Below are 144,179 nucleotides of genomic sequence, written 5' to 3'. Positions count from 1 at the left end.
CGTGTTACAGATATAATTAAGTTTCTAAAATCAAAAATATCACATACAGTTGTACATGTAGATCAATAAGAACTGTACTTTTGTTTGTATCTAGCATATCTCGGTTTAGATCTCCCAATATGATGATAATATCAAATTTTGTGCTAGTCTGGTCTAGACCAATTGTAGCTAGATTTCCGAAAAGTTCATTTTCCATTGAATGCGACCAATATGTTCCAATTACAGCCCATTTTCTTTCATTTATTATAACCGTCTAATACAATTGATTAAATAGGGATTTTTCAGTTCAAATTCCTCCATACGCCTTACCGGTAGATTTAGTTTAAACAATATTTATTTATATTCAAGACAAGTGTACATATACATTGCAAATTATACATTGGTGAGGGATTTAGAAACAAGCTGAAAGCTTATATTAATCCATTTCCCTCTAAGGTTCGGCATATTGGTGATTAGTATGGTGGTACAAATACTGTTTCATAATAATAAACAGAAAATAATTATTTCGACAAAAAGGTAAATTATGGTGAAAAGTGATGAACAGTGGTGGAATACAAAATTTAAACTAAATACAAACTGATTACGCTGATTAATAAATTTTTCACACATGAATAAAAAGTGAAAATTATCTTCAATATATCCACATGAACAGAAAGGGCTATCCGTTAGATTTCTGTTAAATAAATGTTCTTTCAAGTTACTGCAATTTAAACGAAGTCTAGTATGTAGTATTTGTAAGTTACTTGTGCCAAAATTTCTATAACATGGTGGGGTTTTAATGTCTTTATTTAGGTATTTTTTTAGGATAATCAGAGAGGGGTTGTTTCTGATGTCTGCCGGTATAGAATTCCAAAGTTCGATTGTTGAAGGTAAAAAGGATGTTTTATAATAATTTGATTTAGAATGAACAGTTAATAATTGATTGCCTTGTCTGGTTCTGTAATCATGCAAATCTGAATGTTGAGAAGGAACAAGTGAGCAGAGATATTCTGGTGTTATTTTGTGAAACATTTTGTGAAACTGAATAATTTTATGTTTTTTCCTTCTATCCGATAATTTTTCCCAGTATAGATCGTTGTATAATAATTGTATATTTACAAGTTTAGTGGCCCCCGTTACTATTCTACCGGCCTCTATTTGAACATGTTCTAGTCTCTCAATTAAATATAGTGGTAAAGAATCCCAGACGACATCCGCATATTCTAAGATTGGTCGTATAAAAGATGTATATAGAGTTTGTAAAGAGCGTCTGTCGAGAGAGAATTTTAATTTCCTGAGTATTCCCAGACGCTTGGAAGTTTTACCTAGAATATAATTAATGTGTTCAGTCCAGCTAAAATCAGCAGAAAGATATACACCAAGATGTTTATGAGAGGTTACGTTTAATACAACTGTATTGTTCATTAATACTGGAGGATGGTTTGGCCTGTTTAATTTTTTACTAACAAAGACTCTGTTTTAGTAGGATTAAAGGTAACCAGCCAATTGTTAGCCCAATTATCTATTTTCGCTAAATCATTGTTTATCAACTGATTTGTTATTATTGGATTATCTATCATCATGTAAAGAGTGGTGTCGTCCGCAAAGATTTTAATTGTGCTGTTAATGTCGTTAACAATGTCATTAATGTAAACAAGAAATAATAGTGGTCCTAGAATGGATCCCTGGGGAACTCCTGCTGTAATTGTTTTGTAAGATGATGATTTCCCGTTTATAACAACCCTTTGATGTCTATTTGATAGATAATTTTTGAACCAATCGATTAGCTTACAAGAAATTCCCGCCCGTTGCAATTTGTAAAGTAGCCCTTTGTGCCAAACTCTATCGAAAACTTTACTTATATCACAAAATATAACCTGAATTTCTTTACCATTATCAAGAGCCTTACCGATATCATTAGCGATAGAAGTTAATTGATTTACAGCAGAATCTCCAGGGATAAAACCAGACTGTGACTTCGTGAAAAAATTAGTTCTGTGCAGAAAGTTATATACATATTTAAAAACACATCGTTCCATCAACTTGCCCAGAATACTGGTAAGTGATATCGGCCTATAGTTGGCAGTATTACTTTTGTCACCTTTTTAAAAATAGGGGTTATATTAGCATTTCTCCATTTGTCAGGATAGTAAGACAATTGGAGAGATTTATTAAACAGCAAACATAATGGTTCGGCAAGCTGGTTTACACCTTCAGTTAGAAACTTAGCACTTATCAAATCTGGACCAGAAGACTTAGAGGAATTTAAAACACTAATTGCATCTTTGACATCTTTGATAGTTAGTATAATATTGCGTAGAGTTTCGTTAGGTGGGTCGTTTTGTGGAGGGGGAAACAAGTTATCGTCGTCTAGATGTGTTTGTTCAATGAAGTAGTTATTAAGTAGGTTTGCTTTATCAACGCCATTAGTGTAGTAGGTGTTATTTTCGATTAAGACAGGAATAAAAGATTCTTTGTTAGAAAAGTTAGTAAAGTTCTTCGCAATTTTCCACCAATCCCTAGTGTTAACTGATTTTTCTTTGAGTTTGTTAGTAAGTTTGTTATAATAGTCTATTTTAGCTTGTCTTATAGAATTTACACATGCATTACGGGTTTGCCTAAATGTAGCCCAGTGGTTTGGATTATTTGTTATTTTTGACCTTCTGTGTGCTCTTTTTCTAGATCTAATCATCTTACGTATTCCATTGTACATCCATGGTGGGTCATTATTTCGTATCCTGATATTTTTATGGGGGATTGTGTTAGTAGCTATTTCTAGAATTTTGTTAGTTAAGTAAGTGCAACTATCATTTACATTGTTATTTTCAAAACGGTCTTGCCAATCAATAGATTCTAATCTTTCCCTATAATCTGAGAAGTCACATTGTTTAAAGAGCCATATATTTCTCATCGTGTTAACAGGTACTACATTGTTTTTTAAATTCATGTACATATATATTGGACAATGATATCTCTGGTTTGCCGATAGGAAAGGATCACCAACTATTATATTAGAAGTTAAAAATTCATTACTAATCAAAAATATGTCTATCAGAGACGACGACGTTTCAGTAAAATGAGTAGGCTCGTTTACCAATTGAGTAAGATTAAAATGATTCATAATGTCACTTATATATCTATTATTGACAGAAAGCTGATTTTCGTTAAAGTCACCGGTTATCAAAATTTCTAAGTTTGTATTGGCTGCTTGTTCAATAGAGTAGTTGATACGGTTCCACAAGTCTATGGTAGAATTTGGGGCTCTGTAAAACGTTCCAAACAGGAAATGAACATTTTGGACCATAATCTCTAACCATATACATTCTGTATTTTGAAGTTCTAAATCTAGACGTCTTTTAGCATAAATATTGTTACGGACATAGACTACTATACCACCTCCTAAACGATCTGGTCTGCTACAAAAGAAAGGGTTTTGATATCCATCTAATTTTAGGTCTTGTGAAGTTTCTGTTAAAGGATTAAGCCAAGTTTCTGTAAAAGCTAAAATATCATGGGAGTTAAGTTCTGCCCAAAGAATATCTATTTTTGGTAGAATACTTTGAACATTGTAGTGTACGATACTGATATTGTTTTTTAGAGGATTTGATGATATAGAATTATTTGAGAGTGGTCCGGGATTGGTTTCAATATCTCCACATAGAGATAGAAAGTCACATTTATGTATATTATTTATTATGGTGTTCTGCTGTATATATGTACATGTATTTCGAGATCTACTTTTTGAATCAGTCGCTATAGCGATAAGGATAATAAGCAACGTTATCTCTCCATAACAGGTAAACATATTAACATACAATATTGTAAGAATATCAAGTAATTTTCTCTGTGGTAAGATGCTGGATTTTGGGTAGAATAATCCTGTTCTAACGCGATGCGACAAGAAATCAGTGGGCATTAATTAGGTAATACCATCGACATAATTGAGGAAACAACATGCGCTATAACAGGACCCACATACCCAATGAGTATAAATAAAGTCTAAAGAGAAAACATACATATTTATAAGTATTCCACAAATGTTAAAAACTTGATAATAAAGATATAACAAAAACATAGTAAAAGGAGTTTTCAGTGGCATGGACAGTGAATAAGATGCTTGAAATATATTTATATTGATCACTAGTTAAGTTCATGTTCGTATGTAAAAGTAGGTTGGTAAATATGTACATTATTTCAAATTTTAATTTTGAATACCAATATTTACATTAATATTTGCAAGTAAAGGCCACAGTCGCGCACTCACCCCTACATTCATATAATCGTACTTAATCTGAACATGATCTTGATGTTCGTAATCAGCATAAATACATTCATTTATACTCCGGTAGATTTGTCCAGGAAAATGCAAGTCTGCCTCGCCACAAGATGCCTTGTCTGTCCTGAATGACTTGTACCCAGGCACATCCAGGCTGTGATGACTGTAGGTATTATCAAGTTTTGTCTCTGCAATAAACAAGATGTCTGACAATTAAAACATTTACACCAGATGCATAACATTCTTATTATTTCAAAATACAATTATAAAGAAAATTGAATTATGAGAATAAATAAAGGTCAGTGTGTCAGGTCAGTCTTTCTCCCGCTAAAGTACATGTTTATACATAGGGATACTCAGTATTACATTTAACGTTCTTGTTATGACTTGTTCTATTAAGCGTTATGGGTTGCTGTATTATAAAGCGATATAATATTTTGGTCATTACTATCTATTAATATGGGATGGTTGCATTATATACAGATATTACATTTTTGTTATTTCTATTTATTTTTATGGGGTGGCTGTATTATATAGAGATATTACATTTTTTTTTTATTTCTATTTATTTTTATGAGATGGTTGTTTTTTAAAGATATATTATATTATTTTTTTATTTCTATTTATTTCTATGGGATGGTTGTATTATACATTTTACATGATGATCCTGCATCACGTCGCGACAAACAACAAAACAAGCCGCATTTGTACATTATCAAAAGCCTCTTTATGGAAACAAAGGCAACGTACTGGTTGTTTTAATTTGTCTCAAACAACACAAAAGACGGATCATATGTTTCAATATTATCGGTTGCGTAAACAGACATACCTACACTACACTGAATAATTGACAAGTCTTTCGAAATTGAAGTCTAGACAGATTTTATCAATGAGTGTAAAATTATCTGGCAGTGTTCATAGCTAATTAAGTTCAAAGTATTCATTTCGGCTGCCGAAAAAAGACAATTGAATAGCCAATAAATATGTGTTTATATAACAAAGTACGTGAACATAAAACATCCACTTACTCTATCTAATCGATTCTGGCAGTTTAACTACTTTGTAAATACGTTACGTGTGTTTAATGGGGACAGTGGTCCTACTTAATCTGTTTTTATATGTTTCGCAGTGCCCACTTTCACATCCTCCAAAAATGCTATTAACCAGGTCAATAGTCACAAGTGCTATTTACCCCGAATGAGCGCATCATATTTTCGCGTTTTTTTTTCTTTTTTTTTTGCTTCGTTCATTCTGATTGGACAATGTATACGCGTTTTCGCAACCAAGACGAAGCAGACACAGTAATGCTACAGGAAAATTTCGGAAAATGGCTTCATCTACAAATTTCGATAATCTGGATGAAGAAATGCTAGAGAGGATTTTTTTTCTGAAAAAGACAGCGCTAACACACAACCAGTAATAAAAACGCCAGTTAGCATGCTGAAAGACTATCTTCGGGAAAAATCATTAGTAGAGGATATGAACACTGATTCGAGAGAAAAAATAGAATGATTTAAATGCTGGTATAATAAAACAGTTATTGTAAGGGTATTTCTAGAAATAGCACTTTTATTGTCCTCCGAGACATGAACTATTTTCCGATGCAGCCGAGGGAAATAGTTTATGTCTGGGAGGACAATACAAGTGCTATTTCCCTCACACCGATACAATAACTGTATACTATTGCACAGACCCTTTGATATACTTGTCTGATTACACAATCACTAAAACACACTTAGAATAATTGAAATCTCAACTTTCCTGTCTAGAAGTCGCCATGACTTTTATCTGGTAGTGTTGACATCTGTGTAACTTAGTTAGACGCTTGAAAGGGTATGACTAAATTCCGAAACGTCACAGGTGTTAAATAGTTCGCACGTGACTGTTCAACAGTCATTTTAGCCATACAAAGTTCAAAATATAGCTTATGAGTATAGTTAAGGAAAACCAAACGCATTATGAAATATAAATACTGATTGATATTTTGTTGATCATCTCTTTCCCTTGGCAGGGGAAGGGTAGGGACAAAATGGTTTCTTCGTCATTTTCAATGGAAAATCACGTGGATTAAAGAAAAGCAGATAGTTTTTCACGGGGAGTGACAGGTTACGAAAACTAGGACGTATTCGATGAACTTCTGTAATAAAAAAAAATGGATATAATGTTTCAGATGTAAAGCCATTATAGTTTGTTTCTGTCCTGTAATGTTGTTTAGTTTATTAAGTTAAACATGCAGCCATCCCATTTGTGTAGAATCATTCTGAATTAGCATAGCCTGATAGCACTTACAATGGTTCGTTAAATGTTGTTAACAACAGTGAAGTTGACAATTGTGTCGCACCTGACAGGCCCTAGAGTGGTTTCCCCTGTTTACCGGTTGTGCTACAGACAGGATAGTATTAGCTTGTCAGTTACACTGCATAATTTACAAGTCTCATGAATATTTTGTCTAGACAGATTTTATCAACGGAGGTATTCTAACAGACAGTGTGCATGGCTTACTTGTATAAAGTATGCAGCTAATTTCGTGTATCGCCGTTAATAAAACATATTAAGGTGGTAAGAAAATACTATAAAGATCGCTATATTACATATATACAGTACTAGCCTAACGTTCAGTTACCCTGGAAAGCGATTGTCACTGTTAATTAGTTTGTAAATGTGTTTCGGCAGCTATTTCAGTTAGCCTCTGTGAATTAAGCTGATGAAGAATTATGTCTGACATTTCATGGATAACGATACAGAAATATGAATGTCTTCTAGAATAGGTACCGTCTGTAAGCTGGTGAAGTCAACAAATGAGGTCTGCTTTTCAGAGTACTTCTCATGGTGATAGAAGAGTGCGGTTAGGCGGTCCATATATACATTGTATATATACGATCCTATTTACTAATGTTATTGGGCCGCGATAGCTCGGTCGGTTAGAGCGCAGGCCACGTAAACCCAGGTGAAGATCCGAGGTGCGTTTGATGCTTCCTACCCAGGTCGGTTTGTGCTTCTGGTGAAGCTGAGAAACGGACTAGTCTATGGTAGCACACTACAGTAGGGCTGGCTGGCCATAGGCGATTTTTTTGTTAAGCAAATAACTCCTGTATTATGATATGCATAAAAAATGAAAAAAATAAATGTACACTATAATTGGCATATTCAGTATGAATGAAATATAATAAATTATTTTAAAATTTAGTTAAAAATATATATCAGATAGTATAATGAAATGAGTCTTCTTATTTGATGGTGTTTTTATTAAGGTTATATGTGCATCATACATACATATATCATATATATAACACATACATATATCGGTACTGGCCTGTCCCGGGCAAAAGCCCAGCCCAGGACTTAGTGTCCAGGAATGGCTCCCTGGAAACCGACTAAATGGTACAATAATATCTAATCTTATATAGTCCTAGGTAGTCCTAGGGATGAGTATGATTGATTGATACATGGTAATACAGAAGACGTCTGTCATATAGCCTAAGACAATATTAGATAACCATGTACAACATGTACCATTAATATCAGATCAACTACGTCAACAGGTAAACAGAGTTGGTGCCAAAGGGCAAATATGTGTAATATAGACAGGAACAGTTTTGGATATAAAATCTGATATATATTTTTAACTAAATTTTAAATAATTTATTATATTTCATTCGTCCCTTTGTCAAAAATGATTTCAAATTAGATATAATTTCGACATCATATAAGTAGATTCTAAAATAATTAATTATGTTGATAACGTCCCTTTGTCATAAATTATTGAAAAGTAGGAGAAATATAACATGTTTAGATTATTTAAAACAAAAAGTTAAAATAACGAAAGAAATTGTGGTGAAGGCTAGATACTTATACTAAATATTATGACGGTATAGTATTGAATGAAATGACATTCAGTATACATTTCTTACATTTATAATAAGAAATGAAGTTATATAGATACTAATAATGAATTTAATACTAATCATGAACTAACATGATTACATTACGTAGTACGTAACAAAAATCATAAAGCAATAAAGCTTATAATGAAATAACATAGCAACATATATATTTCTGATAGTAATATCAAATATATCAATCAAATAATATTTAGTTTGTACTTTATATGTGTACAAAAACTTTAAATGTGTATAAATACATTATAACATATGTACTTGAAATGCATTAAAATATATAAACAAAAGATAAGAATTAAATTCACACGATATTTTCTTCACACAGTTCACTTGTTGTAATTCCAGTATTAATGTCCAACGTAATTAAAGAAATGTTTATGTACTGTTATTAAAATGAATGTAAAAATAAAATGGCGTGGATACGATGTACAACCATCTGTAAATCCAACTGTAAATTCTCGCACTCCAATTAGGCTGAGAAGATGTAAAAAAAAATGTCAGAAAGTTCCATGTAATGTAAAAGATGTTCCTCTTCGGAAGTGGAAGTGGTATATCCTTTTTCCTCGGTAATTGTACTGCATCGAGTATTCCAAATCCGTCGAATAATCTTGTTAAGTGTTAGTGGATGTGTAGATGTATATATTTTTTCTTCGGACAAGGAAAATATATACTTATTTTTCCCTGGCATTTGAACTGCATCAGGTATTTCCTTATCCGTTGAAGTATGATGCGTTGTTATGTCGTTCGAGTGCAGTAGATTATATTTTAGATATCAGTGCGTGTATTATCACGTCACCATCTCTGACTCTGACATAATATGGAAAGTTCAAATTACAAATTAAACCTCGTGGTGGAATCACGTTAGGCTGAACTCTCCATTGTAGATATAGGTGAAGACGTCTCTTCGGTATATATGAATAAATGAAATTGTTGTAATATATGTTGAATAGTGTCTCTTCAGTTGAAGATATTAAAAATGAATTCAAAGCCTCTTCTTATATGTTGAGGACGATAAGACGAAAATGTTGGAACTTCTGTATGGAAAACACAGCACATAAACAATTCGATAAAACGTTGAAGAAACTGAATGTATTAATCCTCTTCAATAACCGGAGGTGGCATTATGGATTGAAGTCGTGGATACATTGGCGTTGGCTGGTACGATGGTGGTATCGATGGTACTGCCGCTGGTGAAGGAACTGGTGTCACAATTTACAGGTTTTGCAGATTTAAACTTCCTTCTAATCTTAGTAAACATTTGCCGTACATTAAAACTATAGATGTTGTAGTAATGCTTTAAATTTCAATTACGCATATATAAAATGCGGTGTAAAACATTATTAAAAAAAACAAAACAAATACTAACTCAATTGTGAGTTACACAGGTAATAGGTTAAAAAAAAATGTGGTGTTTTAAATAAGGAAACTATACATTGTAATTTCCAAATTGACTAAACTATATATACATTTTAGCACTACATGTCGCTATTTACTGATAATGAAAAAAAAAAATAGCTTGAGGGCGTAATACCGCCTACTTATTCAAGCTTAATATACCTCGCTCTCCAATTAGGCTGAGGCTAAAATAATGTATTGAATTATCAGCAAAAATAAGATAGCAACAGGTAACACTGAAATTTTAAGAAATTACTTTGATTTATTGAATAATACTTTTCATGAAATACATAATTTGCTAACTGTTTCAAAAAATGAAGATATGAAAAAATGAAATTTACCAGAAAAATTCCTAGTTATGTATTTGTGTGATGTGTACATTCAGATACTATCGAAACATATAATTTTCGGCATAAATTCAAGAGGTATTCCAAAATCCGTAGTAATACATTTATAAATGATGTTCTGGTCGGAATACATTGAAACCGAGTGTTTCTGATCTGATAATGCACGTGTATGTGTAGCAAGTTGTCAAATGAGAACAGTAGATCTATCATACCATGTACATATTATGTGTGCGTAAAACCGCATCACTATCTCTGAACTCCGACAATATGATGATGTTTCTTTTACTTTATAATCCCCGTGTTAAATCACGTGGGCGAAACTCATCATAGGATAAATGTGTAAAGATGTAAAATTTATATATATATGTAAAATGTAAAAATAATTAATATTAAAGTATATAGGAATTTTCTGGTAATGATATGAAAACAGTGCAATTTAAATCATTCATAAAAAATAATAATTATGGCAAGAAAAAATGTTTGTTTTAGTTCAATTCAAAAAATGAAACATATAATTACTAAGGTATAACTAACCTAAAATGATGTTAAAAAAATTGTATAGCTATAAATGGCAAATGTTTACGAAGATGGTCAGAAGTCAAATCAACGTACCTGCATCTTGTTACCGTGGAATTTTCCTGTCACCGATGATCGTATAGTGGTTGCGTGGACATATAGTTGTACTTCACGTTGTGATGGCATCATCCCAGGTTGTCCGATGTTAAACGGCGCCAGTATAATGAAATGAGTCTTCTTATTTGATGGTGTTTTTATTAAGGTTATATGTGCATCATACATACATATATCATATATATAACACATACATATATCGGTACTGGCCTGTCCCGGGCAAAAGCCCAGCCCAGGACTTAGTGTCCAGGAATGGCTCCCTGGAAACCGACTAAATGGTACAATAATATCTAATCTTATATAGTCCTAGGTAGTCCTAGGGATGAGTATGATTGATTGATACATGGTAATACAGAAGACGTCTGTCATATAGCCTAAGACAATATTAGATAACCATGTACAACATGTACCATTAATATCAGATCAACTACGTCAACAGGTAAACAGAGTTGGTGCCAAAGGGCAAATATGTGTAATATAGACAGGAACAGTTTTGGATATAAAATCTGATATATATTTTTAACTAAATTTTAAAATAATTTATTATATTTCATGAAGTAGTACATACAGGCTTCACATTTGTTAAAACAAAAATTAATAAATTGGTTCCGGATTCAAAATTTCCGGGTTTTCCGAAAGTGTGTTTACACAGGAAATTTAGTTTTGCCTACAGCGAAAAATGGAAGCCCACCGAAAAAGTAAGATAGCAGGAAAACTTAATTTACAACATATGTCAAAACAAGATTAATACTGTCTTTAGGATAGGGATATTTAATTTCAAATAGGTTTTAAAAAAAATTGTGTAGAGAATTGTGTCATTTTGGATCAAATATCATAATATTTTGCAATTTTTTAGCATTTTTTAAGCTGTTACCATGGTATTCACAGCTCTACAAATCACAGAAAATATAAGTTTACTTATCCTTCAGAGCTGTATTAAAATTGCAAATGTTGTACAGATTACAAATATATATACTTTATTAGAGGTAATATGTAGGGTTAACTGGCAATGTTTACATATTTAAAATATGTGCCATAGTTTTTCAGAATTGGGCATTTCTACTGTACACTGCTACCCATGCAGTCCTGGTTATGTCCTTGAACAAGACACTTTTCTCTATTTGTGTTCTGTAATTGCATGCGAATGGCCTCCCGTATGATGTTCAATGAGGTAGTCACCAACTACTACAAGAAGACCCCGTCTCAAAATGTCCCGGGCTGTTCACGGGGTCGATAAACCAAGCAGACACGAAATGTTTCTCGTAAACACCTTTTTTCTCTCAAATGTACAGAAATCCTAATTGAATACGGAAATACTGAAAGATCTAATTTGGGAAAGATAATGAAGGACAGCCCTATTCTGATTTACCATGCAAATTACGTAACACCATATATCTGTACGTACCACACCATATATATGTACGTAACACACCTTGTTTCTGTACGCAACGTACACTGTATCTGTATGTAACATACCATGTATCTGTACGTACCACACCATGTATCTGTACGTAACATACCATGTATCTGTACGTAACACACCATGTATCTGTACGTAACGTACCATGTATCTGTACGTAACACACCATGTATCTGTACGTAACATACCATGTATCTGTACGTAACACATCATGTATCTGTACGTAACTTACCATGTATCTGTATGTAACACACCATGTATCTGTACGTAACATACCATGTACATGTATCTGTACGTAACATACCATGCATCTGAACGTAACACACAATGTATCTGTACGTAACATACCATGCATGTGTACGTAACACACCATATATCTGTACATAACACACCATGTATCTGTACGTAACACACCATGTATCTGTACGTAACACACCATGTATCTGAACGTAACACACAATGTATCTGTACGTAACATACCATGCATGTGTACGTAACACACCATATATCTGTACATAACACACCATGTATCTGTACGTAACACACCATGTATCTGTACGTAACACACCATGTATCTGTACGTAACACACCATGTATCTGTACGTAACACACCATGTATCTGTACGTAACACACCATGTATCTGTACGTAACGTACCATGTATCTGTACATAACACACCATGTATCTGTACGTAACACACCATGTATCTGTACGTAACACACCATGTATCTGTACGTAACACACCATGTATCTGTACGTAACACACCATATATCTGTACATAACACACCATGTATCTGTACGTAACACACCATGTATCTGTACGTAACACACCATATATCTGTACGTAACACACCATGTATCTGTACGTAACACACCATATATCTGTACGTAACACACCATGTATCTGTACATAACACACCATGTATCTGTACATAACACACCATATATCTGTACATAACACACCATGTATCTGTACATAACACACAATGTATCTGTACGTAACACAGCATGTATCTGTACGTAACACACCATATATCTGTACATAACACACCATGTATCTGTACATAACACACCATGTATCTGTACATAACACACCATGTATCTGTACATAACACAACATATATCTGTACATAACACACAATGTATCTGTACGTAACACACCATGTATCTGTACGTAACACACCATATATCTGTACGTAACACACCATGTGTCTGTACATAACACACCATGTATCTGTACGTAACACCATGTATCTGTACGTAACATACCATGTATCTGTACGTAACATACCATGTATCTGTACGTAACACACCATATATCTGTACGTAACACACCATGTATCTGTACGTAACACACCATGTATCTGTACGTAACACACCATGTATCTGAACGTAACACACAATGTATCTGTACGTAACATACCATGCATGTGTACGTAACACACCATATATCTGTACGTAACACACCATATATCTGTACGTAACACACCATGTATCTGTACGTAACACACCATGTCAGTGGCCAGCATTACGATGAGCAGTCAGTATAATGTCTGCCGGCTGCCGTACGAACAGGCTATAAAATGGCATAGCGCCACGGCATCCCACAAACTTCAATAGCAATACACGAGCAGCATTTTAACATAACCCGACAAGAATTGCACTCCTGACTAGTGACATAATTCTAAACGCTAAAATGAAGGTTGAAACTCAATATGAATGTGCTCTATATGAATACACACTGCATACATCATCCAATACAGATAGGTGCAAAGTTTATGTAATACACATGACACTCCTCACTCCCTTTGAGAACTGTTTCCAGGTGAGTCGGTAAATCTAAAAACAGTAAAATTGATATGAAAGAACAAACACGCTCAGACCATTTGTCACTGTGATAATAAAGGCCAATGCTGCTGTAAAAGCAAATTGGGAAGGATGGGCATTACACTGTTTCCGAGGGATGGTCATTTCACTGTGTCCGAGTTATGGTCATTTCACTGTGTCCGAGGTATGGCCATTACATTGTTTCCGAGGTATGGTCATTACATTGTTTCCGAGGTATGGTCATTACATTGTTTCCGAGGGATGGTCATTACATTGTTTCCGAGGTATGGTCATTACATTGTTTCCGAGGTATGGTCATTACATTGTTTCCGAGGTATGGTCATTTCACTGTGTCCGAGGTATCGTCATTACACTGTTTCCGAGGTATGGTCACTACACTGTTTCCGAGGTATGGTCATTTCACTGTGTCCGAGGTATGGTCATTACGCTGTTTCCGAGGTATGGTCATTACACTGTTTCCGAGGTATGGTCATTTCACTGTTTCCGAGGTATGGTCATTACATTGTTTCCGAGGGATGGTCATTTCACTGTTTCCGAGGGATGGTCATTTCACTGTTTCCGAGGGATGGTCATTTCACTGTTTCCGAGGTATGGTCATTACACTGTTTCCGAGGGATGGTCATTTCACTGTGTCCGAGGTATGGTCATTACACTGTTTCCGAGGTATGGTCATTACACTGTTTCCGAGGTATGGTCATTACACTGTTTCCGAGGTATGGTCATTACATTGTTTCCGAGGTATGGTCATTACATTGTTTCCGAGGTATGGTCATTACATTGTTTCCGAGGTATGGTCATTACACTGTTTCCGAGGGATGGTCATTACACTGTTTCTAAGTGATGTTTATTACACCACATGCGACATGCTACTCAAATGTTAAACAGCTCCTTGCTAAGTAGTACAGATTTCAGGCAAGGAAAAGAAAACTATGACTGCAAAGTTTAACATAGACAAATGCTTAAAATGTTGAAAAAAAATGCACGAAGGAAAAGGCATACATGCCTCGGTCAAATTTGCTCTTTGTTAGGATACGGCGTTCATAAATCCTTGAAACAGAGATATCTGCGGTGGCCAAGAAAACGTTCTGGAAAGGACTGCAATTCACTCTTGGAGAGGATGCGCAAATTAAAGACGAAAATGACGAAGATGGAAATACTATCCAAGTTATGTTCAATGTCTATCAGCAGTATCTGTTCGGTCTAGCGAGCTGAAGTTAGCAGCGGATTCGTGATTCATTATTTGGTATTCAATTGGTATTTTTCTTATAAAATATGATTGGAGTTTCGAATAACGAATCCGCTGCAGCAGCGGATTGGGGATTCAGTTTCTTATGTTCAATTGCTATATTTTACCCCACGCCAATTTGTTTGAGTGTTTGTGCGAATGTGAAGAACCCGTGGTTCTCAATGCCATGCAGCGTTGTTTAATTTCATATCAACCTTATAACTCTTTCTGTATTACGTAGAGCAATAGTTTACAATACTGCAGATCATTCTAAACAAATTTAATCTATAGATGAATTACATTCGACAAAAGCTATATCTATATATTACTCCTCTCGTAAAATATATTATGTGGAGATGTAGTTGTCGTGTCTAGGCCCACTGGGTATATAGCGTAATGTGTACATGTATCCATTTATTGCATTGTCATGTGGATTTGCTAGGACATTTAACTCCTACGCTTCCTACGTATTCCTTGTTTAGAGAGGGGGCAGGTAAAATGGGACTCGGTAGAAGGATACCCTGGTCATTTTAACATTCTGCTAAACACGTTCAGAACAAATAATCTTACGCAATTATTGCATCTAATTTCCCTAAACGTCCATATTCTTGAGTGCTGTTTAAAAGTAATTAACTTAAGACAACATAACCATCCCAAAGCTGTTCAATACATTATCCATGATATTCATGTTTTTACTACCATCCATCGTCTTTCTCACCTTCCGGGAACGGTGAGCCTACAACCGGGACTCTCAGTTTGTAGCACTTCCAACACTTCCCTATCTCGTAAACGTTTACGGCTGAGTCGATAAGAACACACGTAAAGTACCTCGTTAAAGGAACTCGAACAAGCGATACTTTGATCACAAGACCATTGTGTCTTCGTAAGCTACTTAGACACTGAATTATTGCTTATTTAGTTCCACGGTTGTTCAAATCCCTATAACTCCTGTGTGTTTAAGCAGTGGTACTTCGTCAGATAGTTGTTGGCATGATGGAGTAAACTTTATACCATGGATACATTGTTGGTCTTAATGTTAGTTGCACCCGAGGATAGCTCCGCCATAGTCGGTCCCAAGTCCATGTTGAGATAAGAAGGAGGGGAACAGCCGCCCGACCCTCTTTTTAACGCATTAATGTTCGATTTTGAGCAGAGTTTAATTCATCAAAATCGAGACTTAAAACCATTGACTCAGGAAAGCCTATTCGTGTGAGTTCTGCGTGACATAAGTATATGTCAGAATAACTCTTTCCCGATTGTGCAGATACTGTTTAAGTACAGAAATCACCGTAGCAGACTGACATCATCAACCAATATACGCCAATGTATCTGAAATGGTTATATATATATATATGCATGCAGTCAAAATCGTGATCAGATCACGTGACAGTACCCAACGGTATGACATGTTCATACATTATAACACGTCCGCGTGATATCATCGTAAATACGTACACCAAGGCGACACGTGAGTGGCAGCACGCGCAAACCATTTAAGCAAGTGTTGCTTAACAAGGCTAAATGATAAGTCTGTGCGGAATACTACTGCTCTCGAAAGCTAACCTAAATGACCTAGTCTTAATCCCACCCAAAGTGAACACCAAGAGATGGCGATGTAATGACGGACGAGACACCTTTCACGTTCCGATGAAGTGTATTGACTACGACATTTTGCGTCGTCACTGGGACGGTCATGCCATTTTCTACTTGATTCGTAGAAATGACTTCAATCAATAGCAGTACTTTTTCCTCTCGGTAAAATGTCCCCAGGTGACCATGACGTCACAGTGATCGCCACATTACAGTGAAGTCAAATAGCCGACAACATCAATATCAAATGCCAAATAAGTTCGCAAAGATTAATGCTATCAGACTGCTGTAGTAATGAAGTATGGATTTCTTTGTGGCTACAAGCCTATAAATAATGCACTGCCTTGTATGCTTATAGGAACATACGTAAAGGTTGTGGATGACACTAACAATGGTCATTATCGACATGCGTATTAAAATGGTGTTGTTATTTTAAAATATCCCTGTTAACTGTGAATGCGCAATCAAATTAGATGTTCCTTGTGTGTTTTACCGCAGTACTTACCCTAAACAAAGTCATCAAGATGATCGTATGCAATAACTCCACCAATGAGCTTTGGGATCAGTGTCAAGTTCCATATTTTACAATGAAAGACAAGTGATATTCAAACATGACTACACTTATTGACTGACATACTTGATGGCAATCATTTGGCTTAATTGGTCATTCCACCGGTCATCTGTAGACAAGTAGTGGACAACGATCTACTGGTAAACAATGATTTCCAAGGTTATCGGTTGTTAGTGAAGATTTTAGTGACGTTGGTAGCTTTGCTTCTTCATATAATAAGCAATTGCTTTGTCTATCCATCAGTAAATGTAGTAGTAAATTAACGTAAAGTACCCGTACAGGACTGTCATCTTTAAAATGGAATAAAGGTGCATTTACGGCCACGTACAAATCGCTATCTGACTTCAAACTAAATAATTGCAATTTGAAAAACAAATTCTAACTCAAACATTTCTTCTAATATTTGAATTCATTTACTAAATACAATTTTGTAAATAGTATTCAGGTAATGCTGAAATCAGCTAAAGTGAGAGAGCTGATTGCGCTAAACTACAACATCCATCCGATATTATGAAATCGACACAAACAGGCATATAGATAGCTCCATTTAGACACTCCTTTGAAGGAGGAAAGATTCTATTCATCATGACAAGACAACGACTGGAGGAACCGCTAAATTATAAGTACGTGAAATAACGAGTAGACAGGATCAATATGTTCGGGTATTGTTTTAGCCTCAATTAACTAAATAGGGTCATTTCAGGGTGACGTCCTCAAATTATAGGGCACTGACGACATTTATAGTGACATTAGACTGAAATACCACATCTGGGCACGATGCCATGACAACCAAGCTGTGCACCTGCTGCACCTATTGCATGATCATAGGCGATTTGGGATCTTATCTTCTCTCGAGTAACTTTGTTCTACCTAATGTCCCTCTTAACAGGGTATAACTTTTGACCTCTAGTTGAGTATCCGGAAGGCTTGAGTTCTGTCCTCTGACCGAAACATATAAAAATGGTAGTTGTTGCTCCTGCTCAGTAAGCATTTAAGGGAGTAGGGACGACTGGTTCGCCCGTTGTCAGTATAACGTGAAAGGGTGAAGTGCCATGTTGAATGTCTTCGGCAGTATGCTTCAGTGAGGTAGCACTGTAAAGTCGACATCAGATTCACCAGGAGAAAAAAAATGAAGATAGTGCAGCTTCCGAAACACACACTCATACAATACATGCATTTCTCACACAGGATATATCATCCTTAAATAACCATAGCTGTTGACAGGATGTTAAACAATACGAAACCAAACCATGACACCTCAACGGTCGTGTTATACTGAGAAGGTGGTAACAACTCCTTACCACTAACTTCAAGAAAGCGCATTTATAATAGAAACGAGATCTAGAAACAAAATTACTGATACTGCATCATACATCTGTTCCGTCAGTGATACTAGCGTACTGAAGGCCTTAATGTTGATGTTAGGAGGCGAACATTGAACTTCTATAGACTCGATTGTCTAGGCCAGGAGGAATAGCTCATAACCTTCTTCACAAGAGCGAACGCTCAACGAAATGTCAAATGTGAGGCAATGTCATGGGAGACATTAGAAAGTGAAATATTGTTTAGTTAAGTCACGGGATACGAATCATGCAATATGTATAGCAGGTACAACTCTGGATCTTACGTCATGTTCAAACAGAACATAAATATTACCAGTAGTATTAAGTAATAAGTATCGGAGCACTTCTTGTTACTTAAAAAACCTGCAGAGACGTAAAGTATACCGTCAACAAAAGGTCAGTGTTGAGTGTGGAATGTGAGGTCAGTGTCGAGTGTGTAATGTAAGGTCAGTGTCGAGTGTGTAATGTAACGTCAGTGTCGAGTGTGTAATGTAAGGTCAGTGTAGAGTGTGTAATGTTATGTCAGTGTCGAATGTGAAAAGTAAGGTATGTGCTGATTGTGTAATGTGAAGCCAGTGTCGAGTGTGTAATGTAAGGTCTGTGTCGAGTGTGTAATGTAAGGTCAGTGTTGGGTGTGTAATGTAATCTCAGTGTTGAGTGTGTAATGTAAGGTCAGTGTCGAATGTGTAATGTAAGGTCAGTGTCGAGTATGTAATGAAAGGTATGTGTTGAGTGTGTAATGTGAGGTCAGTGTCCAGTGTGTAATGTAAGGTATGTGTTGAGTGTGTAATGTATTCTCAGTGTCGAGTGTGAAATGTAATGTATGTGTTGAGTGTGTAATGTTAGGTCAGTGTCCAGTGTGTAATGTAAGGTCAATGTCAAGTGTGTAATGTTAAGTCAGTGTCCAGTGTGTAATGTAAGGTCAATGTCCAGTGTGTAATGTTAGGTCAGTGTCCAGTGTGTAATGTAAGGTCAATGTCAAGTGTGTAATGTAAGGTCAGTGTCGAGTGTGTAATGTAAGGTCAGTGTCGAGTGTGTAGTGTAAGGTCAGTGTCGAGTGTGTAATGTAAGGTCAGTGTCGAGTGTGTAATGTAAGGTCAGTGTCGAGTGTGTAAAGTAAGGTATGTGTTGAGTGTGTAATGTGAGGTCAGTGTCCAGTGTGTAATGTAAGGTATGTGTTGAGTGTGTAATGTATTCTCAGTGTCGAGTGTGAAATGTAATGTATGTGTTGAGTGTGTAATGTTAGGTCAGTGTCCAGTGTGTAATGTAAGGTCAATGTCAAGTGTGTAATGTTAGGTCAGTGTCCAGTGTGTAATGTAAGGTCAATGTCAAGTGTGTAATGTAAGGTCAGTGTCCAGTGTGTAATGTTAGGTCAATGTCAAGTGTGTAATGTGATGTCAGTGTCGAGTGTGTAGTGTAAGGTCAGTGTCGAGTGTGTAATGTAAGGTCAGTGTTGAGTGTGTAATGTAAGTTATGTGTCGAGTGTGTAATTTGAGGTCTGTGTCGAGTGTGTAATGTAAGGTCAGTGTTGAGTGTGTAATGTAAGGTCAGTGTCGAGTGTGTAATGTGAGGTCAGTGTCGAGTGTGTAATGTAAGGTCAGTGTCGAGTGTGTTATGTAAGGTCAGTGTCGAGTTTGTAATATAATGGCATAGGTTGCTCAAAGTCTTTTACCGAAAATATTCAGATAGATTGAAATACCTGTTTTATACGAAAAATAGTAATTACTCCCCGTATAAATCTATGCTGTATACATACCAATGAAGTGTTCCCCGTATAAATCTATATTGTATACAAACCAATGTAGTGTTCCCCGTGTAAATTTATGTTGTATACAAACCAATGAAGTGTTCCCCGTATAAAATGTTGTATACAAACCAATGAAGTGTTCCCCGTATAAAAAATTGTATACATACCAACGTAGTGTTCCCCGTATAAAATGTTGTATACATACCAATGAAGTCTTCCCCGTATAAAATATTGTATACATACCAATGTAGTGTTCCCCGTATAAATCTATGTTGTATACATACCGATGTAGTGTGCCCCGTATAAATTTATGTCGTATACATACCGATGCATAAAACAGACCATCAAAACATAGGGATCGGATATAGGGTAGACAAAGTAACGGGAATGTATAAAACAGACCATCAAAACACTGGGGTCGGATATAGGGTAGACAAAGTAACGGGAATGTATAGAACAGACCATCAAAACATAGAGATCGGATATAGGGTAGACAAAGTAACGGGAATGTATAAAACAGACCATCAAAACACAGGGATCGGATATAGGGTAGACAAAGTAACGGGAATGTATAAAACAGACCATCAAAACATAGGGATCGGATATAGGGTAGACAAAGTAACGGGAATGTATAAAACAGACCATCAAAACATAGAGATCGGATATAGGGGAGACAAAGTAACGGGAATGTATAAAACAGACCATCACAACATAGAGATCGGATATAGGGTAGACAAAGTAACGGGAATGTATAGAACAGACCATCAAAACATAGAGATCGGATATAGGGGAGACAAAGTAACGGGAATGTATAAAACAGACCATCAAAACATAGTGGTCGGATATAGGGTAGACAAAGTAACGGGAATGTATAGAACAGACCATCAAAACACAGGGGTCGGATATAGGGTAGACAAAGTAACGGGAATGTATAAAACAGACCGTCACAACATAGAGATCGGATATAGGGGAGACAGTAACGGGTGAGCCACGTACATTGTATAGCAGAAGTTAGCGGTACCAGACTTAGCGCCAAATACAGGATAATACAAACGTGTAATTAGGCAAGGGACGTGATACGAGTGAAAAGATAACAGATTACGTAATAACAATTAAGCTTTATTAAACCAAAGTTGCATATTAATTCTACAAATTAAAATAATCTTCCATATTAATTACGCAAAAGACCTTGACACTTAATCCCAGGAGGGAGAAATCGACAGCACCCTGGGCACTTGCTTGTATAAAAAAAAAACAGCGGTAATTGATCGGAAGAAACAACATATTATTTAGATGTTAAAATAAGATAAATTCATTTTCGAAATACCGTTTCTCATTTGCAAGTTTAAATAGAAAATTGGTACCAAAATACAAGATAACGAGAGCTGAACACGGGGGGAAAATCCATTCGTTCAAGATAAAATCTGGACGTGTAAGAATACTCGTGAGCTACTCAGCACGACAGGTTGTACAACCGGTTCCAATTACATTTGTTCGGTTATTGTCGTTGTAAATTCTTATTACTTGTATCTGTAATTGACATTCAATATATACTGTGTACCATCAAATCTCAAGGAAACCATCTCCACTGGGATCAATGTTCTACCGTGTACCTGATTATATAAAGAAATTGTCTTTAATGGTGCTGTACCACACAGCGAAACTTATCGAATTTAAGCTAGCTTAATGAAACGATCGCCTGGATTCTAGCCACACTGGTGTTTCTTCACTTTAAACTATTCTAGCCTCAATTTAAATCTCCCATCACCACTTGCCGATCTTAATAAGACGACATTAAGTCGACTATCTTCATCCCTTGTCCGTTTCATTACAGTTTGACGTTTAAACCAATTCCATTATACTTTTCGATAATATTTTTACCACTTCTACTCTGGTAGTATAACAAGGTTTTGCCGTTAACTATCAACAGACACAGGTACTGGTATAATTTTAAGTTTGCTCTGAAGGAAATTTCTTTCATTACGTAACAAACCGTGGGATATCATATTATGTTATAACTCAGAATCGATAAAACAACATAGATTTATAAGGGGGAACACTACATTGGTTTGTATACAACATAAATTTATACGGGGAACACTACATTGGTATGTATACGGGGAACACTTCATTGGTATGTATACAATATAGATTTATACGGGGAACACTACATTCCCGTTACTTTGTCTCCCCTGTATCCGACCCCTGTGTTTTGATGGTCTGTTCTATACATTCCCGTTACTTTGTCTACCCTTTGTTTTATACATTCCCGTTACTTTGTCTACCCTATATCCTATCTCTATGTTGTGACGATCTGTTTTTTTACATTCCCGTTACTTTGTCTACCCTATATCCGACCCCTATGTTTTAATGATCTGTTTTATACATTCCCGTTACTTTGTCTACCCTATATCCGATCCCTGTGTTTTGATGGTTGGTTTTATACATTCCAGTTACTTTGTCTACCCTATATCCGATCCCTGTGTTGTGATGGTTTGTTTTATACATTCCCGTTACTTTGTCTACCCTATATCCGATCCCTATGTTTTGATGGTCTGTTTTATACATTCCCAATACTTTGTCTACCCTATATCCGATCCCTGTGTTTTGATGGTTTGTTTTATACATTCCCGTTACTTTGTCTACCCTATATCCGACCCCTATGTTTTGATGGCCTGTTTTATACATTCCCGTTACTTTGTCTACCCTATATCCGACCCCTATGTTGTGATGGTCTGTTTTATACATTCCCGTTACTTTGTCTACCCTATATCCGACCCCTGTGTTTTGATGGTTTGTTTTATACATTCCCGTTACTTTGTCTACCCAATATCCGATCCCTATGTTGTGATGGTCTGTTTTATACATTCCCGTTACTTGTCTACCCTATATCCGACCCCTGTGTTGTGATGGTCTGTTTTATACATTCCCGTTACTTTATCTACCCTATATCCGATCTCCATGTTTTGATGGTCTGTTTTATACATTCCCGTTACTTTGTCTACCCTATATCCGATCCCTGTGTTTTGATGGTCTGTTTTATACATTCCAGATACTTTGTCTACCCTATATCCGATCCCTGTGTTTTGATGGTTTGTTCTATACATTCCCGTTACTTTGTCTACCCTTTGTTTTATACATTCCCGTTACTTTGTCTACCCTATATCCTATCTCTATGTTGTGACGATCTGTTTTTTTACATTCCCGTTACTTTGTCTACCCTATATCCGACCCCTATGTTTTAATGATCTGTTTTATACATTCCCGTTACTTTGTCTACCCTATATCCGATCCCTGTGTTTTGATGGTTGGTTTTATACATTCCAGTTACTTTGTCTACCCTATATCCGATCCCTGTGTTTTGATGGTTCGTTTTATACATTCCCGTTACTTTGTCTACCCTATATCCGACCCCTATGTTTTGATGGCCTGTTTTATACATTCCCGTTACTTTGTCTACCCTATATCCGACCCCTATGTTTTGATGGCCTGTTTTATACATTCCCGTTACTTTGTCTACCCTATATCCGATCCCTGTGTTTTGATGGCCTGTTTTATACATTCCCGTTACTTTGTCTACCCTATATTCGATCCCTATGTTTTGATGGTCTGTTTTATACATTCCCTTTACTTTGTCTACCCTATATCCGACCCCTGTGTTTTAATGGTTATTTTTTTACATTCCCGTTACTTTATCTACCCTATATCCGATCCCTATGTTTTGATGGTCTGTTTTATACATTCCCGTTACTTTATCTACCCTATATCCGATCTCCATGTTTTAATGATCTGTTTTATACATTCCCGTTACTTTGTCTACCCTATATCCGACCCCTGTGTTTTGATGGTTTGTTTTATACATTCCCGTTACTTTATCTACCCTATATCCGACCCCTATGTTTTGATGGTCTGTTTTATACATTCCCGTTACTTTGTCTACCCTATATCCGATCCCTATGTTGTGATGGTCTGTTTTATACATTCCCGTTACTTTGTCTACCCTATATCCGACCCCTGTGTTTTGATGGTTTGTTTTATACATTCCCGTTACTTTGTCTACCCTATATCCGATCCCTATGTTGTGATGGTCTGTTTTATACATTCCCGTTACTTTGTCTACCCTATATCCGACCCCTGTGTTGTGATGGTCTGTTTTATACATTCCCGTTACTTTATCTACCCTATATCCGATCTCCATGTTTTGATGGTCTGTTTTATACATTCCCGTTACTTTGTCTACCCTATATCCGATCCCTGTGTTTTGATGGTCTGTTTTATACATTCCAGATACTTTGTCTACCCTATATCCGATCCCTGTGTTTTGATGGTCTGTTTTATACATTCCCGTTACTTTGTCTACCCTATATCCGACCCCTATGTTTTGATGGTCTGTTTTATACATTCCCGTTACTTTGTCTACCCTATATCCGATCTATATGTTGTGACGGTCTGTTTTATACATTCCCGTTACTTTGTCTACCCTATATCCGATCTCTATGTTGTGATGGTCTGTTTTATACATTCCCGTTACTTTGTCTACCCTATATCCGACCCCTATGTTGTGACGGTCTGTTTTATACATTCCCGTTACTTTGTCTACCCTATATCCGATCCCTATGTTGTGATGGTCTGTTTTATACATTCCCGTTACTTTGTCTACCCTATATCCGACCCCTGTGTTGTGACGGTCTGTTTTATACATTCCCGTTACTTTGTCTACCCTATATCCGATATCTATTTTTTGATGGTTTGTTCTATACATTCCCGTTACTTTGTCTACCCTATATCCGATCCATGTGTTTTGATGGCCTGTTTTATACATTCCCGTTACTTTGTCTACCCTATATCCGATATCTATGTTGTGATGGTCTGTTTTATACATTCCCGTTACTTTGTCTACCCTATATCCGATCCCTATGTTGTGACGGTCTGTTTTATACATTCCCGTTACTTTGTCTACCCTATATCCGATCTCTATGTCTTGATGGTATGTTTTATACATTCCCGTTACTTTGTCTACCCTATATCCGATCCCTGTGTTTTGATGGTATGTTTTATACATTCCCGTTACTTTGTCTACCCTATATCCGATCTCTATGTTTTGATGGTATGTTTTATACATTCCCGTTACTTTGTCTACCCTATATCCGATCTCTATGTCTTGATGGTATGTTTTATACATTCCCGTTACTTTGTCTACCCTATATCCGATCTATATGTTGTGACGGTCTGTTTTATACATTCCCGTTACTTTGTCTACCCTATATCCGATCCCTGTGTTGTGACGGTCTGTTTTATACATTCCCGTACTTTGTCTACCCTATATCCGATCCCTGTGTCTTGATGGTATGTTTTATACATTCCCGTTACTTTGTCTACCCTATATCCGATCTCTATGTCTTGATGGTATGTTTTATACATTCCCGTTACTTTGTCTACCCTATATCCGATCTCTATGTTTTGATGGTATGTTTTATACATTCCCGTTACTTTGTCTACCCTATATCCGATCTCTATGTTGTGATGGTCTGTTTTATACATTCCCGTTACTTTATCTACCCTATATCCGATCTCTATGTTGTGATGGTCTGTTTTATACATTCCCGTTACTTTATCTACCCTATATCCGATCCCTATGTTGTGATGATCTGTTTTATACATTCCCGTTACTTTGTCTACCCTATATCCGATCTCTATGTTGTGACGGTCTGTTTTATACATTCCCGTTACTTTGTCTACCCTATATCCGACCCCTGTGTTGTGACGGTCTGTTTTATACATTCCCGTTACTTTGTCTACCCTATATCCGACCCCTGTGTTGTGACGGTCTGTTTTATATATTCCCGTTACTTTGTCTCCCCTATATCCGATCATTTCCTATGCTTTTACGTCTGATGTCTGTCTTTCTTCTGTTATGTCTGACAGTGGCCACTCTTTCGTTTTTTTGTGTTTTGTTTTTTGTTTTTTGTTTGTTTTGTTTTTTGTCTTTTTTTAAGCTCACTGCAAATGATGTAGCATTTCCCTTGATAGTATATTCTCGGATTGTTCGAATTTTAATGTCATTTATTTGAAAACGTTCAGTAAATTTCCACGTCTCCGGTAAAATATGAAAGATTGCTTTTGACTGCTGTTTCCACTCTATTCGACACTATCACCTATCGGGTTGCTTCCAGACAATTGGAAATCTTATACAAACGGCGGTAAACTGACAGATATGACAAGTTGACTACAATAACACTTAAGGTTTTTACATGTGTCCTATTAACTTACCAGACCGATTATAAACCTTAAACCTTATGTAATGGCAGGCTGTCCAACCAAAAGGCAGATAGGTGTTATATATTTCTCTACAATTGTTCTGATATATTAACAATGTCTAAATGTCAGGAAGACGTTGGTTGTCTTAGCGATGCCATCAACAGGCATAATGAAAATGATATAGGCGTAGAACCTTTCAGACTATATCACGAATAATGCCAAAACCTCAATTCTTCAAAAAGAAAGCTGCCAAACATTACACAGCTGACGACGCATATTGACGGGGGCATGTAAAGAATTTACAGTTGGAATAAATATCTTTTTATTGTAAAAAGGGGGAAAGAGCCGAATTATGTTGTCAAAAACTTGCAATAATTACAGTACAGAAAATATGGGATATTTAATAGTTTCCTGTTGAATAAGATTTACCTTTTTCGTTAGTGTAAAACAATAGTTACAATAATTTGGTATATCCTGTTATTTCCGTGTGAAATACGTGATATTGAACGCGAAAACCCACATTTTATTTTTATTACATTTTGTAATACGCACAATAACGAATGTTACTACATAAACACGCAGCTATGGCTGCCCTAGTTTATCGTTAGAATTACAGTTACTCTTGTTTTGGCATTAGAGAATTACTATACATGTATATTTATCTTAGACGTAGTATATGGTAATGCCATCACGTCGCGCCTAACAATCACATTATAGTCAGAAACTCTGTTGTTGATCAGGCACTTGTCTCTCTCCTGCATAGTAAACGAGTTCTCATAAATATTTAACAATAATTTGAAAATTATTATAAAGAAAAAGAAAATACATAAGATTATCGTTATATATTATTCACAAATACTCTTTCTATATATATATACTGTAATTTCCATTCTTGACTAATAACCAAATACTAATTATTTGAAATAAATGTAATAATTTATGGAGAGAACTTTAATATAGGCTTAGCCTGATGTTCAATCCATTTGATTATCAATAAAATATGTTGAAATGAAATGAAATAACAATCACATTATTGGTGATGTAATTCTACCGTGTTTGTTGATATCCCAATAAATTTCCTTCTTGCCATTTGCTTATAAAGGAAAAATGAAAAACAAAACATTTCTGCCAGGTTTCCAGGCTGGAATCAAACTCGGGTCTCCAGCGTGATAATCCACTGTTCTACCTCCTGAGCCAAAGAAGCATGCTCCATGAGTTGAGTGATAGAGGTAATATTTAACACACTAATTCGTTATACACTTTTCTAATCCCGTCTTTTCTGCACCTCAATACATCCAACATAACACCAATTCTGATTGGTCAATACTGATATAATTATACTATTTTAACATGTGAAGTATTTCGTGTCCCCACCAACGTTGGCAAATATTTGATAGATGAACTAACTTTTGCCAGAGGTGTTAAAGGGCCTAAACCACTTTTATAGAACTCCTTTTCTTGGCCGATCAGAAAGTCTTCCACTGCATGTATGACGCCATCATCGGACTGAAAGTGGGTGCCTGAAAATAGCTGTTTTCAGTTTTGGAAATAGATGAAACTCTGATGGAGCGAGATCAGGTTAGTAAGGCGGATGCTCAATCAATTTAAAGCCACAATCAATAATGACAGCCATAGTTATGACAGACTTGTGAACAGGAGCATTGTCTTGATGGAATAGCACACATTTAGTGAGCTTTCCGCGGCGCTTAAGTTTAATATTTTTTTCCGTTGCTGCCTCAGAAGTGAAACATAGTATGTGCCATTGATTGTTTGTCCCTTTTGGAAATAATCTATCAGCAGAATACCATCTGCATCCCAACAAACCGAGGCCATAACCTTCCCAGCTGGTGGAACAGTCTTTGCCTTCATTGGCGGGGGAGAGCCAGGGTGCTTCCATTGTTTCGATTGTTAAAAAGGTTAAGATTTGCACGCGATAATGTGCGCCTGGTGTGATTCTGATCAACTGTCAGAAGTCTTGGTACTAATCAGGTCGAAAACTTTCTCATTGTAAGATCCTCGGTCAGAATTGGAATGTACTCTTTCCTGTGAAATGTCAACTCTACTGGCTATATACGAGGGCTAATCAGAAAGTTCTGCAAGTAGTCATATAAAACTCAAACATATACAATTATCTAAAGTTTGATTTAATCCATCAAAGTATTCCCCCTTAACAGCAATACATTTTTGTAATCGTGAAATCTATGACCGGAACGCCACATTGTAGTCTTCCGTTGGTATACTGTTAAGACACTGAAATACAGCACTGCCAACAACACTTCTGAAACCATAACGACGCCCAGATAACTTTTTTTTTCACTTTTGGAAACAGAAAAAAAGTCACATGGACTCAAGTCTGGAGAATAAAGAGAATGGGGAAGCTGGATGATAATCTCTTGCTTCAAAAAGTCTTGTACCAATTTACTTTTATGAGCTGGGGAGTTGTCATGCAGTAGACAGACATTTTGTATTCCTGTCTGTGGTCTTTTCTTAGTGTAGAATTTCTTAACCTTTTGCAATACAACGTCTCTATAGCATTGGCCAGTAACACTGCGGCGATTTGGCGTTGGAATTTGTACAACAGGTCCACTGGAATTGAAGAATATTGCGTACAAAACCTTTTTCTCGCTCCGACACCTTTTTGCAATGATTGGTCTTGCTCCTTTTCTTTCGATTCACATTTTATTATCAATCTTTCTTTGAGGTTCAAAGTAATAGATCCAGGTTTCATCACCTGTTACAATATTGGAAATCTTGTGGGCATCATATTTTCTGTACCTTTAAGGAGTTCTTTTGCCATTTTGACTCTATTGTCCTTTTGCTATTGTGTCAATAAATGAGGGACCCATCGCGCACAAACCTTGCGTAGCTTTAAATGTTTGGTCAAAATTTCATTAACTGTCACTGATGAAATACCGACTGTTTTGGCCAGATATTGTAATGTATATCTGCCATCTTCGGCTACGAGATTCTTTACAGCGGCAATGGTACCTTTTGTGGTTGCAGTTTTTGGTCTTCCTGATATGTAGTAATCTTCTGAAGCAGTAGAACCATTGTTGAAAGTCTTTGACCAACGACAAACTGTACTCAAAGACACCGCAGACCGTCCATACACTTCACACATTTCAGAAAATATCTTGGTTGCAGGAACATTCAGACTACCTCTTGTTTTGATGTAAGCTCTGATTTCTAGCTTCTCAGATGACCTCATAATTACCACAAATATTGACAGTATATACGAGTTGACCAACTTCAAACGCTTGTAACTTTGCGATAATGTAACGCACGTGCATTTTGAACATACTCACAGGTAGGTTAGGTATCGAACTATTGAAGCGTGAAGACTTGGTTATAACTTAGTTTTTCAATTCTATGGAAGCCCATTACTTGCAAAACTTTTTGATTTGCCCTCGTATCCTTCTGTGACTCGCCTGTCAGTCATAACAATATCATGAACTTTATTGACCATTTCTGGGGTTGCAACATTGAGAGGCCTTCCAGAACGGGTTCATTCTCAAGGCTCTGTCGACCGCACTTAAATTCCGTCACCCACCTTTTCACTGTAGCATATGAAGGGGCATCTTTCCCTAGTGTTGCTACCATATCATTATGGATATCCGTAGGTGTTAAACCTTTTTATGTAAATATTGGACGACTGCTATTCCATTGATTTTGTCCATTTTGCAAAAGCCGCTTGTCTTGTTTACTTTAGAGTGCTTGGGTACATGGTGCTTTATAGTCAGAGAATAATAGAACTTAAAAAGAATATCATTCATTAAGTACCTCTTTCAATACGAATCTCACAACATATCAATCATATCTCGTACCTCACAACATATCAATCATATCTCGTACCTCACAACATATCAATCATATCTCGTACCTTACCTAGAATGATCCTTTACCAGAAGTGGCATTACATATAGTGAAGACCAAGTGGTGAACTATTGTCTGAAGGTTGATCCCAGTCGTGGCTGGGGCATTAGAGTGCGTATGAATAGGAGAATTTAGAGCGGTTTAGATTTGGAGGTTAGACTACAGGTTAGATATAAATATATCGTGGTCCTAATTTTCACCAATCAGATATCAGTATCAAATTGAGCTCATGCCGTTGAATTCCGGCGGGACATGGTTTGGTAAAATGAATCTTTTAAATAGTATACATCCAGTAAAAAAATATTCCAGAGAGATATGGAGGTTTGTTACGAGATCCCATATTCTGCCTAAATTTCTCCTTCCAGATATAAAATGTTAATATATTTGTGCCTTTGTCCTAGAAATCCAGAACTCAGTGTAACACGAATTTTACTGCACGCTGTGGTACCTGTCAATATGATTATATTTCAGGAGATAAATCTGGTTAGATACCAAGTTTTATTACTCCTGGCGTATTGACAGATTTCTTTACTTTTTACAATGTAGCATATCAAGTATTAAATGATGATAGTATGGCACCGAGCAGACATTTACAATACCTCATTTTTATTCAGTATAAAGGGACTGACTGTCTCGTCATTCGGAAACACTTCAATGGTGTAACATTTGTCGCAGAACAGTATAGAGGCCAGACAGACTGCGTAAGCCGTGTGTATTTAATACTGTACTGTCTTTAGAAATCTAACCTTATACACTAAGCCCTGGGGGAGGTGTATGTTACCCTTAAGTCTGACCTATAACACGTCTGGCCTGGGGGAGGTGTCTGTTACCCTTAAGTCTGACCTATAACACGTCTGTCCTGGGGGAGGTGTCTGTTACCCTTAAGTCTGACCTATTACATGTCTGGCCTGGGGGAGGTGTCTGTTACCCTTAAGTCTGACCTATTACATGTCTGTCCCGGGGGAGGTGTATGTTACCCTTAAGTCTGACATATAACACGTCTGGCCTGGGGGAGGTGTCTGTTACCCTTAAGTCTGACCTATTACATGTCTGTCCCGGAGGAGGTGTCTGTTACACTTAAGTCTGACCTATTACATGTCTGTCCTGGGGGAGGTGTCTGTTACTCTTAAGTCTGACCTATTACACGTCTGTCCCGGGGGAGGTGTATGTTACCCTTAAGTCTGACCTATAACACGTCTGGCCTGGGGGAGGTGTCTGTTACCCTTAAGTCTGACCTATAACATGTCTGTCCCGGGGGAGGTGTCTGTTACACTTAAGTCTGACATATAACACGTCTGGCCTGGGGGAGGTGTCTGTTACTCTTAAGTCTGACCTATAACACGTCTGGCCTGGGGGAGGTGTATGTTACCCTTAAGTCTGACATATAACACGTCTGTCCCGGGGGAGATGTCTGTTACCTTAAGTCTGACCTATTACATGTCTGTCCCGGGGGGGAGATGTCTGTTACCTTAAGTCTGACCTATAACACGTCTGTCCTGGGGGAGGTGTCTGTTACCCTTAAGTCTGACCTATTACACGTCTGGCCTGGGGGAGGTGTCTGTTACCCTTTAGTCTGACCTATTACACGTCTGTCCCGGGGGAGATGTCTGTTACCCTTAAGTCTGACCTATTACACGTCTGTCCCGGGGGTGATGTATGTTACCCTTTAGTCTGACCTATTACATGTCTGTCCCGGGGGAGGTGTCTGTTACCCTTAAGTCTGACCTATAACACGTCTGTCCTGGGGGAGTTGTATGTTACCCTTTAGTCTGACCTATTACACGTCTGTCCCGGGGGAGATGTCTGTTACCCTTAAGTCTGACCTATTACACGTCTGTCCCGGGGGAGATGTCTGTTACCCTTAAGTCTGACCTATTACACGTCTGTCCCGGGGGTGGTGTATGTTACCCTTTAGTCTGACCTATTACATGTCTGTCCTGGGGGAGGTGTCTGTTACCCTTAAGTCTGCCCTATTACATGTCTGTTAATGTAAGAATAATAGCTAATGTGTGTATATGTCCACGTTTATATTCCATTAAAACATTTACAGTCGTTGCACTGAAACATTTTCAGTTTATATATTGATGAATAGCAATAGGTACAAGTCAACACATTTCACAACCACAACCAACATCATCACTATCACAAACACCATAACATCCTCACTATCACAAACACCATCATCATCCTCACCATCACAAACACCATCATCATCCTCACTATCACAAACACCATCATCATCCTCACTATCACAAACACCATCAACATCCTCACTATCACAAACACCATCAACATCCTCACTATCACAAACACCATCATCATCCTCACTATCACAAACACCATCAACATCCTCACCATCACAAACACCATCAGCATCTTCACTATCACAAACATCACCAACATCCTCACCATCACAAACACCATCAACATCATCAATATCACAAACACCATCAACATCATCAATATCACAAACACCATCAACATCCTCACCAGCACAAACATCACCAACATCATCACTATCACAAATATCACCAACATCCTCACCATCACAAACATCACCAACATCCTCACCATCACAAACACCATCAAAATCCTGACCATCACAAACATCAACAACCTCACCATCACAAACATCACCAACATCCTCACCATCACAAACATCACCAACATCCTCACCATCACAAACATCACCAACATCCTCACCATCACAAACATCAACAACCTCACCATCACAAACATCACCAACATCCTCACCATCACAAACATCACCAACATCATCAGCATCATCAATATCACAAACATCATCAGCATCATCAATAGCACAAACACCATCAGCATTACAATATCACAAACATCATCAACATCCTCACTATGACAAACACCAACAGCATCATTAATATCACAAACACCATCAACATCCTCACCATCACAAACATCATCAGCATCATCAATATCACAAACATCACCAACATCCTCACCATCACAAACACCATCAGCATCATTAATATCACAAACACCATCAACATCCTCACCATCACAAACATCATAAGCATCATCAATATCACAAACATCACCAACATCCTCACTATGACAAACATCAACATCCTCACTATCACAAACACCATCAACATCCTCACCATCACAAACACCATCAACATCCTCACTATGACAAACACCATCAACATCCTCACTATGACAAACACCATCAATATCATCAATATCACAAACATCAACAACATCCTCACTATCACAAACACCATCAACATCCTCACTATAACAAACACCATCAACATCCTCACTATCACAAACACCATCAACATCCTCACTATCACAAACACCATCAACATCATCAATATCACAAACATCAACAACATCCTCACTATCACAAACACCATCAGCATCATCAATATCACAAACACAATCAACATCTTCACTATCACAAACACCATCAGCATCATCAATATCACAAACACCATCAACATCATCAATATCACAAACACCATCAACATCATCAATATCACAAACACCATCAACATCCTCACCATCACAAACATCACCAACATCATCACTATCACAAATATCACCAACATCCTCACCATCACAAACATCACCAACATCCTCACCATCACAAACACCATCAAAATCCTCACCATCACAAACATCAACAACCTCACCATCACAAATACCACCAACATCCTCACTATCACAAACACCATCAACATCCTCACCATCACAAACACCATCAGCATCATCAATATCACAAACACCATCAGCATCATCAATATCACAAACATCATCAACATCCTCACCATCACAAACGCCACCAACATCTTCACTATCACAAACATCACTAACATCCTCACCATCACAAACACAAACATCCTCACTATGACAAACACCATCAGCATCACCAATATCACAAACACCATCAACATCCTCACTATCACAAACACCAACATCCTCACTATGACAAACACCACCAACATCCTCACTATCACAAACACCATCAGCATCATCAATATCACAAACATCATCAACATCCTCACTATCACAAACACCATCAGCATCATCAATATCAGAAACACCATCAACATCCTCACTATCACAAACACCATCAACATCATCAATATCACAAACACCATCAGCATCATCAATATCACAAACATCATCAACATCCTCACTATCACAAACACCATCAACATCCTCACTATCACAAACACCAACAACATCCTCACTATGACAAACACCATCAGCATCATCAATATCACAAACATCATCAACATCATCAATATCACAAACATCATCAACATCCTCACCATCACAAACACCATCAACATCATCAATATCACAAACACCATCAGCATCATCAATATCACAAACACCATCAGCATCATCAATATCACAAACACCATCAGCATCATCAATATCACAAACATCATCAATATCCTCACCATCACAAACATCATCAACATCCTCACTATCACAAACACCATCAACATCATCAATATCACAAACACAATCAACATCCTCACTATGACAAACACATTGAATCCCGTATCACACATTCGTAGATATTACAGAAGTAAGCGTGCATAAAAAATATTTAAAAAACTTTAGTTTGTGTTCTTATAAACTTTTATTAAGTTACTACATGAAGTACCGAAAATTATATTATGTGAATAGTTTGTACATGTAGTTAGGACACTCTCTACAGTCAGCGTTAGATTTTACGTGTTTTGTGTGTGTGTGTGTGTGTGTGTGTGTGTGTGTGTGTGGGGCGAAAGTAATCTTTCAAGTTGATGATTTGTACACATCACTATGGGAATAAAGAACTCGAAGGTGTATATTGATGTAATATAAAGTCCTGTATACAACATCTGTAATTGTTTTGTTGATCATTACTGTAATCTCAGGGAAACAATGCCTTATAATGGTACGTAACCCTAGGCCAGACAATTGTCCTTGTGTTGCGTAAGCTTCTATCTCAACAGAATTAAATAGAGATATGCCTGACTATCTGGTATATCGGCTTAATTGGTACTTTTATAGTACAAAACTATATAGAATTCTCGACATAAGTTGGTAGGTCTTCCCCAGTATTTTTTCGGTGGTTTTATGTCCGGATGCAAAGTAGACAGAAATGACGAATGGCTTTATAGCCAGGCTATTACATTTTAACATAGACCCCTTACTGTTTCTGGGTAAGATATCTAAGACGGTAATCGTTGTATACATTATATATTTCACCGTTGTGATGATATTGTAATCATTTTTGTAAACCTGACAATTTCTCCCGATAGTTTCTTCTTCTTTTTCGTTCTTTGTTTAACCCTGTTTATTTCAAGGTCGAATTATGCAGAGTCCTGCTTTATGTCTAACGAAGAAAAGTTATTAATTTGTTGACGATGTCTAGTAGTGGTGATATTAAAGATTTAGAGAAATGTAAAGGAAAGTTGACAAAATGGTTGAAAAATTGCCTGACTTTTTAACTTAAAAAGTGGACCTTTGCTGCTTGATTGGACACGTGTAACTTCAGGGTCCAAAATGTCCATATCCGGATGATTTGTGGCCATTTAAACATAAGAATACCAAAAGCGTAGATTTTATATTTTTTCGACGCGCATGTTGTCAATCAGTGATACATTGTACCTTTACTGTTAGATTTACTTATTGAAAATAGCTTAAAAAATGTATTGCTCCTATTCAGGGTTCTTTCAGACAATTATTGTTAAGATATTTCACAGGCTGAGATAGGGTTAAGGTTAGTCTCGATTATAAAACAGCCAAAAAATCCATAACGTGTATTTAATTTATTTATTTTATCAATATCAATGCATACATACTACATATGTATCACAAATACTTTTATACAATTAAAAAAAATGTTAAAATATAATTAAAATTTTCATAAATTAAATTAGTGAAAATAATTCATTTCTCTATAAATTATCTTTCATTGTTATAAATTTCACACTTTATTATAATTATAATGTTTTATAAATAAAACAGAAAATACATTTGTCACTGTGTAATCACTGAATATGATATATCGTCGGCAGAGACATATACATGTCTCTGATTATATAGACTTGTGTTTCTTTGTAGTAATAAGATTGAACTATTTGTTACGTGAATAATTTCGTATGTGAAGACTGCGTATATGAGAACCGACGATTGTATAAATGTCTCCGATATAATAGTCACTTCCTTTAACACGAGTAATCGTAATCCAAGTTCATATCACTTTATGAAATTGAATGTTTAATTATATAATGTTTAGAATACACAAGTTCAATTTCTCAAAGTATATCATAATCACTTCAGTCCCTTTATGAAATTTAATGTTAATGTTCAGGAAACAAGTATATGATACACGGGTATATAATTGACATTATCTTGGATTTATTACTCCAAGTGGATAAGATGTGAAGCTGCGCCAACATATGGACACTGTCGATCTACACATCTCCAATAGCATCTATCATTGTGCCTTGTCTTCACTGAATATTTGAATCACTCTTGGACCAAATAATATCTCCCCAACCATTCTCCAAGAAATCAACACTAATCTGGGCATTTGCCATTGCAATCTATAATCTATTTTCAGGAACGTCAAGTTTGAACCAAGGTGTATAATGTTTAATCTAATTTTGAGGGAATAATTGATTTTTTTATTGGTAATATACACATACTCCTATCAACAGTTTGACTACATATCATTGAAGTCTGTGCCGTTTACTCTTTATGTGATTATAACATGTACCTGTATTTTCGTTGAAACAATGATTCAAATAGTAATAATTAGTTGCTTATTATAATATAGTAATCATATCTAATTGAAAGGGAAACAACAAGGAAAAAATGATTGAAATTACACTGTATATCATTGTTACCTGTATATGGTGTATTTTTGATTATAAAAGATTTTCCATTATTTCATTTCTAAAGTGTTGTGTTATATCATTATTAATATAAGTAATAAATTATCACTATATGTATCTTGTTATTAATACGTACATTTAAGCATTGAACTGTTACCAAATGGTAGTATACAGTCGATATGAATACAATTTGGGTGACAGATAAATAGAAAATATTTATCTGTCACCCAAATTGTATTCATATCGACTGTATACTACCATTTGGTAACAGTTCAATGCTTATATTTACATTCATAATTTTATTTTATTTACTGTAGCTTAAGACGCGTTTAAATTTGCCGCTTCTCCTATCACTGACGTCATCAAGTTCAAATACCGGAACAGCCGAAATTTCCAGAAGGAATAATATAGTCCCTCATGTCGTTATCAATAGGTAGGCCTTTGACATCACCACAAAAAAAAGCAACGCAAGTTATGGGAGTAAAATTTAATAATAGAAAAAATGAAGTCGACCGACTCGACACACAATTATTATAAGCTCTATTTCTGATCTATAGGAAGTGATCAAATTGTCACTGTCGTCACACAGGGGCTCGTTGTCGAATTGTCAGAAATGCTAGACACGACAACATTTAAAGTCCAGCATTTTTATTTTTTAAATCTTGCGAAAAATCGGCAGTATCGACATGGTTTCTGGTTGTGTGTGCATACTGAATTATAGTTATGTGGTTATTCACCGATGTCAAAGGCCTACCTTACTCCAAAATCGAGCCCCTGTGAAGTTGAACATCGTCTGCTAAGTTAGCGACACTGATGTGACCGGTTAGACTGGATTCTGTTTCTAATGAAATATCCTTGGAATCGTTTTCACCTACTGTCAAGACGACGTTCATTTAGAATTTAAGAGATGATATTCCTCTGAAAATAACGTAAATCCAGTCGATAGAAACATAAGTGTTTCCGAGGAATCGAGTCTGTCCTGTGCAGTACCCATTCAACGCCGCATCACTTCTAAATGTTAACCGTATATCATGCGCCGAACAACGGCTTTATTTTTAAACAATCAGAAATTATGCAATTGTGAACAATTTGAAGATATCTACAAACGTTTATAAAATATAATATAAAGCCAAATTGTGCAAAAAACATTTCATGTGATTGCTATTGATAACGACATGAGGGACTATATTATTCCTTCTGGAAATTTCGGCTGTTCCGGTATTTGAACTTGATGACGTCAGTGATAGGAGAAGCGGCAAATTTAAACGCGTCTTAAGCTACAGTAAATAAAATAAAATTATGAATGTAAATATAAGCATTGAACTGTTACCAAATGGTAGTATACAGTCGATATGAATACAATTTGGGTGACAGATAAATATTTTATGTCGCCCTAACGGGCGACATTCTATTTATCTGTCACCCAAAAAGGGGACAGATAAATATTTTATGTCGTCCTAACGGGCGACATTATATTTATCTGTCACCCAAATTGTATTCATATCGACTGTATACTACCATTTGGTAACAGTTCAATGCTTAAGTATATGTCTTTTTAATGGCATTCTTAAACATTTTCTTCAATTGTTAGTCACCTTTGAGTCCCATGTACACGTATACTGAAACAGACTATACCTACATTTTCCACAGGTAAACTCAGGTAATGTTTATATAGCAAAACCAACATGTTGGCTGAGTGGGAATGAACTTCTTGTTGCTCGAATCCATGAAAATAAGTCTCGGGGTTAGGTTAAAAATGAACATACATGTAGCTTAATCTAGTCCTGACTCCACTTAATGTAACAATAGTTCAATAACATGCCTTTCTACAACATAAATCATGGTTAGGAGTAATAGGGTTACTATGTGACAATGGTCCAAACTAAGGCATATTTACAACAGTAATATATACGCCAACCAAATGCAGCATAATTCTAGCCCTAACCCGTAGTAAATTAGGACATAAATTCAACTTACTCAACTCTAACCCTAAACCCAACCCTAACCCTAAGACACCTGCTAACGCTATGGACGAATGCAACTTAATGAATCCAAAACACAGGAAAAGTTCAATCCGAAAACGTTGACATAAAAAATATATATTGTATAGGAGAGTTTCGTTTAAATTTAAGTAATCATTATTTCACTTCCTTACAAAAGAATTTTCCTTACAACATTTCAAATAAAAAAATCAGTCTTTTGGCATCTCTAATTTTCAAACAACCCTAAAATGGTGAAAAAAACCTTACCGAATGGTCTACTAGGTGTCAAAATTTAACATTTAGCAAAAGTCCACAGAACACTATTTGAGTCTTCAGAGATTGTTGTGAGCACTTTTGGACCAAGAAAACTGTGAAAATTCAAAGGAGTGTAATTTTCATTGGTTAAATGTGATGACTTAAAGCTGGAGCCGAGATAAATTGTCAGAAAAACCCTAACCGCAAAATTCAAAATGTTGAAAAGTTTAAGGGGTATGTCATGTTGCGAAAGGTCCAAATTTTGGAAAGGTCAAACGTATTCGACGTCCAGGGTTGGGTTAGAGCTAAGTTGACAAAACGTCCAGGGTTTGGGTTAGAGCTAAGTTGACAAAACGTCCAGGGTTTGGGTTAGAGCTAAGTTGACAAAATGTTCAGCATTTGGGTTAGAGCTAAGTTGACAAAATGTTCAGCGTTTGGGTTAGAGCTAAGTTGACAAAATGTTCAGGGTTTGAGTTAGAGCTAAGTTGACAAAATGTTCAGGGTTTGGGTTAGAGCTAAGTTGGCAAAACGTTCAGGGTTTGGGTTAGAGCTAAGTTGGCAAAACGTCCAGGGTTTGGGTTAGAGCTAAGTTGACAAAATGTTCAGGGTTTGGGTTAGAGCTAAGTTGGCAAAACGTCCAGGGTTTGAGTTAGAGCTAAGTTGGCAAAACGTCCAGGGTTTGAGTTAGAGCTAAGTTGGCAAAATGTTCAGGGTTTGGGTTAGAGCTAAGTTGGCATAACGTCCAGGGTTTGAGTTAGAGCTAAGTTGACAAAACGTCCAGGGTTTGGGTTAGAGCTAAGTTGACAAAATGTTCAGGGTTTGGGTTAGAGCTAAGTTGACAAAACGTTCAGGGTTTGGGTTAGAGCTAAGTTGACAAAACGTTCAGGGTTTGGGTTAGAGATAAGTTGACAAAACGGTCAGGGTTTGGGTTAGAGCTAAGTTTCAGACCCATTATAGTTGTTTCAGCGACTGGCAGCGCCGGGAAAAATTAATTCTAAGGCATGATTACTGTCTTAAAGGCCAACGGGACGAAATAACAAAATTATAACAGAAAAATAGTTCCCATTGGCAGTATACAGTTAAGGAGTGACGGGGATTATACGTATCTTATATGATAAAGATACCGACATTCAAACGAAGCCGTAATTCTGACTCTTAATCGATAAAACGAGGGGAAAATAACAACAAATATAAATATACCTATGGGCACCATTAAAGTACAAGGAGAATAAGACCAGGTGTATCGGGAGAGCAAGCGTCTTCTGTTTGATTGATGCCGCCCGCCACACAAATATATAGTTAGGTTAAATCCGAAAAACAATTTGGGTTCAGTGATAACGGTATATCCGCTTAGAAATTCAAAAAAGAAAGTATCGATGAATGAAATAGTGACTGTCTTTAAAACAGGGAACAATATGGACGTTTGCGGGACATAAGAGTGCATATAATCATTTATACGGGTGACCGTCATCGCATTTCGAAAGAAATACAATAAACTTAACTTAATCAAAAAATTAAAGATATAAAGTTACCCTCATTGAGTCAAAAGTTCAAACTAATGAAAATAAACATATCATCGATTAGATTTTAATTCAACTGAAACGAGTTCCTTTATTGTATATGTACTTTGCCGGTATGATAATGGAACTTTATTTCGCTGCACTCTATATTGAGGTATTTCACCACAGCGTTTTAACTGGTCACGGTAACGTATATTGTTACGAATCCCGAAGTTCCGCCCGTCCCATCTTTTGTGAATAGCGTATAATCCAACATCAACAAACACTGAGCAACGACACAGTGAAAAATTACCAAAAAAACAAACAAAAACAAAAACAAAAAAAAACCGCTTGAAATATGGGCAATAAATTGTCAGAAATTGGAAAACAATCGCTAGAAATATATGAAAACAATTTGTTAGAATACTGAAAAAATCGCTAGAAATACGGGAAAAATCGCTAGAAATACGGGAAAACAAGCGCTAGAAACATGGGCAATAAATTGTCAGAAACTGGAAAACTATCGCTTGAAATAAGTGAAAACAAATGGTTAGAAATACGGCAAAACTAATTGTTACAAATATGTGAACAAATCGCTAGAAATATAGAACAGAGATTTTAAAATAATGGCGTTGGTTTTTACAAAGCGAATGCCCTTCATTCCACCACATCTAGCAGACCTTCAATCTTGTGTTCTATAGATTATAAAACTAAGATATACAGCCATGTATTTTACCATATCGGACACGTGAATAGAAACGTGCTTTAAGAAAAAAAACACAACAAAATATTCATAAAATAATTACGTTTAATCACAGTAGTGGTACGCACGACAATATACAACAGTATACGATGTTAGAAATCTTAACGCTGGTCGGGCACCGAGAACAAATTAGTTTATTTTACATACCTCGGTGACTGGTTTTACTCCAGGCCATTGCAAAATTACCTGGCACTAAGCAGTGCTAAACTGTTGTGTTTTTTAATCTTTTCATCAAAAAGGCTTACCCTTTTACTCTACAATATGTATTTCAACCAACCGATATACTCTAGCCAGTTTTAAATATAAATATATAAGCGAAAACAATAATTGTTTTTATTTATATTTTAGCAAACGCCACAATAAAATAGTAGTTCTATGATTGAAATTTGAGAAACTTAACTCCACAGTGGACCACGTATTGTCATAGCCAGACTACAGGTATGTATGTATTATTCTGTGGATAAACAATTGGCATTCGAACTTATTATAATACTATTCAGTAATTAAGGTTACCCGTGAAATCTAAAGGCTGTAATATGTGAGTTAAGGCCTCGTTAATAATTGTGACATGGGGTCATTTGTCAAAGTCCGCTTTATAATATACATTTTGCATATATTTTTGTATTCGACTTTAGTCAAAGACATGACAAGACTTTCGATAAGAGAAAATAGAATGACTATTTAAATTGTACCGTTCTTTTTCATGGTTAAAACATAAAGTAAGTGAAATCAGCATGTTGTTATCCAATACCAATTAAACTATTGTTATAGCGTAATTTCGTACTTATACGGTACCACTGGTAGGTGGTAATCAGCATGTTGTTATCAAATACCAATTAAAGTTAGCACACTGTTATATCGTAACAACATGTATATAACCCAAACTGTGTCACCAACAGTACAACAGTAAACAGAGTACAAGATCTATGTAAGATTTCCATTTGCACCCCACCCAACAATGCCTGTGTTATTGTTAAGTTTATACATTTATGGTATTTTGTATCTATCGATGTGATGATTTATGTAGCGCATTCTCTATATCGAGTATGTATGGATTGGTTTATTCGGTTTAAGGTCCTATAAACAGCCAGGGTCATAGTATGTATTGGAACGAAGATGACCAATATCGACCGTGGCCGGAGGCCGAAGTTGATATTGGGTGTCCGAGCCCCATGAATCATCATATCGATAGAAACAAGGTGCTAAACTGTTTTATTACATTTTGGTGTCAAAACCTGAGAATGATGAAGGTATGATTCCGTGCCATTTCAACTGCATCTTATTTCATGATATTCAACACAACGTCATAATACCGCATCTTTGATAATACATCGTAATTCACTCTCGTGCAACTTGATGGGAATCGAGGTGTCTGACAAATATGAATGACAGAAATTACGCTTCGTCACAGTACACTTGCATGAACGTGTAATACGATGATTTATCAGTCCCGGAGCGCATTTCGATGTTAAATGGAACGACACGTGCTCGGATGTAGACCAATCAGCATATGATTTTTATTTATTTAAGGGCTTAACGTCCGCTATAACAGCCTTAATACCTTTCAGTTGGCATCTGGTAGGAAACTGAAAAGGTAATAATAACTGTGATTGTACTAAACTACACCCATCCGCTAATACCTACATTGGGTTTTTTCCTCAATCATCCTGAGAGCTTTATGAAGTCGTTAACATTTTTGACAATATCAATTAATTTTCAATAGGGTTGCAAATGGAATTCTTTTCCAATAACAAATTAACAACTGCAAATACACATAACTTCTAAAAATGTGTTAAACCAGTAATACAAGTGATTTGACTTTATGTCTACGTAGTGAACAAAGCCCTATAACAACTAATGTAATCAGCCTGTAGTACAGTGTAGGTTTGGTCAACAATTGATGTAATACAGTGTAGGTTTGGTCAACAATTGATGTAATACAGTGTAGATTTGGTCAACAACTAATGTAATCAGCCTGTAGTACAGTGTAGGTTTGGTCAACATTGATGTAATACAGTGTAGATTTGGTCAACAACTAATGTAATCAGACTGTAGTACAGTGTAGGTGTGGTCAACAATTGATGTAATACAGTGTAGGTGTGGTCAACAATTGATGTAATCAGACTGTAGTACAGTGTAGGTGTGGTCAACAATTGATGTAATCAGACTGTAATACAGTGTAGGTGTGGTCAACAATTGATGTAATCAGACTGTAATACAGTGTAGGTTTGGTCAACAATTGATGTAATCAGACTGTAATACAGTGTAGGTGTGGCCAACAATTGATGTTATCAGACTGTAATACAGTGTAGGTGTGGTCAACAATTAATGTTATACAGTGTAGGTGTGATCAACAATTGATGTAATCAGACTGTAATACAGTGTAGGTGTGGTCAACAATTGATGTAATCAGACTGTAGTGCAGTGTAGGTTTGGTCAACAATTGATGTAATCAGATTGTAATACAGTGTAGGTGTGGTCAACAATTGATGTAATCAGACTGTAGTACAGTGTAGGTTTGGTCAACAATTGATGTAATCAGACTGTAGTACAGTGTAGGTGTGGTCAACAATTGATGTAATCAGACTGTAGTACAGTGTAGGTGTGGTCAACATTGATGTAATACAGTGTAGGTGTGGTCAACAATTGATGTAATCAGACTGTAATACAGTGTAGGTTTGGTCAACAATTGATGTAATCAGACTGTAATACAGTGTACGTGTGGTCAACATTGATGTAATACAGTGTAGGTTTGGTCAACAATTGATGTAATCAGACTGTAGTACAGTGTAGGTGTGGTCAACATTGATGTAATACAGTGTAGGTTTGGTCAACAATTGATGTAATACAGTGTAGGTTTGGTCAACAATTGATGTAATCAGACTGTAGTACAGTGTAGGTGTGGTCAACAATTGATGTAATCAGACTGTAATACAGTGTAGGTGTGGTCAACAATTGATGTAATCAGACTGTAGTGCAGTGTAGGTTTGGTCAACAATTGATGTAATCAGACTGTAATACAGTGTAGGTGTGGTCAACAATTGATGTAATCAGACTGTAGTACAGTGTAGGTTTGGTCAACAATTGATGAAATCAGACTGTAGTACAGTGTAGGTGTGGTCAACAATTGATGTAATCAGACTGTAGTACAGTGTAGGTGTGGTCAACATTGATGTAATACAGTGTAGGTGTGGTCAACAATTGATGTAATCAGACTAATACAGTGTAGGTTTGGTCAACAATTGATGTAATCAGACTGTAATACAGTGTACGTGTGGTCAACATTGATGTAATACAGTGTAGGTTTGGTCAACAATTGATGTAATCAGACTGTAGTACAGTGTAGGTGTGGTCAACATTGATGTAATACAGTGTAGGTTTGGTCAACAATTGATGTAATACAGTGTAGGTTTGGTCAACAATTGATGTAATCAGACTGTAATACAGTGTAGGTTTGGTCAACAATTGATGTACTCAGACTGTAGTAGTGTAGGTGTGGTCAACATTGATGTAATACAGTGTAGGTGTGGTCAACAATTGATGTAATAAAGTGTAGGAGTGGTCACCAATTGATGTAATACAGTGTAGGTTTGGTCAACAATTGATGTAATACAGTGTAGGTGTGGTCAACAATTGATGTAATCAGACTGTAATACAGTGAAGGTGTGGTCAACAATTGATGTAATACAGTGTAGGAGTGGTCACCAATTGATGTAATACAGTGTAGGTTTGGTCAACAATTGATGTAATACAGTGTAGGTGTGGTCAACAATTAATGTAATACAGTGTAGGTGTGGTCAACAATTGATGTAATTAGACTAATACAGTGTATGTGTGGTCAACAATTGATGTAATCAGACTGTAGTACAGTGTAGGTGTGGTCAACAATTGATGTAATCAGACTGTAGTACAGTGTAGGTTTGGTCAACATTGATGTAATACAGTGTAGGTATGGTCATCAATTGATGTAGTACAGTGTAGGTGTGGTCAACAATTGATGTAATCAGACTGTAATACAGTGAAGGTGTGGTCAACAATTGATGTAATACAGTGTAGGTTTGGTCAACAATTGATGTAATCAGACTGTAATACAGTGTAGGTGTGGTCAACAATTGATGTAATACAGTGTATGTGTGGTCAACAATTGATGTAATCAGACTGTAATACAGTGTAGGTATGGTCAACAATTGATGTAATACAGTGTAGGTGTGGTCAACAATTGATGTAATCAGACTGTAGTACAGTGTAGGTGTGGTCAACAATTGATGTAATACAGTGTAGGTTTGGTCAACAATTGATGTAATCAGACTGTAGTACAGTGTAGGTGTGGTCAACAATTGATGTAATACAGTGTATGTGTGGTCAACAATTGATGTAATCAGACTGTAATACAGTGTAGGTATGGTCAACAATTGATGTAATACAGTGTAGGTGTGGTCAACAATTGATGTAATCAGACTGTAGTACAGTGTAGGTGTGGTCAACAATTGATGTAATACAGTGTAGGTGTGGTCAACAATTAATGTAATACAGTGTAGGTGTGGTCAACAATTGATGTAATCAGACTGTAATACAGTGTATGTGTGGTCAACAATTGATGTAATCAGACTAGTACAGTGTAGGTGTGGTCAACAATTGATGTAATACAGTGTAGGTGTGGTCAACAATTAATGTAATACAGTGTAGGTGTGGTCAACAATTGATGTAATACAGTGTAGGTGTGGTCAACAATTGATGTAATACAGTGTAGGTGTGGTCAACAATTGATGTAATCAGACTGTAATACAGTGTAGGTGTGGTCAACAATTGATGTAATCAGACTGTAATACAGTGTAAGTGTGGTCAACAATTTATGTAATCAGACTGTAATACAGTGTAGGTGTGGTCAACATTGATGTAATACAGTGTAGATGTGGTCAACAATTGATGTAATCAGACTAGTACAGTGTAGGTGTGGTCAAAAATTGATGTAATCAGACTGTAGTACAGTGTAGGTGTGGTCAACATCTTTTGTAATCAGACTGTAATACAGTGTAGGTGTGGTCAACATTGATGTAATACAGTGTAGGTGTGGTCAACAATTGATGTAATCAGACTGTAATATAGTGTCGGTGTGGTCAACAATTGATGTAATCAGACTGTAGTACAGTGTAGGTGTGGCCATCAATTGATGTAATCAGACTGTTATACAGTGTAGGTGTGGTCAACATTGATGTAATACAGTGTAGGTATGGTCATCAATTGATGTAATCAGACTGTAATACAGTGTAGGTTTGGTCAACATTGATGTAATACAGTGTAGGTGTGGTCATCAATTGATGTAATCAGACTGTAGTACAGTGTAGGTGTGGTCAACAATTGATGTAATCAGACTGTAATACAGTGTAGGTGTGGTCAACAATTGATGTAATCAGACTAATACAGTGTAGGTGTGGTCAGCAATTGATGTAATCAGACTGTAATACAGTGTAGGTGTGGTCAGCATTGATGTAATACAGTGTAGGTATGGTCATCAATTGATGTAATCAGACTGTAATACAGTGTAGGTGTGGTCAACATTGATGTAATACAGTGTAGGTGTGGTCATCAATTGATGTAATCAGACTGTAGTACAGTGTAGGTGTGGTCAACAATTGATGTAATCAGACTAATACAGTGTAGGTGTGGTCAACAATTGATGTAATCAGACTAATACAGTGTAGGTGTGGTCAACAATTGATGTAATCAGACTGTAATACAGTGTAGGTGTGGTCAACATTGATGTAATACAGTGTAGGTATGGTCATCAATTGATGTAATCAGACTGTAATACAGTGTAGGTGTGGTCAACATTGATGTAATACAGTGTAGGTGTGGTCATCAATTGATGTAATCAGACTGTAGTACAGTGTAGGTGTGGTCAACAATTGATGTAATCAGACTGTAATACAGTGTAGGTATTGTCAACAATTGATGTAATACAGTGTAGGTGTGGTCAACAATTGATGTAATCAGACTGTTATAAGGAGTAGGTGTGATCATCAATTGATGTAATACAGTGTAGGTGTGGTCAACAATTGATGTAATCAGACTGTAATACAGTGTAGGTATTGTCAACAATTGATGTTATACAGTGTAGGTGTGGTCAACAATTGATGTAATCAGACTGTTATAAGGAGTAGGTGTGATCATCAATTGATGTAATACAGTGTAGGTGTGGTCATCAATTGATGTAATCAGACTGTAGTACAGTGTAGGTGTGGTCAACAATTGATGTAATCAGACTGTAATACAGTGTAGGTATTGTCAACAATTGATGTAATACAGTGTAGGTGTGGTCAACAATTGATGTAATCAGACTGTTATAAGGAGTAGGTGTGATCATCAATTGATGTAATACAGTGTAGGTGTGGTCAACAATTGATGTAATCAGACTGTAATACAGTGTAGGTATTGTCAACAATTGATGTTATACAGTGTAGGTGTGGTCAACAATTGATGTAATCAGACTGTTATAAGGAGTAGGTGTGATCATCAATTGATGTAATACAGTGTAGGTGTGGTCAACAATTGATGTAATCAGACTGTAATACAGTGTAGGTATTGTCAACAATTGATGTAATACAGTGTAGGTGTGGTCAACAATTGATGTAATCAGACTGTTATAAGGAGTAGGTGTGATCATCAATTGATGTAATACAGTGTAGGTGTGGTCAACAATTGATGTAATCAGACTGTTATAAGGAGTAGGTGTGATCATCAATTGATGTAATACAGTGTAGGTGTGGTCAACAATTGATGTAATCAGACTGTTATACAGTGTAGGTATTGTCAACAATTGATGTAATGTAGTGTAGGTGTGGTCAACAATTGATGTAATCAGACTGTTATAAGGAGTAGGTGTGATCATCAATTGATGTAATACAGTGTAGGTGTGATCATCAATTGATGGTCTAAACATGGAATACGTAACTATTAAACAGCATCACAACCAAAGGCAATGTACACCACCTGTATAATTTAGACTTGTAAACCAAAAATTATTATTTCTCAAAAGATTTATGGATGAGTAATGTATCTCTTCTATCTACGAATCCTGCTTTGTAAATTCTAGAGAGTAAAATAATGTAAGAATTTGTTGAAAATGAGATAATAAGTATGTATGTATTTCTCAAATAATAACCATCAAACATCTGTCCTATATATCTCTGTATCTCAATGTTGTGACTCTGTGCTTAAAATATTACTTAAAAAAACTATGGAGTTCAATTATTCGAAAATTGGTAAGATAACAGAAACATCTACATGTTCATAAATCAGAAATAGAATCCAACTCATTATTAGGTATTACAGAAATAACAATCCTGGCCTATATGATAATGTTAATATATGTCTGAATTTAGGGTTCAAAACTGGGGTAGTGCCTCCGAGATAGGGAGAGTTCACAAGTATGTATTCCTAAACAAGAGGCCCAGAGGGCCTGTATCGCTCACCTGGATTTCATGAGATATGAAACAAGAATGATGATTAAGTATATTTGTCACTGGTATTGCTATGTCAATATATCATAGGCATTTTATATGGGTACGTTAGGATTTGATGTAAAAAAATGCATTAATCCATGAAATAAAATGAACTTTTGGCACAACCCCATAGGGATGCTACCACACAAATGTGAGTGATATCCATTGCTTAGTTTCAGAAAAGAAGTTGTTTAAACCAATTGACCCCTTTTGACCCCGCCTTCTGCACCCCGGAGGGAGTGGGGGTCAGTTCCTTCCTTTATAAAATTTTGAATCCCTTCCCAAAAGGATGCTATCAGGCAAATATGAGCGATATCTCTTGCTAAGTTTCAGAGAAGTTGTTCATATCAATTCAGCCAAATTGACCCCTCTTGGCCCCGCCGCTCAGGCCCCCGGGGGGTCAGCCTCACCATTTGTACAATTTTGAATGCCCACCCAATAGTGATGCTACCAGGAAAATATGAGCAATATCCATTGCTTGGTTTCAAAGAAGAAGTCGTTAATAACAATATAGCCCAATTGACCACATTTGGCCCTGCCCCTCAGGCCCCCGGGGGGTCAGCTCCATCATTTGTACAATTTTTAATCCCCACCTCATAGTGATGCTACCTGGCAAATATGAGCGATATCCATTGCTTGGTTTCAGAGAAGAAGTTGTTTATATAAAGAGAGCCAAATTGACCCCTTTTGGCCCCGCCCCTCAGACCCCATGGGGGGCAGCACCACCATTTGTACAATTTTGAATCCCCACTCCATAGGGATGCTACCAGGTAAATATGAGTGATATCCATTGCTTAGTTTCAGAGCAGAAGTCATTTATATATATCAATTCTGTAAAACTGACCCCTTTTGGCCCCGCCCCTCAGACCCCAGGGGGTCAGCCCCGTCATTTGTACAATTTCAAATTCCTACCCCAAGGTGATGCTACCAGTAAAATATGAAAGATATCCATTGTTTGGTTCCAGAGAAGAAGTCAATTATATGAATATAGCCCGATTGACCATATTTGGCCCCACCCCTCAGGCCCCTTGGGGGGGTCAGTCCCATCATTTGTACAATTTTAAATCCCAACCCCATAGTGATGCTACCAGGCAAATATGAGTGACAGGCATTGCTCGGTTTCAGAGAAGTCGTTTATATCAATATAGCCAAATTGACCACATTCGGCCCCACCCCTCAGGCCCCTGGGGGGTCAGCCCCATCATTTGTACAATTTTGAATCCCCACCCCATAATGATGCTACCAGGCAAATATGAGCGATAGTCATTGCTTGGTTTCAGAGAAGAAGTCGTTTATATCAATATAGCCAGATTGACCACATTTGGCCCCACCCCTCAGGCCCCTGGGGGGTCAGCCCCATCATTTGTACAATTTTGAATCCCCACCCCATAGTGATGCTACCAGGCAAATATGAGTGATAGCCATTGCTTGGTTTCAGAGAAGAAGTCGTTTATATCAATAGCGCAAAAATGACCCCTTTTGGCCCCGCCCCAGAGGCCCCCAGGGGGTCAGCCCCATCATTTGTACAATTCTGAGTCCCCTACCCATAGGGATGCTTTTGACCAAATTTGGTCAAATTCTGATGTGTGGTTATGAAGAAGAAGTCAATTGTTGACGGACGGACGGACGACGGACGACGGACGACAGACGACGGACGGACGGACGACGGACGCAACGGTATGGCATAAGCTCACCTTGGTCCTTCGGACCAGGTGAGCTAATAACTAGCTGTACTAGAACACTGACGGGTCAGCAAGGGCCCCGTCTTGTGGCAATAATCCCCAATTATCGTCAAGAAGACATCTGTCCATATAACAGGCTGACATTTGGACTTCAAAAATGATCAAAAGGAAGAAAAATATAGATTTGCTATGATGTGACTTTTGTTTCCTTCCAGCTCCATATAGTGGTGCAATCTTCATTTGTTAGATTTGATTTGTTTTATTTCATAACCTCCCTCATCAAGAGCCAGGATCGTAGTCAGAGATCTTTGCCTTTGAGCTTAAAAGTGACCGTAGCTGTTCTGGCAATAAACCTAACATACAGTGACAATGATCTTTGGTCAGTTGACTTATTCTTTAATTCAGACCAATTTTACTTCATAATCTCATAACAAAGTGTTTATTTGTGAAAAATACTAAACCTGACCTTGACCTTAAACTTTTGGGCCCCATGAACTTGACATTTGGTCAGTTGACTCCTTGCTTAGTTCTGACCAACTTTTGCTTCATAATAACATAACAAAATGTTCATCACTATAAACCACAAAATTTGACCATGACATTGACCCAGTGACCTTGATCTTAAATCAGTTGATTGTTTGTTGAAAAAGGACTGACTTTGATTCATTGTGTCATAACAAAATGTTTATTAATGGAAGCATATAAAATTTGACCTGACTTTGACTTACTGACATTGACCTTTGGTCAGTTGACTTCTTGTTTAATTCTGACCAACATTGCCTCAAAGTGTCATAACAAAATTTTCATCAGTGAGAAGATAAAAAAATTTTTAACCTTGACATTTGACCCAGTGATCTTGACTTTTTGTTCATTTGATCCCTTGTTAATATCCAAGCAACAATTGAGTTTGACCTTTGACCTTGATGTTTTACCTGAGTGTACATTTTTGTTAACTGAACATCTTAACTACGCTTCATGTAAATCATTCAATAAATACTAAAGTTATAGCCAGGGGTAAAATTTGTGGACAGACAGAGTGATTTATATAGGTATATGTAGCCACCAATAGCGGTCCTAACAAGTAGCTATAATATGTAAATCCACACACCATTATGTTCTGGTTAGGGCAAACAGGACAAGCTGTAGTAGTAACACCTAATTATTAAAACACTTCAATCATTCTGACGCCAGAGTCGTGTATGCTGCCAGTATGATTATAAGGCTGTTTAATCATCAACTCACTCTAGAACAATGGTTCACCTTTGCATATGGTACATATAACATGAAAGTGCATATTTTGTTTACATAATGTTGTGGATACATATAATTTAAGATCGTATATAAGTTTCCATTTCATACAACATTTATAACAGGCTTATGTTAACTAGCAAGTTTCTAGTTAGCTATAACACAAAAGTCATAACAACTTTCATCAAAATCTTATCAAATGGAAACAGATATATGACAGCTTATCACATGATCGGGATTTGATGCAAATGCTCATTGAATATAAAATGGTCTCAGATATAACACGCTACAAAGTCACAACAGAACTGGAACCCAGTTACTTAACTATTAGACCTACCTACAGGAAGTACATATATATACAAGATATATATATATATATATGATACTTTAGTATGATGCATGTGTACTTCAAGGAATCCTCCCATACTGAAATTACATAATGCAGAATTTTTGTTTTATTCATGTCTTTTTCACAAAAGATACTTCGTACAAAATATCTTTTATAGAACCAAACTTTTAAAATTTATTTTATAAGAAAGTATGCATACAGAGGCTTTTAAATACTTTGGACATAACATCTAAAATAACTGATATTTTGAAATATTACTGAATATTTGTAATTTACGTTATTCTTGTTATAGATGATACATTTGTTTAGGAGATAATTTTGATCACAATTCCACACCAAATACAGACAATATGCTGTAAAATTAGAATAAAGTACAAGAGATAATATCTTTTAAATGGTGAAATTCTTCACACAACGGAAACATCCTTCTTTCTACTATCAGAAACCTTAAGCAGGTTTCTTATTTATTGAGATAAATTTTGATGAATAATTCTGAGTTCTAACTGCCAGTAATAATCAATATTAATGAAAGAAGTTGATAATTAAAATCTATACATTCATAAATCTAATTTAAAAATGAATTACTTTCATGAACTGTTATCCATCAGGAATAGTGGAAATCAATTGGTAAATCATCATTTTAGTGAAATATTAATCTAATTTAAAACACATCTCTCATAATATCACTTTAATGTAAAGAAGTACAAATGTACAGAAAATTAAGAGAAATGAGAGATCTGATTTTAATTAAGATTAGTGAAATATTAAATCTTTTATGTATTTAGTATGTTGTTCTAAAATACAACAATAATATGAGTTTGTTCCCCAGTACAACAGACATAGGTTCCTACTTTCTATAACAATAATAGACTGATCATAATTCTTTCATGACAACTGTAAAATTTACATATTGGTCTAACAAAAAAAATTACTTCAATAAACTATGATAGATTGAGTATTTTATTTCTACTTGTGATAACTCTGTACAATGAACATTAAACACTTTGTGTCAATAACTGGTTCTGTGGATAAAGATGATGAAAAATAAATAAACTTGATGAAAATAACAGTAATATCTGTGTAGTGAAATAGGAATGAGGTCACAATTTTATAAAGTGAGCCATATCAATAGAGCACCAAGAAAGAGACACAACAAGTCTGACTGTTACACTTGGATAATATAAACAATCTCTATCCAGAGGTTACACATGTTCATACTGAAACAACAGTAGAGAAACCGGGGTACAATTAACACTAAACTTAAAATTAGATTTACATAGCAGAGCAGTTTAGAAAACTTGAATAAAGATCAAGGTACGATTTAATAAAGATTGACCAGAGAATTTATTTTTCCACATATGTATACTTACCTTAATCATTATTTCAATGCTAATATCTCAAAAACCTTAATAAAAAGTAGTGAGATTTAAAACATACGCAATAGAATATATATTAATAGGTCAAGGAATGTCATATATTTTGAAATTGATTCTTATACAATAAATACATTTACTATAGCAAAATCGACCATTCTTTAGCTGCATTATAGACTTGTAGAGGTAACTACAGTGGGAGGGTAAGGCAGCAGTCACAGAAACCAAACTATGTATGGTGGGCAAGGCAGTGGTACAGTATAGGATCTCTTTATAACACATTGGCACAAACATTCATTTACATACTGTAAATCACTTAGATTTCACGAATACTTTATTTTTGCAAGCTAACCTCTTAAGACATATACACGAATACATGATTTCGTGGACCCTGATCTCGAATTGACTTTTAATCCACAAATGATCTGCTTTTAGAGACACAGACTCTGCAAGACTCCCATATCAGTAATGAAAAAGCTACATGTAGGTCGCCATTTTGTTTATAAGAGTCATGTGACTTTACCTGAAAAGTCATATGATACATACATGAGTACAGGCTAGCTAACACATATAGATATGTCAACAAAAACATGAATGTCATCCAAGTTATTTTCATACAAATAATCGTGAATGATTTGTCATTGACTTGCCTTGTATATTTACGTGAAAATAAATCCCATGTGAAATATAAGTGATTTACAGTATAATATTTAAATACAGATTATCATGACTACATTTAGTAAGATATGATATGGCAAAATGGGGGCTGTGTATTGACTAATTTTCCTAAGAGAGGTCAGATGAATACTTCTACATGTGTAAACCCCTGAGAGCTACACATACAATTGTTCCTAAACATGTCAGCACCTTCATGTACACTCGAGGAGGAACATGATTTTATGGCCAACTGTTGATCATCACTAAACATAAATAACAATAGTAGGATAGGATAATACATATAACACGAATAGTTCATGTTTACCCTGTATACTTAAAATACTGGAAACTCCATAAATTAAGAGTATGGCCCATTTGGAATACAAGATCTGATAACTGGATTATTTCCCTTGTCAACATGTTGGCATTGACAGGTATCTGGTAACAATGAAGAAGTATGATCTTTAAATTGCTATTAGTTACTAATGGGTATCTAATTTGATGGTGAAGACACAAACTACTCTCTTCATCATCCCAATGCATTACCAACAAATACATGTACTAGGATTCCGTTAATACACAGGTATCATATTTCTTTCAAGACATTGATGTAGACAGAGATGATCTAGAATGACTTGGTGAGAAGCATGGGAATCTACTATATAGTCATATCTGAACCTACAATCAATTTATGAAAAATGGAATGTTTCAAATGGGAAATATAGACATATCTCATCAAAAAATAAATAAGCATGTATATTAAATTGATTCCTAATCATACTGGAGATGGGAACAAGATTTGATGATGGTTAGAAATGTAGATGATAAAACGACAATAATTATGATAAAATGACAATAATCATTTTTAAGTGTAAAGGATGAAATATATATATGTTTCAAATTCATAACGACAAAGAAATACTCCACGTATACATATTAACCTGTGATTTGTTAAAAACTACATACCTTGTAGATTAGCCCGAGTTTTCTCTGGCCCTGACACCATGTCTGGTGAATTCTCCGACACTGTTTGGTGTCGCTAAGATTTTGGTGCAAATACAATAAAATCGGGTGTGACATAACACCTACCTTACATATATGGATAAATGAGATATTTATTTACCCAAGAACACCCATTTAGTCCCACCTACATTTGTAGGTGTTTTATTATGTCGGTATAGACCCCAAATGGGTGTTCTGGGGTAAATAAATATCTCATTGTTGTGTCACAACCGATTTTATTGTATTTGCACCAAAATCTTAGCGACACCAAACAGTGTCGGAGAATTCAACGTTTTCATATGGTAGTGCACTATGGCCCTACACCAGACATGGTGTCAGGGCCAGAGGAAACTCGGGCTACTTGTAGATGTACAGCCATGAATAGTTTTAAATATCCATATATACTACACAGTTTTAACTTCATTTTAAAGCAAATTAATTTGTTAACCTATAGAAAAACCAGGGCGCAATTAAAATACCACAGCCCTAGTAGCATGACTTTATAAGCTGATGTCGCAAAAATTATTTCTTTCAGTATCTCTCCTTAGTCAAATCAAAAACCAGTGCGACTCCTGTTTTAGTTGGTTTATACTTATATTTAGTAAATAAATTGGTGCCTGTTCTAAGTGAGATTTAATTAGAGAATAACTATTAACTCACAAATCATAATAAAGTTTGTATAACGATATTGTTGTAAGCAAGTGGTTAATATATAATTCTTTTTTGTACTTTTCAGATCTCCATCATTTATCGATTTAAAATTTATTAAAAGTAATTGATAAGAGTAGTTTCCGTACTCAATAACAATGGAGATGAACAATACCTTAACGACTCAATATATTTTTACAGTAGTATCATTGGCATATGCTACCTCAGGCCATCATTAAATTAGGTTTTTCATGAATTTCCCAAATCTTACTGTTAAAACATGTATGTAGCTTCCCTAATGTATAATTTTTCGGTACCTTTAGATACAAATCACGTATGTTTCACATCCACAACAATAATACATTGGTCATTAACAATATGATTGTTACAATTCAAATTGTTCTTGGTAATATTGCACTTTGCCATGAACCATAAATCTATAATCCTATTTCAAGAGATCTTCCTGGCATTCAGTTGAGGCTGTATCAGGAAACAGTTTTTCAAGGAGATGATCCAGAACAGTACACATGAAATTTCTGAAGAAAAAAATCAATACAACTAACATAATATTTTTAGTAGCCAGTGTGTAATAAAACACAATATTCATCATTATGTAAATATAAAATTAATGTTTTGGGTGGTAGCTGATGCATAAATTTGTAAGCACATTAATGTGCCAGCTCATCAAGTCATGAATGACATACCAGGGTACTGCAGTCAAAATAACTTATTGGACTCTTTTTTTCAAATCAATCAGTGATATGCATCCAGTTATGCCCCCAAATTTGTTTTATTTGTCTGTGTTGGCCATCAAACATTGGTTCAATTAATAAGATTATTTGTCATACAATGTTGCAGATGCCTTATTAATGTATAACACCAAATATGGTATTTGGTATAACACCAAATATGGTATATTTGTATACACCAAATATGGAATATTGACATAACACCAAATATGGTAAATTGGTATAACACCAAATATGGTCTTTGGCAAAACACAAAATATGGTATATTGGTATAACATCAAAATAATATGGAATATTGACACAACACCAAATATGGTATATTGATATAACACCAACTTAATGCACATAACAAATCTAGTTGGAGTTTTTGCTGCAAATGCCATGAGACTTAAACATATAGAAGCAACTTTTCATATATAAAAAACAATGTAATATACCCCTGCTATAGAATAAATGATTGTTTAAACTTTCATCTACTTTGCATTTTATTCTTTTTTAATAACCAATTCAATAGGCATATTCCCTACTAGTATGTACATGTTTTTCCAGCAACACTCAATTTATTAAGGTGTTACAAGTCCCTGTGTCTCTGTTATATGATAATTCAAGGAATTTTTACCTGTTTAGCTTCTGGTGTTCCACTGACTCAATGATCTCATCTATACTGAAGTGATAGTCCTCTGATCCCACAAGTTGTTTCAGAATATCTACAACAAACAAGGTCCAGTGGTATACACACAGTTTATCTAGTACATTTGTATTACTCAAAATAAGTAGTTTTCCTGCTATTGTCCATCTGGCGTATTAAACTACAATCATCACATTCAGTTCAGAGCACTCTCAAGAATATTAAGCTCACTCTAACTGCACCGTTTATAACTCACCCCAACACTAAGACCTCTTGACATATTCTACATTATGCACACTCTTAATTTCAGACTTATACACAAGGCTGTAAATATAAATACTTATTATCTTGTTCTGAATTACATAGTGTTGAAAATTAAACCCCCTCCTAACAAGAATTCCACGGAAGTGGAGGTGTCGCCTGTGTATGCGAATAATTAAAGGGTCATAACTCTTTAAAATTAGGACTTGAATAAAAAAAAACAATAACAAACTTGTCCACAGTATTATGGTAACGAACATTCTATTTTCGCAAAAAAAATTAAAGGGCTATAACTCTTTTAAAAAGGTCCGAATAAATTTGGTTAACGAACTTGTCCACAGTATTATGGTAACGAACCTTCCCATGCAGTTTCAAATTAATCCAGTAATAATTATTCAAGTTATTGAGTGGAAACCATTTTCGCAAAAAATTAAAGGGCCATAACTCTTTTAAAATGGTGCGAATAAATTTGGTTAATGAACTTGTCCACAGTATTATGGTAACGAATCTTCCCATGAAATTTCAAATTAATCCTGTAATAATTATTCAAGTTATTGAGTGGAAACCATTTTCGCAAAAAATTAAAGGGCTATAACTCTTTTAAAAAAGTGCGAATAATTTTGGTTATCGAACTTGTCCGAGCTATCATGGTAATGAACCTTCCCATGAAGTTTCGAATTAATCCGTTCTAAACTACTAAAGTTATCGCACGAAAACCATTTTCCGGACGACGCCGACACCGACGCCGACGCCGAAAAGTAATACCTATATGTCTCCTTTTTCAAAGGCGACACAAAAACAAGTCCCTATGGATGAAATACATGGTACAGGTAATCAGGTAAGCTTATCATACTACATATCTGTGTAAAAACACACCTTTCAAAGTGCCACCTTAAATCCCAAATAATCTATAGCAAGTTTTGTTCATCAACTAAGGTTGTACTACCATGATTTCAATCTCACTTTATGTACACATACCATGTACAACTGTAGATGTACATCAAAAATTTTTAGTGAACAAAAGAAAACATGTCTAAATCATAAAATGCTTCAGATTTGTAATTATGTAATTACCTGGAAGGAACTCAGCAAGACACCTCCTGGCCTGCTCCTTGGTGGCAGCTTTCTGCTTGTCAGTTTTGACCTTTCTTCCCTCCATTGATAATTGTCCATTGGGCCAGAGTGTTTCCCGCAGTGTTCTGATGTAGAATTGACACATCTGCTCTGTTGTCAGGGTATCCAACTTCATCATCAGAAATCTGAATGGTTTCAAAGAATGAAATCTCCTAATTACATCAATTTTTCAGAATACAATACACTGGATATTTATAAAACACGGAAATTAGCTTACACAGGTTAATAGTACTGTACTTGTAGTTTAACAATGCCTTTTCAAAACACAAAACTGACTGCTAGGGCATACCTTTGTAGAACAGTGCCAGACAGGTGTTTAGACTGACCACTAGATCATACCTGTGTAGAACAGTGCCAGACAGGTGTTTAGACTGACCACTAGATCATACCGGTGTAGAACAGTGCCAGACAGGTGTTTAGACTGACCACTAGATCATACCTGTGTAGACCAGTGCCAGACAGGTGTTTAGACTGACCACTAGATCATACTTGTGTAGAACAGTGCCAGACAGGTGTTTAGACTGACCACTAGATCATACCTGTGTAGAACAGTACCAGACAGGTGTTTAGACTGACCACTAGAGCTCTGTATAAAACAGAGCCAGACAGGTGTTGAGACTGACCACTTGGTCATACCTGTGTAGAACAGTGCCAGACAGGTATTTAGACTGACCACTAGAGCACTGTGTAAAACAGTGCCAGAAAGGTGTTTAGACTGACCACTAGATCATACCTGTGTAGAACAGTGCCAGACAGGTGTTTAGACTGACCACTAGAGCACTGTGTAAAACAGTGCCAGAAAGGTGTTTAGACTGACCACTAGATCATACCTGTGTAGAACAGTGCCAGACAGGTGTTAAGACTGACCACTAGATCATACCTGTGTAGAACAATGCCAGAAAGGTGTTTAGACTGACCACTAGATCATACCTGTGTAGAGCTGTGCCAGACAGGTGTTTAGACTGACCACTAGAGCTCTGTGTAAAACAGAGCCAGACAGGTGTTGAGACTGACCACTAGGTCATACCTGTGTAGAACAGTGCCAGACAGGTATTTAGACTGACCACTAGAACACTGTGTAAAACAGTGCCAGAAAGGTGTTTAGACTGACCACTAGATCATACCTGTGTAGAACAGTGCCAGACAGGTGTTTAGACTGACCACTAGATCATACCTGTGTAGAACAGTGCCAGACAGGTGTTAAGACTGACCACTAGATCATACCTGTGTAGAACAATGCCAGAAAGGTGTTTAGACTGACCACTAGATCATACCTGGGTAGAACAGTGCCAGACAGGTGTTTAGACCGACCACTAGATCATACCTGTGTAGAACAGTGCCAGACAGGTGTTTAGACTGACCACTAGATCATACCTGTGTAGAACAGTGCCAGACAGGTGTTTAGACTGACCACTAGATCATACCTGTGTAGAGCAGTGCCAGACAGGTGTTTAAAATGGCCTCTAGATCATACCTGTGTAGAACAGTTTGGTTTGATTTCTTTTATTTAGTTTAACGTCCCATCAACAGCTCAGGTCATTTAAGGACGGCCTCCCATGCGTGCGACATGCATGCGTGTGGTGAGTGCGTATGTGTGTTTTGGGAGGCTGCGGTATGTTCCTGTTAAGTCTCCTTGTGATAGGCCGGAACTTTTGCCGATTTATAGTGCTATCTCACTGAAGCATACTGCCGAAGACACCCAGCAGCACACCCCCTGGTCACATTATACTGACAACAGGCAAGCCAGTCGTCCCACTTCAAATATGCTGAGCGATAAGCAGGAGTAGCAACTACCATTTTTAAAGACTCTGGTATGTCTCGACAAGGGGACAGAACCCAAAGCCTTCCTCACAGGGGCGAACGCTCAACTAAAGGCCAAAAGTGAGGCATTGTCAAGGGAGACATTAGGAAGAAGAAAGTTGTTCAGAAAGAATAGAAAAGATAAGATCCCAAATTTAGTCGCCTCTTACGATCATGCAATGGGGGCAGCAGGTACAATTCTTACGCCCTACCTGCAGGGCAGATGCCATGCAGGTGTTTAGACTGACCACTAGAGCATACTTGTGTAGAACAGTGCCAGGCAGGTGTTTAGACTGACCACTAGATCATACCTGTGTAGAACAGTGCCAGACAGGTGTTTAGACTGACCACTAGATCATACCTGTGTAGAACAGTGCCATGCAGGTGTTTAGACTGACCACTAGAGCATACTTGTGTAGAACAGTGCCAAGCAGGTGTTTAGACTGACCACTAGAGCATACTTGTGTAGAACAGTGCCAGCTAGGTATTTTAGACTGACCACTAGAGCATACCTGTGTAGAGCTGTACCAGCCAGGTGTTTAGTTAGACTGACCACTAGATCATACCTGTGTAGAACAGTGCCATGCAGGTATTTTAGACTGACCACTAGAGCATACCTGTGTAGAGCTGTACCAGCCAGGTGTTTAGTTAGACTAACCACTCTATCCCTGGTCACCCAGCAGTCCCGACTTTGTAAAGCCTGTATGGCAAGATCAATGACTGCCTCGGCCAAGGCAACGTCGCCAACAAAGTCTGTCTTACCAGGAAGGACCTCTGAAAATTAAACATATTGTCTACTTCACATAGTTAGCATTACTTCATCACAAATATATGTAGTTATTGCTGTGAGTGATCATTCAAGACTTATTACTGAAAAATTCCAAGCTACAAATCATGTTAACTCGTACTTTTTTGTCCTGCTGTTCAATGATGGTTTTTTACAGGCCTTTCAAGTGGAAATCAGGTACATCTAAGTTAATCTTGTATATGTTCTTGGTTTTACTACTGCATCTTAAAAGTGTAAAAGAATTGTTTCAAACAAACATTGCAGAAAGAAAAATTTGGCTGCTTGAATCCTTTTTTTCTGACTTCTAATGATACACAAATCTGTTTTATAACAGTACCTGTTACTCCTGGAGTTAGGATTGACTCTGTCAGGCCATCAACATTCTCATCATCACAGTCCTGGTTGTCAGTTACTTTGTGTTTGGTGTTCGCTTGAACATCTGCATTACCTAATTCATCTTCCTGTGATAAAGTAGGGATTTCCACTCTCAGAGTATATGGTACTTCTCCAGAAGGACTACATAGATCATCTCTTGTCATCCCGGTTGCTTCTGTAGCTTCGTAAACTGATTCTTCCTCTGACAACATTGTGAGTGATTCACAAGTCAGCTGTTTATCACTAGAAGTGGGAGTGGCACCTACAGCCTCTGTACTGTCATCCTGTTGGGTGTGGTCCTCATTTACTGGTGTAGAGGGACTTTCAATAACAGAACCACTACCCGTGTTGACATGCTTTCTCATGTAATCGCTCAATTTTCCTTGGAAATCTGACACCTAGGCCAATGAAATGTTATTTTAGAAAAATTGTTAAATTGTAATTGTTAAATGATACATTTTATTTTTCAATTTACCAGCATGGCAAGTCAAGGTTTTTCCACTAATTGTAGGGAATACAGCAGTTACATTAGCCTACATACAAGTATTAATCTAATATGTACCTGATCAGTCCAAATACTATTATGTCTCTACGTTTAATAGCCGATTCACTCTGAACTACTTTAATTTGTTAACAACCAAAACATTATGTTTCCTCATTTCTATCAATCAAATTAATGACATATATAATTAAAAGTTCTTTACAAAAGAAAAATAGAAGCAGCGAAAGAGCCGAAATGATGTTCACAATGTATGAACTACAGCATCACCAAAGAAGTCAAATCTCTAATTGCCTCTGCCGATCAGAGATCATGCCAGTCATGTTAACTGATGGTCTGAAAAAAATTCTCGCACATTGCCTTACATGTATATACATCAACACTCTTATTGCGATTCATGGTGGGAAAACCTGCCCAGATTTTGGTTAATGTTTTTCACTTTTTCATCAATCTCTTGTAAACAATTAGGATTAAGTTCTGAAAAGCATTGATATATAGTAAACCTTTGGTCAATTTAAAAAAATTAAATATTGATGAACCTGTTTGAATTATACAAACTGATGCCTCAGAAAATAAACATGAGTTTGAACTATCCGACAAAAATCTTGGTGAAGAGTACATCAAATCACAACCAAATGAAAATCTGATATGTAACAATGACAGCCTGAACAATGGCACATTTATAAAGGAGTAAAATGATAGTTCATTTAATTCAATGTTAATTGATCATTAAACTTTCTTCATTTTGTGATAATTATGATCGCTACTGTGTAATCACGAAGCTGCTTGGCCATTGTGAAGCTACAGTCTGCAAAACAGCAAGACATTAAAGTTAGACTATCTTGTATAAGAGATGTTAATGTTGAGTCTCCGCACGGTTGCTTGTTTTAATTGAATCAGAAAATATTGATATATTTTGTAATTAATGGTCCGTTTAATATACTGAAAACATAGCTTACATAACCTGTTGCGTTTACGAAAGCGCTACTGTAAAAATAGATCTACATGTATATATATATGTTAGTAAAATTAGGTACAAACATCAACATGTCTGCTTTTCAATAACCCAGTCATAATGTCTATCAAACTTGTTTGATACCTGCAAAATTACCTACCACCAACTGGGACACCTGTGGATTGTTTTGACTGGACATGAATGCTTATCATGTCCATCAGCATGACTCGGCAGCTTTACTTCGAGAAACACCTCGTGAGGCCTGCCTACCTAGCATGAGGGTGCAATCACCTGTCTTGTGCGTGACGTATTTTCGGTGTAAAAAACTTAATCAACACTAAAATGTGTGGCATATACTATTAAATGTGTTTTTTCTTCTATCACAAATGTAATGCAATTATCTCATATACAAACCTATTACTCTAAATGTATTTTTTCCATGTTGATCTTTTCTAATTTTCAATACAGTTTGCCGGAAAAATTTTTTTTACTTTACATTCTTCATTTGGACTATCCAAAATAGTGTCAGTTATAAACAACCAGAGTTTGAACAAAGGCTACCTAGAAAATTATTGTTTTCATTGAAAAAAAAGATGTGTTCACACTATCCACCGATTCGAACTGACCAGAGGTTTACTGCACTCCTGTTTTATTTAACTGACCAGAGGTTTATAACACTCCTGTTTTATTTAACTAACCAGAGGTTTACCGCACTCCTGTTTTATTTAACTGACCAGAGGTTTACCACACTCCTGTTTTATTTAACTGACCAGAGGTTTACCACACTCCTGTTTTATTTAACAGACCAGAGGTTTACCACACTCCTGTTTTATTTAACAAACCAGAGGTTTACCACACTCCTGTTTTATTTTACTAAGTCCAAGGATGATCTACCAACCTGACTCTCTGCACTGAAATCCACACTGATCAGATCCAGGTCTTTTGCTGGTTTTTCTTCATCTTCTGACACAGAGTTATCTTTCTTGCCTGGTAGTTTTGGCAACACCTCCTGAGCTTTATTTGAAAGTTCTCCAATCTTATCAAACACATCAGACATGGTTTTTACAAACATCTGAAAAGGAAAAAGAAAAAAGTTATATCCGATTGTTTTCATTCTTTAATATTTACATTTCCACTGGTGTTCTCTATATGAAGGTACTAACAAAATTAGCGTTCATTCCTAGGTAAACAATTAACCTGCCGCGTATGAATACATACGCATAGAATGCAGAAGTGTGACTATAAAATCGCGTTTGATTACACATGAAATAATGTTTTATCAACTTTAAACTTGTTAATAATTGTAAAATTCAAGACAACATTTCAATATTTTTTTATATGATGATTAAAATAATGAATTTGTGTGGAACTATATTTTGTGTACTTGTGTACTTGATTACCTTTCCCGCCAAATTGGAACTATCTGTTACGCTGTTACATCGATCATTCAGCTGTTTCGTCACTACGTATAACGAACGTAGAATACTGTTTCTTATGATTTTTTTCAAAGATTACGTTGAAAAATAGTTTTGAAATGTAAATATAAGAAATAATTGTTATTTTTTGTTGTTCACTGGTGTATGAACGGCATTTTTTGACAGATATTTCAACATGATGCGCGTCATTTAAACTATCTGTCAAAAAATGCCGTTCATACACCAGTGAGCAACAAAAAATAACAATTATTTCTTAATTAATTCTACGTCCTAATGGTTATGATTACATGGTCAGGGGATGAGATTCAATACAACAGGTTTTTTTGAAGGTGACTCAGTACAGCATTTCAAGGCTATTCCAGTAAAATATATATATTGAACTCCAGCAGGCTTGTTGATCACATTTATTACTAATGTTATCCCCAGCCTTGTTGATCACATTTCTTACTATTGTTGATCACATTTCTTACTAGTGTTATTCCCAGCCTTCTTGATCACATTTCTTACTAGTGTTATTCCCAGGCTTGTTGATCACATTTCTTACTAGTGTTATTCCCAGGCATGTTGATCACATTTCTTACTAATGTTATTCTCAGGTATGTTGATCACATTTCTTACTAGTGTTATTCTCAGGTATGTTGATCACATTTCTTACTAGTGTTATTCCCAGGCATGTTGATTACATTTCTTACTAGTGTTATTCCCAGGCATGTTGATCACATTTCTTACTAGTGTTATTCTCAGGTATGTTGATTACATTTCTTACTAGTGTTATTCCCAGGCTTGTTGATCACATTTCTTACTAGTGTTATTCCCAGGCATGTTGATTACATTTCTTACTAGTGTTATTCCCAGGCTTGTTGATCACATTTCTTACTAATATTATTCCCAGCCTTGTTGATCACATTTCTTACTAGTGTTATTCCAAGGCATGTTGATCACATTTCTTACTAGTGTTATTCCCAGGCATGTTGATCACATTTCTTACTAGTGTTATTCCCAGGCATGTTGATCACATTTCTTACTAGTGTTATTCCCAGCCTTGTTGATCACATTACCTACTAGTGTTATTCCCAGGCTTGTTGATCACATTTCTTACTAGTGTTATTCCCAGGTATGTTGATCACATTTCTTACTAGTGTTATTCCTAGGTATGTTGATCACATTTCTTACTAATGTTTGATCACATTTCTTACTAATATTATTCCCAGCCTTGTTGATCACATTTCTTACTAGTGTTATTCCCAGGCATGTTGATCACATTTCTTACTAGTGTTATTCCCAGGCATGTTGATCACATTTCTTACTAGTGTTATTCCATATAATAAATACTTCTCACCTTGTCTATTCTTGGTACCGATATTTCTGGTGCCTTCCTAACAAATGCTATATGGCCATCCCCTTCATAGGCTAAAAACTCTTTCAGCTCAGATCCATTGCATATGTCAAGCTTCTGGATCAATGACTTGAAAAATAAATCATTTTTTCACCATTTTGAAAATTATGTGTTAATCAAGTATACAGAGTGTTAAAAAAGAAAACAAGAGATCCCAGAGGAATCTTGGTGCCCACCATTGATTTATCTATATCAATTCTATGAAAGACTGATCTTTTCCCTAATTTCCCCTCTTCCTCTACATTTTGAAATCATTTGATTACATGTGGAACCTACATATGAAGTCTAAGAAAAGATCTAAGAACAGCTTACTGAATGGGATCAAAAACAATTTCTACTGTCAAAATCCAAGATGGCTGCTTGTCGCCCAATTTCTTTTCCTGATCAGACTCAAAATTCAATAGGCACAACTAGGGACAAAGGGGAACCTACATGTGAAGGTTGAGAAACCCTCCTGTACTTTTCAACTCAACATCTAAACTGTGATAATAAACTCTGACTGTCAAAATCCAAGATGGCCTCTTGTCAGCCATTTGATTTCCCCAATCAGAATCTTTAGTCAGTATTTGTGATAACAAGGATTGTTTATGGATAGGCCAGGGACCATATAACTAAGTCTGATGATGGTGGACTAAAACAAACAAAAGGCCTCCAAATGATATCTTAACATTAAACAAAATTAATGAACACTTGAAACATCAAATGTTGGGTATTATATAGAAATACATGTGAATGGTATGTATTCAACTGAATTGTATTCAACTGGAAAATTACAAAACATTTTACTAACTTTTAGGAATGCTTCTAGACTCTTTCTGCGGCCTTCAACACTCCTTTTATCCATATTCCCAAATGGCAGAGAAAGCCACCTCTTTGGTCCCTTAACATCTGAAACATATCCAGCACATGCTTAAAGGTTGTCGCCGACAGGGCAAATGGGCAAATATCCAACACATGCTTAAAGGTTGTCACCGACGAGGCCGGCGAATATCCAATACATGCTTAAAAGTTTTCACCGATGAGACCGGTGAATATCCAACACATGTTAAAGGTTGTCACCGACGAGGCAAATATCCAACACATGTTTAAAGGTTGTCACCAACGAGGCGGCCGAGTATCCAACACATGCTTAAAGGTTGTCACTAACATGGCAAATGGGCAAATATTAAACACATGTTTAAATGTTGTCACCGACGAGGCGGGCCAATATCCAACACATGCTTAAAGGTTTTCATCGACGAGAAGGGCGAATATCCAACACATACTTAAAGGTAGTCACAGACAGGAGGCAAATGGGCGAATATCAAACACTTAGTGATGAGGGGTTAAAAACTTTGAAATAAAAGGTTTTGTTATAGTGCCAATAATGATACATTTAGAAGTTACAGTTTACCTAAGTTAGGAACACTCTTGAAACCATAGAAACTGGGTAGAACATTATTACAGTGAACTTTTTCTGTTTAAGCAGATATTGATAAAATAGAAATGAGTAGAATAATGCATTACACCTTGGTAATTATATATATTCAAATAGTTACCAGTCACTGTTTCAGTTGGCAATCATTTTAACGCACTTCGCTGAATTTTTATTTGCTGGGTAGGCATTATTTCCAATACAGTATACCAACTGACAGCAATTCAATACTTTAAAACATTCAGCATTTTTTCTAATAATTTCAAAAAATAAAATCATTCATTAAGTTATCTTAATTTGCCATTGAGCTCAAACAAGTGAATGTATCCTGTGTGCTTGTCTTATTAGCATAACTGTCAATGTTCCAGGAATGAAAAGTGGTATCCAACACTTACAAACTAATGAAAAGATGATACCAACTTTTGACTATGAATGGCATTGAAAGCCACCTGAGTTATAGAGTTATGTATGATGATCATACAATTATAAAGATAATGTACATGAATCTTAATGTGAGTTGCCCTGGAAAAAGGCAGTTGATTTTTACATCTAACACCAAAACTTTTAATATTAACTGTGATCAACTTTTAATATTAACTGTGATCAATACACTTATATTCTTTATGAACATTCTTATCAAGAACTGAGATTTATCACTCACCCTTCAAACTTTTTCTGTATGCTTCATTATCTTCCAGTCGAGCTTGAAGATTCACAAACTCACGGAATCGTCTCTTTACACTCCTGGTACGAAGCTCTAGTGAATTAGCTTCTGTGTTGTATAATGCATCGTACTGAAAAACATTGTTTTATTTACATCAACACATATAACAAATCAAGCATTATCTAGATTAGTTTTATAACGATGATTTACCCCGGTACTTATTTTATGAGAAAAGAAATTCCTCAAATTCATGATCCAGATATAGCTGATCATGTACCAATATAACTTAATAGCCTAATTTCACGTCTAACTCATGGACATAAGCGATCACACTATTAGACCTCTAGGTGAAAAGCAGTGAAATTATTAACAAGAATGTACAACATATTTTACTTCTGATAATGTGGATAAATGTATACATATATCTACCTGTATATTGTATAAGGTGTACTGAGTAGAGCTTCTCATTTCCTGTCTTGTCTCAGTATCAGTAATAGCTACTTCCACAAACAACATATTGGGTAGTTCTAGCTCCTCCATCTTGTTAACCTCCACTTCATCACTGTCCAGGAATATATTTACTTTTGATGGTATGTCTTCATCATCTGTAGCACTGCTCTCTGCACTAAAATCTTCAGGGTCAGAGAACCCTGCTGCTGAAACAATACCAAGGTGACTAGGGCAACTCCGGGCCATTGTAGAATGGCCTTTATCACAGTATAAAGAGTTTCCATTTCCTACACTTTCCATGGAGTTTTCCTCTCCATAGTCATATAATTTGTCTTTTCTCTGATCAGACATACGAGTATCATTCACACATTGAAAATTTTGTAAATCATGTGTGCTTGATGCTGAACTTGACCTTCTCATCTTGACATCTGACCTGAGTGAGCGATTCCCAGGTAGATGATTTTCAGATGACCTGTATTTGTTTTGATCCCATCCATCTGCATCGTTATGTTGGTCAGATATGATAATTTGAACATCTTGCTGGAAAGCATTTTTATATGCAGCCATTTTGGCACTTTCTAGATTTTTATCTAACAGACTTTCCAATATTTCATTGTCTTCTACTGAGCATATTTTCTCATCAGAGAGGACCTTTATTATGCATTCATACAAAAAGTCTGAGTCTGACAAAAGTTCTATCACAGGTAAAAATATATTGCATGTAAAAATCTCGACAAAAAGTAAATATGAGGTATTGCAAACAAGGAGATGACCAGAAAGAAGCTGCGACAGTAAAATCTGAACCACTGATCTGAAATATATAATTTCATTTTCCGCTCCCCAAACTGCTGTGTGATACGAAAATTTGATCTCAAATGCATCCTCCACAGAGTTAATTCTTCGCGATAAATGTTGATTTGATGATAGTCTACGCTGACTCAAACGTCTTCTGGGTTGAGTTTTATACAATGTGCGAGCTACTTGGAACATGCGGAGGTGTTGCCTATAATGCAGGAGAATGTCCGCTAATAACTTGTAGGTATCTATATTTTTGAATTTGTCACATAATTCAAGAAAGCATGTGTTGATAATGGCATGCGTTTCCTCCAAAACAACATCACTTGCTGAGGAGAATGTATCATACCACGGTTTCACAAAGTCTTTAGAAACATGACATGAGAATAACTGCACCTCATCTTTCCATGCAGTGATATCGTCTCTTGTCTTCACATTGTCTTCAAGAGAGTGTGTGTGGCGTACTTTCCCGACTGAAATCGCAGATGTCTCACACTCTCCCTTCCCAATAGCCATGATTCGTTCTGCTTCTCTAACACTGTCCTCGTCATGTTCTTTTGCATCTTGAAACTCGCCGTCTACATTGGTGTCCCTCTGCCTAGATCCTCGACTGCCTTTTGATGTTTCATGGTTGATATTCAATAATTCCAAAAGTCGAAATACATGCTTGAACAGCGATTCATGTTTTGTTACAAAAAGTAATATTGAAACACCAAATGTGAAATTGGTTTGCACAGACGTCAGAACATGACATGCTATTACAGAGGTGATAACAGCCAAAACGTAAACAAACACAACTGTCAACAGGCGGGCATAAAAGATAGACGCAAACCCGACAAAAAGGGATATTATCACTATCTTTTGAAAAGATGAGAATCTCTTATGGTATCCATAAATGTCTCTGATATGACCCCATGCTTGCATCACCTGTTGTTCCATTCTTATGGCAAATAGTGAACATAAGTGTCGAAATCGTTATCATCATAATTTTTGTGAATGGAGGTCGCCATACTTGTATCCCGCAGCAAAATTCTTCCGGTCATGTGAGAGATCACATGAATATTGAAAATATATAAGAATACTAACGAACATCAATTCGAAATATAAAAAACCGAAATGCTATGGAGATGTTTATTTGAATACATTTATGATAGCCTATACTGTAAATGAATACAGACGACGCCTTCGCCAAGGGAAATAACCACTGTACAGTGCTAAGTTGTACTCTAGAGGTCTCACACAACTAATCATTTCAACAAATATGTTATTACCAGTAACTGCATCCCCTCAATCGCTCATCCGAAATTCAAATGATGTTAGATTTATAGCAAACAAAAGGTTAAAGTTTCCACTACATGACAAATGATTGTATAGTTTCAATGGGATGTAAGGGCTTACATACATTTGGACTTTCCTTTCCTTGCCAGCGTTTTGTTGGACTAGATTAAAAACTGTAAAAAAAAAAAAAAGACACCCATGTGTTCATACACTAGAGAAGGTCCAAATACATGTAGACTGTTAGAAGTGTATACAATTTATTGGACGAGAGGAAATCCACTTGAGAAATTTCCAACTCACCTATAGCCCTACGTCATTCTAGGAGTGTATATATATATATATATATATATATATATTTGATTTCCTAATCTTAAGACATTTCTCTTATTTCTCGTATGAATGGGGAATACTTAATTTGATATGATATTGTAGTATATTTCGTTATTCTATTGTATTAAGTTAGAAATATTATTTAGTAGTTTTAATAGTTCAGATTTATGTTGACCATGAGTAATTAGATGGGGTGCCCTATTTGCCCTACATTACACGACTTAATTATGTACATGCTGACTGTGACAATTTAGGCAGAGTAATAACCGTCATTCATTGATAATTATTTGTTTACATTGATCCATGGAGCCCTACTTGTCTACGTTTGACACTGCTTGGGATGTATTGACCCATGGTTCGGGAGCAATTAATTACTCTTACTTAATTCACGGCCACTTGAAGTTGCGCTACTCTGGGGGTTCTTTATAGTGTATCTGTCTACAGTACCTATGATCATCATATACTCATCCCTAATTACCATCTAAAAGTTTACGTGCAAGTGTATCCACATATCTACATGTAGGTCAACGGACTGCATGCTCCGACAGTTTGCCCTACTGCCCCGACAGGATATGGTCAAGTTATGTCATAAGGTCAGTTCAGGACACGTTTGCCCGACAGACTTCAGTACATGTATATATATAAGGAAGAGTGAGAGAGAGCTCTGGGAGTTCGAATTCGAGATGCCTAGGTGTTGCTAAGTTGGATTGTGCTGGATCAGTTTGAGAGGGATTTTACCTTAAACTGTGTAACTGATGTACATGTTGCTGATCCTGAATACAAGAGTCTGAAACCGGGAGACGGTGTTGTTTTGTGATGTTCTCAACGGCCCACGTATACTAAACTATTCAAAACTCGAACATTGCAGCGAGTGCCCGTCGCCACCACAAAGGGCATTACCGAGTGACTCCAACTGTAACACGGTTGTTGTGTTTGTCGGAGGTTTTCGCGCTACAATTGGTGGCAGCGGTGGGATTTAAGATGAGACTTTTACTATGGAACAAAACAAAGAAGCTTTTGGATTCTGGACTTGATGTATCGCCGATAAATCCAAGATTTACCAGCACACATAGAAGACGGAAAGTCCATGGCGGCTGGAACTCCCTACAATTAGGGAGCCACAAGGATGATGTTTTAACTGATGCACACTCGTCCGGTCGAGATCGATCGACGCAGGAGGGATGCTATGCGCTGGATAATTATCCCTATGGAAGCGAGGAAAAATTATGCCATCGATGCAATACCTTTCCGTTTCAGAGAACCTGACATCCTGAATACCAAATACGGAGAACTTTAGTGAAAAACGTAAAGTTATATGGCCAGAATTCGTTGATTATTTTGAAAATCTGGTCCAACTAAACATGTAGAATGAAGAACGGAAAAGGTGTGTGTTATTGAGCACGTTATGTGATCAGACTACATCATATGTATACGGTCTCAAACCGTCATGCAAACGTAGCTATGATCGTTTGTTGAAATTTTTGAAATTTTGCCAAATTACGACAAAGGAGCAACGGAGAATCACTAAGAGATTTTGGTCAAGCCTTGGAGGATTTGCACCGGCGTGCCTATTAGGACAAACCTGACTTAATGGAAGAAGATACCATGCATTAAATTCTAGATAAATGCGACGAGTCTGAAAAAAAATCGCCTCGCAGTTAAGAGAACAAAACCGAGAAACATATCTGAAGCAGTTTCAAACGCTATGTACGATGAATGCTTATAAGTATTGGAGAGAGGGAACTATGGAGATAAAACAAGTTAGATTTACGAACTGGTATTTGTGTCGATTCCGAAACGGAGATAAGTGAACAAAACCCACGTATTCGTAGAAATAAGCGGAATACAAGAAATAGGTGGAGGAGAAAAAGTGCATAGTGGAGATGCACGTCGAGACACATTTAATCGTAGTTTAGACAATCAACCGATCGGTTATGTGGATTTAGGCCCGTTCGGGAAAAAATCGAAGACCTCCACAATATGATTGTCGCGATAAACTGACAAAGAGGAAACGGGGTAATTGGGCAAAAACCAATAGTACCAAAAGTTAATTCCGATTCCCTGAACGGGAATAGGAAGATACTATCAAGTGCAACAGGTCTGGCAGAACATCCCATAACCCGCCAAGTCATGAAAAGCCTTTAACCAACGACGGATCCACTACTGTCAATTAACGAACCAAGTGCCAAAAATCACACGAAGTTCAGAATGTCACCGGAAACGGGAAACCAGAAGTGTCCACTACAACTTCTAGTGAACCGGAATGTGAAGGACTGATAAGGCATACATCAAATCGAATCAAATCACAGGTTTCAGTTACGATCAAAGGGGCAACTACATTGGAAAATGATTCTGATGAAACGAAGCCAAATCATGCTGCAGGGAGTGAAGAGTCCCAAACAGAACTCGAAAGTGGATATGAATCACAGGGAGGTGTTAGACTGAGGAGGAGGGAGGAGGAGAACTGTAGTGTGTATGACTGGAAAAAAATCTCTCTGAGGAAACATCCACGGTAAGATTAACAACCAGGACTGTACGGGAATGAAACTCTATGACTACAGAAAGGGACCAAATTGTTGATGTAAGATGCAATGTTCAACAAGTTCTGTCATATAATGTCGACTGGAACAGCCTTTTCACGTTCTTGAGAGAAGAAATTAGTGAACATTTTGATAAATAAAATTCCACAAACGCGGAAGATGTCAAAGATTTAGACGAGTAAACTTTTATTAACAATGCATTCCTACTACAGCTGTGACATACATTGGATTACTTTTATTTCAACACGCTGTGAGACCTTTTGGATTCTAATTATTAAACAGACATTCTTGGATGATATTGATTTGAAAACACTACACCTATGTGATGTGGATGTAAACTGTGACTTTCGAAATATTGTGCTGTGGTGACTACAATACTTTATCACCAGAGTGTAAAAAAATTCTAGGGGCAGTCATTATCATAATATACGGACTTTTCATGGATTACATTACCATGATTTGCGCATTCACAAAATGTATTTGAAACATTGGACTCGTATCTTATACAAACTGCAGTATACCATCTTTGTGATTATTATCGCCATGCATGTACTTAAAAAGTTCACTGAAGTATAATCATCATCATCATTTTTTACTAGAGAATATCGTGAATGTTAAGTTAAGGTCATTTACATCAATGGATTTATTTTTGCTCAACTATTATAAATATGGTGTTACTAACACGAATAGTTAGTTGGGAAATAACGTCCTGAATGGGTTTGCTATTGGGTATTCAATATCCACACAAAGCATAGCCCCTGTAACCCGTCCAGTACACTCAATGAATTAGAAAGAAATCAGAACGAACGTTGGAGAAACAAACCTACAAAATTCAGACCAGACTGCTACCCGGATATACCGGAACGAGAAAATGCTAATTCGATGGGGGTATGGGTCAGACAGGTGAAAGCCGGTCAAATGACCTCGACGACAGGCAATAGGAGTAGATCTCACTACAGGCACAGGGACATATAACCTGACGGAATAAATTCACGCGTTTGCATTTAATAACGGTTAAAAACGCCATTTAACACATTAAACAATACGTTATGCTAACGTGCGCTACATATATAATTTTTTTCAGTAGCATTCAACATTTATTTGAGCGAGTGTTATTGTGAGAGTGTCCGTAATGAGCGAAATGAAATGTGTAAAAACCTGAAATCGTTCAATCATGCTGGGTCACCAGGTAGCGTGATACGTAAAAAAAACACCTCTTGGTGAGTATTCGGACTCTGACCAAGGCAACCCCGAACGGAGAAGGCCTGTAAAAAGACAATACTAATACCACCTGAAACAAACTCGGTGTCAGAGGGGTTGCTAGCGCCTGCCGTGTGTTAGGCGTATCGGGGCATGCAACTGCTGGTTGGCGGAAGTTGCGTAGACGCCGGTTTTAGCGCAGGTAGCACGAGGCGCTGGAAAATGCCAGGTACCAACTATGGTTGCCATTTTTCGGCATAGCCGTATAAATTTCTTTTGTTCCCGGATATGACGCGACAGGTGGCGTTACTGGTCAAGATGAAGTATATGATTGGTCAATGCAGCGGTAAATGCAAAATGCAGACGTGCAGTTAAAGACGAAACAAAATTGAGATTGAATGCAAACTGAATAAGTGGATGTATCTATTCAAATGACACATTAATAAAGGCATATTCCTGATTCAAATGCAGTCTTATTATCACCAAAATTGATTCAAACTGATATAATTTGTTATCCGTGCTGAAACTGCGCATTTATTAATTACATCGTAGTTCGTTAATTTATTTCACCAGTAGTTTTACATTATAACCACCAGCATTAAAACTATGCCGTTTATCTTTTTTAAAGATATTTCTTGTTTAAAGATATTTCTTGTTTCCATTTAATAAACTGTTGAAATACAATTGACATTACGTTGTATGTTACCTACGAACCGCTACTGAAGTGGAACTTGTTGGTGACTGCGAGGGTCCAGTCATTGGGCGGCTTAGCTATAGCGACAAGGGACAGTTTTGTGTGCTGAGGATGCTAGGTTGAACCCAGCGAAGGGGGTCCAACAGCTAGTTTTCGTGGCTGTGCGGTTGAGTGGCATGTCTATGTACCCAAAGTTAAGGAACGTCAGGCGTTTTGAATAGGCGGAGCCGAAATTACAATGTCAGATTATGGGCGGGTCACCCTTGATACACAAAACGTTTCCCTTCAAAAGAAGTTAAGGGTTTGAGTTAAAGGTTTAAATTGACGCAATAAAGTATAGAGCGCCGAAACGAAGTAGAGAATGTTAAAAAAGTGGAAAATTATGTAATTTTCATCAGGGCAGCTCTACAGCTGGAGAAAACGCTAGCATAGGTCGTACGCAATTAGCGACTTGAAGCGGAGCTGTATCTTGCAACTAGCATGTACATAAAATATCTTGATCCTTTTGTAGATACTTGCGTGATAGTTACGATGTTTTCACGGCAAATATTCAATCAAATACCAGCAGACCAATGGCGAAGAAATCACAGAAAAGCTTAATTTGATGTTGGGGTTGGGAGCAAACGCATTCTACTGTTCGCAGAAGTTGCCGATATCGCAGTAAGTAATTTGATTGCTTTAGATTTTCTGACTTGTCAAGTAGATCTTCTGAAAGCACAATTTATATTGACGGGGAGATGGCACCGTGTAGGCTAATAGAGAGATTCGGATGCTCCAGGGTTCACTTGGCCGAGACAGTAAAGACCTCCGCGTCATGAACTTGTTGTTCCGACAGACCTTGAAAAGATTGCAGCCGATTACTTGTTTGGGTTGGTCGAGGCGTTAACTTGTTAAAACAAAGTCGGTCAAACGTTCTTGGGCAGGATTTTCGCATATGCAGCGGATTATTAAACAAATTATTACCTTCCCCCTCCCCCACCACTTGCAATTGACAGGTTTTTACAAAGATACTGCTATTGGTAGATTCGAACAAGTTACCGGTGTTGTGCAGCAAACCGTTATGGTTACGGATGCAATTGAAGTTAAAAATCACTTGGAAAAGATATTCAAAGACGCCAAGGTTGACAAAATAGGCTTAATATGCTAAGCGATAGCTCTGTATTCCGTATAATTCTCAGCTGGATGCGGATAAACAAGTAGATGAAGTGCCATAGAAACATCCTCAGGGTCATTAGCGCCAGGAAGTAAGTATATTGGTGTACAAGAAAGAGGGAATTTCTTGGAAATGTGTTGATTAGACCGCCAGCTGAACAACACAATCAAAGATGCCTACCTGCATTTAGACGAACTCTCTCGACAGCCTTGGCGGAAAGAAATGGTTCTCGACTCTATTCCTTTCGGCTGGTTAAATCGATATGGACACCCCCCCCCCCCCCCGCCACCAAAAAAAAACCCCGTTTTTTTGTGTTTTTGTTTTGTTTTGGTATAATGTCTTTACTGCATGACCTTATAACACTCCTGGGACTTTTGAACGCCTAATATTTACATTCTGTGTGACAGTCTCCCATTACTCCTGTGTTAAAACAGATGGTATTGCTCACCGTATAAATGCAGCCCAGATCTCATGACGTCACTTCTGACAGCGTCAAAAAAATGTTTGGCAAGGCGTTGCGGGCGAATCAAACCCAGCTAGGATTTCGACTTAGAACAATCGCGTAATTATGAAGTCATTTTGGTGCTTTGTTGATCATAGTCACGCCGAGGCTGTGTATTACACATCAATTTGAATGCAAGCCAAGCGGCACTACAATGAAATCGATTCCACATGTGTCGTTCTTTCAATTGAACAAACAGGGGAATAGCTGAACTTAAACCCCAGGTTTAGCAAAGAGAAAGTGAAGTTTAACGTATCTTAATGTAAATATAACAATTAAACGCTTTGTAACATTGTATTTATTGCCAATATCAATGCAATCTGGGTGACAGATAAATATTCATTCATTTTCAATGAATGGACTGCCTTTGGACCTGATCGTTGTGGAAAATGTTGATGCAATTGAGACCTCTTTAACTTGATCAAAGTAATGCAGTTGAATAATTTTGATAGCTCTCCGCCCCAGTTTTCCCATTTATCAAATCAAATCACCTGTTGCAATCGGAAATGTAATTAAACCATTTTAAACAATTTATTGTAGAGCCAACATCTTCAATACGTGATTTGGAGTAGCTCAGGCGCGACCATTTTCTGTAGTCCTTCATTGATCCACTTATTGAATGTGTAAACTGAGGATTCATCAGGGCAATCTATTTTTTTCATCATACATTTCAATAGTGATGGGCGATATCTGTTGAGTAATGCTAGATATTCTCTTCATTTCTTATTGTTGTTTACAGTGGTGTCCATAACACTAGTTGACCAGTCAGTGTCATTGGCCATAGTTCTAAAGACCTCTGCTGACCTTGAATAAGGCGAATCCTTCCATCCCAGCAGCCTACTCTTATAATGAAATTTAACAAGCAATTATTGTGATTTATAAGTTATGTTTTATTCATTATGTACAGTAGAATGAATTCACATCATTTCACATATTATATGTACCATATACATTATGTTTTAAGGTTGTCTCGAGGTCAGTTATCAGGAACACATGTCCTCTGACACATTTTGTCACATCCACAAGATTTAAATGTTGTTACAGTAATTCTACGAAACCAGCAGAACTATCATGATATCGGATGTTCACATTTCAAAAGAACAAGAGGATACATCTACCTTTTAATATAAAAGAGCACTGAGGATACATGACTTGGATTGCAACCAATGTTTAAAAAAACTTCCATAACAACAGTAAAATAGTGACGGTATGATACGGTAATCTGCAGTAACATATCTCTTATTTTTACACTATTACATCACTCAAAGTATTTTTAAAATGTTACCATTACAATCACACACATAATTAAAGAAGAGACATTGTTATCACAAATCTTTTCCAAACATTATTTACTTTGACAGTATCAACAATAAAATCTCCTGTGAATAATGAGCAGTCACTTTACACTGTTCAAAAGTGCTAAATTAATACATTTTTTTTTTGTATATGGACAAGAGATGAATTACCTTTGAGATTCCACACAAAACGTGCACTGTAGCCATAAAAAAATTGTAGTTCAGTTTATGTCAATCCTGACATGTAGACATAAACTACTACATCACATTTAAATACCGCTATATGCAACATTAAACATCTAATATGAACACAATGTCTTTCAGTATTGAAGCAGCACCACATATACACTGTACTTGTAATAAATACACCAAAATCAGTATGTCTGTTTACACCATCTCAGTTAAAATATAGTTTTAAAATTTACTTTATAATTGGTGACATGATATATAATTCAGATGTTAAAAGTTCATTCAAATAATAAATATGAGATCTATTCATCTAGCATCATATGAACGACTTCAAATTAATGTGTAACATACAAATCGATTTTTCATGATCAACATTATATGCTATAACAAAATAGCATCTTTTTTGCTTTTTCAGTAATATAAAATTATTCATTTAATAACAACCTTATTCACATCTTTAACTGTGGGGAAATATACATGTTACATATGTACTCACATCCTTACTACACCATCTTATACAAATTTCCTTTCTCTCCCATTTCACACTCAAAATTTATCTCTGTATCACATACAAGTATGAATTTTTGATTCATTTGATGCTATTTACAATTTACCAATTCTTTCATAAGTCACGGTCCAAACAAATGATTATGAATAAAACCGTCATATACACTAACACACATTATGCACAATATACACAATTTTCAAAAATGTGCTCTGTACTGACCATTCTAAAGCTAATCTTTAAAGTTTTAGTTATTTTTCTGAATATGTAGTATTAATAATAATTAAAAAAAAATAAATTCAGCTCTTTGACTTCAGAAATTTTTCTGATCTTCAGATAGCATCTAATATAGGCAAGTACAAAACAACTGTGGTTAAACAAAGTGAAGAGAAGCGTTGCAAAGGTATTATGTTTGTTGATGTGTAAACATTAAGGCAATTTTGGTCTAGGACCATCAGGAATCCCTCCTATACCATAATGCTGGATGTAATACAATAAGAACGATACAGAGTTGAAAGACCTAACAAGTTCTAATTAATGCCTGTCAATTCAGTTTTAACACATTTTTGATATTAAAAAAAAAAAAAAAAAAAAAGATTTGATATCCAAATATCTTAATTAATTTTTTGCTGACAAGTTCAGTATTAAAAGTGAGACATAGGATGATAAGTACACAACACAAACACTGAACGTTACTGGGGTCTGACTTAGTATCGTCTCATATTATGATTCATCCCTATATGAGTATTCATTGGGAGAGTTCCATGCTGCCCTGTTAGTATTCGCTGGCTACCCATCATCATACCCGGCTGCTGCATATTGGAGACATATGCACTTGCTCCCATGTTGGAGGAGGAGAGTCCTGAAGCTGACTGTGCTCCACTTCCCCAGTGACTAGATTGGTGGGCGACATTGCGAGCAGCTGGTACTACACCTATTCAAATAACAGCTAGATTATAACAATTCCAACAAGAATGGATAGTATTGCAACAGCAATACAAAGTCCCCTGCCTGACCTAGGAGTGCACCTATTTATTTCCCATTTATTTTCGACAGAACTTCAATAGATATATTAACTAGTTTTCCTAACAGAACAGGAAGAATATTTCAGATTGCGGACAACAAATATTCTAAAAAGCAAAACAAAAACAAAAATACATAAGTATACCTATTTGGTTAAATGTAGGTGACCTATGACTTTGAGCTATTTTACTTGCCAGGTGATGAGATATAGCCATTTTTACACACATTTGGGAATTTTTACTCAAAAAAAAAAAAAAATGTGGGATGCACAACTACATGTTATACTGATCATGTATACCAAGTTTCGTTAAAATCGGAGAAGTACTTTAGGAGGAGTTGTCCGGACAAGCCTTCACAAATGAGAAGCCGGCCGCCGTTTTGAAAAATGTATTTTTGAAAAAAAATGTGGGATTGCACAACTACATTTTATACTGATCATGTATACCAAGTTTTGTTAAAATTGGAGTAGTACTTTAGGGGAGTTGTCTGGACAACTGTTGCGTGACAGACTGACAGACAGACAGACGGACAGACGGACGGACGGATGGAAAACATATAGTCCCCCCGTTTTTCAAATGGCAGGGGACTAAAATAAGCTTTATTACAGTTATAGCACTGCTATATATACACATAATTTACTATACTATGCAACAGATAAAATGTATATCTCAGCACAAAAATATCTTACTTGACAATGTTACTAAGAGGTAATACCACAGAAATATTTAATGTTTTCACATTGGCTTAACATTTATTACCATATATCAAACAATGAATCCTCATTCAGTTTTGAGGAATGTCATATCAAATAGAAATATTATGATCTGGAAGTTGATTTCTAACATTTCTAAATACAGTGAAAATATTAATTTATAATTCCTAACTTGTTGATAGCAGTTCGACTTATTTAACAAACTATACCTGGGTTCCCCCTTTAAATATGAAATGCACTTCATCGGAAGATTACTACCTGTTCTCAAGGTCATTCCTCTCCCTCTGTTAATGAGTTTTAGTACCAACTTGTTGTTATGTTAGTGGTATGACGGTACAGTACTGCGGTAATTTACTCGGCGATACATTTTATCTCTAATGATAGAGAATAGGTTATCAGTGTAAATTTCAAATCATAAGGCGATGCAAAAGATCTATACAATACCTCTATCCATTTTCCTGTCACCTCTACTGTCAAAAGTATTTCTCTGTGGTCGTCTGTCCATGTCTCTGCCTCTCTCTCCATCCCTGTATCGTGTTGCATCACCATCTCTCGCTCGTACAGCATCCCTATTTCGATCATTAAATCTGAAATTTACAGCATTTCAAAACCACTGAAGAGCTTTCAACTTAACGTTGATTCTAGGTCCAAAACGATTTTTTAAAATCATCCAGATCATTAAACTTTTTTTTTCAGAGCATTTGAAACTCATGACTCAATAAATTTAATGACATCACTCCTATGTGCCAATTTAGGGCTATTTATATATCAGTCAAATATATATTGAAAGGGAGGATGCCAGTAATAAAGAAATTCAATACAATGTGGATACTTGAGAAAGTAAGTATGTGTTATTAAATGGCTCATTTTAAATCAAATCACTTCTGTTGTTGGTTCCTGTTTGATAAGTATGGAGTCGTTCTATTAGACATTTCTAACATAGCCTCAGGCTGAAACACCAAGTCCGAATCCGACTGTTTGGTGGGGTCATCTCAAAATGCTCAGACAGCAAATACTATAGGATTTTGTCAAATTTGTTCGATCATGAAAAATTGAATAATAAATAAATAAATCGATAGATAAATTCCAACACATCAAGATAGTTTTGCTTTTTATTTTATTCGCTTTAAACACTTTAAGAACATTTTGAACAGTAACACGTGCTATATTGTCAATAGGATTTTGAAGACGGCCCGAGGGGTCTGTCCTTGAATCACTTCGAGATTTTATAGTGGGCAAGAGGTGCAATACATTCTCAATAACTTTACATGTATTAATGAAAATCAGAATAAGATTTATATGATATATAATATGATTATGATGGACATAGACCCTCGGCCTTTATATCTCTATCTTAAATTAATGAAAAAATACGTTGAATTTACCCACTACTGCTTATTTTATCGAAATAGTCTTTGGCGTCGAACGGAAAACGCATCACAAATGTCGAAAACGGAAGATATACACCATCTAGAACAATCTAATCAAAATCTAGATGGCCATTATCACTACATTACATGAACATCTAACAACATCCCATAAGGGGTCACGTCGGGGTGACCTTTTGGATTAGCCAATCAAATGACTATTTCCAGAATCTTGGAAGTGAATTTTATATGTCCGAATTGGCATGACTAGTGTGCATAGCTTGCATAATCTATCAATTTGTCTCAAGTCATTTCGTCCCACATAGCATATAGCTATATACAGGCCATACCGAAATGGTTTGCTTCAGATGCATGCTGTGACGAAATGCTTTGCTTCGATGAAATCAACAAATTGACAATTCGCCAGGAAAGTGAAATACACACATCTCAGAGGTCATCAGAACGTGATCCCATATGGGATGTTGTTAGATATTCAGGTAACGTAGTGAGAATAACCATCTAGATTTTCATTTCTCGGATGGCATGCTCTACTTTTACTCTGTAACTGTTCAAAATGTTAAATTTTAGGAATTTATGACGCTGCCTAATGTTTCTTTGCAAAATCTGTTGTCTGTAGGGTGAAGTAAATGGATAAACATTTGCAAAGATTTTGTCTCCAGGTATCACACAAATATCCGGAAAATCCAAATCCATGTTCGGTAAAAAAAAAAGCTAAAATTTGTGCATCATTTTGGTGAGCAGGAACCTAATCCTAGCAAATCATTTTCAATTTTTTGGAAAAAAAGTAGTCATGGGTTACATAGATGATGAAATATCAAAAAAGCCTGCAGTAAAATTATAACGAAAAATGTCTCAAAATGATAAGTCTTTGGCATCGAGGAATCGTCTGAAAACGATTAAAATATATACCTAAACATATTTTGTGTGTTGGAGTTTATCAATTTAGTTTTCATGACCAAACAGTGATCATGTGTTGTATGGACACAGATATTATAATTTCAATTGAAGATAAAACATATTCGTCATTTGAGCATTTTGAGATGACCCCTCAAACAGTCGGAGTCGGTCTTGGAGTTCTCGTCTGAAGCTATGTTAGAAATGTCTAATAGGTAGATGCTTCCTGAAATAGTCCTCAGAAATAAGGAATATATGAAAAATATTATTAAGTGATTAGGAACAATGCTTCAACTGCACTTGGATCAGCATTTTCATTTATTACTATGCTGTTCGAAACCAGATAATTTGAATCAAAACCTCTCTCGGTTTAATATACAAGTGATCACAGGTATGAATGAAAGCTTTACTTCACTAATGCTAATTCTAACAGGGACACTTCATTGAAGTCCGCCTTATGATTTTTGAGAAAAGTGTTTGAATCCTCACCGGCGGAAGAAAGAGGAAAAAATAATAATAATAAGAAACGGAGCAAACACAATATGTCTCCCTAAACTTCATTTGGGGGGCTTAATTAATTTATTCCAAACTAGCCTTCATACCTTGAGGCCAGAATCATCTACTCACTTCATCAGAATGATAGAACATCTTACCTATCAAACCTATCCTCATTTCTATCATCTCTGAGAGATGAGCGAGAAGCCTCCCTGTCCCGGATGTCTGCCCTGCTTAAGTCTTTCTGTTGAATCTCTCTGCCCGTCTGTTGTCATAGGCATCCCTATCAAGTCGTGAATCATCATATCGTGAAGGTCGGGAGTCACGGGAGTCAATATCTCTGTAGCTGTGGAAATTACAATCAAACATTGATGTTTTCCTAAAATACTAGTTATGAAAAATTCCATCTATAATGCTAGTTATGAAACATTCCATGTCAGTTAATTATTATAGAATTTACATCAATTAACCGGAGGAAAAGAAAATTTTGCAAATTAAACATACATGTTCCCCTATTGGCCCCCAATAAAAATAGCAAGCGTGATCTTAACCCAAAATCCCTGAAACTCAAACTTGTCCAACATATTATGGTCTTTTTTCATTGCTTGAAGTTTGATCAAAATCCCTTAGGCATGGGCCCTTGAGGAATGAAGCAACTAGAGCACTAACAGACGAATGGGAAGGAAACCTATAGTCGTGATTATAGATAGATTTGATTCCTGTCACCTTGAATTTGACGTTAATGTCATTCACCCTGATGCTACGTATCCAATGCTACGTATCAAATATCAAGTTTTTAAGTGTGTTGCTTCTTGAGAAGATGTTTAAAAGATTTTACCATATTTGAGTCTGGTGGCCTTCAATGAAGCACAAGGTTATTCATTTGAATAAACTTTGTAGCACTTCACCCCAGCATGTTACAGAACCAATATTGGGCATTTAGGCCTCTTGCATATTGAAATGTCCTTTTAAGATTTTAGCATATTTGAGCCTGGTGGCATCAATGAAGTTCAAGGTCATTCATTTGAGCAATTTTGAGAGCTCTTCACTCCAGCTAGCTTAAAGACAAATATGAAGTCATTTGGCCTCTTGCTTAGTGAGAAGTCGTTTAAAAGATTTTAGCATATTTTACCCCTGCGACTTTAAATGAAGTTCAAGGTAATTCATTTGAACAATCTTGATAGCTCTTCACTGAGATGTTCATTGAACATTTTCCTTATTTTACTCTACTAGATATGTCCTATCTGAAATGTCCATTGAACATTCTCCTCTTTTTACGATACCAGATAATATCCTATTGGAGATGTCCAATGAACATTTTTCTTGTTTTACTCCACCAGATATACCTTTTTGAAGATTACCTTAAAACGTGGACTATGCTAGTATACATACCGATCTCTCTGAAAAGTATCTGACATCAAAGACCTTTTGTTGTCTAACCAGTCATCTTCAATAGATCGTTCAAACATACGCTTCAATGCTCTTCTATCCCTCTCCTCTTCCAACCTGTTCAAAACAGATTTATAACTACTATTGACCCAGCAGTGAAATAAATGGTGATTTGTTCAGTTAACAAAATTTTTGAAGTTTTGTTGATAATGCCCTCAACTTCCACTCACCAGCCCTACCAATCACATATTTTCAGATAATTTGAGGTTATTTTGTAATATTTCTGGTATAGTCTTGATCACTATTACTGATCAGTACAAATAATCACTGGGTACAATTTGTAAGTAATAAGTATATTTTTATGACTAGATTTTGAAGAAGAGATTTGGGTACATCAAATACTAGTAAAATTAACTACAATGACATATGTTACTTTTCAAATTCATTCTTGATTTTAAGTTAACAAGGTTTATAGAAAAACAGCATAAAACAGACACATACTGTATTCATTTACAAATACACCCTTGCCTACAGTTCTGTTCTTAAAGTGGTTCACAAGTAAGGCTTCCTCAATCTTTAACACTAGGCAGGGGGCTTATTTCAGGATAAATACAGTAATTGTTCCAATAAAGCATTAAATAAATAATACACTACAGCTATTGATGCTTCAAGACATCTTATTTTACCTAAGGCGTTCTAGTCGCAGTCTTTCTGTCCTTTCCCTGTCCTGTTTGTCTCTCTCCAACTGTTCTAAACGTAAAAATTCTCGTCTCTGAGCAGCAAGTCTTTCTCTCTCTAATCGCTGTCTTTCTCGCCTAGGTATTCAATATAAAAAAATCTTTCGGTTTCATCTTCCATAAAAATGCAGCCATGATTGCCTTAAAACAAGTTTGTCAAATAATGTAAAATATTTGTGTACATTTTAAAATCAACAAGAAATAAGCTTTACAAAGCGAAGTAACTGCAATCCCAGCAGGAATGATAATTGAACATCATACATACAACCTTGAGTATTACCCAACACTTCACATACATTTTATGAACCAGCGACACTCCTGTTCCAGACTCCTGAATGTGCTCTTTTAGGCAGTCTAATTTTATATTGGGTGAGAGTATTCCCACCAAATTCTTTTGTCCAAACTGACCACAGGAAAGATCTTTTGATGTAGACTCTAGTTTTGTTAGTCATTAGAAAGAGTTCTTACGAGTACAAAACATCTTGAAATTTCCCAACTCGTGCAGAATATCCCTTTAAAGGTCCCACTTCTGAGACATAACACTACTATTTAAATACCAGGAAATAGAAATAACAAATGAGTTTTTCCATTCTAGCACTTAAAGTTGATCTCATGCTAGCCAGAATTGGCGTTTAGTAAATTTCATATCCTTTTGAGAATAGAAATTGTACATGACCGGACTAATTTTTAAGGACAAACTCAGCAGAAGGACCCAATTAATGATAATGTGGATACCATTTACAAAATCAGAGATCCTGATAGCAGCATGTTTCTTGTTTGTATTATAATTACAGTAATTCTATTATGATTATCTCACCACAATTTATAGGTACCAATACTTTGATTATCTCACCTGAGTTTTTCCCGTTCCCTGGATAATTTCAATGACTCCATCCTTTGTCTGATATGAATGTCTTTTTGGCGTTTCTTTTCTTGATATATCTCTTTCCTCTTCAGATCTTCTTGAAGTGACTTTCTTTTCTTCAGTTTTTCCCATTCTTTAATCTTTTCTTCCTGTGGGAGATAGAATAAAGAAAGTTTCAAATTTTGTGATATCAATCACCTTATGCCATGAAGGGTTAAAAGTTTATTTGTATTACTAAATACACAAGTCATACATCAGTCTACATTTATTTTTTTATATCACATTATGTTGAACAGACTTCTTCTTTGAAATTCTTAAACTAAACACCCATTAATAACGTCTATAAAGGATATTGAAAGGTTTCCCATTTAATATAACATATATTTCACGAGTATGACAGAATATTTTCACGAGTGTGAAGCACGAGTGAAAAATATTGAAATATTCTGTCATACCAGTGAAATATATGTTGTATTAAAAGGGAAACCATTCTATTTTCTTTTTATTGCATTTTCTAAACTTAAAAACAAAATAATAAACATAGAACATTTAATATTGTCAAAAAGTGCTGGAATTAGTAACATAATTCTTGACATCATCTCTTTGTGATATTATTCCACGTCAACTTGACAGTGCCATTTTGAAAGGATTGATCAACGCATTTTATGTGTTTTTTTCTGCTTTTATCAGAGAATCTGTGCATGAATAGCTAATGTTAAGTGAGTATTTTGTCAAAACCTAGTCTGAATATTTCAGAAATACACCAAATATCTTCGCTTCAATTGGAAAAATTGACAAGTTTCAACGAGGTGAATACAAACGTTTGCTCTGACTGGTCAAAAACGAAAAACTTACATTTTCACTGCAAACTTATATTTTCACTGCGAAACTTATATTTTCACTGCAAAATCTTATAGTTTCACTGCTCATCGCTAAAGTGAAAATTTAAGTTTTATTAGTTTCATAAATTTCTATATTTCACTGTCAAAAATGCAATAAATTATTATGTTCATTACCAGTACATGCATTAGATATCAATTCCCATACTTGTGTGTTTCAGGATATATTTGTGAGGGAGCTACTACTACTGTTATGCCACTTGCATGGGTAAATTTTTCAATTATATTACATGATCCGCACCTTCATTCGATCAAATGGTACAATTGTCTTTTTCTCTGAACTTTTAGGCTCTGAAGTGGCTTTTTCATCTTCACTTTTCTTCTCAGTACCCTCTCCTTCTGCATCAACTTCAGCTTTCTCCTCTGCTTCTTTTCCATCATCCTCAATACCATCCTTTGATGTACCTTCCACAGGTTCACCTTCTTTTTCTGACTTCTCAGTGGTACTGGATGCCTCTGGCTTCTCCTTCTTCTCAGGTTTAGCACTGAAAGCTTTCTTGTCACTGTCCTTCTTTGCTGGTGATTTACGTGACTTATCACGAGAGCTGGAGGGTCTATGGTCCCTTGAGGAAGATTGAGTACGAGAGGATCTGTACCTTGAGGAGTAGCTGGAGCGAGTATGGTGCGAGGTGTTTGACCTTCCACTGGATGACACTCTATTGCCAATCCTGGTGTCTCTTTGTGTGTTACCATGTAACCTGTTCCTGTCACCTGAAAAGTGCATTAATTATTATACACATACCCTTGTCTTTCTGCTATTACATGAAAGTGATAATGTATAAGTCAGACTTTGGAATTGAGAAAAGTATCTAGTAGAAATTACAGCAAACGATTACATGCTTACTGGAAAAACATTTCACTTAGCTAGTTTTTTCCACCAATCTCAAAATACAGCATGCACAATCAGGCTCAACAGGATCATGTATCAGTAAATTGATCATGATTCTAAGTTTATTTTTCAAAGTAACAATAAATTTTATGTGCTATTAAACAAAACCTAGAGAAATAGACAGAACTTTAACTTGCTATAAACAAGGAACTAAGAAGAATACATTTTGTTGTTATTGCTTCAATACCTCTAAACCAAAAATGGCTACTTGACACCACTTTGGTCCTTTAGATTACTACTTCCAATTTAGGAAAAAAGAGGATCCTGTGTAAGTTTCATCACATCCCATTTGATCTTTCAAGAATAGTGGCAATAATACTGTGTATAAATATAGTGATTAAATAAGATACTGGATCATATAATTCACAATTTGGGTGGACTTTGGGCCATAGAATGTTTCCGCAAAATTTCATTAAAATTGGTTCAAGGGTTTCTGAGAAGTTAAAAAATATAAACTGTTTACAGGGGATGATGCACACGGTCAGACAAAAGGCGACTGCAATAAGTCAACCGACACTTTGTCTCAGCTGACCTTAATATGGAGCTAAATGGAAAGTCTGACTTTCTTTCACAACATGTTCATAATTTAAGAAAGAAACTTGAGACCTAATGGGACTGCATTAGTTGTTCCTGATTCACTGCTTTTTAATGATTCAAAGCCTTCCAATTAATCAAAAGAAGTTACGAATGTAGTAGCAAAGATGACTCATGTAACACTGAGTATGGGTCAAGGCCATTTCTTTCCTCAAACTATACTGGACTTCATCCCAATTAGATAAACATCATCATTCAAAGCATACTGGCATACCAAAAGAATCAAAATTTCGTTTAGTTTTGCAGACTTCATCGCTATTATTACAGGGTTTAGTATTCACTATTATGGCAGTTCAGTGGAGGAGAAAAGATATGAAAATGAGAACAGGAGATATGGTATGGAGTAATAGGTGAGAAAGGGAGGTAGAGAGGAGATTTGGGAGTCCTCTATTGCTTTAACCTAGGATATATTTCTAATTTTGAAGGCGACTCCATATCCAAAGAGTTGCCCTACCCTAACTCTGATTAGACATATTACATCAGGATGTCCTCTTGTGACCATGGATTAAGGGGTTCAGGTCCAATAGTCTATTGAATTTGGTTTATTTCTGTAATTTGTAAGTCCCGCTAAACTTCCTAATAATATGGTACTTAATGACAGCCCAACCTCCAGGATATGATAGTCTAACCCAACAGGGACCCTAATATCAAATATCAGTACCCTTGCAGAACTATAAATAATTGCAATAATGCCTTTCAATAATTACTATAAGAACTTATTTTCTGTGTTAACTACCAACAGTGCTGATGTAGGACACCTTGCTAGCCAGAAAACACAGATTTCATACAGCTAACAGTAATTACCTGAATCTCTTCGTGTGCTGTCATGGGTTGATCTAGGTCTGTAGGATCTTCGTTCAGTAATCTTTCTCTTGTTTTTATCTTGGTCTTTCTTATCTCCACTTTCAGACTTTTTATCTTCAGAACCAAAAAGAAGTAGCAATGTTTACAAAAGCTGTTGGAGAACAGCATAGCTCATCTCGCAAATGTTTGTCAATAGATAATTACAATATATTAATTGGTATGGTTTCGCAAATTGCATTAATAATATTTATATTGTTTACTTGATCAGATCGTGTATTGTGTATTCATGCAATTTTCAAAACCATAACAATTTATATATATATGTAAATTATTTATTGACAAACATTAGAGAGACAAGCTATGCTGTTGTAGATTGAATAAATATATTGCAATCAGTCATAACAATGATCATGCACTACTAGGGACTAAGGTGAACCTACCTAGGAAATTTGAGAAAAAGTCCTGTTATTTCTCAAGAAACAGTGATAACAAGGATTGTTTACAGAGATGACATATGACTGACAGAAAATCGATGAAGGGCGATTTAAACAGCACACCATCTGAAGATGTTGGACTATAAAGTTATATATTTGTAGCATATGTAACACATACCTGCAGTGTTGTTCTCTTCAGGCTTCTTTGTATTGTTTTTTTTAGGTTCTTTCTTGGTCTAAAAAGATGTTTGATTTTAGTACAAGAATAGACAACCGACACCCAAGAATGTAATTTGTATGAGTGAGAAATGATCTGACCGAGCAGTTTCATCTCTAGATCAACAAGTACAGCTTTAACACATTAACTATACCTATATAGCTACAAATTAAATAAATATCTCCTTTAAATTTCACATAACTTTTATAAATTATAAATCATAAATTATTTTGTAAGTACATTTTGTACTATTTTTTTGTTTATTCACTCACCACTTGTATAACATGTTTGCCTTGCATCTTTGTACCATTAAGATGTTGTACGCTCTCTGTAGCTTCCTTTGATGTTGACATGGTCACAAAACCATAACACTTGGCACCACAGACTTTTGAACTAGCCAGAACTTTGGTTACCATCACCTATAGAAATAAAGTCAAAGTCAATAAAATATATGAAAGAGGAACATGGTTTACTTTAATCATGTAAAATGCATTAAACCCCTAATTTTGGATATTTCAACATTTTGTACCAAAGTATGTTACCACTGACTTCTGGTATATTTCCCAATTCTCTATTTCCCTTTCTCCACGGAAGTCACATATTTGTTTTCTATATAACACATCCCCATGGGTTTGCACTTATCAATTATGACCTCCTGCAATGAATTAATCTTTCAGAGTATCACACATAAATGAGCTTCATTGATGTTCTAAAAATGTTGTTGATTTGCATAAAAGATAACATTTACACTGGCCTTGCACCCTAGCTCCTTCCTACAGTAATAAAGCCTGTACGTTTGCATACAAACCGGATAGATTCACATTTGTGGTCACATGTTATTCTCCCTTATGCTGTGTCACGATATGTGAAATGTATAGTAAATGCTTTCCTTTCGACATTAAACTTCACAATTGTAAATTACCAATTTTTCATAACACGTTTAACTTTTGAGTTTTAAACCAAAAAGTGCAAAATGATGGTTGATTGTTACCAGGAAATATTGATACCCAAAATTCATAAGACTACTAACTCTATATTGCAGATTTTTAAAACACAATTAATTACCTGTTATTTTCTTGTGCTTTGATATTAGTTCAAGCTGTTGCCAGTATTTGCATGTATTCATTAAACAAGAGCTGTTGGAGAACAGCAAAGGTCGTCTCGCAAATGTTTGTCAATAAATAATTAAAATATATTAATTGGAATGGTTTCTCAAACTGCATGAATAATATTTATATTGTTTACTTGATCAGATTGTGTTTTGTGAATTCATGCAATTTTCAAAACCATACCAATTTATATATATATAAATTATTTATTGACAAACATTCGAGAGACAAGCTATCCTGTTGTAGATTAAATGAATATATTAAATACAAATGTAATTGCTTTTGGACATATTTCTTCAATTTTTTAATAAAAATTTTATCCTTGTGAGAGTTGTCTCCCTTGAAAAATGTGGACCGGTATAAATTGTCTAATGTGAGCATTTTCACATTGTTTTATTTTCAGTTTCACCCCAAGAAAGGATAGTGTAACTCCATAGAGACTCTTTTACCAAATATCAGCACCCTAGTTCAATCATAAAGTGATGTGTTAATAGCTTTCAACATATGCACGAAATTTTTTAAAAATCTGTTTTTTCCCCAAAAAAATCATTCAGTTTAACTCCGGCAAGGGATAGTTTAACCCCCACAGGGAACCTAATACCATGAAATTACTATGCCTTTCAACACTCACAACATAAATTTATTAAATTTATTTATCCATTTTTTTTTTAAAGTTTTACTTCAGGAAGGGATTGTCTTACTCCATAGGGACTCTATTGCCAAATATCAGCACCCTAGTACAATTATAAAGTGATGTATTAAAACCTCTTAACACTTGCACCAAAAACTTAACGCAGAAATATTCTAAGTCAAAAAATTTGAAAATTCTGGGTTTCTTTTCAAAAAGTTTAACTAAGGCAGGGGATAGTTTAACTCCAGAGGGACTCTATTACCAAATATCAGCACCCTAGTACAATTATAAAGAGATGTATTAATACATTTCAACACTTGCACCAAAAATTTAACATTTGAAAAATCAAGGCCGACGCCGGAGTGATGACATAAGCTCTCACTCTCACTCTTCGAAGAGACGAGCTAAAAACTCCAATTTGACAATAAAATTCAACAATATTCTTGAATTCTTTCTTTTAATATCATGTATCCCAATACCACTTAATCAACACTTACTGGGTTTTTCCCCCATTCTCATGCAACAAGCAGCAGGCATCTTTACCTCATTTTTCAAGGAAATTGGGTGATGGTGAATTTGGGAATAAAATTTTCAGGAGTGAACTGCAAATTTTGCGAATTTTAATTAAATATGAAATAATATCTATTGGCAATGCGACCACTTCTAAGCTCTATAAAGTCTAGAAAAAGCCCTCAATATTCTGTCATAATCCAATAATACTTACCTTTCCATATTTACTGAATAATGTCTTGAGGTCAGCTGCTTTTGTGGTGGGTGGCAGACCACTAACCCACAGATTGCGACTGGTGCTCTCTGGAATTACAGAAAAAAATTGTTCTATATATACAGCAGTACACCAATAGTCCTCACAACCATCTCCTTCAATTTATAATTCTGCAAACAAATGATGTAGATATAAAATAATTCAAATGCCTAGCTTCTGTGCAGAAGATACATTTTCAATCCGAAATAAAATGTGTACCAAGTCTGAATGCACTGACATGGCCGACATAAAAACATCAGTGACATAACTTTTACCTGCTTAAAGATAAAGGAGAGGCAGATATCAATATATATGTCATCAGTCGACACTTTATTTTCACAAGTCCTTTTCAACTGTACAGCTAAAAACAATGAGTCCCACAATGTTAATTATGCATTTCCAGACATTCTGTGAGTCCCACCAAATTTTAGGAATACAAAACTCAGGACTCGCATGTTGATTTATCACTGTGTAATACTTACCAACTTTTCCAGTAGTCTTGCTTTCTGATTGCTTAGAACTGAAAGAAAACAAAAAGAAAATCAATATTGCAGTAAACATCATAAATGCCCTCTGATACCAAGATACACGCACAGGACATTTGCACAAAACCTGCATATTCAATAAGAGAGAAAATAGTCAGGATTTATATCTTTTTAACAGTTAATTTATCAACAAAGGACAGAAGAATTTTGAAAAAGGCAAGATACTTGGTCAGTTAGAAGTGAAATTCTGATATATCAGGCAACCTATTGCAACCAAATTGGCAATTATTACAACATTCAACATATTTGCAACAGTAACACATAACATCAGACAGGAGATTTGGGATCAGATTTGAGATTGTGGACAGAAAAGATGCAAGTGCAACAACAGTTTGAAAAAGTAATGCAATATAAGTATTATTTTTTTGTGGTATGTACATGTACACCATGACTGAATGAATTTCAAGTAGGAAAGTTTTTCCACAGCCCACTTTAAAAATTATAAAACATTTAAATAGAAACCTAATTGCCCAATATCCCACAAATTGACAGCATTTATTGTTATGTTTTATGCAAGTTGATATTCAATTTGATTATACAGAAACATATTCTTAATGCATTTTATACTGTGTGTTAGATTGTCTCATCTTGCACAGAATCATGCTTAGAAGTGACATGCACAAATAAGTTAACCCCATTGAACACTAATGTTTCAAGAACATCATCTAACAGTTCCTGTTCCTGCTTACTTTCAAACGTCAAAATTCAAAATGGCTGCTGATAACTGTCTTGAATATCTGATGAAGCTAGCGATACAGCATATAAAACTATGATCCATACTTAACATAAGTCCTTACTGGTTCAAGAGAAGTGGTGACAAAAAATTATTTCAAAATCTCAAAATGGTGGCGGACAGCCTCTCGCTGTCTTTTCAATTTCAGTTTCATGGAAAAAAGTTTCAATTATGTTGTGATAAGGTATAGATTTGGTCATATTGGGAAAAGAATTTCCCTGTCCTCCAGACATACATAATATAAAGATTGATTCTTTGAGAACAACACATTTATGGTTAATGGTTTCATGTGGTGCCAAAACTTGGATTAGACATAAACCTAAAGGATTAGGAAATTTAAAAGAAATTTAATTGTCCTACTATTTTGCCTGAAACAAAACATAAAATTATACAAGATTTAATATACGAATGTACCAAAGCTTGACATATTAACAGCAACAAGAAATGGTGGAATACAAACCGAACCGACCTCTTGGAATCGGACTGAGATTTGTTGGTGTCTTCTTTCTTTGCTTCTTTATCGTTACAATTGGCGGTTATGTTTGACGATGTGACAGTATCATTCTCTTGTGATGTGGTAGATTTCACAGCATCACTTTCTTGCTCTGGTGACAGTTTCTTATCTCCATCAGTTGCCTCCATCTCACTGTTATCTAAACCCTTCTCTCCTTCTTGATTAGCTGATACACTCATGGACTCCTGCTCCTTCTGGGAGTTCAGAAGATCTGCATCTAAATCATTCTGAGGATCTTCTACCTGCAGAACATCACTTTCTTCTGCAATATCTTCTGATGTTTCAGCTGTATTTACTTCAGCTGTGCTGTCAGTCTTATCAACCTGCTGAAGTGCTGCTTCCTCCACAGGTTTTTCTGCCTCTTTCACCTCACTAACAGTTACTTCAGTAGGACTGGACACATCATTCCCAGTGTTGCCTGCTTCTTTGTCTTTTGCTTCTTCATCATTGCCATCACCACCATCAACATTACACGGAGCTGTGTCAACATGTGCTAGAGAAATTCAAATCACGACTTAATACCACATCATCAAAAGCATCATTAAATCAAATATGACTGATCTTTCTTTATGTCATGATTAGAAGAGATTATACTATATCAGGATTGCTTGAATATCAAATTAACCTAGTGAAACAGAAATGTGGAGCATATGGACAGATTTCCAAACAACATTTGATGACAAAACTCAAGCTGTAAATACTGGACAACTTCATCAGCCTTCATCCTCATCCAAACTGCTGGAAAACTTGGAAAACAGTTTTCGTCATCTCAATTCAAGAGGTGCCACACAGCTACAAATATCGTCTCATAAAGGACAAGCACATTCTCCATGGCTTCATGTACAGATCTTTTCAGGAATTACCAGCTCCTATCTGGTGCTGTTATCTTTCCCACCATCATAATTCCAGTTGATGGAAATGGGGAAGTGAAAGCAGATTGCTGTTAATTTTCAAAGCATTATGATTCAGAGAAACAATGTTTATCATCTGTCAGAAGTTTGTGGAAATTTGAAAAACTAAACATATTGTATAATGTGCAAAAATTTATTCTTTGGCAATAGATGTCTTTTTGAAAATTTCCAAACTTACAGTTAATAAGTAATAAGTTTCTGATATCATTTTCAAATAATGGGTCTGTAAAAAAATCGTATTTTTTTTCTTTTAAAGAATAAATAAATAGTCTTTTATTAAAAGTTGCCAAAAGATAAATTGAGCACCTTAACACTTGTTTTTTTTAAAGAGTCAGGGGTGTAAAATGTGGTTTTTTCTCAAAGCACCTGCATGCCCAGGGCAATTTTCACCTAACCTATCAAACAAAACATCATAAAATAGGAAAGAGCATTATGTAAAATATTATAAGGTACATTCGAAATGTTCACAATGTTTCAAATTTTGTTTCACAGTTGAAAATTTTCTTCTTTTTTCTTCTTACATTTTTGGTCTTAATCCCCCTAATCCCTGTGAATTTGTCACCCAATACAATTTCCTACTGGACACAAACAGACTTTCAAAAGTAAAAAAAAAAAAAAAATCTTGAGTCTAATAAAACAAAACATAGCCAATACTACAATAACATTACTTTTTATATCCTCATTGTATGTTTCAATTGCAATTTTAAAATATTAACATGCTTTACTTGACCTCGGCAAGCGTGTCAACTTTTTGTACCTGATCAAGCACCAAACTAATTGTTATGAGTAGGAGCAGTGATATTTTACACCCCTGACGGTATTATATCTTCAAATAATTACAATTCAAACCAATTCACACCAGGATCAACAACTGAATGCCAACAATCGCCTAATGTTCAAATCAATTTTACCTTCTAACCCAGGTTCATGCTTGGAATGAATATCATCAACCTCCACCTGAAATGCAAGACATTTTCATGTAAGTACAATGGACCTGCTTATTGAGTGGATATTAAAAGTTAATATCGGTGAGAAATATTCAAATCATGCAAGCAATATTTGTCATTTCGATTATTTTGAATATTTTAATGCATCACTGATTCAGCATATATACATGTACATACCTGGGGTGGTATATCTTATTACTTTATCAATATATATTACAACTAATATGAACACTTATAACATTTCAACATCAATTACTTCACGATACTATAATATGCACCAATTATTTTCTAAATTTATCATTTATCATTGACAACATTGGTAACTTTTAGAAGAAAACAGCATGATCTTTTTAAAATTACACTTAAAATGTACCATGTGCTGGTACCATGCAACTCACCATATCTTCATTTATTTCAATAAACTCTTCAAGTTCATCTTGGAAATATTCGTTTTCCTGAGTATCTTCCTCCTACAAAATAAAACAATGAATATGCCAATTTTATCTATAAAACTTTTATTTGATTTTTCACCAATACATGTGTTATATACAGAACCAAGACATTCACATGATTACTTTGTTTTGAACACACTTAATCGTGTGAATACTTTTGTCCGATGTCTGATATTATGGGATAAAAAATGTAAAATTTCTGATGTTTAAAAAAAATCTAATTAAAATCATTTCAAAATATTATTATAGAATTGTTTTTACACAGTGTGACACCTCGTGTCTGTACATTTGGAATTCACTTATTACCTGCATAGGATCAGCAGTCACCTGATCCACCACTTCCATATCCCCATACATTAGGTCTAGTAATGAGTCTTCATCTGCTGCATTCTCCACCTCAACATCAGGGGCTTCTGGAGATGTTGTATCAACCACTTCCTTAAAATGGAAACAAATTCATTACTATGATTGCATTTCTGTTCCCATAGATTTTTGGTTTTAAACTAAAAAGTAAGTTGTATACAGTAATAAATCTCATTTTGGGCCTTATAGAATTAATAGAAATCAGCATCATGTATGCCATCCTGTTGAGGCTTTATACATCCAACAATAGACCTAGGCCTGCAATAAGTATATGGACATGTAACAGAGCACAGGATTAATTAAATTAAAATTACTGTCTCCGCTAGGAATCGAACCCGGGACCTCTGGCTTACTAGTCTTACGCTTAACCGACCGAGCTAAAGAGAAGATCTCTCTAGCCGAGCGGTCTATTGCGGCTAGTATTTACCAGGGTTACAGACACATGTCTTAATCCATGCATTTGGACAAGTTTTCAATGTTATGACAATGTTTTTCAAAGAATTTCCTTGGAATTTGATATACTAGTAGACAATCACTGTAGAACATTGGCTATTTCTATTCATGTAAATAAACATATAAACTGTCTAATTTGAGGTTTTTCACATTCGTTTTCGACTTTGGAAAAAAAAGAAAAGGAAAGAAAAACCTTGCACAACACAGATAAACCATTTGAAAATGAAATACAGAGCAACCCGCTTACTTGCATAGCCCTTTTTCCATGACAAAATATGCAAATAACTGGGGTATTTTTATAGGCGGAGTTGGGTTTTGGCCCCTCTTATACACATGTACATCGTCAGGTAAGTACTCAAAATCGGCTCTATGATTGTTTACGTTATTTGCATTAAAAATATATTTAAAATATAAGAGTAAATACGAAATACATCGGTTGTTATTCTTTGTAAATGTACAAATAAAGATATTTGCATACACTTCATTTTGTCACTCTGGGCACTTTCAATTAACATTCATTATCGTCTCGAGATACGTTGTACATGTGTTCCTGCTTACTCCAATAATATTAGAGGTTTACACGACAGGAAATTTTTGACAGGCTGTCATGTAACTTCTAATCACCACCGCACATAAAACCTGTTGCTGTGACCCACCTAAATAAAGTCGTTTAAAAGTTATCTTTACTCACATTTCATATGATCTGACTTACCTTATTCTATTTATCTATCATAAATACACAAAGTTACACAACGTGTGTCCATATCTATATCCAAGATCAGTGATTATTAGCCTCTTTTGTCGTTTAAGCGTAGGTCCCATTTGTATATATACCGCCATACTTGTTTTCATTGTGACCTCTCGAGGTTATTTCCGGTTTATCCAAATTTGGAGTTGAAATAGACGAAACAAACGAAACGCTGTGAAAATATAACGTTACGCTATCCGTTTTATTTGTAATCCGTATTTTATAATAACCGGAACAGCAAAGTTGTTTTAGTGACCCAATATTTGAACACAGTAGGTTGCAAGTGAATTATTGTGGATATAATCATATTTAAGAGGTGCCCATCAACAGTTTGTGCATAAATGGATTGATACTTCATCAACAAGTAAGCGTACGCATATTTGTTAACATGAATTATCGTATTAGATGGTTTATGACACTTTTTTGTCGCGCCCCAGAATCAGGGCACTGGCATGCAGCTACAAGAAAAACACGCTGAGGGGATATGAGGTCGTAATATCCACCAATGTAATCAGGTGGAATAAGACCTCATATACGTATAAGAGTAGTTCCTGCTATGAGTATATTAGTTGTTTGATCATAGATGATGAACTGTACATGTTGAGGCAATAGACTGTCTTAAATGACCGTGACATCTATTGTTGTTTGGGTTTGTTTTGGAAAATGGCGCACACACACAAAGAGTTGTCGTTCATTACACATATGCCCCCACAATGCAACGCGCCTAGTAAACAATCATGGCGATCACAACCTGCCTCAGTGAGTGTTTAAGTGCACAGAACACAGGTTTGGATTGATGCTATAATAAATAAACAAATCTCATCAAAAGATGAGGCATATAAGTATTTTATTCAGTAATTCTTCTGCACAATGCTACTGATATGGTCTGGATAATAACTAAATGTCAATATCGATGCATCGAACGTAACCTGTAATGACGAAGTGTGAACCAAGGATTAGATAATGTTGTACATCGTGTCAAATCAATATGTAAGTTAAAACAAATTTCATGAAACTTTTATTACAGGAAAATCACAAAAATACCCTAAAATCAATTAAAATTTTTCAATTTTTTGAATTTTTATATGCATATTAGCGAGAGTCTGTGTTTTAGTCGATACAAATACAAGGATTTAAATACAAAGATAAAGAAGAAAAAAATCGAGAAAACCTGAGAATTTTACGCAAATAAGCCGGTTATTCAAATAAGCGATAGAGTGGGGGTACGTTATTTTCGCACACTTTCGGTATGTTTTTAAATACATTTCCGTCAAATCAATTTCAAATCAAGAAATAATACCTCACATTGTTAGATGTACAAATGCTTCGTAACATACAAGTGTGCAACCTGATATGCGCACATGTATCACTGTGCAAGGGAGCTGTTGTTAACTGGGTTTGAAGATGATCGGGTACGTAATTTCGTACACCCATCTAACTTCTTTAATTTTGTTGGTAAAAATAGTTTCCAGCCATTTTGTAGACAAACAACATCCTAAACTAAGATAAAGCTCAATGCCATGATTAAAAAAATCTTTAAAAACAAAATAATGTAAGATTGGAAAGTGTCAATTTACCGCCATTTTTGCTCTAAATAATTACTGCTCCCTACTGAGGTACTGTAAACAAGGTGGTGAAAATGACGGGTTGTCTGCAGGTCAGCGCTGTTATTAGTTATACTTGGTGGATTTGTAATAAGTTTTGTTTATAATCTGATCAAATGATATTTTCTTTCAATATTTGCAAATTCACATGCCAATCAACAACTGGGATTATTTTAAATAAAATATTTAATCATCCGGTATCCATTTTATCGGACGAGAGTCGTATCAGTTAAAATTTGTTTTCAAAACGAACTTAATCTGAAAAGATGTACTCATTATCCATCTTAAAATTATACTAGCACTAGTTTGCACAACAGTACTGGTAGGGTGTTCAATTAGCTGATCTTAGGCGCATTGACTAGAAGTTTATGAAAGCCCGAGATATTTCTTTGGAGCTGAAGAACTTGAGGCCGAGGTCGAGTCCGAGCTGTGAGCGGTTTTGTGGCATTGTAAAAAGGATTCTATTGTGAACACATCATCACGTTTATCAGGCCGCTTAAACTGACCATAATTGCATACCCCAAAATCTGACCGGTCGTCTGATTATGATAAGTTTTAGAGGAAAAGTTTACACACACACAGGCAACTGAAATTCTGCAACGCCTGACTAATTTAATAATCGTCCGCCATTGTGATTTAGGCCTGATGCAGATAGCCCAACGAGGCAACACGAACCACATGCTAGGTAAAGTAGAATCCATAAATATTCACATATCAATGACGAAAGGATTCCTCTTCATTGATAGCATAACGCTAAGAAGTTGAAAATATGTATTGCGCTTGAACACTAAAACATACCAAATCATCCATCTGCAAATCTTCGTCGGCCATTTTGCCTTCCTCAGTGCTCGATTCCGATTGGCCAGACCCTTGCAGGTACTAATGTCAGGACCGGAAATGACATTATCAATCACGTTAATCAGAACCGATATTTCACGATACCAAACACAAAATAGTCAAAACTAGAAAATATACGTGAGACATAAATACCCCGCTGTTAGTTACATCGGGACGTGGGTAAACACTACGTTAGTCCTAGGCGATTTGGTATGGCGCGGGAAGGATGTCATAATTAAATATTTTTGCCTAGGCAGAAATCGAATATTGCCTAGGCAAAAATAATTGTGCCTAGGCAAAATTCCATTTTTGCCTAGGCAAAAATAATTGATTTCTGCCTAGGCAGAAATATTTTTGCCTACGCAATATTCGATATCTGCCTAGGCAAAAATATTTAATTATGACATCCTTCCCGCGCCATAATTTGGTGCCGTAGATCGTGAGTTGGAGGCCCGGTCAGGACACGAGTCATAAAGTTATCTTTCTTAGTTTAAACAATATTTATCTATATTCAAGACAAGTGTACATATACATTGCAAATTATACATTGGTGAGGGATTTAGAAACAAGCTTAAAGCTTATATTAATACATTTCCCTCTAAGGTTCGGCATATTGGTGATTAGTATGGTGGTACAAATACTGTTTCATAATAATAAACAGAAAATAATTATTTTGAAAAAAAGGTAAATTATGGTGAAAAGTGAAGAACAGTGGTGGAATACAAATAAATCTATGTTATAGCAATCTAATTGGAGAATGAAATACTTGGATATATAATTATGTAAATTATTTATGTTAATTAATGATGTCGATGGGGATGTGGATAAATTACGATGAAGCTAAGTAGTTCATAAATATTTAGTCGAACCTTTTGGAATGTAATATAAAATTATGGACAGCTTCAATTATTATTTCATTTTCTTCATTTGACAAGTCTGGGTTTCCTGATAATAGAATATCAGTATTCAGATCAAAATTTAAACTAAATACAAACTGATTACGCTGATTAATAAATTTTTCACACATGAATAAAAAGTGAAAATTATCTTCAATATATCCACATGAACAGAAAGGGCTATCCGTTAGATTTCTGTTAAATAAATGTTCTTTCAAGTTACTGCAATTTAAACGAAGTCTATATATGTAGTATTTGTAAGTTACGTGTGCCAAAATTTCTATAACATGGTGGGGTTTTAATGTCTTTATTTAGGTATTTTTTTAGGATAATCAGAGAGGGGTTGTTTCTGATGTCTGCCGGTATAGAATTCCAAAGTTCGATTGTTGAAGGTAAAAGGATGTTTTATAATAATTTGATTTAGAATGAACAGTTAATAATTGATTGCCTTGTCTGGTTCTGTAATCATGCAAATCTGAATGTTGAGAAGGAACAAGTGAGCAGAGATATTCTGGTGTTATTTTGTGAAACATTTTGTGAAACTGAATAATTTTATGTTTTTTCCTTCTATCCGATAATTTTCCCCAGCATAGATCGTTGTATAATAATTGTATATTTACAAGTTTAGTGGCCCCCGTTACTATTCTACCGGCCTCTATTTGAACATGTTCTAGTCTCTCAATTAAATATAGTGGTAAAGAATCCCAGACGACATCCGCATATTCTAAGATTGGTCGTATAAAAGATGTATATAGAGTTTGTAAAGAGTGCCTGTCGAGAGAGAATTTTAATTTCCAGAGTATTCCTAGACGCTTGGAAGTTTTACCTAGAATATAATTAATGTGCTCAGTCCAGCTAAAATCAGCAGAAAGATATACACCAAGATGTTTATGAGAGGTTACGTTTAATACAACTGTATTGTTCATTAATACTGGAGGATGGTTTGGCCTGTTTAATTTTTTACTGACTAACAAAGACGCTGTTTTAGTAGGATTAAAGGTAACCAGCCAATTGTTAGCCCAATTACCTATTTTCGCTAAATCGTTGTTAATCAACTGATTTGTTTTTTATGGGATCATCTATCATCATATAAAGAGTGGTGTCGTCCGCAAAGAGTTTAATTGTGCTGTTAATGTCGTTAACAATGTCATTAATGTAAACAAGAAATAATAGTGGTCCTAGAATGGATCCCTGGGGAACTCCTGCTGTAATTGTTTTGTAAGATGATGATTTCCCGTTTATAACAACCCTTTGATGTCTCTTTGATAGATAATTTTTGAACCAATCGATTAGCTTACCAGAAATTCCCGCCCGTTGTAATTTGTAAAGTAGCCCTTTGTGCCAAACTCTATCGAAAGCTTTACTTATATCACAAAATATAACCTGAATTTCTTTACCATTATCAAGAGCCTTACCGATATCATTAGTGATAGAAATTAATTGATTTACAGCAGAATCTCCAGGGATAAAACCGGACTGTGACTTCGTGAAAAAATTAGTTCTGTGCAGAAAGTTATATACAGTACATATTTAAAAACACATCGTTCCATCAACTTGCCCATAATACTGATAAGTGATATCGGCCTATAGTTGGCAGTATTACTTTTGTCACCTTTTTTAAAAATAGGGGTTATATTAGCATTTTTCCATTTGTCAGGATAGTAAGACGATTGGAGAGATTTATTAAACAGCAAACATAATGGTTCAGCAAGCTGGTTTACACCTTCAGTTAGAAACTTAGCACTTATCAAATCTGGACCAGAAGACTTAGAGGAATCTAAAACACTAATTGCATCTTTGACATCTTCGATAGTTAGTATAATATTGCGAGTTTCGTTAGGTGGGTCGTTTTGTGGAGGGGGAAACAAGTTATCGTCGTCTAGATGTGTTTGTTCAATGAAGTAGTTATTAAGTAGGTTTGCTTTATCAACGTCATTAGTGTAGTAGGTGTTATTTTCGATTAAGACAGGAATAAAAGATCCTTTGTTAGAAAAGTTAGTAAAGTTCTTCGCAATTTTCCACCAATCCCTAGTGTTAACTGATTTTTCTTTGAGTTTGTTAGTAAGTTTGTTATAATAGTCTATTTTAGCTTGTCTTATAGAATTTACACATGCATTACGGGTTTGCCTAAATGTAGCCCAGTGGTTTGGATTATTTGTTATTTTTGCCCTTCTGTGTGCTCTTTTTCTAGATCTAATCATCTTACGTATTCGATTGTACATCCATGGTGGGTAATTATTTCGTATCCTGATATTTTTATGGGGGATTGTGTTAGTAGCTATTTCTAGAATTTTGTTAGTTAAGTAAGTGCAACTATCATTTCTTCGTTAATTGTGTTTAACATATATATACACATGCCCCTCCCCATTTCATGACGGGACATAAAAAAAACACTGTTAATTAATTAATACTCCAGGGCCTGCACACGAAGAAATGTAAGCATTAACAGAAGTATGGGATTAAGTATGGGATTAGTACAAATTTCTACAGTACAGTATAGATCTATCTATCAATATTTTTAGGTGATTATTTGCTATAACGACAAGAAACTAAAATAAATAGGAATATACCGTTCTCTGACTTCTATTTCTTGAGTAGTTAGAATGTTCAGACTTCGTGTGCACCTCGAGTGGGACACAGGGGCATGTCTAGTTTTATATTACAGAAAATAGTCAGAAATACCTATATATATCAGAGACATATATAGTGAGGTAAGTAACATCGCTATTTCCCCGTACAAGTGGTGGCTCCCTTTATTCGTGACCACTCAAGCATATCCCTTATCGAGAGCGCCCTGTCCCCTATCAAACACACGCGAGCACAGGTAAATCGGGCTTTGCGCATGTGTGTATCGATGTACTGGAAACTTATTCGACATGTTCTGGTTAATCCGCCATTACGTCAGACCAAAACATCGTCATTTTAAATACACACAAAAAGCACATCGTTTTATTTTGGCCACTACAAAAGTTACCACATTAACCAAAAACTATCAAACTTATGTGATATAGTCTTATTGATCATGCACATTGTTGTCATTTATCCGTATTCTCGAAAATCCATTGGGTCCTATTCGACATGTCCAAGTTTGTAATTAAGCAGCCATTACGTCAGACCAAAACATCTGTCATTTTAAATTACACACAAAAAGCACATCGTTTTATTTTGGCCACTACAAAAGTTACCACACTAACCAAAAGCTATCATACTTATGGAATAAAGTCTTATTGATCATGCACATTGTTGTCATTTATCCGTATTTTCGAAAATCCATTGGGTCCTATTCGACATGTCCAAGTTTGTAATTAAGCAGCCATTACGTCAGACCAAAACATCGTCAATTTTAAACGTACACAAAAAGCACATCGTTTTATCTAGGCCACTACAAAAGTTACCACATTAACCAAAAACTATCATACTTATGGAATGTGGTTTTGGTTATCATGCACATTGTTGTTATTTATCCGTATTCTCGAAAACCCCATAGGGACTTTTCGAAAATTTGAGATTCCCGCCGATCTTTCCTGCGGTGTGCTTGACTTTCATACTCAAAATACAAACACTTGGACAGCAAATTGTGATATATTTCATATTGATGACACTTCTGCACTTTGATATTTATAAATTTAAAGCACATAATTGGATCTTGGTGATGATTTCAAATAGAAATTATCGATAATTATGTGTCTGGTTTTCAAGTTTTCTCCAATATGGCGTCTAGTGAAGACTGAACCGAGCGACCGCAAAGGATTGTGGGAAGGCCAGGGGCCACCATGTAGACATAAGGGCAAATAGAGAGCTGCCAATCTCTCTATGTATGTCTCTGTATATATTGACTATATAGGTATTTCTGACTATTTTCTGTAATATAAAACTAGACATGCCCCTGTGAGTGGGATGTAATAAACAAGAAAATCTGCTTATTTCTTCAATCCTTTCATTGGTGAACAATTACCTAACCACGTGTCCGCGGCACCGTTGTTACAATACTACGGAACATGGTGACGTACAGTTCTGTCCTCATTTCTTGAGTAGTTTGGACCAGAGACCACGTTGGACCGCTTTCGTTCATTGCGGTTTTAACGTTTTGTCCCAGTTGTATATGAGGAATAATATGGCGCGGGAAGGATGTCATAATTAAATATTTTTTATTTCTGCCTAGGCAAAAATCGAATATTGCTTAGGCAAAAATATTTCAGCCTAGGCAATATTCGATTTATGCTTAGGCAAAATTATTTCTGCCTAGGCAAACCTAAGCAAAAATCGAATTTTGCCTAGACAGAAATCGAATTTTGCCTAGGCAGAAATCGAATTTTAGGCTAGGCAAAATTCGATTTCTGCCTAGGCAAAAATAATTAATTATGACATCCTTCCACAGGCGTCTGAAGTTCCGACAGTAAACTGAGATATAATACCATATAAAAAATAAGATGTATCTCGGTTTACTGTCAGAACTTCAGACGCCTGTGATCCTTCCCGCGCCATAGAATAATGCACATTAAAAGCTCGGGACAACCGGTAGGCCACCAATACGTCAGTTTTTAAATCCAAATTTCAACCATATATCTTTACGGATCTGCAGATGTTAATACAGGCCTCGAAAGTCTTTGTCAAGGCTTATCTGAAATATTCAGCGTTTGGACCGCAAAAACGAAAACGGTCCTAGTCTATGAAGGCACCCGATGCCCTACGAAAGATCAGAACTAGAGTTAACCTAAAACAACAAGCGTTACGTTCAGATATATACGAAAGCCCTGGAGGGACATTTTGAGTTACTACTTACTACTTATAACTTATTAGTTATTACTTATTTGTTATTACTTAATTGTTATTACTTATTAGTTATTAATTACTAAATTATTGTATAACAGTACGTTACTTTATCATATCGTCAAGATAAATGATGCTTTATATAAATAGTAATATAGTAAAGTAGAGTAATAAATTGTCTGATAAAAATCCCGTTTTTAAACAAAACGTACTTAGTTATAATTCTTTTAATTTGTTATTTCTTATTTGTTATTTCTTATTTGTTAATTCTTATTTCTTATCAATAAATAGTGACAAATAAGAAATAAGAAAAAAGAAATAAGAAATAACAAGTAAGAAATAAGAATTAACGAATAAGAAATAACAAATTAAATGAATTATAACTAAGTACGTTTTGTTTAAAAACGGGATTTTCATCAGACAATTTATTACTCAATTACACAAAAAGGATCGATATGAACAACATCCTCTATATAAAAAATCATTTATCTTGACGATATGATAAAGTAACGTACTGTTATACAATAATTTAGTAATTAATAACTAATAAGTAATAACTAATAAGTTAGTAATAGGTAGTAACTCAAAATGTCCCTCCAGGGCTTCCGTAGATATATGATTGTACAGATGATTGAAGTGCGTTTACTATTACTAAAAGAAGCCTTCCGAATGAAAGCAGACAGAACAGAAACACGGATGATGTTCGTGTCAACTAGGACCTTAATGACTGTCGAGAGTTTCTGTTAAGATACATGTAAGCCTAATTGATCGACATTTACTAAGGTAACTTTCCTGTTTTTTTTTTGTGCTTGTTCATGTTTAATTCATTTTGGCACAATAATAATTGACCATGACGGGACATGGGAAATTGGCCTAGTGAATAGAGGAAGTGACACCAGTAGTCGGGTACGTAATAGGATGTAAACATTCTTTCTCGCGACAATTAGAACCATTTTATTGAAAAGTGTCACATTCTGGGTACTGCCACAATTTGGGTACAGTACCCTGACCTTAAATATTCTAGGCCTAACAACAATCTGGGTTTAGATGAAAATACAGAAGGTGCAGCAGAGACCTATATTAGTATACAAACCAAACAAACCAATTCTAATAGCTAGGACTTGTCAGAAAGTCATGTTTTAACAATTATAAGCTTAAGGTGTATTATTGTACATGTACCTATGAAATAGGATGTTTAATTCTAACGATAGCCATTATAATCTCTGGAGTCTATAAAACTATACAATTGTATTAGTATTTATACATGCGAGATCAGAATTTATTTTCCGTATATTATAGCTAGCATACAAAACATTTTGATATAATTTTCCCGCTACCAGCTCTCACTGTTATTGATGACATCATTTTATTGTGTACTATGCATTATATCACTCATAACAACTTGTTGTTATATTGTTACTATAGGCAAAGCACCGCATTTTATACCTTATACCTGAATGTTTGTATTTTAATTTGTTCCGATGACGACACGCCTAAGTGTCGAATTCACTTGATTAAAGCTAATCCACCCAGCACGACATTGTTATGGTCATCTTTACCCTTTGATCGACTACTCTACTTTACGGCCTGACTCTTGTATTCCTTGTGAAATCCGTCGGCTGGGTAACACAGAACCATACCGAACTTTTAACACGGACGTTGGATCTCCCACCTCCCGTATAAGGTGTATTATAGTTTATGCCCTTTTTAAGCACTAGAAAAGTTGACAGTAGGATAAGATACAGTGTATAGTGTAGTACAGTGAACTGTATTTGAGAGAGAATTTCACTGATAGATCACACAGAGACATTAAATAACCCATTAAAAAAATTGTCATTTGGATCTTTATTGATCATTTATATCACAAGATTACTGTGTTTTAAGAAAATCCATTTGACTGGATTGGGAAGATTTTACATGTAAATTACATTAAAAAATTACATGCTGATAATTGTTTCATAAGTGTCATACTTACCAGTAGGTCAGTATAAACTGTTTATATACATAGTGACAGACACCAGTTACGACTCTCGACTGCCTTTTCTGATCTATTTTTTGTAATATTTGATATAATTTTTTCTCTGTTTTTTGGAAGTGTTTATATTGGACAATAATTAGGAATTTTCATTTTCACTTTGGGAAAAAGAAGGCTGAAGTGCATTGGGAAAGGGGTCATTTTACACAACCAGTTATAACGACAGGAAAAACACCGTACTAGCTGTTATACAATTACAAATTGTTGTTTTGCAGAAATAGTATCAACGCCTTCTAGGTTTAGAGGTATATCTGCCAGTTTCATACTGTATGTACAGCTGATTACAGGCTGTAAACAATGCAACAGGGTAGCACTCAGCCATCTAGTGATGGATGGAAGGAAGACAAAACCCTTGGCTCAGGAGGGTTTGGCACAGTAGTTTTGTGGAAGAACGAGGTATGTTTTAAGTTGCTTTGTCGGTTTTCAGGATGAATGAAAAAAAAAAAATCAGATTTGCGATAAGTGTTTTCTCAGATTTTATTTCTATGCATTGTTTGCACATCATTTCTACCTTGATTGTTAAATATCTGCATCATTGTTCATATCAAAACACCTTTACTGTTGTTTGTACACAATCCATACACATATTTGTACACAATCCATACAAATATTTGTACACCATCCAAACTAATGTTTGTACACAATCCATTCAAATATTTGTACACCTTCCAAACTAATGTTTGTACACAATCCATACAAATATTTGTACATAGTCCATACTAATGTTTGTACACAATCCATACAAATATTTGTACACAATCCATACTAATGTTTGTACACAATCCATACAAATATTTGTACACAATCCATACTAATGTTTGTACACCATCCATATTAATGTTTGTACAAAATCCATACAAATATTTGTACACCATCCATACTCATGTTTGTACACAATCCATACAAATATTTGTACATAGTCCATACTAATGTTTGTACACAATCCATACAAATATTTGTACACCATCCATACTAATGTTTGTACACCATCCATACTAATGTTTGTACAAAATCCAAACTAATGTTTATACACAGTCCATACTAATGTTTGGACACATGTACAGTTCATACTAATGTTTGTACACAGTTCATACTAATGTTTGTACACAGTCCATACTAATGTTTGTACACAACCCATTATCATGTTTGGACACAATCCCTAATAATGTTTGTACACAGTTCATACTAATGTTTGTACACAGTCCATACTCATGTTTGTACACAAACCATACTAATCTTTATATGCAGTAAATACTTATATTTGTACACAGTAAATACTCATATTTGTACACAATCCATACTAATGTTTGTAAACAATCCATACTAATATGTGTACAACTTCCATACTCATATTTGTACACAGTAAATACTCATATTTACACAATCCCTAATAATGTTTGTACACCATCCATAATAATGTTTGTACACAATCCCTAATAATCTTTGTACACAATCCATACTAATGTTTGTACACAATCCCTTATACTGTTTGTACACCATCCAGACTAATGTTTGTACACCATATCGTCCATACTAATGTTTGTACACCCATATCGTCCATACTAATGTTTGTACAGCACATGTCCCATTGTTTGTATACAATCCAAACTAATGTTTATACACAGTCCATACTAATGTTTGTACAACATCTATACAAATGTGTGTACAACATCTATACAAATGTGTGTACAACATTTGTACACATTTGTTTGTACACTATTTGTACGGTTATATCAAGTTAAGTTCATTATCCCCTCGCACAACGAGTCGTCAAGGGTATATAGGGGTCTGCCTATATGTAATATATTTGTCCGGAGCATAACTTTGTACAACATCTATACAAATGTGTGTACACATTTGTTTGTACACTATTTGTACGGTTATATCAAGTTAAGTTCATTATCCCCTCGCACGAGTCGTCAAGGGTATATAGGGGTCTGCCTATATGTAATATATTTGTCCGGAGCATAACTTTCAAACCATGCATGAGAATTTCATCAAATTTCATACACATCAAGACCTCTATGATCGAGGCGGAGTGCAGTGTGCAAGAACCATAACTCTTGCTCCCGTTTTCACAGAGTATTTCAATACTACTCTGACCACACGGCTATATATGTAGCTGTACATTAAAAGGTAACACAACCAACACCTATTTCAGGACTTTAGATGCAAATGCATTTTGAGTATCAATTTGTTGTTAATAAAACAGATCACATTCCACCCATGAGGGGATTAGTATCATTCCACGATGCCTTGTTACTAGTATGTATACACCGTATACTGTAGAAATTCAACTGTTGTCACAATTGATTTACAACATAACTAATGATTGAGTAAATTAATTGTGACAACAGTTGCATTTCTACAGAATTTCTGATTTATAATTATATAAGTTATTGATTCTCCCAGTGCCTGTCTATAGTCTGTTTTTAGCCACCATGATCAGATATTAGACTTTTCAAATCACCCTGCATTCATGGTCTGTCTATATAAACAATCCTTGTTGCTATTTATGAAAAGTACTGGAGGGATATTTCTCAAACTTCATGTATAGGTCCCCTTGGTTCCTAGTTGTGCCAATTCAATTAAAATTTTTGGTAAGAAAAAACTAAGTGGCCAACAGGTGGCCATCCTTGATTTTGAGAATCGGAGTTTGTTATCAGTATTTCTTGAAAAGTACTTAAGGGATATTCCTCAAACTCCATGTGTAGGTCCACCTCGGTCCCTAGTTATGCCATTTGAATTAATATTTTTGATTAAAAAAAAACAAAATGGCAGACATGCAGCCACCTTGGATATTGAGAACCGAGGTCTGTTATCAGCTGTTTCTTGAAAAGTATTAGAGGGATATTTCTCAAACTTCATGTGTAGGTTCCCCTTAGTCTTTAGTTATGCTGATCAAATTAAGATTTTTGATGAAAAAAAAAAATGGCAAACATGCAGCCATTATGCATTTTTAGAATTGAACTTTGTTATCACTATTTCTTGAAAAGTACTGGAGGGATATTTCTCAAATAATTTTTGTGCTTTCTTATAGGAAACAAATGAAGCAGTTGCTATCAAAAGGTGTAGAGTTCAAAATGAAATGACAGCAAAACATCGTCAGCGATGGACTTTGGAGGTAGATATAATGAAACGTCTTGATCACCCAAATGTGATTTCTGCAAGAGAAGTGCCACCATCTTTGGATGTGAAAGAAAATGAACTGCCACTGCTAGCTATGGAGTATTGTGCTGGAGGTGATCTGAGGAAGGTAAATTAAGTATTCAGTAACAGATTTTGCATGATCCCACATGTATTGTGACATGTACATGTATAAAAAACCACCACTTGTTTCTGAATGACAGAAGGATGTTTTTTCATGGAAATTTTGATTAAAGTCAGATAATCTAGTGGGTAAAAAGTTTGTGTAAAGCTAATTATATATATATATATATATATATATATATATATATAATTAGCTTAACACAAACTTTTTATATATAATATAATATATATAATGTGACAGAAAAATGTTTGAGTGATATGTTTAGAATGAATATGAATGAAAGAGACATATTTTATTAGTGGCTTCTGGTTCTTCTAATAAATATAATTTCTTGTTCAGGTCATAATTTCTGAAACATTGAAGATATTTTAATGAAACTTACAGCATAGTTATATCAAAAGCCAACATGCAGTGCATTGCTGTTATGTCACTGTGACCAAACAGATAATTACAAATTTTTTCAACAATTTCTTGTCAGGGCCATAACTTCTAAATCGTTGAAGAAATTTTGATGGAACTTGCATCATCTAAGGCCAAAGTCAGTGCACTGCAATTATCTCACTGTGACTTCGACCCAAAGGTTAAACAAGTGCCATTTTTTTCAGTTCTTTTCTGTGTAGGCCAAACTTTCAACGCTTTTTGATGATATGTTGAATAAAACTTGAAAATATGTTGAATAAAACTTGTATGATATATGTTGAATAAAACTTGTATAATATATGTTGAATAAAACTAGTATAATATATGTTGAATACAGGGTAAAACTTGTATAATATATGTTGAATAAAACTTTTGTTATAGATTTATCCTCAAAATATGATGCGTAGTGCACTGTTGTAGGTCACTGTGACTTTGACCTCAAGGTTGAATGTCAATTAGTGTCAATTTTCCAAATAATTCTTGACTGGGCAAATATCTTGTGAACCTGTAAGGACATCTTTATGAAAATTACCCACTGATGAAGTGCAGAGCACCGTCATTGGATCATTTTGACATTGACCTCAAGGTGAAAGGTCAAGTAACTGCAAGATTTATCCAGGCCATAACTTTGAAAGTTGCTGTATACCTTGATCACCCCACTGACAAAGTGCAATGTTCTAATCTTGCCTCACAGATCAAAGGAGTGCAAAAAAAAATTCAATGCATAGTAATGGGGAAGGGGAAACATATTTTTTATTTACAAACGCATTCTCTAGTTTTACATAAATATCAATGTTTATTTTCCATTAATACCTTTTTGTGAGCAGGTTTCTAAATTGTTGAAACTGTGGTGAGCATTTTTTTCATAATATATATCTATCATGAAATAATTTTTCATGTAATATAGTTAAATGATGTATCATGTATTTGCAGACAAATATGCTAAAAGTTGTAACTCCTGACTGATATAAGGTTGTCTTGTGTAGCTTGATTCTGAAACACATCTATACCTTGGTATTATAATAAAGAAGTTATTTCCACAGGTATTAAATAAACCGGAAAACTGCTGTGGACTAAAAGAGTATGAGATTCGTTGTTTGGTTGCGGATATAGCCTCAGCTGTTGAATACCTCCATGGAAAGAGGATTATCCACAGAGATTTGAAGCCAGAGAACATAGTGCTGAGTGTTGTAGATGACAAGGTATGTTTGCTGGTACATTTGATTGAGTTTCTTTTACAAATAACACCTTAATATGACCTTAGTTGTTGAAAGGATGCAAAGCCTGAAGAAACAAACTCTCTGATCTTGCTATACGATTCTTATGACCTTATTTGTTATAAGGAGGCAAAACCCCTTAGAAACAAACTCACTGAGCATGCTGTAAGATTCCATGATTTTATTTGACGTGAAGTAAATTATCTTAAAACTGTTCCATATTTCTGTGCAAGATGAGAAGTTGTATGTTATGAATTGCTAGAATACCATTGCTTTTTCCTGATAAAACCATTTGCTCCACTGTATTGATGATCTTTATGCATGAAAGAATAAGTTCATTCCTTAAGCTTTTTTTGCAGTGATAGATGTATCCATTACAGATATCATGGATAATATATACTGTCTGGTAGTCATAATATCTGAGTAATAACATATCTTATATACAGCTATGTTGGTCAGGTGTAAATATGTCCCTTTGTACATATACAGATTGTGTACAAGCTGATTGACCTTGGGTATGCCAAAGAGTTGGACCAAGGCAGTGTGTGTACATCGTTTGTTGGGACGTTGCAATATCTGGTAAGTTAAATCTTATCATATTCATTAACAGTGGGTGGGCTTTTTTAAGCTTAAATTTTACAAAAGGCTGGCAGAATATAGAAATATTTTTACATAGTGCAACATTCTGTCTTGTATTCTTGATTTTTAGCCCACCATCATCATGGTGAGCTATTCAAATCAACTTGCATCCGTGGTCCGTACACTGGTCCCTCCGTCCATATGTCCGCACTCACTCAGATATACTTGTGGGGTTGAATAAACAATTCATTCCGTGCAAATAACTTCGTCGCCTATAAGAGATGAAATTTTATGTAATTTTGTGTTTTTTCCCATAATTCATCATTAAACCTCATTGCGCATGTGCTTTTTTAGCGACGGAATGAACGGAAATTAAATGTGATGTCCGTATCTAATTAAAACTTGTGCCTTGCACCCCACAAGTACACAGACAAAAGATTACACTCCATAAGTCACTCCTGTCCGTATCACCATCCGTCCGTAAATAATTCTTGTTATCGCTATTTCTGAGAAAATTTTGAAAGGGATCTTTCTCAAATTTCATATGGAAGTTCCCCTTTGTCTGTAGTTATGCGTATTGCTTTTTGAGACTAATCCCAAAACAACATGGCCGACAGGCAGCCATCTTGGATTTTGACAATTGAATATTGTTATCGTTTTTTCTCAGAAAGTACTGAAGGGATCTTTCTGAAATTTCATATATATAGCTTGCCGTTGGTCCCTAGTTATGTATATATTTAATTTTGGACCAGTCAGATAACAACATGGCCGACAGACAGCCATCTTGGATTTTGACAATTGAAATTTGTTATCGCTATTTCTCAGAAAGTACAGAAGGAATCTTTCTCAAATTTCATATATAGGTTCCCCTTGATCCCAAGTTGTGCCTATTGCATTTTGGAACCAATCTGAAAACAGCATTGCTGACAGGCACCCATCTTGGATTTTGACCATTGAAGTTTGTTATCACTATTCCTCAGAAAGTATTGAAGGGATCTTTCTAAAAGTTAATATGTAGGTACCCCTTGGTCCCTAGTTATGCATATTGCATTTTTTGACCAATCTGAAAACAACATGGTTGACAGACAGCCAATATCGCTAAATCTCAAATTTCATAGTTTAATAACTACATGCTTTGTTCAGCAGCAATTACCAGCCAAAATATCAGGAATGTCAAAATATCACACAGAAGTCATACTTGTATAATCATATCCAGATTCAATGACTTATTCTTGTCAGTTACATTACATGTATGTAGGGAAAACATTAACTGTAATATTCCTATTGATTTTTCAGGCTCCAGAGCTATTTGCCAGTCAGAAGTACACCTGTACAGTAGACTACTGGTCGTTTGGGACAGTGGTGTTTGAATGTATTGCAGGCTACAGACCATTCCTACCCACAACACCACCTGTTACATGGTAGGAGACACGTAATCTGTAATATACTACAAATGTTATCTGTAATGTACTATAAATGTTACCATATATATTGTTTGTTGCCATACACCATGACTTATTATTTGTTACGGAAACCTGCTCTAAGATATGTGTGTGCGAATCTTTGTAAGATGGTATGTTATATACCAGAAGTAGATCACAGTGACCTATTTTGTTTCAGGTAGGATCTGATATATTAGGAAGATTGTGTGAAGAAGGAAGTCTAATGAACTCTAGTTTTGTTATTTTTGTTATATAATTCAAGGCACAAGGAAGTTTGCCAAAAATCACCAGAGGATATTTCTGCTTATCATGACAGTAATGGCGATGTCAAGTTTTCCAAGAAACTTCAATATCCAACTAGTCTTTGTAGGTAAGTGTCAAAGCGCTTGCTGAATCAGATCAGACCTAGCAATGTGGAAGATTTTACAAAAGGAACTCAACATGAATATAAAATATAATTCTTCCACAATAGATGGGTGTTATTCAACTCCCAAGGCATGAAAGAATCATTTCAACTGTTGAATAACAATCTCAACATGCATTTTGATTGGTTGACACAGTGACATCTAACCGGGACTATTTTTAAATCACCTGGTTCAATGCAATTTGATTGGCTAACACTTGAAGGCCGCTTCACAATGTCCTGGAAATGATAATGCATAAGAAATAGTTTGCAGTTGTTTTGTTATATTCTTGAAAATATTTATAGATTTTTGTCAATTTATTGCTTTGAAAGAATAAACCTACTTATTATTTTATTATGATTTGAAATAATTCATAATATTTTCATACAACATTTCCGAATTTTTCGGTTTTGCATATTTATTTGTGGTATTTCAAATTAGGTCATATCCTTACACCACACCTGATATTAAAACACACGCTGACACAAAACAGCTTACCATATACAACTACCACTCGTGTAACCTCTATTTATATTATGTTAATTATTAATTCAATCAATTAAAAAAAACTAACATGTGAGAGAATTCTAACATGATAATAATTTTTTATTAAAGCTATGAAAATGTTGAATATGCTACACCACTGACAGCACATACACTGCTTATCACAAAAATGCATAAAAAGGCCTATGGTATAGGAATTTATCTACACTAACAAATAAAAAATAATAGCAGCATCCTAAAACTGATCCTTTACAAGACTGAAAGTTTTATAAGACAGGAAGTTTTATAATACAGAAATTTTATAAGACAGAAAGTTTATAAGACAGAAAGTTTTATAACACTGAAAGTTTTATCATCTTTGAGATGTAATAAGTTCTTTAATCACTTTAAATTTGAAAGATAAAAAGGGAAGTGCAAACTTTTGAAGGATGGCAATTGTGTAAAGTTTGTAATATATGTAATGTATTGTATTGTTTAAAACAATAAAACAGTCATTTATTGTTATTATCAGAGATACTAATCATTGTCTGTCTGTTCACTAATTTAGTTCTTGGCTAATTGCTGTAGTATTTATTGACTGATTTACATGAAATAAGTACAAGATGTTCAGTTCACAAAACACCATACTGAGGTCAAAAATCAAATCAAGGTCTTATGCTCAAATGTAAAGGTGAAACCTATCTTTTCACTGATAAACATTTTGTTATGACACGATGAAACAAAGATGGGCAGGAACTAAACAAGTAATCAATGATCATTGGATCAAAGATTGAGGTCAATTTGCTCCAAAGGTCAAGGACAAAGTGGATCTCTGACAATGATCCTGACTGGAAAACATAATTGTTTGGAAATATCAAACAATAAGTCAACTAACCAAAGATCAATGTCATATTTTGTGTCTTTTCACTGAGGGATAATTTGATATGACATATTAAGCAAATTTAACCAGAACAGGAAGTCAGCTGACCAAAGATCAAGATCCTGGGTTAATGATCAAGGTCAATTGGGTACGAAGGGGAGGTGTTTAAGGTTTAAATATAACAAGTCAAAGTTGACAAATGATTTCATGAATTCCTGAAATACTCTTTTTCAATAGACATAGCCCATATTTTGAAAAAAAATGATGACTGGTTTTGGTTTACAGAACACTCCAAGTGTATTTTGAGAAATGGCTGCAACTGATGCTACGTTGGGACCCAAAGTCACGTGGTGGAGGTCTTAGAGATGGGAGACCAAGTTGCTTTGACTTGTTGGATACGATGCTTAATGTGAAGGTATATGGAGTGTGTTTGTTTTATAGGACTGACTGTTTTCTTTTGATCATAATATCCTAAATGTTGAGGAAATTCACAATCATTATGGTAAATTGATCTGACATGATCATTAAGTACCACAGTGGTAAATTGATGACATAGCCAGTTAATGGGGTTAATTGATCTGACAGGGCCATTTAATTGGGTAACTAAGGAATCAGTGTGTGTAAATCACAACAGGTGAAATTGTCACTAGTTATAAAGTAGAGACTTAGCGATTTGAAATATGACACTGTTCTGTAATGAATATAAAACTTGGAATGGTTACTGAAAAGAACAGTTCTTTATTAGAATTTCTGCTGAATATCAATGATATGTCTGAAGGCAATGTTATTCTGAAGTTCTTTAATTTCAAAATATTTTATTGTCAACACAACAGGTATAATGACAAGGTATTTTTACATAGAATATTGTCAAGATTTGGTGTTGGCAAAAGGGATTGGACAACAGGCTCAGCCTATATTAGTCCTTTCCTAAATTATGACTGAGATTCTCAGATGTGTAAGAAGACTGCTTTAAAATAACATACACTACAAAGTTACATATTGTTTGTTTTAGATAATCCACATTCTGAACGTGGAAACTAACTACCTGTTGTCCTACCCTCTGATGGAGGACTACTCTATGCACCAGCTAATGAACGTTATTGAGCAGGAGACATCAATCCCAGTAAAGGATCAGGACTTGCTTCTGGCCAGTGGTGCCAGTCCTGAACCTCATCAGTCTGCCTCACAGTGCTGGACTAACCCTGTATGTACCTTCAGTTCTGGCATTTACACTTTAATATATCATAAATTTCACACTTATTTAAATTGGAAATATTATGGTAAATTATGATTGTGTTGATAAGTCAGCATTTTGATAGCTGATTTACAAATGATATAATGAGTATGTCTATTGATCATTGCTCATTACATTAGTTTATTTTACTTACCAACACCTTCTTTTGGACTTTACACACTTTTTTGGAAATACATGTATGTGTATAATACATAAATTATTTACTTTAGGCTTTGAATTTCTCTTGACACACCACTTACCGGTAATTCTCAGTAATAACTTTGATTTCAGTGTGAAGAAGACTGGGTGGTGTTCCTTTTCAAGAAGGGAGGATCATCAGAGATTCCAACTAAATTCAAACCACTACCAACTCGTGTGCAAAACATAGTGCGACACCCAACAACTCTTCTACCTTATCCGGTTTGAAACATTTAATAATTTGAATAATTTTTGTATGCAAGATTAATTCCCCAGCTGTGAAATCAAGGGTATACATGGAGCATATAGGGTACATTTTAAAGACATGTACTTCAAAGATTGACATATTATTCCTTCTCTCAGCAATGTACATAGCTAGTGAAACATGTAACAACTGAAACAAACAGTTGGGTTGTTCTTGACAAATGTTGAGTACCTAATAAAAAATACAATTTTAAGCAGTATTATATCTGTTCTACACCTATTAAACAGAAGGAAAATAAACAATTATCTATATATCATCCACAACACTAGAAATTGTAATTAAGACATTGCTTTATCAATTATACTTTGTAAAGTTTCTCGAATTTACTGAGGTAGTGAGGTCCAGAGAGTATAGGAGTTGAGAGAATTGGAAATGAAAGTAAATGATGGATGATATTTTAGCGTACAAGAGTTGAGAGCTTAAGAGTTTAGAGTATGGGTGAACAGGGTATGAAAGTTTGGATTATGGGAGTGGAGAGTATGAGGGTAGAGAGTAGGAGAATTGAGAGCTTTAAAATTGATAGTACAGTGGAACCTCTATAAACCGAACATGCATGGGACATGACTATTTGTTCGGTTTACAGAGGGTTCGGTTTGGAGAAGTTGATCGAAAAATGACCAGTCGAATTCCGGATATAATTGGTCGGACGATTTTTTATTAGAATGCACCCGATTACAAACCGGCACGTACACACGTAGACAATATTTGGTTTGTCTGAATAATATGCATATTATGAAAGTTAATCAATGTACATGTATATATTGCAGAATATATAAGAAAGGCAAATGACTTTAACTATAGTTTTAAACAGTTTTTTTCACATGTACAACTACACTTTACGATCGACCTACATTTTGTTACATCCGATAGTCCAATACGGAATATTTTACATATCGACTAATATTAAAGGGTGTGAAGATGTTTTGTTTCAATATCAATTACAATTGATCAGTTGATACTGGTCGTATTTCCGACATCGCTGTTGTCTAAAAAAACATCAGTGGCTTCTTTTACGAAAACAACCCCCTTTGGGCCTCATTTAAATTAAATGCGAAACTCAGGCTTCTAGCTCTACTTGCATTGAGAAGATAAACGAACTGACGCGCTTCAATGAAGTGTGACATTGTTTCATAATTATCGTGTTGATTATACACTAGGCCATCCGTCATAATGCCCCCTTGGGATATATATTGGATACCTGTACAAATCACCTACGTAGGTCCCGAGACAATAAGGCTTCACACAATACCCGTCACAGTTGTTGTTTCACGGTTGACTGGCCTGACCTCGTGTCATAATCGCTCAGGTAAGGCCGGTTTTCAGAAGTAATTTTTGGTATATTTTAACAGGAACCGGACGCAAAATCGGTCCGGTGTTCGGAATTCAGAGGGATCGGTATTTGGAAGTTTTTTAATACTATAATAAAGAAGGACCAATTCCGTACAATGTCAATTCGTTCGGTATTCAGAGGTGTTCGGTTTTTAGAAGGTTCGGTTTTCGGAAGTTGCACTGTACAAGAGTTGAGAGTATATGCCTCTGTAGGTAGAAAGTACGGGAGTTTAGAGCATAGGAGTTGAGAGTGTGGGTGGTAAGAATGTGGAGTTAGAGTATTAATAGGAGTTTTAAAGTAAGAAAAATGAGAATATGTATCGAGTATCAAAGTAGAGGAGTTGAGAGTGCGAAGGTTGAGAGTAAAGAAGTTAAGAGTAAGAGAGTTGACAGTATGGAGTTGAGGTTATGGGAGTTAAAGGTGTCATAATTGACAACTCAATTCCAGGGAATAATCCAGAGCGTGGCAACATAAAAAGTCCAACTTTCAAAAAAGGTCAATTCACACAAAAAATACAATCTGATAAATCATTCTGTTGTTGACTGAAGTTGATCAAAAGTGTTATAATATTTGTAACTGATTAGTATATATGTAACATGTTATATTATTTTACAGTTACATATTATTATACATATGTAACCCATTTTTTACAGAATGTTGTTCCTACCGAGTACCACTAATAAATAAATATCCATTTAATAAAGTCCCACCATGTATATATTGAATCTCTTCACAAGGACAGTAATGTCTATTACAAATAAAGGTTATTATTATGTAACAGTACCTATTTTTCCTGATAATTTATACAAGAATATTTTCCTTACTAAATACACCACAAGGTATTTTCAGATATTTTTGTTTTATTAACTTCATATAGGAGCAGAAAAAGGCTTGGGCTGAGTGTGTGTTTTACTGTGCTGAACAAGTAGTTGACTACAGACGTCTGATCCTCAGTCAGCGAGCAGCTATGTAAGTACATCAATTTTTACTACAATATTATTGGGTATGTCAATTAAAAAATTTAAATGACTCTATGTTTTGCTGTTTCATCTATACTTTCCGTTTAAAATATACAGACATAGTTGAACTTGCAGGATAGTTTTCTCTGAAAAGCACATTTCAGAGAATAAATTTAAAGTGATAGTAGGATTGTATACTGATGGTTGGTTGGTTGATTAATGTATTTAAATTTAAGTCAGACATTTTCCTATCTTCTCATGAATTATAGCTTAGGATCATTTTGTGTACTTGATTTTTATGCCATGGCGCAGCGTCCGGCGTCCATGGTCCGGCGTCCATCCGGCGTCCGGCAACATTTTCTTTAAATTGCTACTAGTCCTAAAGTATTGAATGGATTTTCACCCCAAATTTGGTCAGGAACATCCTTGGGAGAAGGGGAATCGAGTTTGTATAAATTTTTACTCTGAACCCCCAGGGGCCTGAGGGGTGGGGCCAAATAGGGGAAATAGAGATTAGTCTTTAAATTGCTACTTATCGTAAAGTTACGAATGAATTTGAACCAAATTTGGTCAGGAACATCCTTGGGGGAATGGGAACAGAGCTTGTATAAATTTTTACTCTGAACCCCCAGGGGCCTGAGGGGCGGGGCCAAATAGGGGGAAATAGAGATTAGTCTTTAAATTGCTACTCGTCATAAAGTTTTAATTGAATTTTAACCAGATTTGGTCAGGAACATCTTTGGGAGAAGGGGAACTGAGTTTTTGAACAAATTTTTACTCTAAACCCCCAGGGGCCTGAGGGGCGGGGCCAAATGGGGGAAATAGGGGGTTAACCCTTGAAATCACTACTTGTCATAAAGTTATGAATGGATTTGAACCCAATTTGGTCAGAAACATTTTTGGTGAAAGGGGAACAGATTTTGCATAAATGGTTACTGTGACCCTCCATCCCATAACTATGTATAGCATTGCTGAACGTTAAGGGATAAACACAATTCTTATGTAAAAATAGGCCCAAGGGTCTTTCCCCACCCTAAGGGACTTAGTTTCTTTAAACAAAATTATGTCGTAAAAATAATCCAAAGGGTCTTTCAGTCCCTTAGAGAGTATATGTATTGACAAATTGAAGATGAACATTATTTTGACATTTGGTCAAATCCAACCAGGTGAGCAATACAGGCCCCATGGGCCTCTTGTTTTATATGGGGAAAAAATGTTTGACATATTAATCAATGCCATTTATTTTAATAGGCTCAGCCTGTTGCGAACAAATTCAGATTTTATACGCCTGAAGTCAAAAATGGTAAACGAGAGTGATTACTTGATGGCCAAGATAAAATTTTTCCAGCAGAGGTAAGTTGAGACTATCTGAAGTATACTGGATTTTAAATATGTTACGTTGAATTTATACAAAAAGTACTATGACTTCCAGTCAATCATAAGCAATAAAAGGAACTTTCAAAACAAGTAAATATTTCTTACATGAATACATGTGTATAGTAACCAAATTATTTAGCAAATTAGATTGGTAAATTAATTGTTTACGATCATCGATAATTCAAAGGACTTCAAGTTCACTGACATGAGTGAAGCACGTTTTGATATATGTACCAGTAAAATGATTAAAAGACAGTATATTAAAACCTAACAAAATCAAAATTAAGTTCCTTGCTATGAAAAGCAATCTTCACTTAATCTACATATATCTTAACTCAAGATTTCGGGTTTTTATTACAAACCCTTAGAAATTAAAAGGAGGTATTTGGTTTTGGGCAAGTGTTTGAATACATGTAATTAAACTATTTTCAAAATTGTAACACTGGGAAAAATTGATTGTAAGCTTCAAACTTTTGCTGATCAACACTTAAATCTTGTGTGTTTGCTGTTTTCATCGAAAGTAGACAGGTACTCATGTGACTGTCATTTGACTCAATCTACATATATCTTTGACTTTTTGAAAAACGTCAAATTTTCTTGACCAAAGTTACCTGTCAGGTAGCAGCTCAAAAACTGGTATGCATCAGATTTGCTCCCCAACATTACTCAAGTAAACTCTAGTCCCTACATATTCTGAATGACATGATTGTTATGATTCAGTCATTGATTGCACTTTCAGTAAAACTTCACCATCATTATTTTGATATATCTAAATTTACTGAAATGTGCTTTATCAATCACATTGATTACCCTTTTCCCAATAATAATGATATGAATTACTGCTGGGTTGCAGATTTTTTTCTTTTCTTTTATTTTTGGAAATTGTTTTTTTGTGCTAACATTTGATATACACAATTAACAGAAAGTTGATAACTTTTAACATATTTTGAAATATAATAACACTTCTTTTCGGTATAAGATGAAACCACACAGACTCTATTTTGTTACATTATGTGCTCATGCCTTAAAGTGCAAATATGAATGTACCAAGAATATAATTATAGCCTTATAGTCATAAGTGTTAAGTGTACACATGTGTTCCAAGAAAACTTATTGCCCAATTTGAGGTAACTGTTGAAACATCAGGATGAGATTAAATGGATTTCTGAACTACTAGACAACATGCTATTCATATCTTAAGTATACCTTCATATATACAGAACTGACTGTACAGTAGATGTTGATATATTAATTTTACTTAATATAAACACAATTTGATTCATCTTTTTTCCAGTTTGAGACACGACATGGCATGCTACAAGGACCAGATGTCAGATGGTAACCTCTGTAAGTCCAACACTAAGTCAGCTAGAGGGCTAGATTTTAGTCACTTTTTAACAGTTCCTGTAAAACAAAGTTAGCTAGAGGGCTAGATTTTAGTCACTTTTTAACAGTTCCTGTAAAACAAAGTTAGCTAGAGGGCTAGATTTTAGTCACTTTTTACAGTTCCTGTAAAACAAAGTCAGCTAGAGGGCTAGATTTTAGTCACTTTTTAACAGTTCCTGTAAAACAAAGTTAGCTAGAGGGCTAGATTTTAGTCACTTTTTACAGTTCCTGTAAAACAAAGTCAGCTAGTGGGCTAGATTTTAGTCACTTTTTAACAGTTCCTGTAAAACAAAGTTAGCTAGTGGGCTAGATTTTAGTCACTTTTTAACAGTTCCTGTAAAACAAAGTTAGCTAGAGGGCGTGTTTTTAGTCACCTTTTTACAGTTCCTGTAAAACAAAGTCAGCTAGACAGCTATAGCTTTTAGTCACCTTTTTACACTTCCTGTAAAACAAAGTCAGCTATAGGCTAGTTTTAGTAACCTTTTTACACTGCTTGCATTTTGTAGCTACTTAAGATAAATTGTTATGCGAATGCCACACTATAGTTATCAAGAGAGATAACTCCCAACCTATTAGGCCCCTTGCACAGCACACCACAAATTGTCAAACCCATAACTACTAGAATTAAACGGTAGTGTTTTAAGCTTTTCCCGTGGAATTGGTTTCATTTGTTCATATACTTTCTGTTGTCTGTCGAATGTCGGTTAACTCGTCCCTTAGATTTTTATACTGTCGATTGTCAGTCAACTCGTCCCTTAGATTGTTAGACAGTAAATTTTGTATGGTAACACACCTGGGAACAGAATGGACAGCCACTTGGGAGAATAAATCCACATTCAATTTGATAGTTTGAAATTATTTCTCATCATAGGAACTAATGTATTGGAATATTACGTAGTCTGCCTTTGTTGTAGACCTTCATCTTACATGTATATAGTGCACTCTGTTTTTTGCATATTATGATTAATTATAATGATATACCCTCATCTTTACCACAAAAAAGTAACTGCAGTTTAAGATCCTTGACTTTCTCAAGATCACAATATCAAGTAATAAATTGTTGCAAATCATGAATTTGCTAATCAGCTTTGTTCAGGCAGCAAAATATCATATACATATAATAACATTTAAAAAAATCTTCTATATTAAGTGCTGTCCTTCTTCTGTCAGACCATCTGTCATGTATTTGGTTATGCAGTTTACTTGTTTGTCGTGCAATTTTTTTTGCATGCAAGTTCTCAAGGGGATAAACATAAGCCTGCTGTACAGGCAAATTTGGCCAATTTCTATCAAAGGGGAATCAAAGTGGGGTATACATGTTTCGCAAACATATTTCTAGTTGATTTTTATAACATTTTTCTTACAATTGTTCATGTATTGTACAGTTATAACTCCACTTAGTATAGGATGGTATATATTAATCTCGTCAGCTTTGTCCTCTGTCCGCCTTGCTATCTGTCCTGTAAGCTTATATTTACAAGATATTTCATGAAACCCTGGGCTGATATTGTTTATATCCATACCATAACATGTGGCACATGTATTAGATTTTGGTTGTCATTGATCAAGGTTAAAGGTCAAAGGTATAGCTCTTGGTCACACCAGAACACATTTGAAATCAAAAAGCTTGTGTACAATTTAAAGTCTAATAACCTGCACATATTTACCCCCAGTAATTACCTGGTATATACACACCATCACATCAAACCATCAATATCTACACCCATATCTCTTTATCTCCAGGACAGATTTATTATCACCTTGCAACATAGAAGGGCAGCTGGGTTTATAGCGTTCCGTTTATATCTACAAGCATAATCTATGTGTGTACGTTTATGTGTTTGCTTTTTGTCAGTGCTCTAGCAACTTCATATTTAACCAGATTTCAATCAAACTTATACATTGGTTAATTATGAGTATATCTTGACCTAGTTGTGTTTCCTGGTGCCAAGGTCAAAAATACAAGTTCACTGTTGGTATTTATAGAAATTCACTGTCAGTGCTCTAGCGACTTACTTTTTAACTGAATTTCATAACTTCATACATTGGTCAATTATGATTATACCTCAAAAGAGATAGTGTTTCCAGGGTACTAAGGTCAAGGACATGGTCATTTACTATTTATAGAAAGTCTTTGTGTCAGTGTTCTCACTATTTTTTAAACAGATTTTTATTTAACTTCATATTATAATGAACAGGTAAGAGATTGCCTGAACAAGTTTATGTTTCAGGGAGCCAAGGACAAGGCTCCCATTACTATATTCATATATGACTTATAACAGAATATTTCAGTGGGTATATTTGATATGGGAGGGGATTTGTTTGTTTCTTTTGTACTTTTTTTAATTGATAAGAGGTGGGGGTATAATTATGTGCGGCCCCATTACTTTTTTATATCAATATCTCACCAAATATGAGAAACCATGTGCTAATGCTGTTCCCTTCGGACTCAAATTTAAAGTTTTTGAAAAACTTCAGAATCCATAAGTTAACATCCAACACCCAGTTTTGGTAATCCTGGGTATACGTATACACTGTACAATCAGTACAATCAGTACAGGCCTATAGGTATGATTGAATGACAATTGAATATATATTGGAAATACTTTTAGTGACTTCTCCCATATTTTGAATTAAACTGTTTGAAATTAAATCTAGATTTAATGGAATTCCAGATATATCTACTATTTGCGCATAAATTGCATTTAATTTATTTAGCATTGAGATTTTGTATCCTTATATTAAGTTTTTGTAATTTTACTGCAAGCATTTTGGTGATGGCTGCTGTCATAAGCTTTGCAATCATTGACTCTACATGTACACATATAGATATATCATGTTGTTAATACCTTCGTGTTTTCATTTTCAGCTGACTCTGGTGAATTATTTCAAAGATGGCTTCAAAGTGGTGAAGACATGAATGAATATAGTGCAATAGTAAGTAAAAGACATATTATCCTCTGGTTCATAATTAAGGGACTCTGTGAGTGAATGTATGGTAATATCGCTAGACCTGGAAGTTTAAGGATTAAGTGTGATTTCACTTAAAGAAAGAGGTTGGTTGGTTGGTGTGTGGTGATTTATTATCCCTCATTATGAGTTGGAGAGAGGATATATGGATAGGCTTGTATGTCGTACATGCACAACCAACTGACATCCTCACTCTACCAACTTTTTTATTGATCCAATTGTCCTGAAACTTGATAAACTTCAATTTCAATCTCTTACTCACAACAGTACTTACTTTAATATCTTTTTACGATATTTAGCAGTGTTTTCCTGAGTGACATTGTGATTACCTTGCTGGTAGACAATTCTTACTACTTTTTTGTTTCATATTGGTCATGGCCAGTGTTCTTTAGTGAGGCAATTTGTATCCTTGATATGTCTTGTTAGTATGACCTTCTGTTGATCTTACTTGTCCTTGCAAGACTATGATTTTGAGAAGTTGATATAAAATCTTAATTGCTTCTCCAATTGATTTACAAACTAGTTTATAGTCAAATTTAAGTGAATGTTTAGCCCTACCAACATTAGATTGTCCATCCCTCTTTAAAAAATTCTTGTTATCGCTATTTCTCAGAAAGAACTAAAGGGATCTATGCAAGTTCTATTTGGTACCTAGTTGTGCATATTGCATTTTGGACCAATCAGAAAACAACATGGCTTACAGACAGCTATCTTGGGTTTTGACAAATTCGGGTTGTTCCTGTTATATCATGTTACATAAAGTTATTAAATGTTTTGAAAGAAGAGTTTACAGAAGGGAAAAGAAGAGAAAAGATCAGTCTTTCATTTGACTGATATGGATCATTCAATGGTGGGCACCAAGATCTCTCTTGGATCTCTTGTATGATTAACAGATGAATTTACTTCTCACATTTCAGAGTGATTTTTGCTATAAACATGACATATTTAGGGGAATTTGGAGAATTAGTGATTTTGTGTTTGGCATTCGTTTTGCAATGAAACATTATTTCTGGGGTGGGGCTGGGTCCAACATATGGGTATGTAAATTGCTACTTGTCATGAATGAGTGAATGAAATTCTATGCATGTCTATAATGTTAGCAGATACTTCCATACTTTTAAGTTGAGGGTTTCTTACAAAACAAAAAATGTAGTTGTTTTGGGGGAAAATAGAGAAATTTTAACTTATTAAGTTCTAGAATACCTGATAAGATTTATTTCATATTCACACGGTAGTATCATAACATATTTTATAGCAAATTAGATTATGGTGGTTATTAGTCAAGTTTAATTACTACATTGTAAATAGTAATTGTCCACATGGAAATGATTAAGACATCATTTACTCAAGAGGAAGTACCAATAGTATGAGGTGGGGATCATTGGGTATATGTCTGAGTGTAGTGCTAGTTAATCAGTTAACGTTATTATTAATAAATCTAAATGTTTACATTTTTTCAGAAAGAAGAGTGCAATAGGCTTGACCAGCAGTCCACTGCCTTGCAGACCAAAATTGTGGAGTTACAGAGAAGTCCTTTTGCACGGACAAACAGGAATGTTGTCTTAGAAGAAATGTTAGTTCTTCTCACAAATGATTTAAACCTTGATAGGTTTTATGCTAAAAAGAACTACACAGTATCATATACATGTATTGTGATGCAGGGATATTTTTACAGATCACTTTACTATTGGTTTGAGGTAAACCAACTACATCTAAATTTTAAGGGAGGTGATCAGAACAGGGAAGTTTCTCTGATAATTGATACATATTGGACCATTTCCTAGATCATATTTTACCTAATGAATGTTCTATTCAATAATCGGTGCAGAATAAAATATTGTTAAATTTTTTAAAAACTTTTGTGCAATTTAAGAACAGTGAAACCTTATTTTACCAACCATTGACTTTAACAATTTAAGTGATACAAACGTGTACACAATGGCAATAACGCAATGCTTGTGAGTATAATGATTAAAGACTTTGTACAGATATCTTACACATGTTAGACAAAAATGTGAAAATTTGCTATAGTGGAAGGCATTAGATACTTTACTCCAATATTTAAACCTTAACCAAAATAAACCTACACTGACTTTACACACAAACTGTCATATCTGATACATTGACATAGTCTCACAGTGTGTCGGTTAAGTCAGGTTTTGCTGTATAAGAATAAGCAGCAATAACTATATAGATTTGATAACCCATATTTTCTCTTTCCCAGGGAAAAGACTTCTCGGGATTTGTACCAGGAATTGAGACAGTCAGGCAGAGGATGTAAGAAAAGCATTTCATCAAATTTGGCACTGAACTAGGTCTATTAAGAAATAAAGGGCATGAGCTTCTTAATGAAGCTCCATTTTACTTTCTGATTTTCACAATTGTGTTCCTCATAATCAAGATGTATATAGTATAGGAAGCACAGGCCAAATTATAGATAGACTAAGGCAGCACTGGTCATAGGTGTTCGTAGACTAAGGTAGCACTGGTCATAGGTGTTCATAGACTAAGGTAGCCCTGGTCATAGGTGTTCGTAGACTAAGGTAGCCCTGGTCATAGGTGTTCGTAGACTAAGGTAGCACTGGTCATAGGTGTTCATAGACTAAGGTAGCCCTGGTCATAGGTGTTCGTAGACTAAGGTAGCACTGGTCATAGGTGTTCGTAGACTAAGGTAGCACTGGTCATAGGTGTTCATAGACTAAGGTAGCCCTGGTCATAGGTGTTCATAGACTAAGGTAGCCCTGGTCACAGGTGTTCGTAGACTAAGGTAGCACTGGTCATAGGTGTTCATAGACTAAGGTAGCCCTGGTCATAGGTGTTCATAGACTAAGGTAGCCCTGATCATAGGTGTTCGTAGACTAAGGTAGCACTGGTCATAGGTGTTCGTAGACTAAGGTAGCCCTGGTCATAGGTGTGGGTAGACTAATTAGCACTGGTCATAGGTGTTCGTAGACTAAGGTAGCCCAGGTCATAGGTGCTCGTAGACTAAGGTAGCCCTGGTCATAGGTGTTCATAGACTAAGGTAGCCCTGGTCATAGGTGTTCGTAGACTAAGGTAGCACTGGTCATAGGTGTGGGTAGACTAAGGCAGCACTGGTCATAGGTGTTCGTAGACTAAGGTAGCACTGGTCATAGGTGTTCATAGACTAAGGTAGCCCTGGTCATAGGTGTTCGTAGACTAAGGTAGCACTGGTCATAGGTGGTCATAGGTGTTCATAGACTAAGGTAGCCCTGGTCATAGGTGTTCGTAGACTAAGGTAGCACTGGTCATAGGTGTGGGTAGACTAAGGCAGCACTGGTCATAGGTGTGGGTAGACTAAGGTAGCACTCGTCATAGGTGTGAATACAGATAAGAAAAATGGATTTCTGTTGTACTGTAATTCATATAAAATATGCTGTGAATTGATAAGTTATCTCATTCTTTGGCATAGGTTGGATAGTCTTGGAAAAATAAATTTCTTTTTTGCTCTAAAAACCTTAAATGCAGGCATTTGGCCTTGAAGTCATTGTTCCATATTTGTAATTAGGTATTAGAGACTGGATTGTGGGAATTTAATGCAGAGGTGACATTTCAAATTCAGATGGTGTTTTTCTGACACAAACTGATAATGCATGTACTCCCCAAGAAATGGATGAATTGACACTGAATTCATACATTAACTATGACGAGTGAATCATCAGATCTTCTAAACATATATTGATACTGTAAAATGTCCATTACACAGATGTTTGTATTGTATACAGAAATAGATTCTTTGAATTTCACCCATTTATACATCAATTTTGATTATGTTGTAGCTGCAAAAGAAACCTTGAGGGATCATCGTCCTATTGTGACTGCTGTAGTCAAGTGTGTGATGAATCGTGATAAGAATCTCCAGGATTTGTACCGGCACCTTGTGTAGGATGATTTGTATATTTGTTGTGCAAACATTGTTCTTTCAATTTGATTCTCTTCATCATATCAACCAATAATGGTCTTAGCTGGTGTGATCTATTTATTATCCCCTCGCGACGAAAGTCGGGGAGGGGATATAGCGTTCCGTTCGTACGTAAGTACGTACGTACGTATGTTCACTTTTTGTCAGCGCTCTTTCGACTTCATTTTTGAACGGATTCTGACCAAACTTCATACATGGGTCCAGCATGGGAATACCTCGAACGAGTTCGTGTTTCAGGGTGCCAAAGTCAAGGTCACCGTTACTATTTATAGAAAATCTTTGTCAGCACTCTTGCAACTTCATTTCTGAACAGATCCTGACCAAACTTCATATATGGGTCCAGCATGGGAATACCTCGAACGAGTTCGTGTTTCAGGGTGCCAAGGTCAAGGTCAAGGTCAGCGTTACTATTTATAGAAAAACTTTGTCAGCGATGTAATGCGACTTCATTTTTGAACGGATCCTGACCAAACTTCATATATGGGTCAAGCATGGCAATACCTCAAACAAGTTCGTGTTTCAGGGCGCCAAGGTTAAGGTCAAGGTCACCGTTACTATTTATAGAAAATCTTTGTCAACGTTGTTGCGACTTCATTTTGGAATGGATCCTGACCAAACTTCATATATTGGTCCAGCATGCGTAACCAGATACTGTTGAATGCATAACAATATATACCATATTTATCTGGCAATGAGCCCATGCCTGATAATAAGCCCATCCATGTCTATTGCAGTTTAGTGCAAATGACAACTGATGTTATTTCAATGTCCTGCAATAGCCCCACCCCCCATTTTGCGTCAGAGTTCATGTGTTAGCATGTGAGGGGATTTGTATCGTTTGCGATGCCTTGTATATTATTGCCTTCCGTTTAGGGCACTATAGGTCTGATAGTGTTGTCTTGAGATGGAATAGTGCCCTCACCTCGGGCTTCTGTATTATGCCTTCCCCCAGTAACACTGTTAGACCATAGTGCCCTCAACAAAAAGGCAATAATTTATTAGTGCATCAATCTTCCATTAACTTTGCTAATTTCAACATTCAACTGATTGTTTTACCTCTGATGGGCCATTTCGGCATCTGTCCCAATAAGTTCATGTAATATAAATCTCACGCAAAAAATTGATAGTGGTCGGAAAATGAGCCCTATCCTTTTATAGAACCCTTGTGTAGCAGCCAATGGGAAGTCAGTATTCTGTCATGTGTTGATCTAATAAAAATTAAATGCCACATGAAATGCAATATATACAGTCAAACCTGCTCTAACGACCCCCTGTATATAACGACTGCCTGTCTATAACGACCGGTTTTAAGATTCCCCGTGAGATTTTACTATATAACGACCCTCTGTATAGCGACTACCTGTCTAATGTGACTAACGACCGGTGATTTCGGAACGGCGGTCGCTAATTTGTTTTCTATAGCGACCGATTTCTGTCAGCCATCTTCTGCTCTCGGCAGTCATCTCTCATAAAATCCCCGGAAATTCAGACACATCGACCCTGGCCTGATTATACAACAAAGGACCACCACAACCCTGGCCTGAGTATATAAACAAAAGACCCCTACCACCTGTGTAGCTGCCCTGGCCTGGGGCTCGGTAAGAGAGGAGTCGGCCACCATGCGTGTCGGTATTACATTACAACTGTGCACAGGTGGCTTCATTTGACACGGTCAGTTAATTTTGTGATTAAAATTAGGATACATCACTTCAATAACAAACACTGGTCATATCTGTCAACAAGATTTACTCACATGAAAACCAATAATGCCTTTCTTAATCGTAGCTGTCGGTACTAGCGTTTGTACTGCCGCCATCTTTAATTAGTCAATACTAATAAAAAGTCGTAATCTGACACAAATATCCGGATTTCAATTTGGGTCAGAAAAAAAAATGGTTTTAAGAAGTAAGACTATCTAACACAAAATACATTAGTAGTAACACAAATATAATTAATTAATTATTGTGTATTCTTTTTCTTTATTTATGAAAGAAAGGGAGATAATTTGATAGATACATATAGCATTATTTCAGAACAAAATATTAAAAAAAATTATCCACAAGACCATTTTGAGTTATACATTGTATTTTGTGTTTGGGTCCACAAAATCATTAAATATTAAACCCTTCAGATTTATAAAGTTTATGCATTTTTTTAATTTCTGACTGGTCTTCTGAATGCCCTGTTCAATGACAATTTATTTATGGCAGTTTTAAGTAAATTGGTTGGTGCAATAATTTTGACCTGTCTATAAAGGCAACCTGTCTATAGTGACTGTTTTTCTGCCTCCCCTTGGGCGGTCGCTATAGACAGGTTTGACTGTATATATATGGTATATATACTCTGAACAGTTTGTAATATTTTAGGAGATACATGTATAGCTACTCTGAACAGTTGGTAATATTTTCGGAGATATAGCTACTCTGAACAGTTTGTAATATTTTCGGAGATATAGCTACTCTGAACAGTTGGTAATATTTGTGGGGGTTTAATTTTGCTATATTCACTGTCTTTAAGTTATAGAATAGAGTGTGGAAATAGATAAACAGGTAATATTTGATACAAACAAACGTATAGAAGTATGTACTGCAGAATTGTAACAAGGTGTGGTTGTATGAAATTTAATACCTGTGAACAAGATCCTGCTGGGAACATCCTAAAATATTTACCCTGTGAAAATTTACAACTGATTATACTGTTACAGTAACTGTATCAAATTTTTGTTTTTTTGATTCCACAGGAAGATAGCTTCCTGTAAACAAGAGCTGTACCAAATCTTACCAGGAATTGAGAAGTGCTGTCGAGATATTAGTAGTGCTAATGAGCAACTTATAAAATGTCAGAAGCGACGCCAGTCAGAAATATGGGGTCTCTTTAGAACCTCTGTAAGTATGAACTTTAAAGCATAAACCAATGATGTTGTTCATCTTCAAGACCTGTATAATCATATAAAGTATAATGTTGTTCATCTTCATGGCCTGTATAATCAGAAATGTGATGTTGTTCATCTTCATGGCCTGTATAATCATATAAAGTATAATGTTGTTCATCTTCATGGCCTGTATAATCATATAAAGTATAATGTTGTTAATCTTCATGGCCTGTATAATCAGAAATGTGATGTTGTTCATCTTCATGGCCTGTATAATCAGAACTATAATGTCGTTAATCTTAATGGCCTGCTTCAAAAATAAATTACTTTTAATACCTTCTTCAGATCTACCCTAGAATTAACATATATTTATTGTGATTTCTTCCTCTTACAGGGAGCTGAAATCAATAGGCGTGGGAGTAGTAGTGGTCAGGCAAGCATGTCTGTCTCATTAATTGTCAATGAGTCACTAGAGTCCATGCAAGTGGTTGAGGACTCCAAGGAAACACACAAAAGGTACAGAAACATAATATATACATGTATATGTATGTATGTATTGGATTCTTTTTTTTTATTATTATTATTATTTTTTTTTTACCAATATGTCATTCTTTTTGTAGTACATTGAGTTTAAGAATAACAGAAAAAAACAAAGAAAGAAAGAAAAGTTACCATGTTTGTTTGTTTTTATTTAAAATGTATAAATTTTATTTCAGGCTTGGGCAGATGCTACAGGATGTTTTACAAGCTCAAAACGATCTAACATTAAATCTGGATTGGGATTCAATACCATTGGCTGACACATGACTACATAGCCTAGAGGCAGGCTTCAATGCACACTAATAACTGAATGAGTACACCCAGGACTTGGCTGTGTACGTACATGATGAATCCATCTTACATATTTCATGCTTGAAGTATATACTCTATACAGACAAATTTTGAGTAGCCATTTACAATGTGATAAACATACATGTAGCCATTAACTTATTACAGGAGTTTGATCTGCTTTTCTCAAACAAACCAGTCCTGTAGCTGTACGAAGGTGAAGAGTAAGTTACACAGTAACTCGTATATATCTGAAGCTGTTAGTATACAGTGAAGTGACCAAGTGGTATAGGTGTCCCAACACTTTATCATTAGCCCTCCGCCTCTGGGTTGAGTTTGAAACCTACGTTGGGCAGTTGCCAGGTACTGACCATAGCTATATATATAGGCCAGTGGTTTTTCTCCAGATACTCCGGCTTTTCTCCACCTCCAAAACCGAGCACGTCCTTAAATGACCCTGGCTGTTAATAGGACGTTAAACAAAAACAAACAAACAAACAAAAGTATACAGTGAGCTACTGGGTGACTCAAATGCACCTGTTGCTGTTAATATACAGCAAGTTACACAATGACTCGTATACACCTGTAGCTGTTAGTATACAGTAAGATACACAGTGAGTTACACAATGACTCAGATACACCTGTAGCTGTTAGTATACAGTAAGATACACAGTGACTGATACACCTGTAGCTGTTAGTATACAGTAAGATACACTGTGACTCAGATACACTTGTAGCTGTTAGTATACAGTAAGATACACAGTGACTGATACACCTGTAGCTGTTAGTATACAGTATCTCAGATACACTTGTAGCTGTTAGTATACAGTAAGATACACAGTGACTGATACACCTGTAGCTGTTAGTATACAGTAAGATACACAGTGACTGATACACCTGTAGCTGTTAGTATACAGTAAGATACACAGTGACTGATACACCTGTAGCTGTTAGTATACAGTAAGATACACAATGACTCGTATACACCTGTAGCTGTTAGTATACAGTAAGATACACAGTGAGTTACACAATGACTCAGATACACCTGTAGCTGTTAGTATACAGTAAGATACACAGTGACTGATACACCTGTAGCTGTTAGTATACAGTAAGATACACTGTGACTCAGATACACTTGTAGCTGTTAGTATACAGTAAGATACACAGTGACTGATACACCTGTAGCTGTTAGTATACAGTATCTCAGATACACTTGTAGCTGTTAGTATACAGTAAGATACACAGTGACTGATACACCTGTAGCTGTTAGTATACAGTAAGATACACAGTGACTGATACACCTGTAGCTGTTAGTATACAGTAAGATACACAGTGACTGATACACCTGTAGCTGTTAGTATACAGTAAGATACACAGTGACTCAAATACACCTGTAGCTGTTAGTATACAGTAAGATACACAGTGAGTTACACAATGACTCAGATACACCTGTAGCTGTTAGTATACAGTAAGATACACAGTGACTGATACACCTGTAGCTGTTAGTATACAGTAAGATACACAGTGACTGATACACCTGTAGCTGTTAGTATACAGTAAGATACACAGTGACTGATACACCTGTAGCTGTTAGTATACAGTAAGATACACAGTGACTGATACACCTGTAGCTGTTAGTATACAGTAAGTTACACAGTGACTCAGATACACCTGTAGCTGTTAGTATACAGTAAGATACACAGTGACTCAGATACACCTGTAGCTGTTAGTATACAGTAAGATACACAGTGACTCAGATAAACCTGTAGCTGTTAGTATACAGTAAGATACACAGTGACTGATACACCTGTAGCTGTTAGTATACAGTAAGATACACAGTGACTGATACACCTGTAGTTGTTAGTATACAGTAAGATACACAGTGAGTTACACAATGACTCAGATACACCTGTAGCTGTTAGTATACAGTAAGATACACAGTGACTCAGATACACCTGTAGCTGTTAGTATACAGTAAGATACACAGTGACTGATACACCTGTAGCTGTTAGTATACAGTAAGATATACAGTATCTCAGATACACCTGTAGCTGTTAGTATACAGTAAGATACACAGTGACTGATACACTTGTAGCTGTTAGTATACAGTAAGATACACAGTGACTGATACACCTGTAGCTGTTAGTATACAGTAAGATACACAGTGACTCAGATACACCTGTAGCTGTTAGTATACAGTAAGATACACAGTGACTCAGATAAACCTGTAGCTGTTAGTATACAGTAAGATACACAGTGAGTTACACAATGACTCAGATACACCTGTAGCTGTTAGTATACAGTAAGATACACAGTGAGTTACACAATGACTCAGATACACCTGTAGCTGTTAGTATACAGTAAGATACACAGTGACTGATACACCTGTAGCTGTTAGTATACAGTAAGATACACAGTGACTGATACACCTGTAGCTGTTAGTATACAGTAAGATACACAGTGACTGATACACCTGTAGCTGTTAGTATACAGTAAGATACACAGTGACTGATACACCTGTAGCTGTTAGTATACAGTAAGATACACAGTGACTGATACACCTGTAGCTGTTAGTATACAGTAAGATACACAGTGACTCAGATACACCTGTAGCTGTTAGTATACAGTAAGATACACAGTGACTCAGATAAACCTGTAGCTGTTAGTATACAGTAAGATACACAGTGAGTTACACAATGACTCAGATACACCTGTAGCTGTTAGTATACAGTAAGATACACAGTGACTCAGATACACCTGTAGCTGTTAGTATACAGTAAGATACACAGTGACTCAGATAAACCTGTAGCTGTTAGTATACAGTAAGATACACAGTGAGTTACACAATGACTCAGATACACCTGTAGCTGTTAGTATACAGTAAGATACACAGTGACTGATACACCTGTAGCTGTTAGTATACAGTAAGATATACAGTATCTCAGATACACCTGTAGCTGTTAGTATACAGTAAGATACACAGTGACTGATACACCTGTAGCTGTTAGTATACAGTAAGATATACAATATCTCAGATACACCTGTAGCTGTTAGTATACAGTAAGATATACAGTATCTCAGATACACTTGTAGCTGTTAGTATACAGTAAGATACACAGTGACTGATACACCTGTAGCTGTTAGTATACAGTAAGATATACAGTATCTCAGATACACCTGTAGCTGTTAGTATACAGTAAGATACACAGTGACTGATACACCTGTAGCTGTTAGTATACAGTAAGATACACAGTGACTGATACACCTGTAGCTGTTAGTATACAGTAAGATACACAGTGACTGATACACCTGTAGCTGTTAGTATACAGTAAGATACACAGTGACTCAGATACACCTGTAGCTGTTAGTATACAGTAAGATACACAGTGACTCAGATACACCTGTAGCTGTTAGTATACAGTAAGATACACAGTGACTCAGATACACCTGTAGCTGTTAGTATACAGTAAGATACACAGTGACTCAGATACACCTGTAGCTGTTAGTATACAGTAAGATACACAGTGACTCAGATACACCTGTAGCTGTTAGTATACAGTAAGATACACAGTGAGTTACACAATGACTCAGATACACCTGTAGCTGTTAGTATACAGTAAGATACACAGTGACTCAGATACACCTGTAGCTGTTAGTATACAGTAAGATACACAGTGACTGATACACCTGTAGCTGTTAGTATACAGTAAGATACACAGTGACTGATACACCTGTAGCTGTTAGTATACAGTAAGATACACAGTGACTGATACACCTGTAGCTGTTAGTATACAGTAAGATACACAGTATCTCAGATACACCTGTAGCTGTTAGTATACAGTAAGATATACAGTATCTCAGATACACCTGTAGCTGTTAGTATACAGTAAGATACACAGTGACACAGATACACCTGTAGCTGTTAGTATACAGTAAGATACACAGTGACTCAGATACACCTGTAGCTGTTAGTATACAGTAAGATACACAGTGACACAGATAAACCTGTAGCTGTTAGTATACAGTAAGATACACAGTGACTGATACACCTGTAGCTGTTAGTATACAGTAAGATACACAGTGACTGATACACCTGTAGCTGTTAGTATACAGTAAGATACACAGTGAGTTACACAATGACTCAGATACACCTGTAGCTGTGAGTATACAGTAAGATACACAGTGACTGATACACCTGTAGCTGTTAGTATACAGTAAGATACACAGTGACTGATACACCTGTAGCTGTTAGTATACAGTAAGATACACAGTGACTGATACACCTGTAGCTGTTAGTATACAGTAAGATACACAGTGAGTTACACAATGACTCAGATACATCTGTAGCTGTTAGTATACAGTAAGATACACAGTGAGTTACACAATGACTCAGATACATCTGTAGCTGTTAGTATACAGTAAGATACACAGTGAGTTACACAATGACTCAGATACATCTGTAGCTGTTAGTATACAGTAAGATACACAGTGAGTTACACAATGACTCAGATACATCTGTAGCTGTTAGTATACAGTAAGATACACAGTGACTGATACACCTGTAGCTGTTAGTATACAGTGATTTACTTGTCAAGAGTGATTGTACTATGTACAATACCTGTAACTGTTAGTATACAGTGACTTACTAGAGTGACTATACAATATCTAATACTGTTAGCATACAGTGAATAACTGAATGATTATTTATGGATGGATGTTAATGTCCAGTAAGAATGTATGCATTCTCATGGTTGCACAAAAAAAGTGGTGCTGACATGTGATGGATGAGTGACTATAAGTGTAGCACACATTGTGAGAGTGAATAACTAGATTTGTTATGCAGGTTGTCAACAAGATAAAAAAAAATGGCTGTGCTCTAAAGGTTTTGGAATTTTGATGGTTCAAATTTACCTTCACCAAAGGTTTATGATCTGTCTGAGTGAAAAAATGACCTCTGCAGAAGTTTCATTATCTATGAGTGAAAGTAGACGTCAATAACACTGAAATACATTAAATAAAGAAGCTGATCAGAAGCAATGCTGTGCATGACATACATTTATGTTTGCATTAATAGAAATATGATGTTAATGCATGGAACAGTGAGTGATATTTTAATTGCTCTGCAAACTGAGACAGATGCACATGGCTCCATTCAAATTGTAGTTATAATAATTCATTGAGCTACATATATGGTCATGGATGTGTGATCCTACTTAAACAATACAGGCACAGTTAGCCTCTTGTTACAGAGTTCTTGTGCACATAGTACACAAATTGAATATTATTGCAATATTTGGATTATTGCATAAAGAATATTTTCCAGTTTTTAAACCATTGTTGTTGAGGTGGGTTTGGTCAATTGAGTGAATACAATTTTGTATAGTGCAACCTGTGTAGGATGAAACAGTGGTGGAATCCTGCTGTTGTGGTGGAAGTTTGATACATTCCCTAAATGTGTGATGGTACAATGTAGTATAAAAAAAAATCTGTTGATTTGATTAGATTTAATTGATCTTTAGTAACCCTTAAATCACAGGGGCATATCTATAGTCTTATATTAAAAAAATAGCCATAAATACGTACAATGTATATGTAAAGATATAGGAATTTCTGGCTACTTTTTGATATAAGACTAGACATGCCCCTGTGCTTCAATCGTCATTTGTCTGATGAACTTAACAGTGTATAGCTAATTTTGTAGCGAGTGACATTTTTCACAATGTTAAGGCAAGATTGATTTGTAATTGAATCAAACAATAAGAGTTTCTGGCGACCTTTTACTCGTGCATATAGTCATTAATGAAAGTTGATACTTCATTCCCTAAACCTTGTAAATACTGAACTATTTTAATGTTTTATTACCTGTTTTAGACATCCCCTACTTACGTAAGTTTCATTAGATAGACAAGTGCAGCATTGGTAGTTTATATAAACTTTATTTATTTTAAAACAATAATTGCGAAAAAAGTTATATCAACTTATATTAATCACACTTGTTGTCACGGATGGAAGCGTGTGAGTAGTCTTGCTGTGGGAGGAATCCAGAGTACCCCGGGAAAACCCACATTGTCGGGCAGGTGACCCCATACCCATTCACATCCGATTGGGGAATCAAACCCTGGCCGCCTACGTGAAAGGCAAGTGTGTTACCACGTGCTGTGCCACCCGACCAACCTTGTCTGATATGACATTGTGTAGGTTGAGATGAGGCTGCAGCAGCTAGTTTGGCCATTAGGGTTCTCATTATAAGAGCTACCAGTTAAGGGAAGGCCTGTGGCTGATTTACAGATTAGGAAATGTCCATTTTATTTCATTTGGTTTTTACTTACCACCTTAAATACTTTAGGATATTATCTCCCTTAACTCAGTTCGAACCTGCAGGGTTTACTCTAACTTACCTTTAATCACACCATTCAGGTTTTAATTACTGCAGGCATCGCTTTTAAATGGATTTTGATCAGACTTGATATATTGGTCAAGAGATTATTAGATATCTTCAATGGAAGTTGCTGTATACCTTTATCACTCCACTGATAACGTGCAGTGCTTTGTCATATGGATCATTGCAACTTCTACCTCAAGGTCAAAGGTTAATGGGGTGCTCAAAAATTGACATTTAGTAAGAAAGAAGGAGAATGCAAGATTTTATTCACAAAATGTAGTTTTTAAATATATTTTGATAAAATTTCAGATATTAGTCAATTTGGAAAAAAAAAATCTTTTGCAATGCTTTAGTAACTTCATTATTTAATGCATAAAATCAAATTTCATTTAGTTCATATACATGGTATATATATTGGTCGATTAAGAGAAGACCTCTGATGAACGAGTCGGCCTTGGAGCTTATTGCAAGATATTTTGACGGGTATACTTTGCATGTTAGGGGATTTGTATCGGTTGCATTCATGCCTTGCTCTTGGTTACTTTTGTTACTTGCAACTTTTTCTATCATATAAAGTACATGACTTATTATATGAACGTTCTTGTATTGTAGTGCTTGTTGTCAGGTAATAGGCCTATTGTTATGGCAAAGTAAGAATGGAGTATATGGCCCACTAGTCAGATTCAGATAATAGTATTATCAAATTTTGTCACTGCGTTATTGCATAATGCAATATTTTCCATATTTATTTGTCATGGATGATTCGAATATTTCGTGTATGTACACAAACAGTATACAGAGTCATAGATTGAAATCTATCCAAACCATGTATTTACCAAAGACATGTAGCATGCTTTATAAGCATTATCATTTCCTGCTGATGTGTACACTATTAATTAGTATTCTACCTAACTTATTACATTCTAGTGACTGTTTGTGATATCTTTGACAGTTTAACTGTAAAAGTCAGTTACCCTATAGTACCAGATGAAGCAATTTGTTATGTGGTTCTACTTGTAACCCTACTGTGTATGTAAGATGTTTTGCGAACTCAATTAAATTCTGTTACTACACCCTTATCATTTTGCTTATTTACCTGTTCGTCTGGCGAAACGATTTCCTTCATTAAACATTCTGGAAAAAGCAGTAAAAAATACACAATCAGTCTGGCATCCCTTGGTGGCATGTTCAGAAACCTTGGGTTCTCGTTGAATCGTCTATTTCTTCGTATTTCCGGAGGAAAAGCACGCAACCACATACTGACGCCGTCAATATATCCAAGTCAAAAGATGGATATGACGTCATATGACGTGAATGGTTTCGTCACGTCAATGACGTCATAACGCCGTGTATTTATGAAAATGTGTGTGTAATCAACGCAATTCTTATTTATGTTCTCTTTATTGTGATACTTCTCGATTGTCAATGGTTTTTATTCACATCGGCCCAAATCGGCCTTTGGCAGTCAGGGTACATGTATAATCGGCCCAAATCGGCCTTTGGCAGTCAGGGCATGCTGAGATCAGCCCAAATCGGCCCGTTGGCAGTGAAATGGTTAATGTAGATTTAATTCATACATTTGTCTCCTAAACTTATACAGTAATTGTTTTATTTCACATTATAGGACAGTACATGTACTTTAATTTTTGTCTTGTCAAAACAAAAGGATCTCTGTTGGAATCAGAACCCTGTCATCAACATAAGGTCAGATTAATTTTTATGCTCCTAGAAAATGTTCATGGGAGCATATAGTTGCCCCTTTGTCCATCCGTCTGTTTCATGTCTGGAGCAAAATTTTGTCCACACATAAAAAATAAAAGCAGGCATCATGAAAGTGAAACCTGTTAAGATTGTTACTTACACTAAGCCAATGAGCAGTGGACTATTCAGTATAACATCAAATGTTCGTTGCGTATAAACTTTGGTTGTTTTTGTGGTTGCTATGGAACAACAATATCAAAACAATGAGTGTTAATTGTTGTAGATATTAATGTTACATTATGATTTTATAGGCTTACCACGAAAGTTTGTACCCATGAAATAATTTGAAAGCACCAAACCACAAAAAATAAGTACATATGAAAATTTCATGTTATAAAGTATTAAATTCTTGACCAACAACCCCTTATTTACAGGGTTACTTCCCTTTGTTAAGATATCGTGTCTGGCACTTTTACCTGTATTTTTAATTGATGCTGATAAAACTCATAGCTGACATGTACATCAAGTATCAGACTGTTGTAAGGTATGCCCTTACTTTCATGGATTTTTTGTATTTTAGGCATGATAATTTCTATCAATATATGGAGGTTGCAGACATTTTTGGTTTCATAGATAGATCATAAAAATGTGGAATATACTATGAACTGGCCAGTTTTTTTTATGAAAGACAGATTTTTCATGGTTCATGGATTTTGAGAATAAGCGAATGTTTTTAGGTCACCTGAGACAAAGTCTCAAGTGACCTATTCTAATCGCCTTTTGTCCGTCGTCGTGCGTCATCCTTCATGCGTCCGAAAACAATTAACCGGTACATTCTCGACTTCTTCTCCAAAACCCTTAAACCAAACTCAATGAAATTTGGCAGGAAGCTTCTATGGCTAAAGATTAACCAAAATTGTGAATTATATGGTCCCCATCCCCAAGGGGCCTGAGGGGAAGGCTAAAAAATGGTCAAATTGACTAAAACTTCAAAAATCTTCTTCTCTACTCTCAGATATGGTGGAATCAAACACAGGGGTCTCACATTTGCCCCAGGGGAGGGGGTAAATTTTACTATAATTTATATAGGGAAATCACATTTTTGACTGTAATTTGTT

At 35.7% G+C, this 144,179-nt stretch overlaps 5 protein-coding genes and 3 long non-coding RNA genes across 11 annotated transcripts; 4 read left to right on the top strand and 4 right to left on the bottom strand.

The window, feature by feature from the left end:
- Positions 1-29,347: 29,347 nt before the first annotated feature.
- Positions 29,348-29,737, bottom strand: LOC117336556. The gene has a single exon (XM_033897200.1). It carries the CDS (start codon positions 29,735-29,737, stop codon positions 29,348-29,350), a length of 390 nt encoding a protein of 129 aa, XP_033753091.1.
- Positions 29,738-29,896: 159 nt separating this feature from the next.
- On the bottom strand, positions 29,897-36,887 carry LOC117336491 (cysteine-rich, acidic integral membrane protein-like). The gene is made up of 4 exons (XM_033897094.1): positions 36,865-36,887; positions 33,130-34,933; positions 32,535-32,995; positions 29,897-29,957 (listed from the first exon to the last, which is right to left on the bottom strand). Exons 1-4 carry the CDS (start codon positions 36,885-36,887, stop codon positions 29,897-29,899), a joined length of 2,349 nt encoding a protein of 782 aa, XP_033752985.1.
- A 4,928-nt stretch (positions 36,888-41,815) lies between these two features.
- Positions 41,816-46,079, top strand: LOC117328821. The gene is made up of 3 exons (XR_004533051.1): positions 41,816-43,847; positions 45,574-45,838; positions 46,032-46,079. It is a non-coding gene; the product is annotated as an uncharacterized LOC117328821 (long non-coding RNA).
- On the top strand, positions 44,027-44,671 carry LOC117328833. 2 transcript variants are annotated; one of them, XR_004533062.1, is made up of 3 exons: positions 44,027-44,051; positions 44,416-44,458; positions 44,607-44,671. It is a non-coding gene; the product is annotated as an uncharacterized LOC117328833 (long non-coding RNA). The 2 variants fall into 2 exon arrangements; XR_004533056.1 differs by lacking the exon at positions 44,027-44,051 and adding an exon at positions 44,255-44,298.
- On the top strand, positions 44,663-45,526 carry LOC117328825. The gene is made up of 4 exons (XR_004533053.1): positions 44,663-44,724; positions 44,971-45,011; positions 45,192-45,234; positions 45,307-45,526. It is a non-coding gene; the product is annotated as an uncharacterized LOC117328825 (long non-coding RNA).
- Positions 46,080-56,544: 10,465 nt separating the features above from the next.
- Positions 56,545-70,674, bottom strand: LOC117328815. Its single transcript, XM_033886382.1, has 10 exons — positions 68,771-70,674; positions 68,339-68,471; positions 67,054-67,151; positions 66,207-66,332; positions 64,330-64,503; positions 61,940-62,375; positions 61,433-61,589; positions 58,956-59,140; positions 57,612-57,699; positions 56,545-56,779 (listed from the first exon to the last, which is right to left on the bottom strand). Exons 1-10 carry the CDS (start codon positions 70,523-70,525, stop codon positions 56,689-56,691), a joined length of 3,243 nt encoding a protein of 1,080 aa, XP_033742273.1. The 5' UTR covers positions 70,526-70,674; the 3' UTR covers positions 56,545-56,688.
- Positions 70,675-78,152: 7,478 nt separating this feature from the next.
- LOC117328799 (SAFB-like transcription modulator) lies at positions 78,153-101,247 on the bottom strand. Of its 3 annotated transcripts, none has more exons than XM_033886353.1 (17): positions 101,184-101,247; positions 97,524-97,655; positions 97,164-97,235; positions 96,730-96,775; positions 94,854-95,400; positions 93,598-93,635; positions 93,077-93,165; positions 90,885-91,031; positions 90,574-90,631; positions 89,962-90,075; positions 87,916-88,385; positions 86,764-86,924; positions 85,860-85,988; positions 85,177-85,290; positions 83,943-84,130; positions 81,452-81,594; positions 78,153-80,206 (listed from the first exon to the last, which is right to left on the bottom strand). In XM_033886353.1, exons 1-15 carry the CDS (start codon positions 101,214-101,216, stop codon positions 84,019-84,021), a joined length of 2,262 nt encoding a protein of 753 aa, XP_033742244.1. In that variant the 5' UTR covers positions 101,217-101,247; the 3' UTR covers positions 78,153-80,206; positions 81,452-81,594; positions 83,943-84,018. The 3 variants fall into 3 exon arrangements, with proteins under 3 accessions (XP_033742244.1, XP_033742252.1, XP_033742260.1); XM_033886361.1 differs by having other exon boundaries at positions 81,452-81,576; XM_033886369.1 differs by having other exon boundaries at positions 94,863-95,400.
- Positions 101,248-107,652: 6,405 nt separating this feature from the next.
- Positions 107,653-135,141, top strand: LOC117328789 (inhibitor of nuclear factor kappa-B kinase subunit alpha-like). The gene is made up of 20 exons (XM_033886340.1): positions 107,653-107,794; positions 109,139-109,319; positions 111,964-112,179; positions 113,658-113,816; positions 114,321-114,410; positions 115,707-115,831; positions 116,115-116,222; positions 117,905-118,034; positions 118,632-118,823; positions 119,145-119,273; positions 121,524-121,615; positions 122,857-122,958; positions 124,277-124,329; positions 127,238-127,305; positions 128,799-128,911; positions 129,563-129,615; positions 131,136-131,238; positions 134,019-134,163; positions 134,545-134,666; positions 134,867-135,141. Exons 2-20 carry the CDS (start codon positions 109,221-109,223, stop codon positions 134,955-134,957), a joined length of 2,190 nt encoding a protein of 729 aa, XP_033742231.1. The 5' UTR covers positions 107,653-107,794; positions 109,139-109,220; the 3' UTR covers positions 134,958-135,141.
- Positions 135,142-144,179: the final 9,038 nt, after the last annotated feature.

The sequence above is a fragment of the Pecten maximus genome, chromosome 1 (genome assembly GCF_902652985.1).
Source record: "Pecten maximus chromosome 1, xPecMax1.1, whole genome shotgun sequence".
Classification (NCBI taxonomy): Eukaryota; Metazoa; Mollusca; class Bivalvia; order Pectinida; family Pectinidae; genus Pecten; species Pecten maximus.
The sequence above is the reverse complement of the archived record's forward strand: the minus strand, read 5'-3'. Positions and strand labels throughout refer to the sequence as shown.

What these genes read in the sequence shown, in the direction of transcription:
- LOC117336556 (XM_033897200.1), bottom strand. Translation starts at nt 29,737, where the DNA reads ATGAGGTCATCTGAGAAGCTAGAAATCAGAGCTTACATCAAAACAAGA.
- LOC117336491 (XM_033897094.1), bottom strand. Translation starts at nt 36,887, where the DNA reads ATGATAGATGCTATTGGAGATGT. An exon ending in ATAGATGCTATTGGAGATGT is followed by an intron (nt 34,934 to 36,864) that starts GTAGATCGACAG and finishes TGTTTGTCATAG; the next exon opens with TGAGGATGTTGATTGTGTTT. An exon ending in TGTTGGTGATGTTTGTGATG is followed by an intron (nt 32,996 to 33,129) that starts GTGAGGTTGTTG and finishes TGTGATGGTCAG; the next exon opens with GATTTTGATGGTGTTTGTGA.
- LOC117328815 (XM_033886382.1), bottom strand. Translation starts at nt 70,525, where the DNA reads ATGGAACAACAGGTGATGCAAGCATGGGGTCATATCAGAGACATTTAT. An exon ending in TCTTGCTGAGTTCCTTCCAG is followed by an intron (nt 57,700 to 58,955) that starts GTAATTACATAA and finishes TGTTTGTTGTAG; the next exon opens with ATATTCTGAAACAACTTGTG. An exon ending in GAACACCAGAAGCTAAACAG is followed by an intron (nt 56,780 to 57,611) that starts GTAAAAATTCCT and finishes TTTTTTCTTCAG; the next exon opens with AAATTTCATGTGTACTGTTC.
- LOC117328799 (XM_033886353.1), bottom strand. Translation starts at nt 101,216, where the DNA reads ATGGCCGACGAAGATTTGCAGATGGATGATTTG. An exon ending in TGACTGCTGATCCTATGCAG is followed by an intron (nt 97,236 to 97,523) that starts GTAATAAGTGAA and finishes TTTATTTTGTAG; the next exon opens with GAGGAAGATACTCAGGAAAA. An exon ending in GATACTTTTCAGAGAGATCG is followed by an intron (nt 84,131 to 85,176) that starts GTATGTATACTA and finishes TAATTTCCACAG; the next exon opens with CTACAGAGATATTGACTCCC.
- LOC117328789 (XM_033886340.1), top strand. Translation starts at nt 109,221, where the DNA reads ATGCAACAGGGTAGCACTCAGCCATCTAGTGATGGATGGAAGGAAGAC. An exon ending in TAGTTTTGTGGAAGAACGAG is followed by an intron (nt 109,320 to 111,963) that starts GTATGTTTTAAG and finishes GCTTTCTTATAG; the next exon opens with GAAACAAATGAAGCAGTTGC. An exon ending in GGGGTCTCTTTAGAACCTCT is followed by an intron (nt 134,164 to 134,544) that starts GTAAGTATGAAC and finishes TTCCTCTTACAG; the next exon opens with GGAGCTGAAATCAATAGGCG.